The 126,924-nt window shown below is 37.5% G+C and overlaps 1 protein-coding gene, 1 long non-coding RNA gene and 1 other non-coding gene across 11 annotated transcripts; all 3 read right to left on the bottom strand.

Moving 5' to 3' along the window:
• Positions 1 to 52,900: 52,900 nt before the first annotated feature.
• On the bottom strand, positions 52,901 to 54,734 carry LOC18428501 (transcription factor ABORTED MICROSPORES; the record flags this gene model as incomplete). Its single annotated transcript, XR_016041384.1, has 6 exons — positions 52,901 to 53,208; positions 53,296 to 53,466; positions 53,596 to 53,728; positions 53,792 to 53,901; positions 54,069 to 54,473; positions 54,699 to 54,734. It is a non-coding gene; the product is annotated as a transcription factor ABORTED MICROSPORES (transcript).
• A 154-nt stretch (positions 54,735 to 54,888) lies between these two features.
• LOC18428503 (Peptidase S41 family protein) lies at positions 54,889 to 118,416 on the bottom strand. 9 transcript variants are annotated; one of them, XR_016041360.1, is made up of 13 exons: positions 117,990 to 118,416; positions 116,416 to 116,535; positions 110,048 to 110,185; positions 85,335 to 85,439; positions 85,067 to 85,235; positions 79,262 to 79,338; positions 63,627 to 63,671; positions 61,472 to 61,555; positions 60,348 to 60,386; positions 60,200 to 60,262; positions 59,960 to 60,089; positions 57,684 to 57,764; positions 54,889 to 55,063 (listed from the first exon to the last, which is right to left on the bottom strand). XR_016041360.1 is itself a non-coding variant. In XM_088847738.1 (12 exons), exons 1-12 carry the CDS (start codon positions 117,994 to 117,996, stop codon positions 57,736 to 57,738), a joined length of 1,020 nt encoding a protein of 339 aa, XP_088703864.1. In that variant the 5' UTR covers positions 117,997 to 118,416; the 3' UTR covers positions 57,486 to 57,735. The 9 variants fall into 9 exon arrangements, 7 of the variants coding, with proteins under 7 accessions (XP_088703864.1, XP_020519450.2, XP_020519451.2 ...); XR_016041361.1 differs by lacking the exon at positions 54,889 to 55,063 and having other exon boundaries at positions 57,486 to 57,764; positions 85,364 to 85,439; XM_088847738.1 differs by lacking the exon at positions 54,889 to 55,063 and having other exon boundaries at positions 57,486 to 57,764; positions 116,416 to 116,549.
• Positions 116,941 to 117,417, bottom strand: LOC148780481 (uncharacterized). The gene is made up of 2 exons (XR_016041362.1): positions 117,184 to 117,417; positions 116,941 to 117,087 (listed from the first exon to the last, which is right to left on the bottom strand). It is a non-coding gene; the product is annotated as an uncharacterized LOC148780481 (long non-coding RNA).
• Positions 118,417 to 126,924: the final 8,508 nt, after the last annotated feature.

Here is a 126,924-nt window from a genome sequence, read left to right as displayed (position 1 = left end):
CTCTTCCCCCTCTGGTCTATCATGTCTCTCTTTTTCTGCTATTCTTTCTTTCTCCATTCACACATGGAGGACCTATCATCTAGTGTGATGCTTCCTGCTCTTGAGAACTAAACAGTGAGTCGGGCTTTAACCAGGAGTGGCAGGCTGGGCCTTTGTAAAAATTCTCTCCCTTTTCTCTTTTGTCACAAATGGCAAGTCTAGCGCCACTTGTGCTTTCTATCACTTTCTTCTCTTTTGTCATAGCCGGTGCAAGCCTATTGATGCCCATATTTTGTCTCTCTTCCTTCTCTTCTTTCATAGTCGGCTTAAGCTTAGCATCGCCTGTGTTTTCCATCCTTGTTCTTCTATCATAGACGGTAAAAGCCTATCGTTGCATGTGTTCTTTATCTCTCCTCTTTCTTATATCACAGCCAACAGAACCCTATTACTGCCTATGTTCCTTCTCTCTCTCTTCTGTCAAAGACAATAGAAGCACATCGTTGCCTGAGTCCTTTCTCTCTTCTCTCTCCTATCACAGACATCGGAAGCACATCGCTGCCTATGTTCTTTCTCTTTCTTCTCTCTTTATCACAGTCGGCAGAGGACCATCACCGCTCGTGTCTTCTCCACTTCTTTCTCATGTCACAGTCGGTAAAAGCCAGTTTCTGCCTGTGTTTCCTCCTCACATCACAATCGGCGGAAGCCATCGCTGTCTGAAACTTCTCTCTCCTTTTGTCATTGTCATCTGTGTCTGTCTTTACCCTTTCTTTTCCCTCTATCTTCTCTCATGCTCTTCTTCTCCTTTCCTTCTCTTTCTCCCCTTCTTTCTATTCTCTTCTTCTTCTCTTATCCTTCTTCTTTTCTCTCTCTTTCTGATCTCTATTCTTTCTTTTATTCTTTCGTTTGATTAAGAGGGGTTGAGACTAGCTTTTCATGGTAGTCCCATCATTTAGTTGTAATGTCATTGTGCTAGTCAGAGTTACTGGGCCCGCTCTATTGCTATGAAAGACTAGCCATAGTGTATAGCTATTCGGTATTGGTACTGTCATCTAGTAGTAATTATGTTGAGCTGGTCTGAGTTATCAAGCCCGTTTTACTGCCACGTCGGGTCAATTACTTACTAGCTTAGTCACTGTGTCGGCCTCACCGTTTGGTCAAATTCTTCTAACCCCAATCTTTCTTCACTCATTCTTGTCTTCCTCTTTTTGAATGTGCACGCCCGTGTACATTCACCCAAAGGCAAGGTGGGGTCCCTTGACCCACTTGTCTTGTAACATTTGCGAAATGTGTGTGATTGGACAAACAAGAGAATACATGCCAAGAGAGGTAATTCCAAACCAGTTTTACGACTGGGGGGCTTTCTTCATGATATAAGAGGGCACCCATGTTAGCCCGCCCGAGTAAGTCCCGAATCCACCTTAAATTCCTCTCTCATCGGTTGGTCTACCTGCCCTTATTTTTTATCAAGGTTCTCGAGAGAGCTATCTCAAGTCCATGGTTCCCTTAAAACTCGAGACGCATGTCGCTAGATCATGTAAATCCGGAGGGCAAGATCGAGGCACCTAACCAAGCCGGTCTTAGTTACTGTGCCACCTTACTGTCATGATAGGCTTAGCATTGTGCCAGGCTGATCGATGATCCTTCTAACGCCTAGTAGTATTTCTATTGTGCCGGTCTAGTTACCGCGCCCATCTTGCTACTACACCGGGGAAATCACTTGTTGATCTAGCTGTTGTGTTAGTCTTGTCACCTAGTCAAAATTCCTCTGATTTACCTTTTTCTTCTTCTTTCATCTACCATCTTACCCTTGCTTCTTTTGGATGTGCACACCCATGTACATTCTCTCAAAGACAAGGTGGGGTCTCTTTCGACCCACTTGTCTTGTAAAAATAACCATGTGTGTATGATTGTAGAAATAGGAAAATACAGGCCAAGGGAGACAATTCCAAATCAGTTCTACCACTGCGGGGCTTTCTACATAATCTAATGGGGCACCCACACGAGCTAGCCTGAGTAAGTCTCGAATCCACCTTAAATTCCTCTCTCATCGGTTGGTATACCTGCCCTCGCTTCTGAGCGAGGTTCTCGAGAGAGCAATCTAAAAGTCTCAGATTCCCCTGAAAACCCAAGACACGTGCCCCCCGATCATCTAGATCCGGAGGGTGAGATCGAGGCACCTAACCAGCTTGGCGACTCTATTGGGGACTTACTACCCCTTCATCAAGTCATTTTTGTTTGACTAGTTTTTCCTTTGTTTTTCTGTTTTCACACACCACATGGCTGTTTGGTTTCTTAACCCGTTTATTTGAATTGGGGATTTCTTGATCCCCGCATTCGCGAGCGTTCCCTGAGAACAAGTTCCTCGAACTTTGTTCCCAACCTTCCTTTTGAGCAAAGACCCAGTGTTTAGCTCTCAAGTCTTAACCTGGATAGGTGTGAGGAGAGACTTAAAGGTCCCTAACTTCCCATCTCTTAGCTCTTGTGGAACTTCAGCTAAGACACGTAGCATCGGTGGCACACATGCCACCACTCACAACATTCACCCTGTCACGGGAAAATCACTTGTCGGTCGCATTGCCGAGGTATGCCGGAAGGCTGCCCTGTCCCTTTTAGCAAAAGGCAAAGAAATTGCCATTGCTTCTGTGAGTCACCGCAAGGTTACCCCCCATATTACTGCATCACCACGAGTCTCTATGCTTAGATGCTCGACACATCGAGCCAGAGACCCTAGGGCCTTCACCTCTCGCACACACGTTAAGGCTTGTGGGTCATCCACTTGAGCCACACCTCGGAGCTTGTTGGATGATTGCAAATACTGTTCCCTTCATTTGAGGTCTGAGCTGCCTCACCATGCTTTGAATGTTGCTGCATCTACATGCTGGGACACTCTTTGATCTTGTGCCCCAATTTTCCACATTTAAAACAAGCTCCAGTCTCCCAATAACAGGGTGTTAACTCATGATTTTTCCCACATTTTTTACAAAGTTCCGGCATACTTTGAAATGACGCCGCCTTTTGTTTGTCATTTATGATTGTTGTCGATTATATGGTGTGGGTCTAACCTAACTTCTCTGGTTTTTCCCAAGCCTCAAAATCGATGATCTAAGGTACTCTTAATATCTTTCAAATTATAGCTCATGTTTTGATTGATCTTGGATCTACTCATTCATTTGTATCACCGCACTTTACATGCCACTTAAAAGTAAAACCAGAAGCATTGGAATACATTTTAGAGGTAGTCGCACCTATGGGGAATTTAGTTGTTACCAATCTAGAATACAAATCTTGTGTAAATTCAAGATTTTGATGTAATATTAGACATGGATTGTCTCTCTTCCTACCATGCAAGGGTTGATTGTTACAAGAAAATGGTTACCTTTTGCATTCTGAATCAACCAGTATTTTACCCAGATGGTGTCAAGGAGACCTCCCCACCATACTTAATCTCCTCCATTCAAGCTAATGGCCTCCTTCAAAAAGGGTGTTAAGGCTTTCATGCCTATGTTAAACAAGATAGAAAATAAAAGATAAACTTGGACGACATTCCAGTTGTTCGAGAATTTCTTGATGTGTTCTCTGAGGAATTGCCAAGATTACCACCTGACAGTGAAATTGAATTCTCCATTGAGTTGCTTCCCGGGACAGCCCTAATATCTAACGCCCCTTACCAAATGGCACCTGTGGAACTTAAGGAACTTAAACAGCGGCTGCAAGAATTATTCAATAAAGGTTTTATTAGACCCAGTGTGTCACCTTAAAGTATTATTTGTTAAAAAGAAAGATGGGTCCATGAGGTTATGTATTGCTTATAGACAACTAAACCAGGTGAATGTGAAAAACAAATATCCACTTCCTAGAATTGATGATTTATTTGATCAATTATAAGGAACAAAAATATTTTCAGAAATTGATCTCAGATCTGGGTATCATCAGCGTAAGATTAGAAATAATGATGTTTGCAAAACAACTTTCAGAACAAGATATGGACATTATGAATTCTTAGTCATGCATTTCGGATTAACCAATGCACCAGCTGTATTTATGGATTTGATGAATCGAATCTTCAAGCCCTTTTTGGATAAGTTTATTGTAGTATTCGTTGATGATATTCTAATTTATTCCAAGGATCGGGAGAAGCATGAGCAACATATAAGAATGGTATTGCAAATACTAAGAGAAAAGGAATTTATGCCAAATTGAGTAAATGTGATTTTTTATTAGAACAAGTGATATTTTTAGGACATGTGATATAAAAGGAAGGTTTATCTGTTGATCCTTCAAAAGTTGAAACTGTGATTAATTGGAAGCAACCAAGTAATGTGACTGAAGTACGAAGCTTTTGGGATTGACAGGATATCACAGAAGATTTGTAGAAGGATTCTCTCGAATTGCGACTCCATTAACCCGATTGACACAGAAAAATGTCAAATTTGAATGGATAAAGGAATGTGAGGAGAGTTTTCAAGAATTAAAAGCTCAATTGATTTCAGCACCTATTTTAACTATTCCTAAGGGAAGTGGGGAATTTGTGATCTATAGTGATGCTTCACATAAAGGCTTAGGCTGTATATTAATACAACATGGGAAGGTAGTGGTATATGCATCCAGACAGTTGAAAAAATATGAGAAGAAATACCCAATTCATGACTTGGAACTGGCTGCAATAGTATTTTCTTTAAAGATTTGAAGCCATTATTTGTATGGTAAACAATTTGAGATATATACAAATCATAAGAGCTTGAAATATCTCTTTTCCTAGAAAGATTTACATATGCAGTAGGTAAGATTGATGGATTTCCTACAAGACTATGATTGTACAATCCATTACCACATGGGTAAGGCTAATGTTATGGCAGATGCTCTAAGTAGGAAATCTGCAGGAGTTCTAGCCCATCTGATGATTAAAGAGTGGCAACTATTGAAAAAAATCAAAGATTGGAACTTAGCGTTTCATTTAAAGGATTCTGGCACTATTGTTGCTAGTTTAAGTGTAAAACCAACTCATATTTAGAGAATTAAAAAGGCACAATTAAATGACACTCAGATGGTACTAATTATTGGAATAAGTAACCAAGAGATCAAGCCCATATTTTGGAATCCAGCAAGATTGTATATTAAGATTCTGAGGGAGACTTTGTGTTCCAAATGATGAAGATTTAAAAAGGGAGATCTTGAATGAAGCTCAACGATCTCGATAAATTGTGCATCCTAGTAGTAATAAAATGTATCATAACCTATGAAGCCATTACTGGTGTAACAATATGAAAAAATAGATTGATGAATTTGTGTCTAGGTGCTTGGCGTACCAACAAATTAAAGCGGAACACCAAAAACCCACAGGTATGTCACAGCCCTTACCCATTCTTGAATGGAAATGGGAACACATAATTATGGATTTTGTTACAAGCTTACCCAAAACAAAGAACAATCACAATGCAATTTGGGTCGTTGTGGATAGACTACCATATCTGCTCATTTTATGGCCATCAAAGTAACATATTCATTAGATAAGCTGGCAAGAATATATGTTTGAGAAATTGTAATATTGCACGGGACCCAGTGACGATTGTGTCTGATAGAGATCCCCAATTTACCTCTCAGTTTTGGAAGAGTTTACAGGAAGCCATGGGTACCAAGGTAAATTTTGGTACAACATTTCATCCTCAAACGGATGGACAATCAAAAAGAACAGTCCAGACTTTAGAAGATATGCTTAGAGCTTGTGTGATGGATTTTAAAGGAAATTGGGATGACCATTTGCCTCTAATCAAATTTGCCTACAATAATAGTTATCAATCCAATATCAAAATAACACCATATGAGGCATTGTATGGAAGGAAGAGTAGATCACATATCTGTTGGGATGATGTAAGGGAAAAAAAATTACTAGGACCAGAGTTAGTCCAAGAAACTACCAATAAGATTAAGCTCGTCCGGAACAGAATTCAAAGTGTTCAAAGTAGATAGAAACGTTACGCAGATAAGCACGGAAGGTACTTGGAATATCAGGTAGGAGACCATGTATTTTTTAAAGTATCTCTTCCAAAGGTATAATGAGATTTGGAAAAAAATGTAAAGATAAGCCTAAGGTTTATTGGACCTTTTGAAATCTTGGAAAGGATTGGAGAGATGGCATATAGAATTGCCTTGCCCCTAAAATTATCAGACATTCATAATATTTCATGTGTCAATGTTACGAAGATATGAGCCTGACCCGTCACACATGATTAACAACGAACCTCTTCAAATTAGAGATGACTTAGCGTACACTGAGCAGCCCATTCGAATTCTTGATCAGAAAGAGCAAGTGCTGAGATCTAAGGAGATACCATTGATAAAAATTTTGTGGCACCATCATTCCTTGGAAGAAGCCACTTGGGAGCGAGAAGATGAAATCAAGGAGAAATACCCTCATCTTTTTCAACAATTAGGTACGAAAAGTTACAGGACTAAATTTCCTTACGAGGAGAAGAATGTAATGATCCTAAATTTTTGAGACTGAACAACAACAACACCAACAACAATAACATCATCATCAACGACAACAATAATAATAACAATAAAACAATAAATAAAAATAATATAAAACACCTAAATAGTGATAGTTCATTTGTAATATGAATGCACTATGGGACCACCCTAAATTTTCCTTTTCACGTTTATTTTAATTAAATATGAAGTGATGTGTCATTATGAAGTGATAATGTGTCATTATAAAGTGATGATGTGTTATTATAAAGTGGTGATGTGTAATGAGGTGGCATATATATAGATGAGGAAAAAAGACACGTGTTTGATATGTATCAAATGAGGATTGACCCTCTCACTTATAAATACCCCTTATTGACATCATAAAATGAGTCTTCTCTCTTCTCGCAAATGTAAGCTTCTCTTCTCGCTCTCTTAAATGATTTTCTTACAAATTATTTTTCTCTCTCTTCCATGATTATTCTCATAATAATTGGTCTTCTCTCTCATCTCAAACATAAGTTTTGCATTCTATCTCTCTTTCTCTCTCATGATATCTTCATAATGCCTCATTAGCTTTTCATTCTCTCTTCCTGTCTCTCATAATATTAGTCAAATAATATCTTCATAATGATAGCTTCATTTTTTCTTCTCCTAAGAATAATACACTTACAAAATTTAATATTTTCTCTCTCTCTCTCTTCAATGAATTTCATTATCTCTCTCTTCCCCTCTCATAATACTAGTATTATAATAGTATCTTTATTTTTTTAATTATAATAATTTCTTAAAAAAAAGTATATAAAATTCATGGTGATGTGATAAACAAACTATATGGTATCCATATAATATAATTTGTTATATATATACTTGAGTGATGTATATTAATGTCACACCATATTCATATAAATTTAGATACCATATTCATATAATTAATGGCATATGGACATTATATCACTTATATAATGAGGACTGGTTACTATAACAGTCCCCATCAATCCATATTATAGTCTTCACATATCTCACTGTTACACATTAATAATCCAAATTTGGACTATACCATACAATTTTAATTTGTCTTTTATATTACCATACTATATTTTTTTAATATGATTATTATATTCATAACTATAATATTCCCATAAAAAATATTATTCCATAAAAACATTATTATTCTCTTAATAATATTCTTATAAAAATAATTATATCTTCCTCCCCTCATAACAGTTCCTCTCTCTCTCATAGGCAAATAATATTTCTCTCTCTTATGTGAACATATTTTTATGCTCATTCTCTCCATATAAACTCATTTGGTCTCTTTTTCCCATACATTTAGCTAAACGCCATTAATCCCAATATTGCTCTGGTGACAGTAGCAACATACCCATCTCGTGACATATAAACGTAAGTGATCTCATTTTCTTGTAAAATAGTTATATAAATTGGTGGCTTTTGCATGTAATTGTAATATTTCTACCTATCATAATGAATTTTAGATGCTGTAAATTTTATGTATAAGTGACCTTATTATCCTGTAAAACGGTTATTTAAAAATTTGTAATCCAGTTTATGAAATTTAGACGCTATGTGTCTGAACATGATTATTGTAACATGTGTTCTTGTAACATGATTATTTGCAAATTTGTATCTCCGCATTTAATAAATTTGTAATGTTTTTGTCTATCATTAATAATTATAGATAGTTGAAAATTTAATATTTGACACTAGATTTCCATGAAGAGGTCTTTTGTTGTTAATAGACTGTTGATCATGTTAAACTTCAAGAATGTCTCTGAGAACTACTACCTTTCTGAAATTATTGCCAAAAATGTTTGACTGGTTATTTATATAAATGTTGGAGAAAGAGATTGCTATAAAATGCTTCATGGGAATTTATGTTAATGATTTCATGGATATTTTGAATATACAATATTGTTGTTTCCTGATATTTAAAGAGTTTCAGAGATAGTGAACTCATTTGGTATGCCGGTGTGATATAATTGGACTTATCCGGTACGTCGATAGGGATTAAGTGGACTCATATGGTACATCGGTAAGATATAAGTGGATCGATCTGGTATGCCGGTAGGGATTAAGTGGATTCATCCAGTACGCCGATGAGGTTTGAGTGGACCTACAGGGATTAAGTGGAACTATCCAGGATGCTGGTGGGGTATATATGTAACCTACTTGGGACACCCTAGGGTACTTTGTGAAATATTTTGGAATTGGTAATTTTGTTAAAAGATTTAAATATGCATTTCCTCATATTATTTCAATATGCATGTGAAATCTTTTTTATTATATTAAAATGTGTATTTCTGAATTCGGAACAGTTCTCCATGTATACTCTTCCCCATATTGTTTTAATAATTCTTTTAGAAAATAATATATTTTCCAACTGTAATTTCAAGGATTATGATGATCACTTACTGAGTAGCAAAACTCATCAAACTATTATGAACTATTTTCAAAGAAATTGTAGCCTTACTTTTCAAATGTACAGCAGGAGTAGCCTTGAAGAAGTTTGAAGTCATGTTAAATTCGTCTTTGTAATTTTTATTCGAGCAAAATTGTATATATATATATAGACCTTCATGTTAATATAAGTTGTGAATAGACCTTATACAAATTTGAATATTTCTGAATGGAAAAATTAGTTTTGATACAATATATAGCAGAAATTCTGAATTTGTTCAATCTATAGTTTAAGAATAGACTATCACACCTCAAGAATATTAGCGTTATGAAACATTGGCCCCTGTCTCTGAAGGCCACCATCACACACAAGGGCCATACAGTCCCTCGGCTCACCCATCCGAGCATACTCTGACCTCATCGAGAGATGACCTGTTAAAAACCTTATTTGATAGTTTTTTTATGCCAATGTAATATTGGTTTTTCCCAACTGATTGGGCTAGTTAGTAAATCTTAGTTCGGTATCAGCAAATATTTTTTGCTTAGTATGGTGCACGAAAGACCACACTCCCACTGTGTTCATGTTCCATTACATCAAAATGTTTATTACAAGTACTCATAAGGCCTTTAATGGCCACACTTACCCAACAAAGAGGTCATACAAATACCACAAATATGGTTTTTTAGAAGTGTGCTTTCATTGTATTGTGGGTGTGGTTTCTATAAGGTCACAACCTTAAACAATCCAATTAAGGCGCTCCTCCAAATTTTATCATAACATGTATTTTTGGTGAAAAACATTCTTAGTATTACCTCAAAATCTATTTTCATATCTAATTATAAATTTTAAACTAAAAAATAGTTAAAATCAAATAGATTTATGAACGTTTGAAAATCTTGAAACTGGATGGTCTAGATAATGTATTGCAAGATGCACTATTTCTAGGACTTAATTTTTTTTTTTTTCTATATTTATACATCTTGATCTCAAGAAGATCAATTAGAGGGTTTCTCAACATTAAAACAACCTTTTCAGATGAATTTTTGAGGTCCATCTGTAATTCTACATTTTATGGTTGCAACCTTATGTAAACTTCTTCATTGTATTATAATGGCATCTTGACACGATATCATTTCCCATATATAAATATGGGTGGTACCTTAAAATGTACAATTAAGGTGCACCTCAAAAGTCCTTCTGGAAAATATTGCCTTGAAGTTGGAAAACCATCTAATTAATCATCTCGACATCGAGATGTATTAAAATGAAGCCTTCTCCATTCCCTTGGGCATGGCTTCTAATAATTGGGCAGAATTATGTGGTTAAGAAGCAAGTGTCGATTTAGCTATTCACTTGAATTGCTTCCCTCTCCAAATTGAAACTGATTCCTCCTTGATGGTTCAAGTTATATAAAGTAGCTGTAAATCTGCATTGGTACTTCACACCAAATCTGCTATTTGCAAGTCTAGACTTAAGAATTATCCATCCCACATTTTTTTGTGAGGCCAATATGGTGACCGATGCGCTGGCTAAACAGGCTACAATCTTCGCAGAGGCCACTATTTGGCGTTCGAGGCCTCCAGGCTTTGTGCACCTACCTTTCATGATGTGACGTAATTACCCTATCATAGGGTTGTAATATAGTTTGATGTATTTTTTCCGATCTTATTAATGAAAAATGGGGAAGGGTTTTCTTCCCCACTGACTTATATGAAGCATATCATATAAGCCAAAATCTAGAAAATATCATCGTTGAAATGTTCAATGGAAATATCCTGTTGAAAATCTCGAGCATTAGTGGGCAATAAACAAAAAAAAAAAAAAAAGTTGGTAAGGTCAAGGACCTGAGACAACAACTTTTATCTTTGGTTGTGAGGAAGCCCCAAGGTACGTTATGGTCACCCAAAGCAAAACCGACCTACCCAATTACCCCACAAAGTGATTTGGAGATATGAAGAAGGTACGCAGGATTCCGAAGTCATCATCCTCATCCTCGTCCTCGTTGTCGTTGCTCCTATGGTTGTCTCTTTTCCTGCTGCTAGAGCGTGCAGTCGAATTGGATGCGGCTGTTTACACAGTGGGCGATGAAGATGGTTGGACCACAGGTCACAACTATTTGTTATGGTCCAAGAAGCACAATTTCAGTGTTGGTGATACTCTTGGTACCCTCCCCCAATCCCTTCTTTATGATTCAATTCAATTCAATTTAGACAGCGTAGGGCGCCACTCATTTATCTCTTTTCTTTCTTTCTTTTTCTTTGTGTCATTCAAGTTTTCAGTTATGTCAAGGGGCAGCACAACACATGGGAAGTGACCCAAGACACCTACAGGTCATGCAATATGAGCATGGGTGTTTCAAAGAAGCATGACTCCGGCGCTGATCGGATTGTTTTATCAAAAGAAAAGAGCTATTGGTTTGTATCCAGCCTCGAAGGGCACTGCACTAGGGGAATAAATTAGGAGTTCAAGTGACAGCCAACAGAGCTGACCCATCCCCAAAGACTCCCCCTTCTGATGTTGGTGGTGAATAGGTACCACCCTCAGATGCTGGCGCTGTCACTCGCGCCATATCTATTGTGCTGGCTGCCAATTTTGTAGCTTGGTTCTTGTCGTTTGCGTCTGGCTAAACAAAACGGTCACCAAACTTGAATGTAGGTATTGCAAGTTTCAGCATTTACAAATTTAGTATCTAGAAGAAAAGAGGGTATTTTGCAAAGAAGGCCAACATGGTGATCGATATTCTTGCAAAGACATCTATTTTACAAGCCGTTGTTTAAAGTTCATGTCTGTCGGATTTTATTTCTGTTGTTTTACTTCATGATTTGTAACAGGTGCATGAGTTGTAATTGTCTTTATTTTAAAATATTAATAAAAAAACAGATAGGGGTCTTCTCGGACTGACTTACCCAAAAATAAATAAATAGAGGATATGCTATACTAGTATTTGGGGTTTCCATTAGTTTACTAACACCTCCCAAGTCCCAACTATGGATGAGGTTTCTATAAGGCCTAGGCTTTATGAAAACAAAATCAAGCTTCGCCTCAAAAACCTTATTTGGAAAGTGCTTTTGACGATGGATCTCTATGTAAAATTAATTTCCAACACCAACAATAAAATTTGAAACTTAAAAAGTTGTACAGATCTTGCGAATCTATGAAAACTTATTTTTCAGGCAAAATGGACCATCTAGATAATTTGTTCCAATATAAATTATTTTTAGAGTTTGAAATCCTAATTTACTTTCACAACAGTAACATAATGTTCACGTAAAGGTTTTCTAATTTTTTATGAGATATTGCTGACATTGCTTCATTGCTGAGAGCCGATGGAAGCGCAACAAGAAATCCGAATGTTTTATGAGATATTGGATATAATACATTGTCATGAAAATGTACTGTAATTATTTGTTATCTGCATCACTCCAGCTGTTTTTATGTTTAGAAAGGATGATCTTGGTGTTTAGTTGCTAAGTTCAAAGTGGGACAAAGGGCTGCTGTGAACCATTTTACATTTCACCTAATTTTAATTTAATTTCAAAAAAAATCTATCCAGATACCCATGACCATGAGTTGGAATATTTGAAAATAGGTAAAATGTTAAGCAGTTGATAAATTAGTCAGTTGTATTTTGATTAATTTCCCTTTGTAGCTTATGTTCTTTTGTAGCTTATGTTCTGTTTACACGCCAGTTTTCCCCTTGTTGATAAAAACATAGCTTTGGGATTGGATACGAGCCCCCTATTATTTGTCCCGTTTGGGTACTTACGAAATGCATCCACTAGAGAGATGTATCTCATGTCAGATAAGTTTCTTAGAATGTCGGCAATCCTATTTAGATAAGTATTTAGATGTAAAAAAAGATGCATTTTTACTGTTTTTCTCACCTTTAAGATATGGGAAATGACCTTGTGAGACTCTTCCATATCCATGTATGTAGGACCTCAAAGGATCACCAATAAATTTGGCACAGATCTCTAAAAAAGTTAAGTCTCGCACCCATGTGATAACTTTTCTAGAGATCTGTGCCAAATTTAATGGTGATCATTTGTTGTTCTACACACATGGGTGTGAGAGGGTCTCATAGGATTATTACTCATAAGATATACATATCAGAGTTTAATTATATTTATAAGTTATATTATATCAGGTCTATTAAGGCTCCTTAGGGTAATTTTTCTTGCTTTTTAAATTAATCAAGGTAGGATTGTTTTTTTTTATATAGTTACTTAAATATATATTTTTTGATTACCACAATTATTTTATTTCATAAATAAATTATTCGGCAATCTGTGATTGAGGGGAGGTTTTCCCTACTTGTTGATTAAATCATTACAGAGTAATTTGTTTCAAGGTTCTATGAGTTTATCTTATGAATATTACTTTTATTATATATTTTTAAAATCAAATGGCACATGAAAGTTACTCGTGTGGACTCTCTATTTCTCTCTCTCTCTCTCTGGATTTTTCATTTTCTTAATTTCAAGGATATCAAGCTAGACATAACATAATTACTCGACTACGGGATGGCTATTACTCTTACTTAAAGTCTAATATGCAAGATATCCATCAAGATAACATCAATCCCAATGTCACACTTAAATGCCTGAACAAAAATCACATAAAAAACTCATCAGCGACACAATAAGAGCCTTGATACCATACACAACTAGAATACAACAACATGAAAACAAAGACATAGAAAGAGTCAACAAATCCCACCAATCCACAATCTCAGAATTTAACTGAGACATACAAAGACATACAATGCCAACAATAAAGGAGCTCACTACCCATTTGTTATAATGGATGGTGATGAAAATACAACAACATATGTCACCTTAACAGCATTTATGCATCCAAAATTACATAAACCAACAATGAAAACAGTATCGAATGAAAGCAACAACATGAAATGAAAATATGGTACTAACCACATCATACAACACAAGGATCTAATGTGTTTCAGCCACAAATCATGGCCTACATCCACGTGACAACTATACTTATTGATTTTCGTAAGATTATAATGTGAATACAAGGCCCAAAACTTCAAATTACTACAGCTTTTTTTCACTCTAAACTGAGCCTAAAATAGGGCACCAAGAATACCCAAAAATGGGTTCTCCTTAACACTTTTTCTCATTACGACAGACTTAGAACAAGTATCCCAGAAGACCGAACAAGGACCTCTCTTCTCTCATTTTTTCTCATTAGAAAGTAGGGCAAAAACAGTTGCCTGCAAAATCCCCAAACTTGAGCCTTTGTCTTCGTTTTCTCTCCCCCTCTAAAATAATGAAACGAGTAGCTTTTAAAGAGCAAAGTTCCTACAACAACATAACCCTTGGATTAGTTTCAATATAAGGGCTTAAAATAAGAGAGGAAAAGTCAATAAATAATAGAAACATCTGCCAACGTGGCACACATGTGATTTGGCTTCAACACGTACAACAATCTTCCACTTGAAGACAAATATCAAGCCTCTAAAATAACTAGAAATGCACAATTGTCCAACCCCTTGAGGTTATGTCCCCTCCAATGCCGAAAGGCTTCTACACATCTAATTCTTCTTAGCAAGGTTCTTCTCAATGTGGATCTTGTCTACCTATAGATCTCTGTGCTCCAGGACCAACTGAATGAAATGGTATCTGACCTTTATATGTGTTTGTCTTGGAGTGATAAACTGCTTTTTTAGCTCGATGAATTGTATTTTGGTTATCATAATGCACAATATACTTATCTTGTTTCACCCCAATTTGGTCATGTAACCTCCCCAACCAAATTATTACCTTTGTTGCATCTGTCAATGGCACATACTCAGCTTCAGTTGATGACAAGGCAACAATATCCTACAACCATAACATCCAGCTGATTACACCACCACCCACTTCAAAAATATACCTAGTGGTAGATCTTTTAGTGTCACGGCATCCTGCATAATCTGTATCTACATAACCAACAACTTCCAATGATGAGTTTTCAAATCACAAACATATGTTTCATGTTCCCTTCAAACAACGAAGGATCTAGTATACAACTTGCCAATATTCCCAATTAGATTAGATATAAATTTGGAAACAACTCCCATGGCATGGGCAATATCATCTCTAATACAAACCATTGCATACATCAAACTACCCACTGTAGAAGTATAAACATTATTCATCTTAATTTTATCTACTTCATTCATTGGAGAGTCATTTTTTGGACAATTTAAAATATGCAACTAATGGTGTAGAAACATGCTGACTGTCAATCATAATGAAACGCTTAAGAACATAATAAATATATATTCAAATTGACTTAATTAATGCTTACCTTGTTTTCTATCTCTTTGGATGTGCATGTCGAAAATCTTCTTGGCTGGTCCAAGAATTTTGATGGAAAAATGCTTGGAACAATATAAAGCATTGAAAACAATAAAAGAATCATCTGTTGAACCTTTAGAATATACGTAATGATCAAATTCACATCTAGAAGTCTTCACGCAGTATAAAACTATCAACTTTCTTATATCATTGCCTATGCTTTCTTTAAAAGATATAACCACATTTTCAAATTGCAAATCAAGATAGGATTGGTTTTGTCCACAAAACCTTTAGGTTGACACAGAAATTTTTTCTCCAAGATCACCGTGCAAGAAGGCATTTTTTATATCAAGTTGTTATAGCTCTAAATTCAAATTAGCAACCAAAGATAAAACAACTCTAAAGAAGCTATGCTTGACATTAAGAGCAAAAATTTCATTAAAATCAACACATAATTTTGTCACAAAGCCTTCATCACAAGTCTGGCCTTGTATCGCATAAAATCATTTTCGTCCCATTTAACTGCATATATCCACCTATTATTAAATGATTTCTTCCTATGTGGAAGTACCACCAACTCCACTGTATTATTTCTATGCAAAGCATCGATCTCCTCCTCCAAAGCCTTTTGCCACTTTTCAATATTAGGATAATATTGGGTGTGTTTTTTGTCACATACGAGGCTAAATGTATTCTAAATGACGCTTGACAAAGATATCGACATGGAAAGTGTTGAAACGACACTTGATGGAGTTATAAATAAAAGCATGAGTTTTATAACGAACGTTGGATAAGTCATCTTAGCGGACACTGGATGGAAAGGATATATAAGCTCAGTGAACTTGGCCTTTGAACATATATCTTGGATGATAAACATGTATCTTAGTCCTCATATAAGACTAAGTGTGTTCTAACAAATGCTTGACAGATTGGATATGTCAAATAGACAACGAAGTTGGTAAAGCACACTGAATAAGTGTCTTAATAGATACTCGATAAGATACGAGCACAGTTCTTGATAACACCCACTCAGAAATGCCCCATGATATGCAGATATGATATGATAAGGATTTGTGATATGAAGGTCCCAATATACCTTCAGATCCCTGACTTGTCAGTCAGCTGCTATATGTTCTTACTCACGACCGATAACATATATTATAGCTCGTCAATTAAGCCTGTAGTCGCTCCGAAATGTGGATGCATTAAAGAAATATGAAATGTTTAGACAAACATTAGACTCCAGATGGCAATCTAGATGACATCACATTCGGGGCCAAATTCACCCATGCACTTCGTATTAGAAACCCACGCTTTATTATTTGTATTGGGTACTAAGCAATTCTAGAGGTTTAATCCTCTGTTACATTTACATCAACTTCAAGAATTAAAATAATCCGAACACCTTTGATTCTGACTTTGAACCTATACATTCGTTTCTAAAGAAGAAAATACCGACATGTTAAAGGGAAAAGATAACGTTGAGGGCATATCGATCCATATAACTATAAAAATAAGCATGGACTTGTTATCCTTAAAGTCTAGTTTTTGTAAGAGAATGGGTCTCAATGGTTGGGGCCTGGTTTTCTTAGTGAGAGAAAACCTTCTCTCAAACAACCGCGAGGGATGTACACGTAGAACGTGTTTTAGACGTGCACGTGTACTCTTCTTTATGTGGATAGGAACCAACAATAAGATAGAATTTTTTACGAAGACGTGGTTTAGGCATTTACCTCGTCGTTTGTGGATTTGTGGATACACCCGGGCCTGCGGCCTCTTAGAACAATCACGAAGCCCTCCATCCGTCTGTCAGCGCGGTTTGGACATGAACTCTCCTCAAACTTTAATGCATTGTTTCATCTCTTTGTTTTACTTTGGGATTTGCAATGGACAGTCAAAAATACCCCTTTATATTAGTTCACTCAAACAAGGATTGGCTGGCAAAGAAAGGATAAAGGGGGAAAGATGACTGAGGGCCCCCTATTTTTGTGAACACTATGGAAGTTGACAATCAGAGTGGCTTAGAGAGTCCGTCTCAACTACTTATTCAAGATGACTCCACCAGAGTGAGTGAGGGTGAGAGCGTGTGTGTGTCTTGCGACTCAACTCCATTTTACAGAGCGGAAGTTAGAGTGGTGATCCGAGCATTAAGACTCTCGAGACTTCTTTGTGAGATGTCAAATTGAGCGTATGATAAATATTGGGATGTAAGAAGCAAGGAGCTGCGAGAGAGACGGCGTTAGAGGTGTTGTAGCTTTGAAGGTTATCATGCGAAGAGAGAGAGAGAGAGGCATAAAGAGAAATACGAGACTGCAGGGCTGTTGTGGCTCCGAGTTACTGCGCAAGGCAAGGGAGAGAGAGATGCAAGCAGAGAGATGTGGTCGTAGGGGCTATAGCTCCGAAACTTATCACGTGGAGAGAGAGACAGAGAGACAGAGAGAGAAAGACGAGACCGCAAGGCTCCTACGGTTTCGAGTTACTGTGCAAGGCAAGAGAGAGAAAGAGACGAGCAGAGAGACGGGGTCACAGGGGCTACAGCTCTGAAACTTGTAATACGAAGAAGAAGGGAGGCGTAAAGAGAAAGATGGAACCGCAACTCTACTGCAGTTCCGAGTTACTACGTGAAGCGATAGAGAAAGAGGCGTGGATAGAGAGATGGGGTCGCAAGTACTGCGGCTCCGAAACTTATCACGCGAAGAGAGAGAGAAAGGGTGCAAAGAGAAAGACAAGACCGCAGATCAACTGTGGGTCACAGGGGATGACCACGGGGTAGGCTAGGGTGCCTAAGCTAAGGGTAGCTTCTCTCTCTCTAGAATTTTTCTCTCTCCTCTCCACTAGATTCAAGAATCAAAAGCAAAGTCAAGCTAATGCCTCAATTTCATTACCGAACAATCTAGCCTGTTTACAAATGACCTAGGCTTGGTTATATAAGGTTCCACCAAACAGGGGTAGATGCTCAAAACTAAGCCTGATTATAATTAAAAGAAATTACAATAAAATCCCAAATTTAGTAATAAAGACCAAAATGCTCCTCAACGCTTTGTGTTAATGACGAAACCATCTCTATCCGTGGGGCCACTCGCCATTGCCAGATTTTGGCAGTTTTTCGAGTACTTGTGGTAGTGATACAGATGATTCATCGTCGTAGACTTGATGTTTGCTTGATTCTCAACATTTTGATGTCTTTTGATCGTCTGGAGACAATCTTTTCCTAAAGGGTATGCTCCATTGAGATAATGGCACGTACCAAATTTCATTTTTATTAGAAATTTTTAATATTTGTTCTAGGTACGCTCCATTGAGAAGATGGCACATACCAAATTTTATATTCATGTAATTAATATTAAAATTAAAATACTCTGAGACATGGGATCCAGTTCAAATGCTCAATGACTCACTTGATCTAAATTCGACAGCTAGGTGAGGGGGGAAGTATATAATAGAGAAAGTATCGAAAGCCTTCCTATTTGAAAATGTATTCAATATGAGCACTTAAATTTCCCTCCACTACTTTAACGTCATTGCATTCTTCAGTTGGCAACAAGGGATATCTGTGTAATTCTCTCGGTCAATCTCCCATCACTAAAAATTGACAATAGGAAGATCGACGGACTATATGTGTATGTGAAGAGAGGAGCAATGCAACCCAACAGTCAAATTGAGTCTAGTATGCGCATTTTAATTTACCGACCAACTTTAACTATCAAACTTTGATACTTGAAATTGATTTTTCCATTTCTCGTCGGACCCACCTATGGACTTGCCAGGTCGACCTGACTTTGGTCGGGGTTCAGGTCTAGTTTTGGACCCCATCTATGGGGTCTAGGTTGAGAAGTATTGTAACAAACCTAAAAAAAAAAAAAAAAAAAAAAAAAAAAAGAAAAAGAAAAGGAGAAAATATGCTTTTAAATAGGTGATGTTATGTTTGAATATGATGGTCCTTGAGGACCATCACTATTTTCAAAAGATTTGCCTTTGCCTTTACTTTTTTTTCTTTTGCCTGCTTTTGCCTCCTGCTGCTTGCAGCTGGCAACGTCCTTTAGCGGACGTGGTTTTCGTACGATAAAAGTCTGCTTTTAACTCGACACCTCAGGTATGAGGTAGAGCGTAATAAAACAATATAATAATACGTTATAAGAATTTAAATAGGGGAAGTGAGCACTCCCACCCTAAAACAAAACTTTGAGATCTCTCTCTGGTCGAAACATAGTGAACTTCTCTCTCGAACCGAATTCTTTTATCGGAAGCTCCCTCTCAAATAATTGTGGGTAAGTGACATCGTCTTCCTGAAAAATAATATGTTTTTAATAAATAGTGATATTTCCGTCCAGGATCTTTATTTTATAAGTTTTGTGTGTAAGTGACATCGTCTTCCTGAAAAATAGTATGTTTTTAATAAATAGTGATATTTCCGTTCAGGATCTTTATTTTATAAGTTTTGTGTGTAAGTGACATCGTCTTTTTGAAAAATAATCTATTTGTAATAAATAGTGATATTTCTGTCTAGGATCTTTATTTTATCAGTTTTGTGTGTAAGTGACCTCATTGTCTCGAAAAATAATCCATTCTTTTTAAAAATAAAAAGAAATAATTATTTCTGCTTATTATCATGAATTTTAGACGCGATAAATTTTATGCGCACGTGACCTCATTATCTTGAAAAATAATCTTTTTAATAAAAATTGTGATATTTTATCTATGTTAGAAATTTTGAATGCTGTAAATTAGAAAAATAAATTTATTTATTTTTCTTGTTTATTGTTAGAAATAAATGTGATATTTCTGCTTTTAGTAAAATTGTGATATTTCTTTCTACTGTTTTGAATATTTAGACATTGTAAAAATTCATGTGCAAATGACTGCCTTATTATTTAAAAATTGACATTTTTGCAATTGATTATAGTATTGTTGTGAAATGTTTATTTGTGAATTGATATTCCATAAATTGTGATAATTCCGTATTCTTGAATTTTTATAAGAGTTTTTCTATACATATTAAATTGGCAATTATGCTAGAATGCCTTTACAAACTGCTACCTTTCTAAATTTGAGCCCAAAATATTTGATTGGTTATTTTTGAAATATTATGGAGAGTGACTGTTATTAATGGTTTAAGTGAAATTCATATTAATGGTTTCAGTGATATGTTGAGTACATGATATTGCTGCTTTCGAATGTTTAAAGAGATTTAGAAATAATTTAAGTATGCAAGTGGACTCATCCGGTTCGCCGGTGAGGTACAAGTGGACCTATTTGGGACGCCGGTAGGGATTAAGTGGACTCATCCGGTACGCCGGTGAGGTATAAGTGGACCTGCAGGGATTAAGTGGACCTATTTGGGACGCCGATAGGGATTAAGTGGACCCATCAGGACGCTGATGGGGTATATAGGTGACCTATTTGGGACGCCAGTAGGGTATTTTGTGAAATCCTTTGATATATGTACTGCCGTTAAAAGTGTTATAAGCATTTCAATTACTCGGATTATACTTAATTATGCATTTATTGAAAGTGAAACTGTTGATGCATTTCTGTTAATAGATCTCATTTTGGAAAATCTTAATATCTTTCAATCATGATTATTTTTAGGATTATGATGATCACTTACTGAGTAGCCAAACTCATCAAACTATGGTAAACATTTTTTCAGGATAACTGCGGATTCATTTTGAGTGATAGTCAAGATCAACCTTGGAAGATACTGTTGTTGTACTAGCTTTGTTTATTTACTTTGTAAGACCTCGCCACTGTAAATTTGTCCTATCAATAGATGTATATATGTTTTGTCCGTCACATCTCAGGAATAATAGTATTGTAAATTCTTGGGATGTGACAATTATGGTATCAGAGCAATAGGTTTAAGATCCTTAAGAAATTTAAAAAGAATGTACTTAAAATCACATTTATTGTGTGTACAGACCGGGATAAAGTCAAGATCCAGAATGGCTGAAGCCAATATGGAAGGAATTCACAAAGCCTTGGAAAATATTGTTGCTCTAATGCAACATCAGATGGAAAATAACAATCCACCCAGGCAGTCAGTTACAGGAAATGGTGGGAGTAATATCGAACAATTTAAGAAATTAAACCCACCTTCTTTTAAGGGTGCTGTAAACCCACTAGAAGCCGAGGGATGGATTATGCAATTGGAAAAAATATTCGAGGTTATGGAATGTCCTAATGATAGGAAGGTGGCCTTGGCAGTTTTTATGTTAGAAGGTGAGGCACAACACTGGTGGCGAATGGCAAAAAGAGTATTGGTCAAAGAAAATAAAACCTTGACTTGGGAAGTATTTCTAGAGGCATTTAATGAAAAGTATTTCCCAGATTTTATTCGTGACCAAAAAGAAATGGAATTTCTAGAATTAATCCAAGGAAATAGGACAGTAGCACAGTACGAGGCCAAGTTTACTGAATTGGCCAGGTTTGCAGCACATATGATTAACAATGAGGCAAGAAAGGTGAAGAAATTTGAAAGGGGTCTCAGGCCAGCTATTAGAAGCAGAATATCAGTCTTGAAATTAAGAACTTATGCTGAAATAGTGGATCGTGCCCAAATTGTCGAAAAAGATTTTGAAGATTACCAAAAGACAAAAAATCAGAACAGTCATGTTAGACCTACATCATCTAATCGACAACAGTTTGAAAGGCCAAACAAGAAGCCAAGGCCCTCGCCATTTCAAAGCCCAATAGAAACATGTAAAAAATGTGGGAAAAATCATGGATCAAGCCCTTGTTATTGGAATACCGGAGCCTGTTTTAAATGTGAAAAATTGGGACACCAGATTAAACAATGTTCTAGCTTACAGACGCAACAGCTTCCAAAGCAGGGAGAGATAACTCCAAAGCCTCAGATGAAGGGAAGAGTATTTGCGATTACCGAGTAAGACGCTGTACTCTTACTATCTTCCAAAAAGTAGCTCATATTTTGATTGATCCTGGATCTACTCATTCATTTGTGTCACAACACTTTGCATGCCACTTAAAGGTAGAACCAGAACAATTAGAATACATTCTAGAGGTAGCCACACCGATGGGAGATTCAATTAACACCAATATAGTGTACAAATCATGTGTAATAAAGATAAAAGAAAAGGAACTGTTGGTTGATTTAATACTCTTGGAAATTCAAGATTTTGATGTAATCTTAGGCATGGATTGGCTTTCTGCATACCATGCAAGTATTGATTGTTATAAGAAACTTGTTACCTTTAGTATTCCGAATCAACCAGTATTTTACTTGAATGGTGTCAAAGAAGACTCCCCATCATATTTAATCTCTTGTATTCGAGCTAATCGCCTCCTTCGAAAAGGGTGTCAAGGCTTTCTTGCCTATATCAAAGAAGATAGGAAGGAAGAAATAAATTTGGATACCACTCCGGTTATCCGAGAATTTCCCGACGTTTTTCCTGAAGAATTGCCAGGATTACCGCCTGACAGGGAAATTGAATTCTCCATTGAATTATTGCCAGGGGTAGCACCAATTTCTAAGGCACCTTACAGAATGGCTCCTGCAGAACTTAAAGAACTGAAACAACAATTGGAAGAACTATTGGATAAAGGTTTTATCAGGCCCAGTGTGTCACCTTGGGGTGCTCCAGTACTGTTTGTCAAAAAGAGAGATGGGACTATGAGATTGTGTATTGATTATAGACAGTTGAACCAAGTGACAGTGAAAAATAAGTATCCATTACCTAGAATTGATGATTTATTTGATCAATTACAAGGATCACAAGTGTTTTCAAAAATTGATCTTAGATCTGGATACCATCAGCTTAAGATTAAAGGTGAAGATATACTCAAGACAGCTTTCAGAACAAGGTATGGCCATTATGAATTTTTAGTTATGCCTTTTGGATTAACTAATGCACCGGCTGCATTTATGGATTTGATGAATCGAATCTTTAGGCCCTTTTTGGATAAATTTATTGTGGTATTCATCGATGATATTTTAATTTATTCCAAGAATCAGAAGGAACATGAGCAGCATGTAAGAATGGTATTGCAAATATTAAGAGAAAATAAATTGTATGCCAAACTTAGAAAATGTGAATTTTGGCTTGAACAAGTGACATTTTTAGGACATGTCATGTCAAAAGAAGGTCTATCAGTTGATCCTTCAAAGGTTGAAGCCGTTGTTAATTGGAAACAACCAAGTAATGTGACTGAAGTTCGAAGCTTTTTGAGATTGGCAGGATATTACAGAAAATTTGTAGAAGGATTTTCTCGAATCGCAATCACATTGACTCGATTGACACAGAAAAATGTCAAATTTGAGTGGACAAGTGAATGTGAGGAGAGTTTTCAAGAACTAAAAGTTCGATTGACTTCAGTACCTATTTTAACTATTCCTGAGGGGAGTGAGGGATTTGTGATTTATAGTGATGCTTCACATAATGGTTTGGGCTGTGTATTAATGCAATATGGGAAAGTAGTGGCATATGCATCCAGACAGTTGAAAGAATATGAGAAAAAATATCCAATTCATGATTTGGAGCTAGCTGCAATAGTATTCGCTTTGAAAATATGGAGGCATTATCTATATGGTGAGCAATTCGAAATATACACGGATCATAAGAGTTTGAAATACCTTTTCTCTCAGAAGGATTTAAATATGCGGCAGATAAGATGGATGGATTTCTTAAAAGATTATGATTGTACAATCCATTATCATTCAGGAAAAGCTAACGTTGTGGCCGACGCTCTAAGTAGAAAATCTACGGGAGTCTTAGCTCATCTAATGATCCAAGAAATGCGATTGTTAGAGGAAATAGTGGATTGGCATCCAACTCCGTCCATAATGGTGTGGTAAGTATGATTGCCAATATTAAGGCGGAACCCCAATTAATCCAACAGATTCGATTGGCACAAAAGAAAGACCATCAGCTTATAACAATTATAGAAGAGGTGAAGCAAGGAAAGAGAGATGAATTCTTTATATGTAGTGAGGATTTGCTAAGATTCAAAGGTCGGATTTGTGTCCCGAATGATGAGAGTGTAAAGAAAGCTATCTTAGAAGAAGCACATCATTCTCGTTATACGATACATCCCGGAAGTATTAAAATGTATCAGGACCTGAAGAAAACCTTTTGGTGGAATAATATGAAAAAAGAGGTAGCACTATTTGTGTCTAAATGCTTAACATGCCAGCAAGTAAAAGCTGAACATCAAAGGCCCGTTGGGTTGTTGCAGCCTTTACCCGTGCCAGAATGGAAGTGGGAGCACATCTCTATGGATTTTGTCTCTGGCTTACCTAGAACAAATTCAGGACACGATAGCATTTGGGTCATTGTGGACCGGTTGACCAAAGCTGCCTACTTTCTACCGATTCGCACGACGTACACTTTGGATCGACTGGCTCAGTTGTACATTAAGGAAATAGTGCGGTTGCATGGAGTTCCTGTCAGTATTGTATCGGACAGGAATACTCGGTTTACTTCTAAATTTTGGGCTAGACTACAGTCAGCCATGGGGACGAGACTCACCTTTAATACTGCCTTTCACCCCCAAACTGATGGACAATCGGAGAGGACCATCCAAATCTTGGAAGATATGCTGAGGGCCTGTGTTATTGACCTTACAGGAAGCTGGGATGACCATTTACCCCTGATTGAGTTTGCTTATAATAATAGCTTCTAAGCCAGTATTCAGATGGCACCATATGAAGCCCTGTATGGAAGGAAATGCAGGTCACCCATATGTTGGGACGAGGTTGGTGAAAGAAAGCTTTTGGGGCCCGAAATTGTCCAGGTAACCACAGATAAAATAACATTAATTCGTGAAAGGCTCAAGACAGCTCAGTGTCGGCAAAAGAGTTATGCCGATAACCGAAGGAGAGATCTTGAATTTGAAGAAGGTGATCGAGTTTTCCTAAAAATCTCACCAATAAAGGGTATTATGAGATTCGGTAAGAAAGGAAAGTTGAGCCCACGTTACATCGGACCATTTGAAATCCTGGAAAGAATTGGAGGTGTCGCTTATAGACTTGCCTTACCACCCGAATTGGCAAATGTCCATAATGTCTTTCATGTATCTTCACTACGAAAATATCAGCCCGACCCATCCCATATCTTAAAATATGAACCTTTACCAATCAGGAAGGACCTATCCTTCATTGAGCAGCCAATTTTGATACTGGATAGAAGGGAGCAAGTATTGCGTAACAAGGAGATTCCTTTAGTCCGTGTATTATGGCAGTACCATTCAAGAGAAGAGTCGACTTGGGAACGAGAAGACGAAATCAGAGAAAAATACCCCTATCTTTTTCAGTAATCAAGTACACAAATTTAGAGGACTAAATTTCTTTAAGGGGGGAAGAATGTAACAATCCTTAAAAAAAAAAAAAAAAAAAAAAAAAAAAAAAGGAGAAAATATGCTTTTAAATAGGTGATGTTCTGTTTGAGTATGATGGTCCTTGAGGACCATCACTATTTTCAAAAGATTTGCCTTTGCCTTTACTTTTTTTTCTTTTGCCTGCTTTTGCCTCTTGCTGCTTGCAGCTGGCAACGTCCTTTAGCGGACGTGGTTTTCGTACGATAAAAGTTTGCTTTTAACGCGACACCTCAGGTATGAGGTAGAGCGAAATAAAACAATATAATAATACGTTATAAGAATTTAAATAGGGGATGTGAGCACTCCCACCCTAAAACAAAACTTTGCGATCTCTCTCTGGTCGAAACACAGTGAACTTCTCTCTCGAACCGAATTCTTTTATCAGAAGCTCCCTCTCAAATAATTGTGGGTAAGTGACATCGTCTTCCTGAAAAATAGTATGTTTTTAATAAATAGTGATATTTTCGTCCAGGATCTTTATTTTATAAGTTTTGTGTGTAAGTGACATCGTCTTCCTGAAAAATAGTATGTTTTTAATAAATAGTGATATTTCCGTCCAGGATCTTTATTTTATAAGATTTGTGTGTAAGTGACATCGTCTTTCTGAAAAATAGTCTATTTTTAATAAATAGTGATATTTCCGTCTAGGATCTTTCTTTTATCAGTTTTGTGTGTAAGTGACCTCATTGTCTCGAAAAATAATCCATTCTTTTTAAAAATAAAATGAAATAATTATTTCTGCTTATTATCATGAATTTTAGGCGCGATAAATTTTATGCGCACGTGACCTCATTATCTTGAGAAATAATCTTTTTAATAAAAATTGTGATATTTTATCTATGTTAGAAATTTTGAATGCTGTAAATTAGAAAAATAAATTTATTTATTTTTCTTGTCTATTGTTAGAAATAAATGTGATATTTCTGCTTTTAGTAACATTGTGATATTTCTTTCTACTGTTTTGAATATTTAGACATTGTAAAAATTCATGTGCAAATGACTGCCTTATTATTTAGAAATTGACATTTTTGCAATTGATTATAGTATTGTTGTGAAATGTTTATTTGTGAATTGATATTCCATAAATTGTGATAATTCCGTATTCTTGAATTTTTATAAGAGTTTTTCTATACATATTAAATTGGCAATTATGCTAGAATGCCTTTACAAACTGCTACCTTTCTAAATTTGAGCCCAAAATATTTGATTGGTTATTTTTGAAATATTATAGAGAGTGACTGTTATTAATGGTTTAAGTGAAATTCATATTAATGGTTTCAGTGATATGTTGAGTACATGATATTGCTGCTTTCGAATGTTTAAAGAGATTTAGAAATAATTTAAGTATGCAAGTGGACTCATCCGGTTCATCGGTGAGGTATAAGTGGACCTATCTGGGACGCCGGTAGGGATTAAGTGGATTCATCCGGTACGCCGGTGAGGTATAAGTGGACCTGCAGGGATTAAGTGGACCTATCTGGGACGCCGATAGGGATTAAGTGGACCCATCAGGACGCTGATGGGGTATATAGGTGACCTATTTGGGACGCCAGTAGGGTATTTTGTGAAATCTTTTGAATTATGTACTGCCGTTAAAAGTGTTATAAGCATTTCAATTACTCAGATTATACTTAATTATGCATTTATTGAAAGTGAAACTGTTGATGCATTTCTGTTAATAGATCTCATTTTGGAAAATATTGATATCTTTCAATCATGATTATTTTTAGGATTATGATGATCACTTACTGAGTAGCCAAACTCATCAAACTATGGTAAACATTTTTTCAGGATAACTGCGGATTCATTTTGAGTGATAGTCAAGATCAACCTTGGAAGATACTGTTGTTGTACTATCTTTCTTTATTTACTTTGTAAGACCTCGCCATTGTAAATTTGTTCTATCAATAGATGTATATATGTTTTGTCCGTCACATCTCAAGAATAATAGTATTGTAAGTTCTTGGGGTGTGACAAGTATGTACCCAATAGTCGGCTAGGGTTGGGTCTGCGTGCAGCCAGGACCTAATTGATTTGGGTAAAGTCATGTCAAGTTATGTCAAGGTTGGGTTATTTTCTATATATCGTGAAATATGTAAAAAATATTTGTTTAAAAAAATATGTTTGATACATATCCGACCGTACCTGGGTCTAAATTTGATTGGACCTAGACCCGACAAGATCGACATAGACCCAACCAGGTGTAGGTCTGAGTCCAACTTTGGATTTGTTAGGTTGGGTCTAAGTCAAGGCACACCTTGACCCTAACTAACATTGAGTCTTGTTAAAGTTTAGAAAAGAAACAAAAATAAAAAATATGTGAAACAATCTTAAAGACAAAAAAAAAGAAAACAAACAAAAAATACTAAATTTAAAATATGTATATAAACACTTGAAATAAGAAAATTCTTGACATTATAGGCTTGCAAAAAAAAGAAATTTGAAAATAAAAAAGAAAATTAGAATAAATATTTATTTATAAAACACATAAATTTATATAAAAGATATTTTCTTTGGGTTCCCACCCGTAGTAAGAATAAAACTCAAGACATCATGTTGTAGTGTTGATAGAGAGAAAGTTTATACTTATTTTTAATTTCTATTTAATTTTAAAGGATGTACCCTTTGATTTTAGTTTTAGGGTTTTCAGTTTTTAGGAATTAGATGGTTTTTATAATTTTTTTTTTATTTTATGAGTACTATTCATAAGTACTATTCTTGAATATTGTTCAAGGATGCTCTCCATATGGGCAAAACTATCATTATAAAATTTAAGTTTAAACTAGGATGTATAAGTCATTTTAATCATCGTATGGACATGTAATGTCTTTGAACATTGAATTAAAATTTATAAGGTATGTGGGGCCTTGAGATGGTTAATTCCATATGATTTCTAAAAATTGAAAACGAGAAAAGTTTAGGCTTTTGGAACCCTAGCTTGGGGTTTGGAGAAGAAACATGTGGTTTCTTCAACTTGCGCTTGTGTTTAGCTTGGTTTCTTGCCAGTTTTATTGGTCCCTCAATTTCCCTGTATCAAGTGGTATCAGAGCCCACGATCTACATGAAAATCACTGTAACAGTGTATGGAGTCACTGTAGCAAGGTAGGAAGTTATTGTAGTAATGAATGAAGTTACTGTAGTATCACTTTTTAGTACCTTAGGTCAACAACAAAGAAGGGAAGTTACAATGGGGCCTAACGCTTGCTGATTTAGGCAAAAGATTTGCCAAAACAACGTAGATCTTACTGATTTTAGCAATTTTGTTGATTATTTGTCCAGAGTTTGTGGTTTCGGCGAACCCATGGCAAAGAAAAATGCCATAAAATGAGGGTTTTCATAGATCCACTTTGTTATCCTATAGGTGACAAATTAAGGAACTTGAAAGGCAAGTACAACAGCTGGCACAACAGTTTGCGAACCTCAATAATGGGCAAGACGGTGATCTTTCAGCCCAAGAAGATATCAAGTACAAGTTTTTTTTTTTTTCTCTCCTCATAGGGAGTAGAGTGATAAAGATGATGGCAAATGACCTAGATTTGGGGAACATCACTCTAGATTTTTTTATTTGAATGATGAGATTCTTGATTTTGATATAAATTGGATTGAAATTCAGCAAGTTGTAAATTGGGATTCACCATCAATCTTTAATATATATTCAGATGAACAATAAGATTTCTTAAGAGATCCAATCTATGATAAGGATCAAGATGATGACAAAGAGATTTAAGAAGAGGGTGAAAAATATGGAGGAAAGCAACAAGATGACTGATCCAAAGTAAAGATCTCATCAATATTGAAGATGTTGAGCATTGAAATCAGAATAATGCAGTGAAAACGTAGTCAATTCAGAATCTGAAAATTGTGGTCGTGATTCCTTAATATACACATTAGGATCAGTTTCTTAAGGAATTATTTTTACCACGAATAATCTTTGAGCTAACAAAGAGGAAGAAAATTGAAGAAGGTGGTTTTGACGCTGAATTCATCTTAGCACACTTCAAAAATCGAGGACGAATTTTCTCCAACCTGAGGAGAATGATAGAAGACAAAACTATATTTATTTTTAATTTCTATTCAATTTTAAAAGACATATACTTTGATTTTAGTTTTAGGGTTTATTTTTAAGGTTTTTTAATTTTTAGAAATTTTATTGTTTTTATAATTTTTTTATTTGCTTCATTAGTACTATTTCTTGGTATTGTTTAAGGGGTTCATGGAGACAAACCTGTCATTACAAAATTTAAGTTTAAGCTAGGATGTATAGGTCAGTTTTATCATTGTATAGACACGTAATGTACTTGAACATTGAATTATAATATATAAGGTGTTTGAGGCCTTGAGAGGGTCAATCAACATGATCTTTAAAAATTGAAAGAGAGAAAAAACTTAGGCTTTTGGAATCCTAGTTTGAGGTTTCGAGAAGAAACCGTAAGTTTCTTCAACTTGTGCTTATGTTTAGCTTTGTTTATTGCATATTTTATTGTTCCCTCAATTTTCTGTGTATTAGGTGCTCTGCCACCCAAACCACCAAGCCTTGAGCCTATTTATGTATGTGTGTGTGCCTACGTGCGTGCTTGAATTTCTTATTTATCAAGGGAAGTAACAACAAAAGGAAGATCTTAATTATAACTTTATATATAATAAGAGCATCGAACCCTATTCCGGGTTTGGATTTTTTGAGAAGAATAATATGAGTGAGGATAATATAACAATCAAAAGCATAAGTAGTTTTAGGGATATTCCCATTGGTTTATCAAGTTCTGAATCTTCCTTCGTCTCTCTCTCTCTCTCTCTCTCTCTCTCTCTCTCTCTCTCTATATCTATATATATATATATATATATATATAGTTAGTTAGTTAGATAGCTAGTTAGTTCGTTACTTGGTTAGTTAGTTTATATAAAGTGTCAACCTTATGCTGTAGAAGTAAGGTGCACATCAAAAAACCCATAAAAGAATCTTATTTTTCCACTAGAAAATTCTTCAATTGATCATCTTGACCTCAATATGTATGGATATGAAAGAAAAAACAAATTTTAAGTCTTAGAAAAAATACATCTTGTAACACATTACCTGGACAGTCCATTTTTAAGATTTTCAAGTGTTAATAGATATGCTAAATTAACGCTATTTTTTTATCTTTCAATTTCATAATAGAGGCGAAAAATAGACTCCTAGGTCATGATGAGAGTTTCAGCACTGAAAATGCATCTTTTTACTGAGATTTTGAGATATACCTTACTGTGATTGTTTAATGTTGACACCTTATACAAACCTCACACACACACACACACACACACACACAGATACACACACACACACACATATATATATATATATATATATATATATATATATATATATATATATATATATATATATATAGGAAAATTCTTCCCAATGCCTATATGCAAAAATGAACAGTGATTTCGCCTACCTTCATTACCATCCAAAGTTCATCGTACGGTCACGATTGTCTGATAGTGTTTTATTTTAAATTTGTCTTCTATAAATCGGAATGACTTGAAATTTGGAACGTATGTACATCTTAGTGAAGTTCACCTAATAAAAATATAGAACAATAATTCACAAAAACCAAATTGACCAAAATACTTATGAAATATTTTGAGGGCATTTTGGTCAATTATTTTCATCTAAAATATGTTTTTAATATTTTTCGTAGATTCACCTATTTTTTATGAACATATGCTCCAAATCTAAATCTATTTTTATCTGTAAAAAAAAAATGAAAAATAAAACACTATCGGACAATCGTGACCGTGCGATGAACTTTGGACAGTGATAATGGTAGACGAAATTATTGTTCATTTTCACCTATAGGCATTTTGTAGTATCTTCCATCTATATATATATATCTATATATATATATATATATATATATACATATGGATATTCTAAACTTCACAACCCTTCAAATTACAAAGGTTCAAAATAGAGAGAGTTGTGAAAGCTGGATTTATTAATTTTATAGTCTATTTTTTAAAAATAGTTACTTTTGTGGGGCCATTTTGTAACGATTACTACAAGACAAATAGTACTTTTGTCATATCAATAAGGGGTAAAATTGAAGTTTTAACTAAATAACAAGGGCACTATATAAATAAAGTTTCGGAACATTAACTTCCAAAATGTCATTGTACTTTTGTGAAAATTTCAAATTTTTTCTTACTTAATGGAAAAATTACATATTTAAATAATTTTTTATTAAACAAAGTAATGATTGTTTTGATAAATACACCCATCACAACCGCTTCTAACTTGAACCTTTGTATTTTGAGGGGTTGTTAACTCTAGACAAACCCATATATATATATATAAAAGTCAAGTCCCACACCCATGTACTAAGTTTTCTAGAGATCTATTCCAAATTTAATGGTGATCATTTGGGGTCCTATACACATGGGTGTGGGAGGGCCTCATAGGATCATTACTTATATATATATATATATATATATATATATATATATATATATATATATGTGGGAGGGCCTCATAGGATCATTACTATATATATATATATATATATATATATATATATATATATATATATATATATATATATATATATATATATATATATATATATATATATATATATATATATGTGGGAGGGCCTCATAGGATCATTACTTATATATATATATATATATATATATATATATATATATATTCTTGGGTGAGCCCACTAGCTCATGGAATATTATAAGTCCAACGGCTCAGATTGAATCTAGGTCGATCTGACGAACACGAATGTCTGGTAGTGTTTGAAATTTTTTTTTTTTTTACAAATCTAAATCGCTTGAAATTTTAGGCGTGTGTTCTTCTCATCAAGTTGCACTTAATAAAAATATAAAAAAAATAATTCGTGAAAAAAAATTGACCAAAATACCCTGAAACCTTTTGGGGATATTTTGGTCTTTCGAGGGTATTTTAGATAATTTATTTCATGTAAAATATTTTTTTGATACTTTTCAAAGATTCTCCTATTTTTTATGTATATGCGCTCCAAAATGCAAGTGATTTGGATTTGTAAAACAAAAATTAAAATTCAAATACTACTAGACATCTGTTAGATCAGCCTAGATTCAATCTAGGCCGTGGGACTCATGTTTTCTTGTGAGCTAGTGGCCTCACTCTACCATTTACATTTGGTACAAGGCTCGCATTAATCTTAAGCATTGGATGTGAAATTGGGTGGCTGCAATTATTTCATTGAACATACTCAAACTTCAAAAGAAATTTTCTTAAACTTTGTGACACATCCAAGCTATCGAAAACATCATATTAGATGGTTGTAGGTAATTGTTACCACCTTATGTAAAAGATAAAAGGTCTTATTTATATGTAATCACTATATATATATATATATATATATATATATATATATATATATAGGAAAAAGATCTTGTGCGTCAGCTCGCGTACCCTTCTTGAGTGCGTCAAACAGTCCTGATTTATTTAGGTAAAATTGATGGTTACGATGTTGTTCCCCTCAATTTCCATTTGAAAAGCCTTCCATTTAATGCCTACCCCCTGATAACCGTGTACCACTGTATGCTCTCCCTCTCTCTCTCTCTCTTCCCTTCCTTCCATTTAATGCTTGCATGTTGACACCCTGTACCACCGTACACTCTCATCTCTCTCTCTTCCCTTTCCTCCTCTCTCTCATACCCCCTCATACCCACCGAAAAAACCCATAAAATAGAGCCTCCTCTCTCTGAGACAAGCTCTTCTGATAATTCTAGTAATAATTCATTAATAGGAAATATAGAAGATGAAAATCTTATATGGAACAGTACAGAAGAATCAGACCAAGAAATGCAAGATTGCTCTTGCAATATGTTATCCAAAGAAGATACTCTCATATTAGATTTAATAGAGAAAATAATATATCCCGATGAAAAAAGAGAAACTATAACTCAATTCATCAATCTTACTAAAGCGAAGAATAAACCTCCTCCTTTACTAAAGGATATAAACCAAAAAGGAACAAAAAGGATATAAACCAAAAGGAACGTACAATACGAGAATTACAGAAAGAAATTCAGGAAGTCAAAACAGAAATTCATCAACTAAAAGATAGAATTAAAATACTAGAATTACAAAGTGAAATTTCAGGAAATATAATTGATACAGATGAAATAGAATTTGAACAGCTAATTAATCAACCTGAAAAACATGAATCATCAGGAATTAAAAAAATAAATGATAATACATCAGTAAATCTCATTAATAAAGTTATTACTAAAAAATGGTTCATCTTAGTTAAAATTATAATCAATCATGATTATACTTTTCAAACCTTAGCATTAGTAGACTCTGGAGCTGATTTAAATTGTATTAATGAAGGACTGGTACCCACAAAATATTTTGATAAAACCAAACAAATATTGAATACTGCTGATGGTAGTAGATTATTAATTAAATATAAATTAAATGCTATTGTATGCAATAATGAGCAATGTTTCCCTATTCCATGTATAATGGTGAAAGGACTAAGCCAAGCTGTCATACTTGGAGTCCCCTTTCTTATTTTGCTATATCCCATTACAGTTACTCAAAGAGGATTAGAAACTACTATATCTAGAGAAACAATAATCTTTGAATTTGTAGATAAACCAAAATTGAAAGAAATAAATAAGAGTCAAAGATAATATAAAACAAAAGGAAAAATTTATTTGTTCTCTTAAGGAAGAAATTAAATACAAAACAATAAAAGAAAAATTACAAACTACTGAAATAAAAGAACAAATAAAAAATCTTACTCACCAAATAGAAACAAATATATGTAGTGAAATACCTAATGCTTTCTAGGAAAGAAAGAAACATATAGTAAATTTACCATATGAATCTAGCTTTCATGAATCTCAAATACCTCAACATATAAAACACATTCATGCTTTTATTAATGCAGTCAAACATGCAGGACTAGCAATATCTGCAAAAAAGATGAGTTTATTCCAAACAAAAATCAGATTTTTAGGACATAATATTACATATATATATATATATATATATATATATATATATATATATATATATATATATATATGAAAATGATCATGTGAGCCAATGGCCTCGCTAGAAAAAATGAGCCCAACGGGCCAATCAAACGATCACAGATATCTGGTAGTGTTTGAATTTTAATTTCTTTTTTAAAAATTCAAATAACTTGAAATTTTAGGCATACGTTCTTCTCATTAAGCCGCACCTAATAAAAATATAAAAATAATAATCCGTAAAATAAAATTGACCAAAATACCCCCAAAACTTTACTGGGGTATTTTTGTTAATTTTTTTCAGGTAAAATATTATTTTGATATTTCAGAAGATTCATCTATTTTTGATGAACATACGCCTAAAATTTCAAGTGATTTGGATTTAAAGTAAAAAATAAAATAAAATTCAAATACTATCGGGCATCTGTGATAGTCAGATCGGCCCTGATTGAATCTGGGCCATTGCGCTTATGTTTTATTGTGAGCCTACAGCCCATGGACTGATCAGCCAATGGCCGAGATTAAATCTAGGCTGATCTGATGGTCACGACCCCATTTCGTGTTTGAATTTTCATTTTTTTTATACAACTCCAAATCACTTAAAATTTTGAGCGTCTATTCTTCTAAATTACAAGAATCTAATAAAAATATAAAAACAATAATTCACAAAATATAAATTGATCAAAATACCCTCGAAACATTTCGGTGACATTTTGGTCAATTTATTTTTGTGAATTATTTGTTTTATATTTTTATTAGGTGCGCCATGATGAGAAGAATGAACACCTAAAAAAAACGCTATTTCGATTTATAAAAAAAAATAAAAATTCAAATACGAAATAAGATTATAACCGTCAGATCAGCCCTGATTGAATCTGGGCCATTGAATGACATTGTAGCAGTCAGCCCCTGGGCAGGCAGAATCCTCTCTCTCTCTCTCTCTCTCTCTCTCTCTTTATATATATATATATATATATATATATATATATATATATATATATATATATATATATATATATATATATATATATATATATATAACGATACTACAAAACACCTATATGCGAAAATGAACAGTGATTTCACCCAACCTCATCACCATCCAAACATTATTGCACTGTCACAGTTGTTCAGCAGTGTTTCAATTTTTATTTTAATTTTTACAAATTTGAAAGATCGGAAATTTAGAGCATGTGTACATCTTAGGGAGACACACCTAATAAAAATATGAAAAAATAATTTGCAAAATATAAATTGATCAAAATACCCCCATAAATTTTTGGGGGTATTTTGATCAAATTATATTTTACGAATTATTTTTTTCATATTTTTATTAGGTGCGCCATACTAATATGTACACACGCTCCAAATTTCAGATTATTTCGATTAGTAAACAACTCTTGCCAACACCTAAAATGTACAATGATTTCGCCTATCTTCATCACCATCTAAACTTCATCGCATGATCACAGTTGTCAGGTAGTATTTTAATTTTCGTTGTTTTTCTACAAATCGAAATTATTTGAAATTTGGAGTGTGTGTACATATTAGTGAGACACACTTGACAAAATATGAAAAAAAAATAATTCATAAAATATAAATTGACCAAAATACCCCCGAACATTTACTGGGGTATTTTGATCAATTTATATTGTACGTATTATTTTTTAATAATTTTATTAGGTATACCTCACTAAGATGTACACACACTCAAAATTTTAGATTATTTCGATTAGTAAAAAAACTGAAAATTGAAATACTACCAGACAACTGTGACTGTGCGATGAAGTTTGGAAAGTGATGAGGGCAGGCGCAATCACTGTTTATTTTCGCCTATAGGTGGTTTTTAGTATCTTCCATTACAAAACATTCCAGATATATATATATATATCAAGTTTATGAATTTACATTTACAAAAATAAAATGTCCAAATTTTTTAGGACAGTACCTCAATTTTCGTGCTTTATGCATTCGATGAATCAAATCCTCATTAAAGTTTCCTCACACTACCCAATCAAAATCACCTAACAAAGTTTGGACTTAAATCTCAAATGTAGGAGACCCAAAATTTAGAAAATTTAAGATGAATTTTAAATCCAAATTTGAAATATCTTAAATTCTCCCTCTCCCTGTATGAGTGAAAATCAAGCTCATTGCTTGGATTAAGAACACAAAAAAAGCTTAGGGGCTGAATGTCATCGAATATTGACCATCAATTATGAAGAAATTACAGTTTTCAAAATCTAAAACTCTCTCGAAGCATGCTTTTTCTCTTTCTTTTGTCAGTATTATTTCTAACAACTAAATCAGGCTAAAATCTACCTCATCATGATTTTTTTTGTTAAAAGGGACAACCACAGGGCTCTAAATTGAAGAAATAACAATAAAAATTTGGTTTGGGGCCACTCATTTGAGAACTCTGGTGAGTGTGTACAGGACTCCCCAAGTACTGTGGATGTACGCCACCCCCTAGTTTTGTGCATTGATACTCAACTCGGCTTAACTTAACTGAGTCCGAGTCTGAGTCTGAGTCGACTTGATTGAGTGCTAAGTTCTCAAACACTGCTTGAACAATTTATTTTAAGAAATGTTATTGGAAACTTTAAGGGCGTCATTGTGATCATCTGAGCCTTGTTCGAACTATTCGGGATCGAATAAACAAATTTTGTTCTTCCAATCCACTTTATCAATGGCTATATCCTCAGTTAGATCATAAATCGTCATATGCTTTTTGCTACTTCCATTTATATCTTATTAGGCATTTCCAATGTCCTGTTAGAGCCTTCTACTTGAACCAAATCACCCCTCCTAACCGATGGTTTTCTAAGGCGACAATGCATGTGGCCAGACCACCCAAGTCTATTTTTCCTCATCTTATCACCTATTGAAGCAATCTCTAAGTTCCCTCAAGCATATTCTTCATTAATTATATCATTTCTTTTCTTGCAAGTCATCTATCTCAGCTATACGTATTCTATATGTTGTCATCATCATCATCTAAGCCTTATCCCTGCTATTTGAAGTCAGCTAAACAATTATTTCATAAATAAATAAATAGATGAAAGAAACAATAATACATGAACACTGTTGTTTTGGTTTGACCCTCCCCATTCTAAGCCTTAATGCGTTGAGCATGATGTATTGTAAAAACAATCCACAATAGTTTTGTTGGGACAAATAAATATATTACATCAACCATGACTCAATAAGCCTAATATGTATAGGGAAAGTATATAATAAAACCATTAATCTTCGGTTCAAGGTGGTCACAATGAATCTTGATCATTGGATGTGAAATTGGGTAGCTACATTTATTTCATTGACCATGCAAAAACTTCAAAAGATATTTTCTCGAACTTTGTAATACACCAAAACTATCAGATTCCACATCAAATAGTGGTAAATAATTGTGATCTCCCTATACCAAAGGTAAATGACCTCATTGTATACATTCTAATATGTTTATGGTTCTCCAAGAACCCATCCTTATCAAATTTTTGCTTTGAAAGGACGGCTTGGTCCCAAAATATGTAGAAATTACACAAAGGTATTTTGAACTACTTTATATATATATATATATATATATATATATATATATATATATATATATATATATATATATATATATATATATGAAAAACAAGATACAAGGCCGATAGGTGAAAATGAACAGTGATTTCGCCTATCCTCATCACCGTCTAAAGTTCATCGCGTGGTCACGATTGTTCGATAGTGTTTCATTTTTCATTTTTTTTTTACAAATTGGAATGACTTGAAATTTGGAGTGTGTATTCATCAAAAATAGGGGAATCTTTGAAAATTATAAAAAACATATTTTACATGAAAATAATTGACCAAAATGCCCCCAAAACGTTTTGGGGTATTTTGGTCAACTTATTTACAAATAATTTTTTTTATATTTTTATTAGATGCAGCTCAGTAAGATGTACATACTCTCTAAATTTCAGGTTATTTAGATTCGTAGAAAAAAAAATGAAAAATAAAATACTACTGAACAATCGTGACCACTCGATGAAATTTGAAGGTGATGAGGGTGGGCAAAATCACTATTTATTTTCGCCTATAGGCGTCGGAAAGACATATATATATATATATATATATATATATATATATATATATATATATATATATATATAGAAAAACTCTTCCCAACGCCTATAGGCGAAAATGAACAGTAATTTCGCCTATCCTTATCATCATCCAAACTTCACCGCATAGTCACAGTTGTCGCCTATAGGAGAAAATGAACAGTAATTTTGCCTACCCTCATCACCATCCAAACTTTATCACATAGTCACACTTGTCCAATAGCATTTTTATTTTTATTTATTTTTCTACAAATCCAAATTACTTGAAATTTAAAGCATGTGTACATCTTAGTGAGGCATACCTAATAAAAATATGTAAAAAATAATTCATAAAGTATAAGTTGTTCAAAATACCCTAAAACTTTACAGGAATATTTTGATCAATTTATATTTTGCGAATTATTTTTTTCATATTTTTATTAAGTGCGCCTCACTAAAATGTACACATGCTCCAATTTGTAAATCATTCTAATTTGTAAAAAGAAAGGAAATTTGAAACACTACCATACAACTGTGACCGTGCGATGAAGTTTGGATGGTGATGAGGATAGGCAAAATCACTGTTCATTTTCGTCTATAGGTGTTTTGTAGTATCTTTCATATATATATATATATATATATATAGTAAACCTTACAATAGCTTTCCTATAATGAATAGTAATATAGGTAGAATCACAGCCATCAGATCTTCATCGAGTGGTTCAAAATGAATATTACTATTTTAATTTTAATTTTTTATTAATTTGATTAAGATGAAATTTTGGGTGTATATACTTAACACTATTGAGCACAATATAAAAATATTAAAAAAATATTTTCAATTAATTTAAAATGGCCAAATTACCCCCATCATTTTTTGGGGTATTTCCATCATTTTGTATTTTGAGAAATATTTTTTAATTATGCACCCTATTTTTTAGTACACACGTAAAAAATTTCATGATCCAATTTCTGAAAAAAAATATTAAAATTCATATACTGATATGCATTCTTAACTACATGATGAAAATCTAACAGTTGGGATTCCACCTTTATTAGTATTCATTATAGCTACTATTAGCATTATATATATATATATATATATATATATATATATATATATATATATGGGTGCAATTTGCATACAGATGCATCCGTAGGTGTAGAGGTAAGGTGCACCTTCAATTGTTATCATGGTATATAATCATTAATTCATTCTACAGAGTTGGGCATTTAAGTATTTTTTTAACTTTACAGCCTAATGATAAGGAGAAAAAGGTTAGTGTGGGTGAGCCACTAGCAAAGCGATAGAAACATCCCCTTAAAAATATAAGCCCTTCACACAATCTTGCCTACTACTGTCAAGAGATCGACCTCATTGATCCCAAATGGGTTAGTACAACCACACCTATTTATCAAAATTATCAATTTATTTGTAAAAATGTGCTCTAGCCATTGAGTAAATTGAAATTTAATTAGTGATGAGGTCTAAATCTAATTACCAATTTTTTTGTTAGAATAGTGAGTGTTGAATTTTTTTAATTATTTGTGGGTTTCATATTGTACTTGTAAAATAAAGCTATTGTTTTCAAATTAGAATATCTCCTTGTACGAAATTTGTAAGAATAGTGCGAGCCATATGTCAGAGAGTTAAATAGGGGCCAAATGAATCAGGATGAGTGGGAAGCATTTAGTGATGCCTTAAGCTCTCCAATGTGCAATTCCTTTCTTATTTTTTATAATATAGTGGAGTACTATATGCTAGAGCGAGTGTTTTGACAATTTGAACGCACGCAAGGACTTCCTCAGAATTCACAGAGATGGGAACGAGGAGAGGGGTGCGATAAGTATGTGGCTTTTTGGGAGCATGAGCTAGCCCCCAGATCCAAAGATCGAAGAATCGATACCATCACTAGGTTAGGGGTGAGGATGACACTGAGGGTGGGGTGCCCTCAATACGGTATATGCAATGGCACTCAAAGGTGTCAAGACCGATGATTTGGGACCCTACACGTCCAAGGGATGTAACATTCACCCTGAGAGGATATGCCGATAGGTTAAGAGTGGTAAGGAAATGTTACTTATTTATTTATTATTTATTTCACAATTATATCTTTATGGCATGTGACATACACCTTTTATGATACTTGCGTCTTTTGCAGATTAAAAGGGTATAGTGCACACTGAAACACCTCACTTCTGCACTGGCATCAAGTAATATGGTACCCATCACTCCAAAGAACGTAATGGCTGCATGTCGAGAGTTGACCATGCAGGAGGTGCACGAAATAGATGAGGAAGATGAGGAGGTGCATGTAGCTGAGGAGATAGATGAGGAAGCGGAGGAGGAGGTCCCCTTCCCCAAGAAGCAAAAGCGATGGTCCCCTTGGCCAAGCCTGTGGAGGCAGCTGAGGAGGTCCCCTTGCCCGAGCATGTGGAGGTAGACAAGGAGGCACCCATGTTTAAAGACATTTTTCAGCACCATGGGTTCCCGATGCGAAATAAAAGAGAGAAGCTGGTCAACAAAGCCTGACAAACTCTGGAAATTTTGACAGTCTCATAATGGCCCGAGAATTGGTCATGTTCTTCATAAGAACTCCTGAAAGTCTCATGCTATGTTTCGTTGCATTCTAACATGTCTAGGGTAGTGCAGACTGATAAACAGTTTGGTAGAATCAACCTCAAGCACCCTGAAATGGACCCTTGTAACTGGAACCATACTTTCAGAGCATCAAAAGGCCATGGGATCACCGTCATTGGATCCAGCGTAGTTGAAAACCCCTAGGGGTCAAATTTCAACTTAAACAAACCCTCCAGGAAGTAGTTATGGGCAAAATATTAAAACACGAGGAGCCGCACACTATTCCTGTGTGGCCACTCTGCAACTAAACTCCATTAAAGACCAGTTACGAACAGTGAACTTTTGACATCCATAACTCCCTCTTTTGAGATCGGATCGCGCTCAAGCTTGTTAGAGCGCGTTCATCTCGCCGAAACGAGCTTTGATATGTGGCACGTCCCGTGATGATATTGAAGCAGGGAGAAAAGCTAGAGAGAAGTTCGTGATTCAAAGCCGCACGTTGCAGAAAATCAGCGTGACCTCCACTCACTCGAGCAGCCATATCACAGTGCCCGTGAGCCTGATCGATGGGAGATCAGTTACATCACATGCATAAGGTCCGTCGTGTGCATAAGGTCTGTGGCTATAGATGGTTCGAACCCCCCGCGTGATGAATGGTCGGATTTCGCAAAAGATTTAGTTGAAGTCACTGCAAATTTCGACAGCAAGAATTCTAAATTCCAATCAAAATTTCAAGGTTCTCAAATCTTCGTTCGGGCACCAAATTGTGTTGCGTTTATTGCAACGCGATCGTGGTGACATGCACAGTGCAATTCAGTAAAGAAATCGAAGAAAAACATCAAGATGAAGACGCACTATCAATCAAAAGTTTTAATATCTATTCAAATTTCAAGCTATGTGATCATGCCTTTATAATATGATTCATGGCTTAAATTTATTATCAAAATGATCGTAGCATCGAGCTCTACGCGATGGCAATCATCTTTTGTTCATTCGGATGTCGGATCGTCAATGGATCGTTCGAGAAGAATCAAGAACGTCCTTAGTTCTGAGCAGGGACTATTTTGAAATTTTCCTAATTAGTAGGTAGGGGCAAAGTCATTTTGCACCCTATTTTTTTTCTTTTTAAATTCAAATAAACCTTAATTATCATCAATTAGGGTTAGTTTTGGGTAATCCACCCATGTTTTAGCCCTAGTCTATAAATAGACGCTACTTCTCATTGAGAGGGAGGTATAAGGATTCAACTTCTGATCAATAAAAATTAAGGTTTTCTTCTTGAGTTCTCTTGAACACATCTTAGAGAGAGAAAGTTTAGAGCCGTATCCCTCCTATCTTCAAGGTATGTTCTCTCTCTTCCTTTCTTCTCTCTCTTTGGTTTTCTTTTTCTCTTTTCTTCTCTTTCTTCTTCTTCGTCTGTATTCCTCTTCTCTACTAAGTTTTTCTCAAAGGCCATGCATGGCAGTGGCAGTGCTGTGCATGCCTCTTTCTTCTTTCTCTCTTCGTTCTTCTCTTTCCCTCAACATAGTTCACACATGGTGTTAGTCGTTGCTACGCGTGATGCCGTCTAAAGGAGCACACAGTGAGTCAGATTGTACTCAAGCAGCGGGTCGGGCTCTTGTTTCATTTGCATGATTGGTGCCACGTGCAGCGATATATTGCAGACCGTGAACTATTTTTCTTTTATCTCATGGGTCACAGACGGCGTTGCTCACTGTCATCTGCAGGCGTGTCTTTGGCGTCCTGCGCAAGCGTAGACGGTGATGGTTATTGTCGTCCGTGGACATGTCTTCGGTGCGCTGTGCCTATCATAGACGGTGATGCTTATCTCAGACGGCGATACTTATCGCCGCCCGTAGGGATCTCAATCGTGCTTCGCATCTATCGCAGACGATGATGCATACCGCCGCCCGAAGGCCTCTCTTTCGTGCTCTGTGCCTATCGCAGACGGCGATACCTATCGTCGCCCACGAATTGTCATTGCTGCCTTCTCGTGTCACCGACGGCGATGGCCAACGCCATCTGTAGTTCACTGCTCCCCCCCTTCCGTCATGAACAGCAGTGCCTAGTGCCGTCTAGGGGCCACGACACTGTTACTCCCTTCGCATTGGTAGCACAACACGCACCCTGCTACTAGCAAGTCCCTTGCCAGTCACATTGCTAAGGTACGACGAAAGGCTGCCCTGTCCGCTTTCGCGAAGGCAAGCAAGTTGTCATCGCTCTTGAGGGTCGCCGCAAGGCCACCCCTATACTCCTTCACCACCCCGAACCTCTATGCCTAGAGGCTCGACACACCGAGGAGGATATCCTACAGCCTCCAACTCTTGCACACACCTAAAGGCTCGTGGTTCGTCCACTCGAGCCACACCTTGGGGCAACTTTCATGCTTTCTTGAGCTCGCGTCCAAGGCTACACCTTCTCGGGACGAACCCTACAAGCACCATGCATCTGCATCCAATAGCTCGGGGCAATGCTAGTTCTGCACCAACTCCAGCACATGAGGGTCGACCACTTAGTCCCCCTTCTCAGAACACATGGCTTCACCCTGTGAGAGATAAGCTCCTACCCATTCCCTCACAAACACGAGCTCGTAGAGCTCGGCCTCCTAAGGTTGAACCAGCAGACCGAGCTCGGGCTGACCCCTAAGTTACTAGGAGGGTTGCCTCCAAAGGTGCATGCCCACCATCTTCACAGGTTCCTCCCCAATCTTGACTCAGGTAGAGTCGCGATATAGTTCCTTCTTCGATCACCCTTCCTTTGCTAGGAAAACACCTTGAGACCTGATACTCAAAGGTTTTCCTTAAGAGTACCATATTGAGTCAGCCACCTCAGGTCAGCCATGCACCCGGACCTTACAAGGGAACTTGGGACAAAGGCCTGATGGTAGATGGAAGCCTACAGCCTCCAAGGCAGCCTGGATTGCCCTCCATCCTTGGACCTCACTCTCTGCTCCAGCTGATGGACACAGCCCTCGCATGCTCAAGAAAGATGGGGCAGTCCAGATCCCAAGCTCAATTCTAGAGTGAAGTCTATTGCAGCCTCAAGATCAAGCAGAAGAGAGGTCTGCAGCTCTTGACTAGAGAGGCCCTAAGGTAGTTGAAGTTACCACTCTTGTTGACCTCCTGCCCCATAATCCCTTCTTCCCTCTTTGGATTCTAGAACCTGAGCAAAAAGTCAAAGAATATTGCTCGGTGGTTACCATAACAAGAAAAGACCGAGCTGCCAAGAAATCACAGTCTCAAGACCGTCAAGAATCGGTCCTTACACGGTCAGCATACAAGACTCGAGTCCAATAAGGGCATGCTGAGCCCCTACAGACCGACTTACCGAGTACGACTCGCCAACCCCGACAGTCCACTACTCCACATAGCTCTAACCCTCTAGAAGAAACGGTCAGCCATGGTGATCAACAAGCCTAATGATGCCCAAGAAGAGCGAACGAACATGTTCGAGGTGATGATGCAGTCCATTCTTGAAATGATGGATTACCTGAAGGCCTCCAAGCCCTTCTTCTCACCATGAGGCCAACTCCTCGCCTGGAGAGGACACAACTCTCAGGCAAACTTCCCCACCGGCCTCCCAAGACAGTTCTGCTCCCCGCATGGTTTCGCAAGCCGATATAGATGTCATGGTGAGCCACAGTCTCAAGAGTAAGATCCCAAGCATGCAAGGGGTGCCGATTTACAAAAAGCCATACCCCTCGTATATCGACCAGGTTTCATTTCCCCAGACTATCAAAAAGGGAAGCTCCCCTTGTTCAATGGTACTACATCCCCGCACCAACATATCGCTCACTTCCAAGCGGCTTGTCAAGAGACGACAGTTGATGGGCGACTCCTCCTACATCATTTCGTCGAGACTCTCGAAGAGCCATGCGTCCAATGGTATGCTAGGCGACGTCTAAGCTCGGCACACACATGGCAAGAAATAGAGCAATTATTTTACCAGCGTTTCTATGAAATCCAGAGAAATGTGGAAACCATCGAGCTTCTCACTCTAAATCAGGAGCCTGGTGAGCTAGTCGATAAGTTCATCACCCGATGGATATAGTTGATAACCTATCATGCCACTCCCATGACTGAAAGAGAAATAGTTCAGACCCGTATACAAAATATGCTGCCCGAGATCGCCCTGCATGTTGAGGCTTCCAATCCAACCTCCTTGTTAGAGCTCATCTCTAAAGCGGTTCATATAGAAGGTATGTTCAAGTACCATGAAGGATCTCGTCAGCAGCCGTCTAGCTCGGGAAATGGTTGAAGAAATGGCAATTCTCGCTTCTATAATTGGGGCAACCAGCAAAAAGGGGTGATTAGTGCGGCTGTCATCGTGACTGACACTAAGAAAGGCGCCCCTGAAACCTTGGATCTCTCCAAAGGGGTAGTCACAACCAAGGCACAGCTCAGGCTGGAGGCAAGCAACAACAGTTCTATAACAACGTCCCGTCCCCTAAAAATATAAATCAAAGTGACTACTAGATCCAACACTAGAACAAGGTGTACCCCTTCGAGAAGGAATGGGTTCCTGCGCTGCTTCGGTTACTACTAGAGCAAAACATGATCCAGCTGTCGGAGGTCAAATCCTCAGAGCAGAGGGGACAGGAGACACACGAGAGATACTGTGCCTATCATAGGAGAGTAGGCCACCCCACTCAAGAGTGTTATACGCTCAAAGACATTATCAAAGCCCTTATTAACAAGGGTCAGATAAAGCTTGAAGAGCTAAAGAAAGCATTCGAGGCAATTGCGGCTTCCCACGTAGCGACAATCCAAGAGGAAGACGAGGCACCTACCGTCCTTCGTGCAATATTCTCCATAATGCTCGAAGAAGGTCTCAACATACTAAAGCCTACAAGGCAGCCCAAGTTCCTGCCTCCAGGAATTGAGAACCTCTAATGTCTGTATCATCTGATATGAGGCCATGACCTGAGCGAATGTACTGGCTTCCACAAGCTCTTGGCAAAGAAGATGTAGCACCACTAAGAAGTTCATGGTAAACTAGAAGGACACCCTCAAGTCCCTACTCTACCAGTGCAAGAATACCTCTCGACACAAGCCCAGGGAAGTGCATTAGACCCTCAGCAGACCCTCTTCGAGGCGATGCTCCAACAGGGTCTTGTCACTCCCAAGCCAGCCTGGCAACCTAGGCGTCTTGCCTAGGGTACAGAAAATCTCTGGTGCCCATATCACCAGGTATGGGGCCATGAGCTAAGGGAATCTCTGGGTTCGAAGCTGTAGTCGCGGAGAAGGTACAAAAAGGATACATTGTTTGTGCCGTTCTCCCAGAACGCTTCCAAGCCACCACTCCCGTCCAAGAGGAAATCTCATTACAGGTCCCCTATGAGCATACACTAGACCCTTCAGAGCCCTTGACTTCTCAGCATTAGGAAGTCTACCGTGGACGTAGTAGGCTCAAGTCCCAGAAGCATGAGGCAGTCCGCGAAGTTAGGGCTACTCATCAACCCGATAAGACAAACCAACCACCTCCCAAGGGATCCAGAAGGAGACAAGTGCCTAAGTCAACTCGTTGAAGGAACTATATCCCTCAGCCACAAGTTGAGAAGCAATTCTTAGAGCCGTTTCCTCCATTGCCGACCTCACAAGACTTCATCCCAGGCGCAACTCGCCATATCCCTTTGTCCAATCAGGTGGACGTTCCTGAGTCATCAATTTCTCGGGACTCATCAAATGCGGGTGACGACGTTAAAAGCATCCCCAACGGTCAGAGCTAGGGCAAGACCTAAAATACCCCCTGCATACGTCCAATTCTGGTGACGATGTAAAAAGCTGCCCTGAACACTCTAACTCCGTCTCTTCTTCTTCTCCTCCCTTTTCTTCTATCTCTTTCACAGGTACAGCTCAGCAATGTCCAAACGTCGAAGCTCTAAATAAAAAGCTCGAAGGCACCAACATCAGCAAGTCGCACAGGAAGCGCCTAAAAACGATGCTGGCCCAGGCAGTTGGATTCTTAACAGTCGCTGATGCCCTGGCAGCCCAAGCCAACACCGAGCCATCTTCAAGCTCATGTTCCAATGATGCCTCCCACATGGTTCAGATCTCGGAAGTATCATCCAGCACGGGGCAAATGAGCCTAAGATCAGCGAAGAAGCTACAGCCCACACCTCAGAAGCTCAAGGTCCTCGAGTTTCATGATCCGTCACTTTTCCCTAAGCCTCAACCTCAAGCCTCCACATCCCTAATACAAATCTCTATTACTTCCCCATCAACCCAGATTGCACAGGCCGAACAACAAAGTCAGCTTGTATCACAAACCAAAACCTACTTCTAAACCTACCCTACCACCTAAACCAGTGACATGAACAACATCGTAGAAGGATGATGATGATAAGGTGAAATATGACGTAGTTGGGCATTTGAAAAATCTTCCAGCCCTTCTAAGTATCTATGACGCCCTTATATTGTCCAGGGACTACCGTATGGCCCTGGTTCAAGCCCTTTCTAACCCGGAGGTGTACGAGACTGAAGTGGAGCCTATTGAGGTGGAGCCAGCCATCCTGAGTGGGTGCTTAATGATCACCTTTTTCGAATATGACCTTTAGTTGGGAGGAAAATTTCACAATCGCCCCCTCTTCGTGACTAGTGAATTACTTGCCTGCCCTATCGACCGAATTATGCTGGATGGAGGGTCAGCAGTCAACCTGATCCCAAGAAGGATCTTCACCTGATTGGGATTAGGATCTGGGGACCTCACTCCTACCCACATCACTGTGCAAGGGTTCAACCAATCAGGAGAAAGCCAGCTGGGACAATTCGTCTTCGCCTAAAGATCGGTGACCTGAATGATTACGCTCAGTTTCACGTAATCGACACTGATACATCTTACAATGTCTTGCTCGGCCGCCCTTAGCTTCATAAGCAGGGGGTGGTTCTATCCACACTCCACCAATGCTTCAAATACAGTCAAGATGGGAGACAACACACGGTCTATGCTGATAAGAGGCCGTTCCCAGTAGCAAGACTCACTATACTAACATTAAGTACTATTTCACGGATCTTCCAGCAACAGAAAGGTCAAAGGATTATGATTTGAAGCCTGTGAGAGAGATAGGACCCTTGTCTCATGATGATGTCGAGGACCTTGGGCGAATGATTACGGACATGTTCAAAGAGGAGGAAAGACAAGGCAAGATCCTCCCCTTAACTCCTATTTACTCAAGTATACCTTGCCACATCTCTGAGGTCATGGTGTCATCCCCCCAAGATGAAGCTTCCCCCTCTAACTCCACTTCTAATTCATCAGAACAAAATAATGAGCTAGAAGCAACTCTTGAGGCTGACAAAGCCCTACAGTTAGACCTTCCAGCACCGAGGGTCACCTACACACCGGACCAGTAAAAAGTCCTGCATGTGCCCATTACTCTCCTAGAAGCAGAACTGTCATACCAACCACCAAGGAAGATACTCTAAATCCCATCCTCCTTGAACAAGGAGATCATCAGTAGCCAAAAGAAGGCCTTACACTTCTCAGATGCTCTCGGAGAAGGGCAGGCAAGCACAGGTCAGCCTCAGGCTCTCAAGAACGAGACCCCATGGAAGAGCTGAGAAGTGAGGTTCACAGTCTCCAGAATCAGTTGGAGGTTATGCGCGTCGCTTCAAAGCACTTAAAGGAGTTTGTCCCTAAGACTAAGATCTATAATCAACTCAAGAGCAATGCACTCCGAATCGAAGCCAAGAATCCCCTAGATTGGAGTATTTACAACGAATAGGCTCACCAAATCATGAGAACCATGAATTATGAGCCCCTGTCTAATCAAACACTAACGGGTGAGGAAGCAGCTGCTCCCCCATTCGAGGTCATTGAAGCCACAGCAAGCTGTCATAAGACAAAGCAAGGAGTGGGCTATTCTTTTTTGTCTCACATTGTGAAAGGGTGGAAACAATGAAGCAGAAAGAGAAGGAAGAGTAAAAGACGTGCATCACACATAAAGAGGAAATAGCTATTTCATTCATAAATCAAGGGGGCATTACAATCATCCTTTCCTTTACAATAGAAGAAATGCGAAGAAGAAGAAGAGAAAGAAGGCCCTATAAAAAATGGTTAATGATCTCATAGACCTTTCCCTTGCACACTTCTGCCAATGCCTTCGCCTGCTGGATATCTCCTCTCAGTTCGGTCACTAGCCCGACCTCATGCTCCACCAAGCCCAATGTTTTGCCTAAAGAGTATGAGAGGTCAAGCAGCTTCTGACCTAGCTTCTTATCCTCAGCCCCCCAAGCTGCCATCTTCTTCTCCAGTTTTTCAAGTTCTCGCTCCCACTTCGCTATTTTTGCCTTCAGGGCCTTTACCCTGTAGTGGTGTGTTATAGCCTTCTTAGCAAGGGCGGACCTATGAGAGACAATAGCCTCCCACTCTTGTAGCTGGGCCTCCACCAGTTCGCGGCTGTGTGCTAGTGAGGCTTCCAAGGACTCTAACTGTGAGTCCCCCTAGTCGCGCTACAATCTCTTTCTCTTGCAAAGCCTTCACCCTCCATCCCTCATGCTCATTCACGATGTTGTCAAAATACGGGATGGCCTCTGGTGTGGCCCCTAGGGCAAGCTGCCTCAGTTGCGTGAACGCGTCACCAAGCTTGGCCAGGGTTAGCTCCTTCAGCATTTGAATGCCTGCCCGAAGCATCTCCATGATAATTCCAGGCATTCCACTGAGGATGGGCCTAGGCAGCGCAACAGGCATGACTACAGCAGGAGAATCCCCAGCTGCAGCCACAGAACTCACAGGAACAGTGGCCAGATGGGTCACTGGCGTATCGGGAGAGACCACGAAACCCAAGGCCTCAAGCTCCTCAGATTCAGGGGCAACCTCAAGCTGCCCTGGTATCTCAACAACAGCCCTCTCGCTCAAATCCCCTCCCATGACCTCTTCGGGCTCGACCCTCACATGTTCAGGTCTGCAGCATTGCCCTCTGTAGGCTCCATAGCCTCAACCCGGGCAAGGGCGACCTCCCCTTCTGGAGCTACCGCCTCAGTATCATGGTGCACCACGGTAGCCTCCTTCCCGGGGTGGTGTCTTTTTCTTGCTTCCTCTCTTCTTGAACCCCCACCTCTGCCTCAGTAGGTGCGACGCCTCTCCCCTCTCCTTCTTCGCCCTTATCCCCCAGGACAGTCATTTCAACTACTGGCTCTTCCACAAGGCCCGCCTCTTCTGCAACCAGGGGTACCGCCTCTAAGCCCTCGAGGTCAACCCCTTGAAGATGTCCTGGCTCTTCGACCTCTTCTACAGCTACTTTGCTCAAAGCAGCAACTTCCTGCTGCTCAGGTAGCCCTTCTTCAGTCACCGGAGCCCCAGCCTCCTCTATCACCACAGGCCCCCCTGTTTTGAGCAGAGCATGGGTTGCCCCTTCCATGACTGCATCCTCTGCTTCAGTAAGTGTAGCAGCTTCCTGGACTACAACAATTTCCTCACCTTGAGCAGCACCCTCAAGGCTTGCATTGTCAGCCCCATTGATCTCCATTGGGACTGGACCCTCTCCCTCAGCCGCAGGCCTCATTTCCTGGCACCTGCTGGAACCTCTGAGGAGCCAAAAGAAGGCTCAGGTGAAAGAGAAGATGAATCCTCTAAAGCGGAAGGTGAATTTGAGACCACCGGAGACACATAGAACTCTAAGGAAGCAGGTGGTGAAGAGCCATCGACCGACTCCCGAACCAATGGGAGTTTATGCCCCTTGCGCTTCGAATCCCGTGCTGCAAGACGAGTTGGTGCACGAGGAATAGCCGTGGCAGCCCGCTTCCCCTTCGCTTGAGATGGTGCAACAGTCTCAGAAACACCCCCTCGAGAAGAGCCGGCAGCAAGTTTGTCTTTAGATGCTTCTATCCACGTCCCCACCCAAATGATAAAACCTCATATAAGTAGAAACCTTCCTCAAAGAAAGCTCACACATGCGGATATAAAAAAGGACTTATCTTTCCTGAAAAAATGATCTCTTATTCTATTAGAAAAAGCTTGCTAGAAATTGATTTTATCAAACTAACCAAAAAACAAAAAACATTGTAATCCTATTTCTAATATTTATCCCTAACAAGATAAAAACAAAAATATATTCATAAAGAAAATAACGAAGTAATAAAGGTCCCTTAAAATTAATATTGAATCCATCAATCTCTTGATATGTATCATTTTCCCCTATTTGGAGAAAGCTCATTCTCGAGTTTTGAAATAAGTTAAGATGAAGTCTATGTCAGTTAACTCAAATATTATAAACACTATCTTAGGGTTTGCGGGTTACTACACTAATCAAAACATAGTGATCGTGCATTGAAACTAAGAAACCCTCGAGGAAAGGATCATTGTATGTCAATAAAATATGTTCCGCCACATATACTTATTGAAATTGAATCAGTTCATCCATTTAGCCCTGCTGAATTTGTCAAGATTGGAACACATCACGAGTGTATCTTTAATATTAGTGTTAGATTCTAAGACTGAACCGATAACTTCACATATCTATTCTCCTTTGAGTGCTTCATCTTTTTCCTCATCAAATATCAATTCAACCATGAAATCTTGATTATCATCGTAGATCTTATTTCATACGAAATGTTATTCTTCACTTAAATATGTAACAAAAACTGGTGGCACATCTACAACTTGCTGATTTTCGATACGAACTAGGCCAAAATCAACCTCGTTCTCTTTCAAATCATGTAGATCAACTAAATCCCATGATCTATTTTCCCGAACATGAGGCTTCAGACGTGGAGCAAATGCATAGATCGGGTTCTTGAATGCAGCTTTCGACTTACCACCATTAATCATAGTGTGATGGGACTGGTTTTGCGCTAAACGCTGGGTCAGCTCTGCTACTTGCCTTCTCAAATTTTCTAACTAAATATCTTGAATGTCTCGTTCTTGCTGGATGGGCTTATTCCCGGTACCCGGTTGTTAACCATGTTCATCAACCATGATGCCTTAGTGATGAACACCACGATCCACAAGAACCGATGATCAGATACTACCTCACGTATATGAAAAATCACCGACATCCAATAACCAGCGAGATAGTTATGTTTTAGAGAGAAATAAAACAATATAGAAGTTATCGCAAGAAGACACGATAACGGACAGTTGAGACCTAAAATGTAAAGCTTTAAAAATAGTATAGATAAAGCAGATCTATGAAAACTTGAAAATCTTGAAAATTGATGGTCCAAAATTATGTTATCACAATATGTTAGATTCAATCTGCACCGTGCTTGATGCGAAAAAATAAGAAATCGCCATGAAGAGAAAAAATAAGAACCGTATTGAAAGAATAGAGAAAGAAAGAAGTAAGAAACATGAATGTTTATGTTAAGACAAGAACGACTTAGATGTTGTTCGACGGATAAATTTGTTATCTATATGCCACTCTAGTTATGACAAAGCACCATGAATTTTGCTAATAACACCTTTGTCTCAACTCTGTGGCAATTTGTGTGAGAGGATTGTGTCCTATATATTTATGTTTTTAATGTATAAATACTCACACGAGGGAAGAGGTTCTCTGCTCATGCCCACACTAGGAATAGAACTCAATGCATCACATCCTCACCACAATGCCTTTTAAGTATCATAAAGGGCAAAAGCATGGGCGAGAATTTAATCCAATAAGATGTCCTTATAAAAATGATAAAAATCTGCATGAAATGAAATGGTTTCAAGGTTTGCATATCGAATACCATTTGCAATAAGCTATCATTAAACAATTCAAACCCCACAATAGCATGATGCAGTTTAAACAAATTAAGTTCATAATTCAGACAAAAGGGAGTGATTTAAAACTGCTTAATATGGTTAATTTCAAGAAAGAAGAAAAATCTTAGACTAAAAATATTCAAAACATTGTATATTAAACAACCGTATCAAATATGGGTGCTGGAGAAGTTGGCGGCGCCGATTGGTGGCGAGCTCCCGCAAGTGGACATGCTGCAATTTAGGTACAGGGGAAGGCCAACCATTGGGATTGCGGGTGAGCTCTAGAAGTGAATCCCTCACATGCTCTGCCTGTATAGCTTCGTTATCCCTCATCTGGCAACAACACAAGCACACCAATTTGCATTCTCAGAACCGAGAGTGAGGCGGCTCTATCCCAGAGAAAGGATTGCAGAGACATACCTCGACTTTGAAGACATTAAGAACGAGGCTCATGTAAGTAGTGATATTAACATGGATTACTTCGAGGCCCAAGGCATCCATGGCCTACATTAGGCTCGCAAAACCACCACTACTTTTCTCTCAAAATATCTTCAGGTTGAACTCATGGGCGCCTACTTGGTTCACCCCAACCTGAACTTGAAAACAACCAGAAAACAAATCACCATTCCTTATTTCACTATTAGGTGGTTTTTGGAGATTAAGTAATGTAGAGAGAAGAGAACGAGCGGGCCGTGATATCTGCTTTGAGATGGGACATACCTCCATTTGCTGCTGCTGAGCCTTGTCATCGGAAGAGTCATTGTTGATGTTGGGGATATGCAGCAGGTGATGAGTAGTGGATGAGAATTCCTCAACCCGCTCCTCCATGACGCTAAAGCCGCCATGGTTGTTGCTATCAGAGGAAGGGGTCGTAGCAGGAGGAGCACCACCATCGCCTCCGTTCCCTTGCTGTTGCTACTGCTCTTCCTCAGTTGTCTCATCCAGCTCCTCCTGTAGTGCCTTCACTAGCATCTGCAGCTCCTTTACATACTCTATGGCATCACCCAAGATGGATGCCCTATCCATCTACAAACAATCTCATACCTACGAAATTACATATGTTTACTTCGAAAAAGAATGAGAGCATAATTGAAAGATGAATAAAGAAAGATGGAAAAAAGACTGAAAAAAATTTACAGTTTGAAAAAAAAAAAAAAAAAGAGAGAAGGGGGTGGGTTGTGATGTTGGCCTGCCTTGGTGATCTTGGGCACGAGGGAGCGGAGGGCATAGAGCCTTTCACTGAGCATCTTCCTTCTCTTCCTCTCAGCCACCAGGTTCTTAGACTGATGTTTCCTTCCAGTCCTTCCCTTTTGTTCGTCGTCATCCTCGCTGCAGTCAGAGATGGAGTCACCCCTCCTCTCACCCTCCTGCTTCACCTGTGATGAGGATGATGTCGATTTAAGATTGGGGAAGGAGATTGGAGGTTTCATCATGTCATCTGAGAGCATGGAGTTGGCAGAGCCATCAAAGAGAACGTTGATGTTCCTCAGCAGCTGTTGGCCATATGACCCCCAATCCGAAGGAGAAGGGACACTAGTCCATTGGGGGTGGTGATGGAAGTCCTTTTGCCTGCTGCCTAGCATTTGGTGGTGGTGGTACTAGTATCTTCTTTCGTAATCTTCTTGTAGGTCTGTGGGGTATTGGGGCTCGAAACTTTGGTGGTTTCCGGCTAAGTTTTCCAATGAGAAATGGAAAGGTATTTCCTTTATGGCAGAAGATGAAGAAGAAGATATCATCATCGCTTCTTGCCTCTGCTGCTGCCAAGACACCTAATGGAGAGGGTGTTTAGGGGGCCAATTTGTCGGCCACTGCTCCTCTATAACAAACTCAATCACCTCGCGATCCTCTAATATTTGTTGTTATCATATTATCAAATCAAACACTTTTGAGAACCCCTTTTTTGATGTCTTTTTCTTTTCCCTAATTGCTTAAACTTGTCAGAATATCTGTTTTATATAATATAATATAATTATTTCGTGCATTTTCAAAAAACTAATAAAATAAACAAGGATGAAATGGAAAGGGCGTCGCCTTCAGAATTCCATTGCAGATGGACTACAAAACAAAGAGTAAGACAGAGAAAGAGCAGGTGCTTCGCAATATCAAAAGCAAACAGCTCCACAAGGCGTCCTCCAGGAACCGGAATGAATGCCCTTGTATTATTATTATTTGTATTAGCCCCCACTTTCTGCACGATTAAACAAACAAAGAAACTGAATGCCATCTCTTCCAAAAACTAAGAAAGAATGAATAAGAGTATTATTAGTACACTGCGATCCTAAACAAACAAAGAAACTGAATGCCATCTCTTCCAAAAATTAAGAAAGAATGAAGAAGAGTTTATCAGTACACGGGAATCCGTTAGGTGGGTGGGTTGAGTATTAGTATTAATCCATCTGGCCTGCCCAGACAAAAGCACCTGTGCATAAACCCTGATTTTTTTTGACAGAATAAGAATTAAGGTGGCCGGAACTTAAAACACCCCAATCAATCGATCAATGAAATTGGTTGGTTAGGTTACCCAGCAGTAGCAGAGTCCAAAGGAATGGCGGTAGGTGACGCCAAGAGAAGGTGGCAAGACTGGGTGGGTGGGTGGGTGGGGTACAACTGTATCCCTATAATAAAATTTAGATGCAAAAGACTGGGTGGGTGGGTTTCAGAGTGCAGTTTCTCTCTTTAGAATCTGGGTTGTCAGAGGCGGGGCAGAGAAAAAGATGTTCATACCTGCCACTTGAGCCTGTACAAACTAACCTTTCTTCTCTCTTTCCTTTTCCTTTCTATAGTATTTGTAGGGGAAATAGATATATCATAGTTTCAAAGATCAAAACTCTCTTGGCGTTTCACAACAAGAGTGGGTTCTTGTGAATTGAAGAAACTCGAGGTGGGCAGTTAGTTAGTTTTAAGGGTGAGGAAAATAACAAATAAATAAATAGCCATGAGAGAGTAGGTGAAGAGTGGTGAAAGCGTGATCAAGAGGGAATTGAGGGGATTCCCTTCTTTTGACCTCACCCAATACCTGAGGGGTAGATTCGATCTGGGTCTCAGTATGGGCCTTTTAAACCCGGTGGGTTGGATCACGGTCCAAATCTTGGACATGAAGACTATTGAGGTATGTGTCTAGGTCTAGTAATATTTTTTGGGTCATAATATATGAAATATATTTAAATAATACACAGATATTTTAATTTTAGATGCAGTTTGCATACGAATGCATTTGTAGGTGTAGAGGTAAGGTGCACCTTCAAATTTTATCATGGTATATAATTGTGATGCAAAATGTTCTTAGGATTATCTCAAAACCTATTTTTATATCGAATTATAAAATTTTAAATTTAAAAAATGGTTAAAATCAAGTAGATCTATAAACATATGAAAATCTTGAAAATGGATGGTGTAGATAATATGTTGTAAAATACATTATCTCCGAGACTTAAAATCTTTTTATTTTTCATAGTCATACATCTCGATGTCGAGGTGATTAATCAAAGGGTTTTTCAACAGTAAAACTACCTTTTCCGATGGATTTTGAGGGGCATCCGTAGTTCTACATTATAAGGTAGCATCCTTATATAAACTTTTTCCTTTAATTTTTGGGTCGCATCTCCATGTTCGAGTCTAGGTCCAGGTCCGACCAGACCGGACCTGACCCGATGCCACCCATATTCTCCCGCTCCACGAGATAGAGAAATAATATTCTGAATTGGCAAAAGATTTCCAACTTTTTTGGGAGTATAATGCCTATTTACTCCAAGTAAAATCCTCACAGGCATCCCTCCGTTGCTGAATAGATCTTCGATGAGAATTCTGTTGTTGACTAGCAGTAGATTGCAGGCAAGTGGCCATGTAACTCTTAGTCGAACATGCAATATTGATTGGTATAGGAACACGAATTGTTCCCACCATAAAGGAAGTGGACAAATTAATTTACCCCCACCTCTTTCGAGAGGTGATTGAAGAGTAGAAATGTGAACTGCTCCCCAGTGGAGTCACCAAAGTTTTGGGGTGATTTTAAGTGTGCGAAGAATACATAACAAAATTAAAAGAACTTCAACAATCAGTCTACTAAGATATACCCATGAGTAAAGCTTTATTTTAATTGAAAGGGTTCTATACCTCTCCTACTGCATAGAAGATATGTACTTTCCCCCATCCAGTTTTTCAGTTTTAGATCAAATGAGCTACTGTAGCATTTGATCTAGATTCGACACCTCATAGTATTTTACAAATTATATGACTATGAAATTGGTACATTCCATCACCTCAATGGGACACCTAAAACAGATAATAAAAATAATTTTTGATAAAATGTAATGACCAAACTACTTCTTAAAACTTTTAGGGATATTTTGTCATTTGATTTTACTGAGAATATTTTTCAAAGGTGTGAGTTTAATAGAAGAGTGGATGGCCAAAATTTGGTGTAAAAATGTTTTGTAAAAAAAAGAATTAAAAATAAATTTGTGTAGATACACGACATTGTGATTGGCATCATCTCAACCGTCCATTCAAAATGGACAGTTGCATAAGGGAAATTATATAAGTTTCATGTTGTAGGGGAAGCAGAAAGCTTTCCCTTATTCTATTTCTGGGAATCAAACAATTTCAAGTTATATGTAAACGCCTTGTTGATTACATTCATTGTCTCATGCAACAGAGATGTAAAACACCACACTTCAATGAATCACATATGAATTCGTTAGAAAGACAAATATATAAGGATAAACTGGCAACTCTTACTGCCATGGCTACTTGTATGAATTTAGTTCAAACATATATAATGGCAAACACACGTAAATATCTTGGTGTACCTGATCTCTCTCAGGAACTGTATTTCTCAATCTATCTCACTTCCTTTCTCCTTCATTCTCCTCTTGATGTCTTTGATAAAGCTATTTATAGTCATCAAACACTTCAATTAGTGACTCTCAATCGAGTTTAGTTGATGTTTTTGATAAAGCTATTCATAGTCAGCAAACACTTCAATTAGTGACTCTCAATCGGATCCAGTAGTTACAATGAGTGCATATAGTGGTCCCGTGTCTTGTTTTGATGATGACATGTGGTCGTGCATGATTGCTTGTGGATCCTAGGGTATTCATCTCGAATGTATGTTTGCACCATCTTTATGACGCATATCATTGTATCCTTTCAACAAGTTTAGTGTAAGTAACATAATAGGTTCAAATTCACCGAAAATTCAACGAAGAGATTCAAATAGGCAAATCAAGTTTGATACAAAAGTTAGAATTATACTCTGACTATAGGTCATATATTTGATGCTATTCTCGATACTTTATGAATGTACCAAAGCATCAACTCAAATTTATGTGAGTCCAACACTCTAGTCCCAATGTAATATGTCATGTGTAACCTAAATAAAAAAAATTAAAAAAACTTGCATAGTAAGATTTTCTCAAAGATGCATCAAGAAAAAGTTGTAATAGGTAAAAATTATACCCAAACAAGGCAGTAAAATAAATTGCGATATAATTGTCTCAAATTTGCCTAGACAGATTTAGTTTTGAAAAAAGGTTTGGCTTAGGGTAAATTTTAATAAGCTAAGGAAAGAAAACCGGATATGAGCATATTGCAAGACCTTATTCTAATCCATCACTAAGTATTCATTTTAAAAAAAAAACCATTTGTTTTGGCAAATCAATGGGGAATAATTAGTGGTTTTCGAATGCATCACTGGAACTGAAAACCTAGACTGATAGTGGAGTCTCAAGTGGGGCTACCATCACGACCTCAACCCCATTCCCACCATCATTGCCAAGAAGATAACAAATATAAGATGCCAAATGAAGTTTAATATCCACACACGCGCACGTGCAGAGAGAGAGATAAGGTATAACGAGGTGATCCTGGAGAGATCGATTTATCATAGAATTGGGCACTGATGATGGGAAGTTGGAATCACGAGCTCAATCATATGATGATCAGCACCACGCGTGCGTTTCTGAGAATTTTAGTATGCCTGGAAATGTTTACAATCTTGGGTTTTAGATCAGGTTTCCTTCATTTATTTTTTTGTTTTCTCGTTATTCCAAATATCTATTTCTTGTCTGTACATGCTACCTCTTTTGGATTAGAAACAGACGCACATAGAAACATATTCATGGCTATGAAATTTCCATGCCAGTATATCAATTCCTATTGTGCATAAAATAGTTTTAAATAAACATATTTGGGATGTGACGTTCTCTCGATTTACATACATAAGTAACAGCAAGATACACTTTAATGTCATGCCCAAAATCATCAACTGCTGATGGGAAGATAATTCAAGGGCAAACACAAAAAAGAACCACATTAGAGATGCCCAGCCACCAAAAACAGATTAAGAAATGCCTAGCTGAACATACCTCAATGGCACTAGGTTCCAGCTGTATTGTCATGTTTTTTGCAACACAAATCAAGCTGTTGACAACTAGGGCTACAATAGATAAGCGTTTTCTGCTAATCATCAACTCTAGAAGATTTTTGTAAAACCCCTGATGTAGAATGCAGTTTAATATACAAAGATTGAAGAAGGAAGATGATGTAACTAGTAACTAATGCTGTGTTTTACAAGAAGACAGACGTTCTAGAGCTTCGTTCCAACCTGAAATCACCATGTAAACTAAAGGTTAACACTCGAGAAGTGCATTAAGTAAAGGGTGTGGTTTCCACAAGTTTCTAACCTTAAACAATCAGAATAAGGTGCACCTCCAAACTTTGCTATAAGGTGTAATTTTCGTGTCGAAAATTCTTAGGATGGCCCGAGAATCTATTTTCACTCCAAATATAAAACTTTAAATTCTACAAATTGTTCAAATCAAGCAGATCTATAAACGAATAAAAATCTTAAATATAGACAGTCTGGATAAGGTATTGCAAGAAGAACTATTTTTGGGACTTCAAATCTTCTTTTTTTTCCATATGCATGCATCTCTATTTTGAGAAGATCAATTAGATGGTTTTCCAATATCAAAAGAGCCTTTCTCAATAGATTTTTGAGGTGAAACTTAACTCTACAATTTAAGGCATCAACCTTATATAAACTTTTTCCTCAAGTTAATACATATAATTATGAGAATGTCACCTGGTCTACGTGTGAAATCAGGCTCTATGCCATTCCCATTGATATCCATGTGACTTGGTGTGACATACTTCCCAATTGTCACAACCACACCAGATCCATCATTGAGTTCAAATACCGATTGGATCAGTCCCTGTACACAAGTATCCAAACTGGAACCATGATCAAAGATTACAAAGAAAGCAAGAATTGATAAAATAATGATATTGAGAAAACAGAATTACAAATGACTCTAATAATGACCTTGCCAAAAGTTTTCTCCCCTACAAGCACTGCTCTGCAATTATCATGGAGTGCCGTTGCCACCTGAAAAACATTTCTGGTTATAAAATAAAAAGTTTTGTATAACGTTTGAATCAAAACTAGCTTTATAAGGAGGTCGGTTGCTCACTATTTCACTTGCACTTGCAGTTCGGTTGTTAACAAGGACCTGTATTAGAAGTAACAGGAGGTTTAGCCCTTCACATGCAACAAAAGCAAGGCAAAGTAATAATTACTCACAGCAGAAGACCTGAAACTGGGCTCGGTACCATCAAAAAATAGCAACTCAACGAGTAATAGCCCAGTAGCTGGCTCATGCTCAATAAGGAGCTTTGAAATTGGCAGGTTAAACTGAATTTTAGTACACTGCTGATTGGCATTGGGTCGGTCTTCGGGGCATACAGATTTTCCTATATTTCAGCAAACTATTCTAAAAAACCAACAATTCAGGAGATGTCTAATCAATTTGATTTGGTCATGAGGGTTTCTTAAAAGTAGATTACAGGAATCAATACTCCTATCAATTTTCTTGATCCCCATCTCCTGCCATGAGATGCTATCATGCGAATAGTATGGCAAAACTTGCAGCTTGATGGGGTTGCACATTGCTAGGCTAGTAGTCACATAAATCACTCCAAATTAAGGTGAGGAGATAAGGCACGATATGGAATTGGGAAATGAAAGTAATTCTTAGTGTACATTGGAGCAACATGATGCTCCCAATGCAGCTTTGAGAAGAATCATATTGCCCTTCACTTCTATTGCTAGTGAAGGCACTATGTGCACAGCTTATGTATCCATGTGTCTGTTCATGTGCGTATCGTGTACTTATCTTTTGATAGTACGCGACATTATCCAGGAAGTCAAGTGACTCATACTTTTTTATTTTATGCATAAATAATACAAAAATATTTTCCCCACCAAATTCACCTATAATTACAATTACATTATGCAACTCTCCGATGTCAACAAGAGTCGGTATCTACTAGAAGAATCAAGCATAGTTAATCCATGCACTTGCAGCAAACTGGACTGATTTTAAATGACCCTTTATATTACTGAATCACAAATACTGTGAGAATCATTATGCAATTCATTCATTCTTGCAGAGTCAAATTTAGGGCGGTGCAAAGAGGGACATCCAAAATAAACAGGCAGGCAGGATATGGAAACTCAGTTAATTCTGATTTTCGTGAATATAAAATAGATGTTTAAACATTAGAATGCATGCTCCAAGTAAACGAAAAACAATACCATTACAGGAGCAGATATTAGAGGTGCAGTTTCAGCCGTGATACTTCTTTGCAACTGTGGATCCCTCCCAAATGTATATATCACCTGGATTTCATGGGAAAAAAGATCCTTCAAATCTGAAACAGAGCTCTATTAACAATTACAGATAAATTATATTTCAAGTAGGACTGGGGAAGGCATAACTAAAAATTAACATAATGAAAAGGAAAGAAAAATAAGTGAGTGAAACTTCTAGGTGATCAGTTCAGCAAACAGATGATATCAATTGGTTCCATCTTTTCCAACTCGATTTGTATGCTGCTATATTGGGGTGCTGAAACATCTACCTTTACCTTATTAATGGGGATTGGTATGACACGTAGTATACATTTCTACACTTCATGCAGTATCAAATGTCCTTTCTCAATGACGCAAAGTAGAGATAAACCATTCCTCATTGACCATACAACTGGAGAGGAAGGGCTCATCTCCATCACCAGTCAATGGGAATGGACAGCAAAGACCGAATAATAGACTTACCCTGTTCCCTTATTTACAATTCCTAGTCGTTCTGTCTTTAACAAAAAAATGAAAGGAAGTTACAGTCCCAAGTTCACGATGCTAAGCTTTCTATATAGAACAGGAATTTAACAATATCAATAAAGGGAAAACTTTGGTAGCTGCATTGCAGTTAAAAATAAAAAATAAAAAATAAAAAAAGGGAAAAAAGACCCATATGGGAGGAAAGTTGAATACATGAGATTGTTCCAAATGCCCGAAAAACTGCTGACATGGCTTCTTTATAAACATAAAGAAAGGTAATGTGTCATGCGAAAACTTATCATGTTCAATGGTTTAAGCGTAGTTGTACTTGATGTGAAATCAAGAGAGCTTCATGATCCTAGATTTCTCTAATATTGTGGTAATGAGTAAACAATATAAAAGAAAACACAGATGGAAAAAGTGGATCATACACACGTGTGCCCACGAGTGCAAGCATGCACACGCACTCACACACATCCATACATGCACACACACACTGCAGTCTGTATAAGGTGTCAAGCTCCAATAACCAAGGGTGCACCTCCAAACGGTGCCGGAAGTTGCAGGTCGAATACCTAAAACCCCTACATGACCTAAAAATTCATCTCTAATTATGAAATTCAAATCTCCAAAAGTTGTGCAGATCGAGCAAATTTATAAAGACTAGAAAATTTTGAAAATAGGCAGTTCAGATAATGCATTACAAGATGCACTATTTTAAGGACTAGAAATCATTATGTCTCCATATTTGTACATCTTGTGATCAAGATGATAAATTTGAGAGTTTTCCAGGGTCAAAATAACCTTTTTTGGTAGCTGAAATCCTGATTGTTGTATGATCCTAAATTTCTCCAATATTCTAAAATGTCATGCATGGTGATGAATAAACCATAGAATAGAAAAACGAGATGGGAAAATGGATGTTACACACGCCCACAAACACTGCAGTTTATATAAGGTGTGAACCTCAACCTTAAATAATCAAAGGAGCGCCTCCAAACCATGTCAGAAGATGCAGTTCCAATGATGAAAACCCCTACGAAGACTTGAAATCTATTTTTACCCCTAATTACGAAATTCAAAGCTCCAGAAATCGTGAAAATCAAGCGGATCTATAAAAAACTAGACATTTTTGAAAATGGACGGTCTAGATAATGCACTACAAGATGTACTATTTTAAGGACACCAAATCATTTTTTCCTCTCCATACCATACATCTCAAGGTCGAGATGATCAATTGGAGAGTTTTCCATGATTGGAACAACCTTATTGGTAGGTTTTTGAGGTGCGCCTTATTTGTATAGTGTATAAGCTTCGCGCGCTTACATAAATTTTCTCCATACATATAGGCAAAGTGGCAAAGCTATCTAAAGTTGAAAGCGAAAGCAAAGAGAATGAATTTGACATTCTTTATGACTGTCAATAGGGAAACAATGATTTTAGCATTTTTCAATGATTTCAAATAATGAAAATAATGACAAAAACCAGATTGGATCTAAGCAATAACTCACAAGTGACACATGTTTCTTCTACCCTCTCACTATTTAATGACCAATTACCAATTCTCAACTACCAATTACCTGTAAAAGAAGAAAATAAATGCATTAAAACTATATTCCAAGAAATTACATACCGTCTCTCCTTGATTTAAAAAGAGTTTAGCAACTTCAATGCCAGCCTGGAAATTTTGTAAACAACTAAGGTCAGAGCTCAAAAGAAGAAATGCAATTATTAAATAAAATACACGATGATCAAACAGGCACTTAAATCTCGCTGCATGTTGAAGTATGATGGAGGTTAAGTATATAGATATTAGGGATATAGAAGCAGAAAATAGAAACAAAGTTTTCATTCCAGCACTTGTATGCCACATACGCACTTTAGATTGGTCCTTTTATACCACAATCTAATAAATACATAGGGAATATTAGCACATCTCAAAGAATAAAGCTAGGGACTGCAAATGGCTGCATTACAAAATGGATGTGATTTCTATGCGGCCAAGCCCATATATGTAGAAATGTGGGCCTCTTAATAAATCTATTTTCGAGATGGATTTAAAACTTAATTTTTAAGGACATGTAATCCCTAACATGGGGATCATGAACATGAATAAATAAATAAATTTTAAAACTAAAAATAATAATTCTAGTAAGAAAACATTTGGACCGTTAGTTTCTATTTTTTTTAGATGGAACACCTACGTGCATCCATCTTTAAGATGGATGCTTTACACTTTCTGGACCGCATATGTAGAAATGCCGCCCAGCCCGCATGAAACAATTTTCCTTACAAAATTGATACTCCTAGGATGTAAGTGATGAAAAAATGACATCAAAGTTGTAACAGTAAAATATCGAAATGAATTCGACTTCCATTTTGTAAAACAGTAGAGTATTAGTAAATATGAAGTAAAACAAAGCAAATTTTGAAGAGAAATGGAAATTATTTCTCAGTCAAGTAAAACAAACCAATTTTGGAAGAGAAATGGAAATTATTCTTCAATAAAAGCCACAAACCATATAAAAGAAGCACGCACATGTAGGTCACCAATCAAGGCCAAAAAAAGAATAAAACATCACAATTATTACCATGATCATAGAAATTATTCTACACTTGAAGAGCCCTCTATATGAAACTACAGAGGGATCAATTGAATCCACTCTACCCCAATCTGTTTGTGTGGGGCTTTTTGCCTATGAAATCAGACTATATTATACTTTGTCTAACAAAGTATTTTAGGATTTTAGGATGAGGAGATTTATCCCCTCCCTCCAACAAGGATCTATCCCCACCCTCTCCCTCTCAGTCTCCCCCCTCCCTCCAACCCCTACACCCTCCCCCCCCAACACACACACAAACAAAAAAAGGTTACAATATCACCTCGAATGCTTGAGAGGGAAGAACAAGTTGTGGCTCAAGTAGAGATAAATAGAGAGGAAGCCAAAGTAGAGATAATTCACACTTGAGTGAGGAGCTCAAAGATATATATTTATAATGTTTCTAACCCCAATTAATTTGAGGGTCAGATAGGGTACGAATAAATCCAGAAATTATAAAAATGTCTTTTACAATGAACACAAACTACAGATACAAGAATAATGTACAGAAGTATACAATTTACGAATACACCCCTGACCAATTATGACTAACACTCCCGCTCAAGTTTTATATCATGTTTTAACATGTACAACTTGTCCTTCAAAAACTGATGTTGTTCCTTGGATAATATGTCTACTATTTGATCTTTTGTGCCCACAAACCTTGCTTCAATTTCTTTGGCTTTAATCCATTCCCGCACAAAATTATAATCAATCTAAATACATTTAGATCTATCATGAAATAGTGGATATGCTGCCAAGGCTACGGTATTCTTGTTATCACAAAAACTGTGGATCTTAAAATTTTCATGCCCAATGTGGCCATCAAAATGTGAATCCGTAACATCTCCGATATAGTAATTCCTAACACCCGACATTCAACTTCAGTACTTGACCTGGCAACTATTTTTTGTTTCTTACCTTTCCGTGATAGCATGTTTTTCCCAAGATAAACATAAAATCCAGAGACAGACCTTCTTGAATTTGGGTCACTCGCCCAATCAGCATTGGAATATCCCATTACCGATTCAATTTGAAAATTCTTCATATCATTTTTATAATAGACTATGTCATCGCTCACTGTTCCTTTAATGCATTTGATTATTCTCCTTGAGGCTACCATATGAGATGAAGTGGGCATATGCATAAATTGACATACCTAATCATTGCAGATTATACATTCGGTCATGTTAATATGATATACTGTAAAGCCCTTACAATACTCCTGTATTTCTCTAGTTCTCTTAACAATTCCACTTCATCTCTGCTCAATCATTTATTCACAGCAACAGCTTTTCAGAAGGCTTATAATTCACATATTAATTTAGCGTAACAAATCTTAGGCATATGTTTTTGAGATAGCTTAATTTCATTGGCATCTCGATCCCTCTATCCCAAGAAAATACCTTACTTCTCAAGTCTTTCATTTGAAATTTATCCTTAAGAAATCTCTTCACATCAGCAATCAACACATACGAACTACTCGTAATTATAATATCATCACCGTATAGAAGCACTTACCTGCATCTTCTTTGGATGAATAGGGAGTGAACTACTGCAACCCTCTTCAAGCCTTGCTCCTTTAATGTATTATGGAAACTTTGAAACTAGGTTCTTAATGCGTGCTTCAGTCCATAAATTGAGTAATTCAATTTGCATAGATACTCTCTTACTAAATCGTGGTGGCTGCTCCATGTAAACCTCCTCTCCCACCATGAAGAAATGTATTCTTTACATCCAGCTGGTAGAGTAGCCAATTATAGGCCAAGGCTAATGATATACTAATGTGTACTGTCACAATCTTAAGAACTGGACTTGAGGTTTCTTGATAATGGAGTCTGTATTGCTGATTAAATCCTTCAGCTAACAATGCTGCCTTGGATCTCTCTATACTCCATCTGATTAATATTTCACCTTATATACCCATTTGCAACCTACCAGATTTTTATTTTCTGGTCTTCTAACAATCTCCCACGTATTATTGATATGCATGACCTTTATTTCTTCTTGCATAGCTTCAATCCACCTCTTATCATTTGTGGCCTCTAAGTATGTTAGTGACTCTTTAATCTTAAGATCTCACTCAAGAATGCGTGATATTCATTAGTGAAACTTCCAAATAGATGGTGAACGGAACCAAGAATAAGGCACAAGACTTAAAACCTTCTTAGACAATAAACTACACAACTTTAATGTACACTACCATTACATGACACAAGGCACTTTTTGTCCTCAATTACAACCACTTAAACTGGAATTACAGCAACGTTAATTACATCCATATACTCTTAAAACCAAGGATTACAACATAATTAGGATTCCTTAACAAAAGTCCGACCAAATTATGCATGGAGAATGAGAAAACACCCCATAAAATCAAGTGCTTAAAAAATTCAGCACTATTCAAATTTACAATGCCAATTAATAAATGAATTTCAAATACAAACACCACAAAACTCAATATCCTAATTACAAAGTCCAATATGCTCAAGTTCTCAATGGATCATGATCATGGGAAGCCAATGAGAGATCAGGTATGCCTGGTTTATGGCCAACGTCTTAAAAACATACCATACAATGACTATCTTGATGCCAATTCACAATTAGGCCAATTTCACAACATTATCATAATGGGAAGTAATAAGCATCTCATGATCTACATTTTGCAGGGACTTTTAACGAGGAGAGGCTCGATAAAACTTGGATCCAAGAGTGAGAAAATTGTGGGAGAGAATCAGGCATAAATATCACTTCAGTTTGGTGAGAAATCAAGTGGCATTGAATGGAAAATTTTTTTGTATAGTTTCCCCTTATAACTTCACCAAACCACCAAGGGGATGATTTCACTGACCATTTTGGATAAAAAAATCTCGAAAAAAATCAGTTAATTAAAAATAAAAAATCTCAATCAAAATGCCTCAAAAATTGAACTCAATCAACTAAATGTCATTTTTTTTAGGGTTTGTTAAATAGCAAACCCTCATCGATATGAGTTAAAATCATCATCATCAGAGCTTGTTCCCAACTATTTAGGGTCGAATACTCGAATCCTGGTATGTTGTTCTACTCTATCAAGGGCCTTATTCTCAGTGAGGCAATGAGTCCCCATATTTTTACACTACATCCAACCATATCTTTTGGGCCCACCCCTTACCTTTTTTATGCCTTCCACTTGAACCAACTCGCATCTCCTAACAAGTGTTGTACTGAGTTTGCGTTGCACATGGTTAGCCCACTTAAGTTTACTTTCTCTCATCTTATCGATGTTGGAGCCACACCTAAGTTATCCCGAATGTATTCAGTTTGAATTCTATACCTTCTTGTCTTGCCACTCATCTATCTCAACATCCTCATCTCAGCTACACGAACCTATGGGTATGTTGTTTCTTGACCATGCAATTTTCTGTCCCATAAAGCAAAGTTGGACTCATAGTTGTCCTACAGAACTTCCCGTTCAACTCCATTGGTATATGACGATTACATAAAAACTCCACTTGCACATCTCCACTTCGCCCAGGGAGCTCTAATTCTATGTGAGACATCTTTCTCAATCTCTCTCTTCCTAAATCTCTTTAAATTTCCTGGATTATCAATTCAAGATATCAAAAGTACATTCTTTTTGGTATTTCTCGGCAGTTGATCTTAACTACTTCCTGATTTCTACTCCTATTATTACTAAACTTGCATTTGATATGCTTTGTCTTAGTACGGCTAATTTTAAAACTTTTATATTCTAGAGCATCCCTCCAAAGTTCAAACTTGGTGTTAACATCGTTTTAGGTCTCATCGATCAAAACTATGTTGTCGGCAAACAATATACACTCCAGTACCTCATCTTGTAGGTGCCCAGTTAAGTCATCCATAACTATAACAAAGAGATATGGGCTCATTACTGAGCCCTGATGTAAATCTATTGTCACCAAAACTCACTCGCCTCTACACTAGTTGTGCACACAATAATGAGCACTCACTAGGGCATATCTCTCGCCAAGTCGATGTCGTATCTGGAGACTCTTTCTTTTCCAATACCTACCAAATTAAATCTCGAAGTACTTTATTATAAGCTTTCTCTAGATCAATAAAGACCATGTGGATATCTTTTCCCTTCATCCTAAACCTCTCAATCAGTTGACTAAGTAGAAAAATAGCCTAAATTGTTGACCTCCCTAGCATAAAACTGAATTGATTTTCTGATACACTTGTTTCATGCCTCAGTCATTGCTCAATCACTCTCTTCCAATGTAGCTTATAAGCTTTATCCCTCGATAGCTCCCTTGATATGAGTTACAATACCTAATTAAAAGAAAAATAAACCAAACGATAAACGCATACATTCGAAAATCATATGATGTCACAAATAGTCAAACACTCAAGAAAATCATGTATATATATCACAAGTCATAAAATAATAAAATATTAAAGTTTCAACTCTTGTACAAAAAGCATCGAATGTTTCAAACAAGCATGATGAACTAATAAAGGAAACTGAGATTCACCAATCATAAACACTAGCTATATCAACGCCCCTTCCACTACCAGATGCATTTTAAGCTGACGACAGTGCAAGGCCATTATCATCAGAGTCATCCCCTTCCTCCAAATACTGCTCATCTACCCTGATCTCCTCTAAATCCACCCTTGTCTACTCAATGGCTCTCTTCCCTTTTGTTTGTAATCTAGTGACTCGTGAAGGGATTTGCAGTGAACCTACAACCCTTTAACTTGGCTCCATGTTAATCCCTCTCCATGGAAGACTTCTTCATCATCATCATTATCTACCACCCACTCATTGGGATCATCCATGTTCTTCAGAACAATGGGGTTCAATGTCGTGTCTCTCTATTTAACACTCCTTCAGCTTTAGGTTGAATTCCACATACACAAGGTTATTCATCTTTTTATGCTCAAGATTATTCCGCTTCTTTGTATGCACCTATGAAATATTTATTAATTTGGAATATGTCCATAGGTTCAACACATTATGTCAAAAATTGCAAAGTTCATGTCAAAACTCAAAAGTCTATCAAGCATGTAGTATCTACCATCCAGAATGTGATGAAGTTGCACTCGCAACAAGATGAGCAACAAGTCAATTTAAGAATGCAAGTAGCCATCTGCCCGGGCGCCTAGGAGCCCATATTGATACAAGCCCCCCCATCTCGTTTGACTAGGCCTGGGCGATGCGCCAAACGCCTCCACCCACCTAAGTGATCCTCCTAGGTGCTCAGGCAGGCGAATTTTCCAACACTGATTCCAACCTTCCCTCCACTAATCTCAAATTCAAATTAACATTGAATTTGACTTGCTCCCACAAATGCACATACTTAATCACTTTAATTAGATGAAGAAACATAGGTAGGGGCTTGCCCCTAAGGTAATTATTCATACATTCTAGAATCTACTTGAATTTAATAATTCCATCCAATTCCAAGTCGCATGGGTGTACATGTGCACCCAATCACATGATGCCACATAGGAACCCAATCACATGTTCAAGACAAATCTATAAATCCATACTTTTAGCCTAGAAATATTCAAAAACATTAATCAAAAATTCCCAAAAATTCTCTAAACCATCCTCCATAAAAATAACACAATTTGGTATTATATAAAAAATATTAATGAGGGGAACTAGAATCCTATGGAAATGAATTGCGCATCGAATACTCCACTTGGCTAGACCTCGAATCCAAAATCACCTCAGAAAGACCTAGCAAACCCATGACCCAAAGTGTCAGACAAGGGCTCATACTAGGTTTATCAAAGTCAATTCAATATGTGGCTTGGGACTCTCAGCTTGTAGTGGATTACAAGTGCACCTCTGAAGACATGCACTCTAGTGGATGCGGGGTCCTCTCTCGGCACGTGCATATCTCTTCCTAGTGAATAAACTATGGAAAAGAGGTTTTCCATTTGCAACTATTTATGCACATGCTATGAGGAGGTTCAAGGTTAGGGTTTAGACAATGTCCTCTGAGCCAAACCTTCTCATACACACAAAATACTTGAACTCATATCGTACTCCATAATCAATCTCACATATTGCCCTAGCCAACACTCATAGTCATGAGGCATATAATAAACTAACCTTGACTAGAGGTAACCCTCAAGCCTCTTGGTGCCTCTCACACATACTGCCCTCATGACACTTGAGGTTTGTGACTTTTTATCCCAATGCGCCAAGATCCTAGAGTCACATAACTCTGGGTCACTCCCACTATGCTCAAGAGCTATAATATGTCGGGTTCAAGGCCTTGAAAGGCCTGAAATGCAATCAAACCTCTTAAATGAAGTGACCTCTGCATCAACTAGAGTGCTTATGATGGTTTGATTCAAATGCTCTACGGGTGGTTTGTGTGTTTGTTTGCTGGTCCTTCTGAAGTGCTCAGTTGTTGCCCATCTTAGCTCTTCAGTCTTCTTTCATACATGATGATTTCATGTGTCCCATTTTGTGTTGAGCCCCTACTTTGGCTAGTATGCTAGTCACCCTCGAAGAATGGCACAAAGTCTTCGCCTGGATTACAAGGAACAATGCCTTTAACAAATTTCTCCATCTGATGCCGGCTTATGAAGAATTGTTCACTTTCATTCTTGTGTTCATCTCTTTCCTTTGGACATGGACTTTCATGGAGTAGAAAACATTTAAATTTTCACCTCATTAAATGTTACATGTCTAGAAACAAAAAAAAAATATTTGTTCATGGATAAACATTTATAGCCATTATGATCATCTGGGTATCCCACAAAAACATATGTTTCTGCCTTAGGAATAAGTTCATCTCTTTCCTTTGGACATGGACTTTCATGGAGTAGAAAACATTTTCACCTCATTAAATGTTACATGTCTAGAAACAAAAAATATATATTTGTTCATGGATAGTCACATTTATAGCCATTATGATCATCTGGGTATCCCACAAAAATATATGTTTCTTCCTTAGGATCAAGTTTATTCCTAAGGCTACTATCAATATGGATATTACATAGAAACAAACAAAAAAAAAAAATTTGTTCGTGGATAGTAACATCTATAGCCATTATGATCATATGAGTATCCCACAAAAATATATGTTTCTACCTTATGATCAGTTTATTCCTAAGGCTACTATCAATATGGATTTTACGCCAACTTCTAAAACTCCTCAAGACAAAGTAATCAGAAGTCCTTCAAAGAAGTGTAAGATATGGAGACTTTCCATCCAATACAACAGGTTGAAGTCCATTTAGTCCATAAAAACTTTGGAACTCCACTACAAAACATAAGAGATAATCAAATTTCATTTATATATCTATGTTTCCTTTCTGCAACTCCATTTTGTTGTGGAGTATAAGGACAAGCCACTATCCCTTAGGAAACATTTAAAAATTTAACATGATTACTCTCCCCCTTCATCACTGTGAAAGTACAAACTTTGCTTAAGGAAATGCTTTTCAACAAATATCACTTTGAAACTTCTAAACGCCTCAATCACATGAGATTTTTATTAAGAAAGAAAATCCATGTAAATCTAGAGAAGTCATCAACATATATCACATAAAAAAGGGAACTAGAAGGAGATGCAGTTGGTGTCGGACCCTACACAACAGAATGCACTACCTCAAACGAAGAAGAAGCTCTTTTATTATTAGAAACAAATGGCAACTTGACATGTTTTCCCAGTTGACAAACATGACAAATAAACTCACTAGGACGATCAATATTAGAGGAAATAAGTCCTTATTTACACAACTTTTTTAAAGACTCCATACTACAATGACCCATTTTATGATGCCGCACTCTAGAATCCTTAACATAGTTACCGAAAGCAACTCGTAAACCGAATCGATTTAGAAATCGAAAGCGCAGAATCACCACCGGCTGGAAGATTTCTATTTCTAGGAATCGAGATTCGACCAAAATATGATTGAGATCCCTGCAAAAATGGAAGAGAGATTCCTAGCTTTTATAATCGAGTTACCGACCTAGTTGGAATCAACCAATATGGAATCGAGATTACGACATCATTGGAATCACGAGGAAACAAGGAGGAAAACAATACATGTCTCAATGCCATTCATTAACAGACATACCATACATGCGTGTTTACATTATTTTTATTCCATTATATATAATATCTTGGAGGTGCAATCTCTCCATTGGATCAATATAATGCCTACTAAAATAATTAAGTAGAGAACATGGACGACCTTCGGTTTCTATTGGTCACTTCACGCTTAAAAAATCCAGATGACTACACCTTGTAGCTTGAGAACAATGAAAGAAAAAATAGCCAATTCTAAACGAAACCGGCCGTAAGAAAGGAACCGGGACCCTCCCGGTTCCAGTTAACCCCGATTTTGAGGTGCTAGTTGTACGTTTTACCTGCCCCTAAAATGTCTGAACCAAAACCAGTCGATTAGTACACTAGTCGACCAGATTTCCAACTAACCGGCCAGTTTTCTACTAACCGAACCGGTTTGTGTAATTTCGGGCATTATCATGAAATACGGGTATTTTTACCCTGGTTGCCGTTATTTCCCATAGTAGCCAGTTATTTGATACAGAAAACCGTGACTTCGAATTTGATTCGTTTTTCCCACCTTTTTCAAGCTTATTAAGCCTTTTATAGTCAACTATTGGCTGAAATAATTAATCTAAGTGTATAAATTGATGGATTTGCAACCGGAAATACACCCGAAATCAAATTTTTGATGTTTTTTTTTGGTGTTCTTCACTATTTTGAAAAACTTCAGCCCATCTTGAGATTTTGGGCTCGTTCTTTTGTTGTTTCCGAATAAAAATCTAGACATTATGTAGATCATAGAGTTACTTAGAAGACTGAAGTCCTAATTTCATTGAATTGCCAAAATTTGGTGCTCAATTTTACATATCAGGGCATCCACTCAGGTTTTCAATTCTGAGATGAAAAAATCTGCCAACCGATCAATTTTTTGGCCTGTTTTTTATCATTTCTCAATCAAATTTTGGTGATCTTGTAGATCACAAAGTTACTCAAAAGATTGCAGTCTTGATTTGGTCGGAATGCCGAAATTTGGTTCTTGATTTTTACAGTTTAGGGCTGCAACTCAGTTTTTCATTTCTGAGTTGAAAAAATTCTGCCAACCGATCAATTTTGGACCCTATTTGATACTTTCTCAGTCAAATTTTGGGGCTTTTGGAGATCACAGCGTTATTCAGAAGATTGCAATCCAAATTTGGTCGAAAAGCCAAAATTTGGTGCTCGTTTTTTATTTTTTAGGGCTGCAACTCAGGTTTTCATTTCTGAGTTGAAAACATTCCACCAACCGATCGATTTTGGGACCTTTTCTATCATTTATCTGTCAAATTTTAAGGCTTTTGGAGATCACAGAGTTATGCCGAAGATTGCAGTCCAAATTTGGTCGAAAAGTCGAAATTTAGTGCTCGATTTTTACAGTCGAATTTCATGTGACTTTTCATTTCATGTGACCTTTCATTTCGTTTTCTTTTTTTAATATTAACTTTTAGTTGCTTAAGTGATTTTTTTAAAATAATTTTGCTAAAAAATTTAATTATAAAAACAGTATTTTTTAAATTTGAAATAATTTTCTTCAATTTTATCTTATAAATTTGCAATTTTTATGAGAAGGAACTCAGATATTTAACTTTTTGTCCACTTTTGTTTTAATACTATAAAATCTAAACTTGCGACATATTTTTTTTGTCTTTAATGTCTTAATCTAATATTATGGTAGTATTTTTTATTTTCTTTTTTGTTAATTGGAATGTTTTTGTTAGAAAGTATATTTGTTCATTTACTTAGATGCATTAATGTGCAATCATGTATCGATATGTTCTTGTAGCCATTGTAAGAAAATTATGTTGTATGTATTGTTATTGACATAATCATAATGTTCTGAATCTGAATGAAGAGATTTTCATTAATTTTTATTTATTTATTTTAGCTCTCTCATGACCATGGCCTATTGACTATTCATCTCTAAGTGTCAGTTTCTTACATGCGGCTCATGATTATTATACATAGACTTTAGATGATATTTTGTGACTTAGAGCAAGTAATGCAATTCCACTGAATAACTACACTGACATGGGTACATTAGTTGATTCAAATTCAAAGAAAATTTAGTTTGCAAGTCCAATTTAGTTGCAAGAAAATTCAAATTTGATTGCAAATCCAATTTCGTTTGGTTGAGAAGTAAAGCCATTGGGTGCTTCAGTAGATCCGAGGGCAGTCTCTAGGCTTTAAAAGTAAAATTCTGACATTTAACACATATTTGCCAAAAAATTGATTAAAAAGTACTAAAAAAAATAGATTTTAAAAAATGTTAAACAAGTAGGATTTGCCATAAATGACAAAAAAGTTAATAAAGTAATAAAAAAATCTACTTTTTGAAAAAAGACTAGAAAATTGTGAGACCCAGTATTTATAGCCAAAACATTTCCTAAAAATTGCATATAAATCATAGATAAGTTTTTAAAAAAATATACCCCAAATTACAAAAGGTGCGGTTTGTATAGAGCCTAGGCTCCAAACAATCAAATTGGAGCCTGCCTTCAAATAGTATTAAGAAATGTGGTTTCAACACTGTAAATCTTTGTGATAGCCTTAAAATATATTTTCATCTTTATTTATAAAGTTTAAAGCGTCAAAGATACTGTAGATCGACAGATCTATGAAACTTGAACATCTTGAAAATTAACGGTCAAAAAAGGCGTTCCAAAATACACTATTTCCAAAACTTGAAATCCATTTTTGTTCTCATTTCCATGCATCTCGATGTCGAGATGATCAATTTGAGGATATTTGGGCATCAAAACAACCTCTTCTAGTGAAATTTTTGAGGAGGCTCTAATTTGATTGTTTAGAGCCTCGGCTCTATATAAACTTTTTCTAATTACAAAAATATCCCAAATAATTTTTTTTTTAAAAAAAAAAAAATTGAATTTTATTATTTCTTGAAACATTTAATGGGCTTCGAAATTTTTATAAAACACTTATCATGATTAAAATATTAATTAGTGAATTTTTATGTAATTGTAATAATTTTATCATGGTAAAAAAAACAAAAAAAATTCGTAACTGATAGCTAGACACCACAGTACCCTAACCCCCCTCACCACTCTTATGAGTACTAGCCATTATTAGTTGGACTTTGTAGCTCCTTCCATTGAATTAATCTCAAATTATAAATTGTCTTGCATATCTCCATAGTCCTCAAATATTAATTTACATAAAAAGTTGTTTTAATTGTTTTTAAAACAAATATAAGTAATAAGATAGTATACACTTAATCTACATTTTTCAATTTTTGTTTTTTGTTTTTTTGTGGTGGTGGGGGAGGGGGGGGATAGGAGGGTTTGACCCATTCTTACAAAAAAAATTCTACCAGACCAAACCAGCCTGGTTAGCCCAATTCTGATCCAAACGCTTCCGGCCCCATGTCTGGTTAACCGTTCCAGTTCGATTTTTTGAACGCTGCTTAAGATTGAGCGTCTAGCTTGAGTAGTTTGATGCCTTGAAAACTTTAAAACATCACTTCTCAAGAAAAAAAAAGCAAAAAGAAAAAAAAGAGGGGGAAGTAGTAGAATTCCTGTAAAAGTGGAAACCGGTTTCAACAAGTAATTGATAAATAATGGCCATGTGTTCTAAATGTGTTGGAATTGATATTCCTAAAATAAGGAATCAAGATTCTAGACTTCACAAAAAAGAGTTCTGTGAAGATTCCTAGTAAGAATCTCCAAATCGGAATCATCACCTCTAGCGAGAAATTTAGGTAAATATGATCCTTATTAACACGACAAGACACGACAAGATTTGGGAACGTCTTCAACTCATCATCAAGTTGACTAGAGAACATCATGTATTCTTTATATAATCCCGATTGTCTTTTATTTAAGGACCAACTATCAAGGGGCATCTTCACTCTCCATGTCGAGAACTGCACGTGAAGATGTCCCACGATAAAATGTATGAAAACCCCCCAAAGGTTATTTCTGACATTTTTTAATAAACGAGGTCTTTTCAAAATTTGATCAAATATTGTGGGAACAAGGTTTTTTTTTTTTTTTTTGGGTTTTTTTTGCGACCGCCCCTGGGGGGAGGCAGGTTGTGGTTGTTGCTAAGGGCCCATCCCTATGCGTGTGGGGCCCACATGGTGTGGGAGATGGAGGCCAAATGCCGCACCTAGTGGAATGCGGCATGTTTCCCAATTTTCTAGAAACTTTGAGGGGAATCAAATTGTTTTCAAAAACATTTTTTGTTAGTTAAAGTATCTTTGGGAAATATTTTGTGAGATATTTTGGGGACCTAGAGCTTTGTGTTTTTTTTTTTTTTTAACACGACTCTTTTTAATCTTGAGAAATTCCTACATATGCCTTTGTGATAAAAAAAGAAATCTAGATTATTTAGGATTGGTCACATCTAGATATATTAGAAGTGAATATAGGTCAAACATTCAGGGAATAAAGGCTCCTAGATTCCTCCCTAAATCATGATGGTCAATTTCAGGGATCACAAATTACTTGGATATCCTAAGTCATATTGAATTCTAATCTTATTGGAACGCCATAGGGCCGTTGCACCCTACATAAGGTGGGGATCCCCCCTCATTCTCTACACAGTTTTCAGGCCTCTCTATCTCCTCCATGCCAACCCCCTATATTCTCTCTAGCTCTCTCTCCTCTCTAGGTGGCACACTACCCCCCATAAGGATCAAGGGGGAAAACGCACCACCAAAAAAACAAAGAGAAAGGGAGCACGCCCAACGCTAGACTAGGCTAGGAGAGGTGCCACTTAGTAGCATTTCCCAAGGTTTGAGAACGGTTTTTAGGAACCCTAATTTGTAGCCCATGCTCTCAGCCCCATAATTTTCTGGACGGGTGTTGCAGAGGTGCTTCCTAGTTCAATGGATACAACAAGACCTAAGGATTTATTGCGCTATAGGTTTGGTGATAGGGTGTGGGGTATGCTAAGTTCGAAGGGGGTAACTAACCCTAGGCAAAAAGTTCAGTAAGTCTCATTGCTCTGGACTTATATTTATATCCTAAATTGTAAGTTCATGTTCAGTTTTAAATAAAGTTTTGTTTTGGCAGTACGATTCAAAGATCCTAGACTGTACTACGTTTGTGCATTGTATTGTGGCAATTGTGAGTACAATACCAATTTGGAATTCTACACAACCACACCTTTTAGTCATCAGGGAGCCCGGAATTGTGTGTGGAATTCCACAAGGTTGCCTCTCTTGTTTTATAGGCTGCCCAAGCTTCTTTTCTTCTCTTATTCCACTAATATGTTTATGAATGGTATGTTTTTATTTTGTTTATATCCTCCCTATAGTTTACTTATTCATCTGTACACACTAGCTACCTAGTATTTAATTCGTTTTCCACAAGTTAGTATGTGTACAAAAGATAAAAAATCTAAACAAATAGAAGTGATTCATATCGGGAATGTAGTAACTTTTCTACTTTTAATAGGACAAATTCGACTTTTGGTTTCTGAGAAAGAAAATTGTTCATTCCTATCATAATTGTTCTAATGATCGAGTGGCAGACTGGTTTACCAAGAAACTAGAATTTAATTACGAAGCACTCAAGTAGACAAGGTATGCATGATGGCAGCACATATCATATGTGATGTTCTAGAGGTCAATCACATAGAATGTACGTCTGGAGATGTATGAAACACTTTGCATACACAAGGACCCAACTGTCTTGACGAAGAATGTACTGGCCACTGCACATATTTCCTCATTTGGAAAAGAAGCATAATTAATGACAAAGACATGAGGCCAGCAATCCTTAAAATGTAATTTTGAAGCTCAAATTGATATCACCCAAGGAGTTTTATCGACCAAAACACATTTTCATATATACAACCTAGATAGCTTTTATTCCAAAATGGAATTGGATTTTCTAGTGTATCTCAAAGGAATCATACTTGGTCAGGGTAAATCAATCGAAGTACCCATTCTTTGATAGCTCTAGAGGTTTACGAGCAGAACATTGTTTTCATGCATCTCCAGGAGGCTCAGTCCAACTTAGTCCAGTTTGCTCAAGGATATCCTCTCATTGGTGGAAAAAAGTATCATCCTTCCAAAAGTCCTGACCATCCCTCTAGTTATAAGCATCTAGCTATTTATAAGCTGAAATTACTGTAAGATTCAAGTCAGAGACATGAATAATAGAGATAAACAGATTTGAAACATCAGTGTTCTTGATAGTCCACATCTACAATAAAGTGAGTCAGGATGCCGAATTAACTTTCAGACCCTGTGTATTCTCCTTTTATCATGCACCTCATGAATGGAGAGCACCCCTTGTCCCAAAAAGGAGAACCATTTATTTAAATTCTATATTGAGCAACCACTCTCCCCGATTTAGTCAGTGTCCTGAGTTCATTGTTGCAAAAAGATCCAGCTACTAAATTTGGTTCCTGTATGTAATTCACAGGCAATATCAGAGCTTTACAACTGATTTTGCAACTGAAGATAAAGATCGAATTGTGATTGCTGTTACATATTCAGCGTGAGAAGACTATTTGATAATGGAGTTATTCCACTCGATCCAAATTTGATAATGGGAACACAATATCATACATTTAGAAACATCTGAAACAGAATTTCCTATGGGAAGGCTATTTGTATACAGAGGGTATTTCTTTCTGCATATCAATTTCTTTCTGCATACCTGCACGAGTCCACCAAGATTATTTCTCAAATCCAGTACAAAATATGATGCACCGGAGTCTTGAAGATGTCTTAATGCTGCAAAGAATCAATAATTCAATTAGTAAAAGAGAAAAGCAACGAAAACGAATCATCCTTCCAACCGAACTGCAAAATACAATGAAAGAAAATAAATTTAGGAGTTAAAGAATTTAAGAGTATTGTAACTCTAATCATATGTGCATAATCTGTTTACGTATGTATGTTTTTGTATTTAATGGATCATGTTCATAGGTCTTCATAAATAAATGGGCATTCAATGAAGAAAGTGAAACAACAAAAACATAAATACGACGAAAATTTGAGAAAGACTTAAAACTCCAATTATATAATATACATAAGTAATAGAAAAATAGGACAAACAACTAAGTGAAACAGTTAAAGAGGAGAAAACTATCACAAGCTGTATTTTATAGATCTCAGTTACTAATTGAAATGCATCCTCTAAAATTCGAGAAAAACTTAAAACTCTAATCAATCAACTCTTTTTGTGGCATGGTGATGCCCTCTTTGGAATTGTATCTGTAGTATGTATTCATACTTATGGATTATAGTCAAAATAAATGTGAGGTTCACCTGAAAGTAGTAGACTCCAAGAAATGAGACATGCTGAGAAACACAATTTATCAGTTTTTAAATCAAAACAATTGTCACCCTTTGGTTGCTCTCCAAGACAATCACATTAGGTGGTTTGCCACATTATCATTAACACTTTATGCGGCAACTGAGGACCAAATGGCGAATTTTTTATTGGCAGATGGTTGGCTTCAAATCAATATTAGCAAGTTGGGCATGGGCATGTTAGATATCCATGCACCAACTATGGGTGAGTGCATCCATCAGTGTATGCATTTACATCTGTGGTGTACTGTATGCATGTCCTAATGTTACAGTAAGGGTCCACAAGTACTTCCACAGACAATTTTATATCGGTTGGATCCACATTCATAACCTGGGATTTTTCCCCTTACCGCTTTCTTCTATCACGCACAAAACGCTAAATCTCAATCTAGGGATTGATACAAGCATATTTAAGAAATAGGTGTTGCTCCTGCACATTAGTCTGGCCCATGCTCAATAATAAATAATACTTTCTTTGGTACTAAAAAATTGTTTTCTGCTGTGCCATTTTAGAATTGATTTTACGAAAAGCATGTTATTAACATTGACAAAATATAAAATATAACAAAAAATTGAACCAAGTTTCTCAGTGCTCAAATGACGAACATGTGATGCTAAAAATATATGGTGACTGGATATATAGATGCTTGGAGAGAGGTTTGGGAACATGGGCAGGATCAAGGTTCAAGAGCAAGAGCTCCACTCTAAGCAGTCAACATTTTTATTATCATAAAATTTGTAAACTTTCCTATTATCCTTGTTGTGTATGCATGCTTGCATTTCTGCATGTGGATTCCATATTTCCATGGTTATGAATAGTTGGTGCTGAATCGAATCATAGTTACCGGGATGGCGATCAAAACAAAGGAAGCATGATAAGCAGGAAGCTCCCTACGGTAGGGACCAGGATCCATACAACTTGAAATCTAGGGATCTCAACCCCAAAATGCGAGTGAGCACAACCCAAACCATAGTTACCCAAATCTCTCACCGAAGGTTGTGATTCCGATTTGGAATCTCGACTCGGTGATTATAACAAGGAATCTTCACGAAACCTGTCTCCCTGAAGTCTAGAATCTCGATTCTTTCTTTTAGGAATCACAATTCCAACACTTATAGAATCTCGTTTCCAATATTTACTGATTCTCGATTCCACAATTGGTGAATCTCGATTCTACACTTGTTGAAACTGGTTTCTACATATAATGATACTAGATTCGATTGTTCTTTAGTCCAGATTCTTGAACAAGTACGGTGTTTCATAGATTCAAGAGACAATGAACTAATCAATCATAAAATCTTGTTTCCCTCCTCATAGAACCTTAATATGTTTTCCTTTTTTTTTGGAACTGTAATACCACAAAATCAAATACTAATATTCTAAGTGCATAAATATGTGACATATAAATTGGCTGAAATAATTATGAATTTTGATTTGGAAATTGGAACTAAAGATAATTATCATCCATAGTTGATGTGTGGTATGAATAATAACCCGATGAACACATTATCAAAGTTATAGTTCTATAAATCAACATTCAAATGCAAAAATCTAGAGTTAAGTTCTTGACAAGTTTCATTCCAATATCTTTTACAGGTAATAATGGCAAGCATAACTTCATTAGCAGGGCCTTGGATGTTGGGTTTTGTGGCCTTTAAAGGCCTAGAGAGCTTGTAAAAATGATAATTTACAGTGGAATATGCACTTTAGGGGGAGTGTGTGTTGATTGACCATGGGTTGAGTGGTTTATGGCCCCAGTTATGTTAAAAACCCTTACCCTTGGGCATGTAGCCCTATCAAGAAGGGTTTATAGTGGGTTATCCCTTGTTGAGGTTGGAGAGATGCCCACGAATGACGTTTGTAGGCTAGGAGAACTCTATGGTCTCTTGTGTGCAGTTGTAGGCCTATAAGAGCAACGGCCAAAGCCTTAATAAACCTTAATAAACCTTACGCACGGCATGTATACATGACACCCACATTACTGGGAAGCAACCCCATAACGGGACAAGTGTACATGTACCTAAAGACAACCCCCTTTGTACTGCGGTGACAAATGTTGGACTTGCTCTTAAAGGAGGGTTGAAATCCACATTCCAAGATCATAGTCCCACTGTTTATTGTTTAACTTTAACAATCCAATCACGAGCCCCTGGATTGAGACTATGGGTCATGGGTTTTTATTGGATTAGATAAGAAAATAGTAGTGGATCATGGTTCTTGGGTCCAGTGGAGTACCCTTATTGTCGCTAATTTTGACCTATTGGTACCAGTCCACTTTTTTAATTTTATTTTGGTATTAAAAATATTTTTATGATTTTTTATGCAACTTTCAGAATTTTTAAAAAAAAAATTATGCTGTAAATCCTTTGAAAAGGAATTTTTGTAATTTCTGAAATTTGGAAGGGCACATGTGGGGTTCAAAATCCAGCCCCACATGTGTGCCACCCATGAGTAGGATGTCGGCCATTGTGGCGACCACTTAAGCTCTCTTGGGTGGCACACCCTCTTTCTTTTATTTATGTGACATTTCTTTTTTATAAAGGTCATTCTAAGGGAATCTTTTAAACATTAAAAGATTGTTTTAATTAGGAGCTTGGTTCGACCCAAACTCTAATTATTTTGACTTCCTACAGATTTTGGAAAGATATTAGGAAGTTTTGGATTGGTTATAATTCTAATTTAAATAGAAGTTGGACTTGGGTCAATTGTTGGGGCGACATGCACCCAAAGGAGAGTCAAGGAGGGGTGCACGTCCAGCGCTCTTGTTCTAGAAATTGGGGAGGTGCCACTTATGGCATGCCCCTAAGTTGAAAAGGTTTCTTAATGAAACCCTAATTGTTTCTTTTTTCTCTCTAGTCCCATAAGGTTGAAAACGGGAGTTCCAGAGGTATTTCCCAGTTCAGATTGGTGGATTCAATAGGTTCTCGGATGGAGTGCAATCAGGTGATCGGATATGGGGTATGCTAAGTCCTAAGAGGATAACCCTAAGCACAAATCAATAAGGCTTCTAGTTATTTAATTTTATTTACTGCTGTTCTTGCCTTATTTAATTTCTTAAAATAGTTAGATTTGTGTAATGTTTATCTTTGGCAGTGAGTTATTAAGATCCTAGATTGTAGTTGGCCTATTTTAATTGTACTTGCAGCACTTGTAAGTAGAATTTCCAGCAAAGAATAAAAGAAAAGAAAGAAATTTTTAAATTTACAGCCTGGATTACGACATTGCCACTTCTTGCATGCCCTAATGATTGGAAAGGGTCTATGAAACCCTAATCTTGACCCATGCTCTCAACACCATAGATTTCATATAAGGTGCTTCCCAGTTCAGATTTGTGGATTCAAAGGGATCTAAAGATCAAGTGGCACCATCAGTCAGGTGATCAGGTGGGGGGTGTGCCAAGTCCTAAAGGGGTAACCCGAGGCAATATTTCAGTACACCAGTTCTATTTATTTTATTGTTCAATATTAATATTTGTTTACTAAGTTGTAAGTTCGAGTTCATTTTTAAATGAAGTTTTTTTTTTTTTGGAAGTAAGATTTAAAGATCCTAGACTGAAGTAGGCATATTTTTGCATTGTATAATGGCAATTATAAGCAGAAATTCCAGCTATTAATACAGAAAACAATGAAAAATTCTTGAATTTATACACTAGAATTCTACAGAGCCACATCTTTCACTTAAATCCTAAGAGAATTAGTATAAGTAGAGGGTATAGACTCAATTAATTTCAAAAAGAAAATACCACGCATTTCTAAATCGTCTCATTCACAGACTAACAAGATCCATCAGCTAAGTGCATGTACAAAACTAATGGCAAAGAATTCAGAACCAAGAAAACTAATCAGTTTTGTCTGCTCTGGAAGAGTTTAAGGGAGTAGGAGGCTCAAAGGCTTCACAGTTACATCAACTGCAAACCTTCGGCTAAAGGGCAGCTAATAGGCAGTTCGACATGAGGACAATAGATAGAATCTCACAGCATACAGACTTCTCAATTAGAAGTCCTTCAAAAGTCCATAAATTTAAGAGGTTACTCCAAAATGGATTTGCAATCCTTCAAAACCTATAGATAAAAGAAAACCCACTATTAAGATTGACTAGAATGGTCTAATAGCGAGCATCAATGTTTTTCATTCCATCGTTACGAATGAGTCTTATTTTGTCACTAATCAAGGGAAAATGGTCCAGCTTGATTTCCATCTTCTGGAGATTCAAGTTAGCTACTCCCAAACTGATTTTCACCTGATCTGCAGTAATTTAAATTTGCCAGCCAAAACAAATCTTTAACCCCCTATATAAAACTGAAATTCTAAATCCTTAATTGATTTTTGCCCAAAAGAAACTCACTTTGCTCCACCACCAAGATCAAATCATCGATCACTGTGGCAAAGATTGAACTCAACTTTCTTTAGGTAAGGACAAATCACCACTGTGAGCCCACTAGTGCTTCTTGATAACCAAATCGTCAACAGCACCAGCTCAGAATCAACTTCTCCCGCTCTCCATGTAGTGTGAAACGCAGTACAGAATTTTATCCAATCTCAGCTTGCATTCAAGAGCCTAAATCAGCCAATCAATGAAAGCCATGAATGATCGAGAAGAATAGTAGTCAATTCATTATACTGATGCTCTAGCACAATTTCGCCTCCAATTGAATCAGCTCAAGCGCCACCTTTGCCACAATTCTATCCCATCACTGTTTTGAAGTTCTTGCCCAAATTGCACGCTTCGATTTTTCTTCCTGGGGGCTAGATAGACTTAAGCCTAAAGAAATCCAACCCACTTTTTTTGCTTATTTAATAATTGCAAGACAAAGCACTCATCGAGGATTGAATTTTCTAGCACACTGAGAACATTGTCATTGTGCTTCAGTTTCTCAACAGTACCACCAGATGATGCTGTTGTAACCCCTTCACATCATATGACAAAGCCATCAGAAAGTAGACTTCCCCGTGCAATTCTCGTCAAGAAGAGAACACATACCAAGAACAGAAAAAAAAAGTAAAAACAACGTAATAGATTTAACATGCTTCACAAAGTGCTTGTGGAGGAGCCATAAAAAAGTATGAAAAAAATTGACGAATAACCATATGGCAACGCACTGGACACCGAAATTACTAGCTTCATAACCAGCAGATCAACACATACCAATAATTAGATCCTTCCTTGCCAAAGCATTGAATTCTTTGATGCGTATGTATCCAACTGAATTATTTCCATCCTCTGTTTGATCCAAGCGGTAAAATACTGGGGTGCGAGCAATAAGCTGCCTTTGGATTTTGACAGATTGTATTGGTCCACAGTTTCCATGCCTGAACTGCAAGGGAGGATCAACACTATTATGATTTATGTTATAAAGATACAAAAGAAATATGCATAGGCAATGCATCACAAGATCTAAATAAATGGAAACAACCTCAATGGTAACAAATGTATCTTTAGGACCTTGCAAGAGCGAAGACACTTCAAATGCTGATCTCCCAGTGACTTCCTCTCCATTGACAGACAAGACCTCATCCCCCTTCAAGAGGAATTACAAAAAATCAACTAAAAATAAATGATCTTGCCTTATATCATTTGAATTGCAGTGATTCAAGAAAAACAATTGTAATTGGAGATTTATCATCATGATAAGTTAGGATAAACCCAAACTAAACTATAAAATTTTCTGTAGAAGTAAAATGAGAATAACAGGGATGTTTTAATTATCCAAGCTTGACTAAGCAAATTTTAATATTAACTTCAAAAAGTTAACTGTCCAACAAGCAGGTAAATGGTTAAAAACAAAAGCACATTTAAACAGTAATAACCACTCTTTGACATTACATAACACCGTATCTGCTTCAAGTTCCCTACCTAAGAAGTGTATGAGATCACTTGCGCCCCAAGAATATATAGGGGAAATGCATGTCAAAGAGCATCCAGCAATGTGTGTATGTATGAATATTAAACAGGGTAGAAACGTAAAAAATTTAAAAAACAAATGAGTAATTTTGCAATATTATATGCACATGCACCACAGAAATTTCATATCAAGAGAGGTCCCACAAAAAATAATTGAGAATATAGGGCCATGACAAGAAAGGAAAACTAAAATATATCCATTAACCAGAGTCTTTTGATGGTGTTTATAGAACCCTGAGATCAATCTGTGATTTCCTATATTCAAAATAGAGATGCACATGTCAAATCAGCACACACACACACTCTACTAGTACTGCAAGTTAACGACTAGAATCATCTTTATAAATGGAAACTCCTTTTAATTTGAAATTCATCTGATCATATATCAATTATCCAAAAACAATATAACTTGATCATATATTTAATTATTGTGAATCATGATCCCCATGTTAAATAGGATTCAGATCCCATGCTAAATGGGATCAAGATCTCAAACAATCAAGAGAGAACTCCCAAGAAGGATCAGCTCTAGGAGAGAAGAACCGTGTCCACACAGTAGGACCTAATATCACGGAGAGAGAGAGAGAGAACAAGAGAGAGGAGTGCGTGAAATCCCCTCTTAGATTTTACTTGAGGATTTGTGCCTCTTATTAAAAATATATATATTTGCATCATATGATTATGCCCGTCACTACGATTACTTTAACATCATCGTACAAAACTAAATAAGATGAATACAACATACACTATAAATTAAGAACATATTATTAACTCCCCCCTCAAATTGCACATGGTGATTGAACATGTACAACTGGTCCTTTAGGAAATGATGTTTTCACTTGTGAGTCCTTTGGTGAAGATATCAGCAATTTGGTTCCAGTGTTTTAAAAAACACTAGGTGGCACCTAGGCGGCCGTGGGGGTCTAGGCCGCCCAGCGCCTAGCAGGCGCCAAGAACTTGAGCGGCCCAGTTAAAAAGAAAAAGAAAAAGATAGAAGTCGAGAAGAGAATTTTGATAATCCATAAGACCATAATCCATATTTTCATACAATGCCAAAATAGTAAAACCATACAGCATACGCTGATAGTTTGATACACTGTAGACTGTACACACAAAAGTTAGATAGTAGAAACTAGAAAGTAGAACTAAAAATAAGAAAACGAAAATATACAGAAATTCAGAAAATATACAGTCTAGGACACAATAGTCAACACTCGACAGTCAACACTCAACACCAAGAGTCAAGCACTCAAGAATCTTCAACTCTTTTACACTGGACAACATCCCCCTTAATACCGACAAGGTGTTTTTTAAACCGGTAAATGTTCCCATTAGTATCCTTTCCACAATAATTACATTTAATACAATTTTTGTCATTTAGATTCGGGTTATAACCATACTTCCAACTCGGATCACCACTTCCAAAAGAACCTGGAAAAAATATTTCCGTAGAACAAGGCTCATTTTCATCCTTTTCTGGTTCTTTTAAATTAAAATATTGTCTAATCTCATCCCGAATAGCTTCAAGAACTTTTTTACAAGAAGCAACATTCCCTTTAATACCGGCAAGGTGTTTCTTGAATCGGTTAATACCCCCATTGGTATCTTTTTCACAAAAATTACACCTTAAACAATTTTTATCGTTTGGTTTTGGGTTATAACCATACTTCCCACCCGGATCACTTTCTTTAGAAGAACCAAAAATAGAACTATTCAAATGACAAGGATTTTGTTCATGTTTTTGTTTTACAAAACTCATAGTTTGCTTAATCTCCTCTCCGATAGCTTCATGAACATCTTTACAAAGAGCAGCATCCCCCTTAATACCGGCAAGATGTTTCTTAAACCGGTTTACGCCCCCTTTTGTATATTTTCACAATAATTGCATCTAATGCAATTTTTGTCATTTGGATTCGCGTTATATCCATATTTCCAACCCGATCTCCACTTCGACTAGATCCTAAGGAAGACATCTCAAAATAAAACAAGCAATCTAAAAAATAAAGTTTTGCACTTACTTTGATTGCTTGAACACCAAGCTCCCACCTCTGAGATGTTTTCTGATGCTAAAACAATAAAAAACACCCTCTAATAGGATTAAAAAACTCTAAAACTAAGTCTAATCTACCTAGATAATGCTTGGATCCTTTTCCGTAACTTTGAGAAACACTTCGATCCAATGGAAATCACAAAATTTAGTTTTTTTGAGGTTTCTTTCTCTCTAAAATGAGTTCTTGTGGGTTTAGGTTTCAAATGAAACTAAAACCCATCCTTAAAAGCCTTTATGTTTCAAAAAAACTCAAAGAACAAAAAAAAACTCATTTCCACCCCTAAGCGGGGCGCAGGCCCAGGGCTGGGCACTCACCTAGGCGAGTTCCGTACCGCTTAGGCGGCCACCCAGGGATTATCGCCTAGGCATGGGCGATGCGCCTGGGCCTTTTGGACCACCTCAGCGCTGGGCGGTCCGCTTTTTTTAACAATGTTTGGTTCTACAAAATGATAATCAACGTCAATGTGTTTTGTGTGATCATGGAAAATAGGATTAGCTGTGATAGATGGTGCACTCCAATTATGACCAGAAGTTATTGAGTGCAGCACCTGATATCCAAGTGATATAATCAAGTGCTCAATCAAAGAAATCTTTGCTACAACACTAGCCAACACTCTATTCAGCTTTTGTGCAAAACTTGGCCATAGATTTTTGCTTCTTGCTCCTCCAGGATACCAAATTTCTACCTAAATGAACTCAATATCCTGAAACTAACCTACAAGAGTCAAGATCTCCTACCCAATCGGCATTCGAGCATACAACAATGGAACCAACACACACATCTTATATACGATTTCTGTGTATGTGAAGTGTAGATTAATAATATCTTTGATATATCGCACAATATGCTTCACAAGTGAACATCTGTAGGAGCATGTCTAAATTGGAATACCGAATTTATAGTAAATGCAATGTCCGGAAGAGGTAGGGTAAGATGCTAAGTGCACATGTCGTGCTGCGGTATTTTGCAGGATCATCAATTAATTTTCTCACCAGCTCTCAATCTTTTGTTAAATGTTGCAGGTGAGCTAATGGTTTGCAATTCATATTATCCCTCTAGTAAGTTCAGTGCATATTTATGCTAAGACAATTGAATTTTGTCATGGGTCCATTCCACTTCTATCCTCAAAAAATATCTCAGCTCTCCCAAACCTTTCATCCTAAACTTGTCATGGAGAAATCCCTTGATATTTGCAAAGGTCTGGAGAATTTCATGTGATTATAATATCATCTACATTTAACAGAATGATCACAATACTTTAGAGCTCTTGTGGATGAACATGAAATGACCCACAATTGTCCATGTAAAACCATATGTTTTATTGTATGATAAAGACTTTGAAACCAAGTATGAGAGCATGCTTTAGACCATAATAGATCTCTTCGGTTTGAAAATAGATTTTCATTGAAGGCAGGTGGTTGCTCCATGTACATTTCTCCCTTTAACTCTCCATGAAAAAATGGTTTTTTTTACATGAAGTTGGAGGAGAGGGCAACCATGTGTGAAGGCCAAGGATAAATACGTTAACAATTGGGCTAAAAGTTTCTTTATAGTCCAAACCATGCCGTTGATTGAATGTTTTTGCCACTAATGGAATTAGATCACTCAATACTTCCATCGGACTTGCATTTTATTTTGTACACCCATTTGCTGAAGACAACATTCTTCCAAACTGCAATCTTCACAATTTCCCACATGCTATTCAAAAACATTGCCTTCATTTCTGTGGCCACTTCGTCAACCCATTTGGGATCCTTAATCTCGATATAATACTTGGCACGTTCCTTTTGTTTAAGAGCATCATAGAGAAACAAATGATAGTCATTTGCAAAGCCTCCATTACTTATCCATTGGTCTATAAGGTGGCTAACATGAGCACACCTTCAGAAATTTTAACTTGCTGCAATTGGCCCGGTAATATCTCCTTGTCTTTCCAGTATGTCACCACCATTACAAGAATGTTGCCCTTCTGATATATGTGTGGAACAAGCCTGCTCCATTTTGTTTTGTCTACAATAAAAATCCACTCCTTGGGTACAAGATTAGGTTATTGCTCAGATGGAAGTTCCTCATCATAAAGATATTCAAAATCTTCGCCAAGGCAAAGAAGAACATCCTTGTCAACAATGCTCAGGTGACAAGTGTCCTAAGGAGGACATCCAGGTAGACCAACTACTTCATTTTGTATTATGGATTCCTGTTGATTATCGTCAAGTACACCCTCAAGGACCTCATTTTCATCTTGCTGTAAAATAGTAATAGGTGGATTGCACGTCATCATTTCATCAAAGGTAACACTTCTTGAGATAAGGACATGCTTTAAGTCTAGGGTTGTAAAAGCAATAACCTTTATAACCATCTTCATATCCGACAAAAGTGCATGCTTTTGCTTTAGGAGAAAGTTCCTTCCTTGATCTATATGAACATAAGCATGACCTCCAAAAGATCGAAGACTTGAATAATCTGCATGCTTACCATAAATATATCATAAGGAGTTCGCCATTCTAATTATGACATAAACAGCCTTGTGAAAAGCATCAATCCATAGGCATTTTGGTACCCCATTAGCAAAAATCAAGAAAGGGCAACCTAGCCAGTATGGCGGTGCTTTTGTTCCTATACCCTCTTTTGTAGAGGAATATGTGGCACAAAATTTGTTACTCTATACCAGTTTTCTTTAAGTAGTTCTTAAATGCATGAGATGACAACCAACCTCCTCCACCACTACAGAAGAACAAAATTGGTCAACAAAAAAGTTCTCAACAAAAATTTAAATTATCCAAACGTTTTGAATACTTATATATTTTGGACGAGGAAATAAATCCAAGTATGCCATGAAAAACATCGACAACGATCACAATATTCAGTATGAGAAGAAAAAGCAATAGGTACAGAACTACAGATCCCCACATATCAGAATGAATTAATTAAAAAGCCGAGGAAGCTTTTCTTTAGAATTCGAAGAGGAATTTGGGAATGTAAACCAAAATGACAAGAATGACATAAAAATAAATTCTGACTCCTAGACAATCATAGGATTGAAACCTTCTACATAACCTATTGACTGACTCATGACTACAATGACCTAGACAGTGATTCCAAATATTTATATCCTCACCTATTTCAAATGAAAAGACCAACTATGGGAGGTGTTCCTCGATTCATCATTCCAGACTTTATACAAGTTCTTGTCAAATCCCCTAAGCAAACATTGTCCTGGACAATGGATTCTTTAGAAAAACAGAGGAAGTTATAATAAGAAAGTTTTACTTAGTTTCTTGAGTGAATTTTAATAACAGAGATGAGGATACACTTGATTTTAGGGACTAAAACACATTGTTGAAAAGAACGCGACCTTTGGTATAGAATGCAGGAACATTTCAGCGCTGAGAGTCAGTATAATAACAGGATCACCTGTGACATGGTTAGCTGCCCCACTGTCAACAATCCATGCTTGCTCATTCGATGATGACAATGCCATGGCTTCTATAAAAACGCTTAGGGCAGCAAGCCAGCAACTTGTCTTCATTCTCATTTGAGTTGTCATTTCTGATTGTACTGATAGCAACAGCCTGCTACTACATGATTTCAACAACCACAAATTTTACATGCCACCCTATTATACCCTGGATATGGATGATGTGGAGGGGAATTGGGTGAAGCAAGAAGGCCACGCCCTTGATTAGGTGGAAATAGACGGAATCTGCTTACTCTTCTACAACCTCTAATGCCATGACCCCATTCACATCCACTATTAAATGTTGCAGGGTTGGTGGCTGTCACTAGCACGTCATGAGAATCTTGATTCTTTTTTCGGGTGGATAAAGAATCTTGATTCCAGGTGTGCTTTGGTGTAGGATGGCTATGTAAGAGGGACCCATGTTGTAATAACAATGGGCACAGCTCTAAAAATGAGGGAAATTGGGGCTTAACAGTGACTGAGGTGACAAGTTTTGTATTCATCACTCTGGCCAGCAAGGACATGGTATACTTTCGTTTTAGCACTGACAATTGTTGGATCGTGCCAAGCTAATTGCAAAATCCTTTAATCTTGTTATAATATTCCTTGATAATCATCTTTTCTTGGTGGTGTTGATGAAGTGCACCCTTCAAATGCATGATAACTTCCTCTTAACTTCTATGAAAAGGATTGATGTAGAGCCATCCATAGTTCTGCAGTTGTGGGCATTTCCAATAACTTCTACGAGGATTTCTTAAGAAAGAGCTGCACCAGTCCATCCAATGAGTTGTTGATCAGTAGTAACCCATTCTTCATATGGAGGGTTTGTGAATGAGACTACTTGTTTTTCTTGTCTCATCATTCTCATTTTTAAATGTCCCACAAGTTTTGACCATGAACAAATGGTTCGATGATGGCTTTTCCATGTTATGAAATTTGATGAAGTCAACTTTGTAGTTTCCACAGAAAATAGGTTTCAGGAAGACAATCTTAGCTTAGAAATTGAGAAGAAACGGGAGAAGGGCACTGGACTTGCAAGAAAGCTTGCTGGAATTTCAGATGCGTAATGACCTATAGGAAAAAAAAAGTGAGCATAGTGTGCGCTAGAGGAAGAAAATTGGACACATGACGTCCTAAGGAGAGGGTATAGAATTCAAGATCCAAAGAAAGAGATTCTAGGATTTACTCCAGAGGAAGAGGAAAGAGATCCTGGACACATAGGTGCGTGATGACCTAGAGAGAGGAGCTTGGCAAGTAGAGCCCAAAAGACAATTTGGCACGTGATGCCCTATAGGGATGATTTTATGGACAAAATTTTTATAGATCTTTTCTCCCTAAGAAAGGATGTATTCCTAAGGAAGAATTTGGGCACTAAACCTAGTAAATTTAGCCATTTGAGGGAGGATTTTGGGATTTGAGTAAGAATATGAACCCTAAAATAAAAGAGAAATAGGGCCTCGAAGATCCAGGGTTTTGAAGAAGAAAATAAGAGCGATGGAAGAGAAGGGCCACGTTAGAGAAAATTAGGGTTTAAGAGAGGAGGTGATAACAGAGCCTTGTGTTAGGGTGGAGAAGAATAGTTCTGTTTGTTGATAGAAGTTTGAAGAGAGTGGTTGCTGTTTTTCTGAGAGAAGATAGAGGAAAACATTGGCAAAAGATCCTTGAAGGATCTTGAAGATCTAGGGTTTCCCAACTTGCTCTAATACCATGATACAAAAGCTTCTCATGGAGAGTGAGTGAGAGAGAAAGAGAGGAGTGTTTGAAATCCCCCTTTGGATCTTACTTGGGGGTGCGTGCATCCTTATTAAGTACATATCTTTGCACAGTAGAATTTGACTATGATGATTATGACATCGTAGGACAAAACAAAATATAAAATGACTACAGTTTACATCATACATTAAGTTCTTAACAGGACCATCCCTTTGGAAGGTGCTCCCTGCAACCATGTATAAACCTTTCTTATTTGAATCTAAAAAATAAAAAGCGCGTCATTCACAGAATGTTGCCTATGAAGCATCTCAAAAAATTTCTACAAGACCTTTACATGAGGAAACAACAAACCACAAACAATCACCACTAACAAACTAAAAAGGCCAAAAGCAAACAGAGACACAAGTAGGAACAAGTACGAAACCAAAGTCCAATAGATCCTCAAGATATTGGATTGTAATGATGGACATGCCACTCACCTCAAGGGTGCAAAGCTTTACAACAGCTATGAGATTATTATAAGACCTAGTGGACCATATGCCACTTTCATCTAACTGGTCAAAACAACTCTATTTCACAAGCGAGATGGCCAACACCCACCTTCCTAACCACCTCAAAAAATAACCCCAAGGGAAATTCCCCATGCTTATGCCATTACAACCATGTCCTTTCACTATGAAAAATTTTAAACATTATTCTCATTGATTCCATGCTAGTAATATTTTGTCCATATTTCTCGATCACCCAAGGCTCTACAGAGACCAACATCCGCGAAAGAACCAATTTAATATCCAAAAACGAGTGCTACATTCTATATACATAGGTTAACCACATTCTTGTTGAGGCAACCGAGTATCCAACAGTGTTTTATAGACACTTCAACCATCCTTTGGTCACGCTACAGACAATCTACCCGTACATCTACACATTTATTGAGCTAACACTTTGTATCGACTTTTCAAATGTGTCGTATCCCTTTTATGTATTTAAATAAATGGGTTTGCATGTGTGGGTTTCCAACTCACCACATGTTGCTCGCACATTAAAAAGCTTAACAACCGCACTATCGGCTTCAATTATGAAAAGGGAGGAAGTACATCATACTTATTAGGAAGAAACGTGAAAAGTTAACTGTGTACTATACTACACGTAATTTAAGAAAGGAACTCTTCCATATTTAAATGATGCACAATGTAATAATAAAAAGCGTTGGGATTGTGGCCTTTCAAGACCTCGACACCAAGATTTTCCTTGGTTATTGGTCACAGTGGGAGTGACTGAGAACTTGTGACTCGTCAGATCTGTGCTTATTGGGATCCAAAGTTGGCATCCATAGAGTCACTAAACCCCGTATCATGAGGCTCTATTTAAGAGGTGTATTGGTTAGGATTGATGAGATCGCCTCATGATCGGTTTGAGCCAGGGCATGATATTAATGTTTCCGTGTATGATTAGACATGGATAGAGACATGTGTATGTAAGGTTTTATGAGTTGAGCCCTGTATGAGAAGGATCGGCTCTGAGAGGACATGAGCTAAATCCCTGACGATGATCGTACTCACAACATGTGCATATGATAATCGTAGAACGAGAAGTTACTCTGTCACTCAGAAAGATCCACCGAAGAGAGAGATGAACATGCACTAGAGAGAGTACTCCCAAATCCTGAGAGTGTATGTCCTTAGGGGTCCACCTGCAATCCACTATAAATCTAGGATCCAATCATCTATTGGTTAGTTATGATGAGCCAAACATGAGTGCCTACCAGAGACTGTGAGTCATGGGCCTCATTAAGCCAATTTCAAGAAAGTGACCGGGGGTTCTAAACGAGCCAAGTGGAGTGCCCAAACAGTTGAGAATAACTCCTTAGGAATCCTAATTTCCCAAAAGATATTTTTTGTATGCCCTAATTTCACTGAGAAATATCAAGAAATCCTGCAAATGATTTTTAGGATTTTTATTTTTGTTTTGGAACTTTTCAAAGGGCAAACTTCACTCTTAAAGCAAACGTTTTTGGAATTCTACTTGACGATGCTTCCCATGGGGCCCAAAAGTGGTCAATCGGCGCCACGTGGAGGTTCACGTGACAATGACATCAACCACACATCAGCATGGTGGCTGACATGTGGGTTATGTCAGCGACAAGGTGGGACCCCCCCCTCCTCTTTTCTCCTCTCTTGAGGATGTATTTGATATGTTTGTAATTGTGGCACATGTGTAGGGTGTTGACATGCTGTAGGGGCTTGATATTTTAAGAAGATATTTTCCTCAAATCATGGTCTTTTAACCAATTAAAGCCTAGATCTAAAAGGGTTTTATTTGGTGTTAATCTCTCATTGCTCACATATGTGAAAATATGACAAAGTATGTCATTTGACACCTAGTGTGTCTTTATGATATATCACGTGTGAAAGGCATGAAGTGTTGAGAGAGAAAACACATTTGCTTCAAATTCAAATTTAGCGTTAAAGAGAGAAGAATTTTGTAGAGAATTGAGGGGTATTTCCCTCCATATTGTCTTCTTTTTAAAAAAAAAAGTGTTAGCATTTATATGTATAAGAGAAAATCTATGAGAAGGCATCCCACAAGCTAGGTTCTAGAAGGCATCCCACAAGTAGGGTGCTCAGAGTATACATGTGGGGGTTGAGCTTATAGACGGATAGAGAAAACAGAGGTGAGGGGGAGAGAAGCACAGAAAACCCATAGCCATAAGGCTGGGGGAATAAAAGCTAAAAAGATGAATGTCTACGACGTTGGGCCTCCACAGAAGGAGAAAACTTGAGTCAATAGGCCTCCTAAGCGGGAGAGAATCTTTAAAGAAAGTAATCCTCCAAAGAAGGAAGAAGCTTGGAGCGAAGGGCCTCCTAAGAGTGCTTGAAAGACCTTCCTGGAGGTTGGTGGAGCCTGACCGAGCGCATCAATAAATCCTAAGCGAGGGTAGTGAATAGGGGCATTCCGTCTAGACATTTCCTGCAAAAACATTTCAACAGCTACTTAGGGGAAGAGAGTTGCAGACGAAGGGGGAAGGGGAGAGAAGGGGCGGATGGAGGAAAGTCAAATGAGAAAAAGGAAAGATAGGGAAAGGGAAGGTTAGGGGGAAAGAGAGGCATACTGAAAAGGGCGACAGAGAGAAGGGGTTGAGAAAAGGAGGGAGAGAGAGGCATACTGGAGGGAAGAAGAGAGAGGTAGGGGGGGGTTTGGTTTAAGGGAAGCCTTAGAGATGGGGAATATGGGGGAGGAGAGGGAGCTATAGAAGAGAGGTGGAAGAGTGAGATAGGGAGGGAGAATAAAAATAGAGGTAAAGTGTGAGTGATAGCTGAGGAGGCAGAGAAAGCTCTTCCCACCCTAAAAGAAGAGCAAAATCTAGAGAACTAATTTTTTTTTTGTTTTTTCTCTTTTTTTTTTGTCTAGGAAGAGGAGAGGCAATGGCAAGGCAAAGCAGAGGGGTGAAGGAAGGGGGGGGGGGGGGGGGGGGAGCCAGAGGTTACGAAGTTAAGGGTTGTACCTGAGCCAAAAATGTTGCAGCCTTAACCACCCTGTTTGCTTCAACATTGGTTGTTCGAGGGATGTGCTTGAACGATACTTGCTAGATGATGCTGCAAAGGAAATCCATATGCGAAAAAATGGAATGTATTGGACAGTTATTGGAGTCAGATTCGATGGTAAGACTTTAGTAATTCAGGCCTTCAATGGAGACTCTCTTGAGGCCTTCAAGGATAAGCAAAGCTTCCGCTATGGTGGAGTCTGCCACACCTATGAGCTCAGAGAAGGAATAGAAAATCCCATTCGAACTTGTCAAGGTCCCCAATGCCTGCAGGACCAGGGTCACCGAGGAAGGACCCATCTGTATTAAGTTTAAGGAACCCCAACTGGGGGGGTGGATCCAAAGCGCAGGGGTTCTGATGGGAGAGGGTGATAGGTTCAAGAGGACATTCCAATTGGTTAAATGGTGGGAAATGGCTACAGAGGAATAAATGGGAATGGTCTTAGACCAAAAGGAGATAAGAGTTGCAAGAGAGTCAAAAATGGAACCCCGACTTTTAGAGGTGCCTCTGAAAATCTAAGAGTTCCTCTCGAGCCACACACTCCGGAGGAGGCTAGCCAAAGCTGCATGCCTTGTTTAGAAATAGGAGGGGAGAGAATCGAACAGAATTTGAAGAGAAGGGGGAGGAACCCGCTACAATCCAAAATGCTTGAGGAGAGAAGACCAAACGCAGTGGGCTACCTTAGTGTGAATAAAGAGGTGGGAGCTAGATTCCTCATCTTGAAGACACATAATGCAACGGTTTGCGATTGAGGTAACTACATTGTAAATGGTCAAGAGTAAGCGTTCGATTTTGCAAGGACCCAGGCAAGAGCATGAATTTTATAGGGCACTGACCGGGACAACGATTTGTTGAGAAGGGGAGTATGAGAGAACCAAAGAGGAATAGAAGGACACCGAAAAGGTACCAGAGGAGTTGGGGCTCCATACGATAGAATCTGAGCACAAGAGGGAACTGAAAATGAAGGCAAGGGACGAGCAAAAGGAATCAATAGAGAGGGCTTCCTAATCAATGGGGTTTCTACAGAAAATAGGGGTTCAGACCAATTGGGACCCACTGAAGTCCACATAGTTGGCAGTGACAACGAGTTGGTTCGAGGCCAGAACAAATAAAGAGGGGAAGACCTATCTAAGAAATTGATTTCCAAGCCAAGTGTCTAGCCAAAACTTGATTTTCTGGCCGTTACAAATCCTGAACCTACTATTGGAAAGAAAGGCTCTTTTGCATGTGGTGATACTTTTTCAGGCTTCCGAGGATCTGTGAAGAGAGGTTTTCAGGAGCCAACCATCCCTTAAGCCATACATGGCCAGGACCACCTGTTTCTAGAGGAGGGTGGAGGGAAGTGATGTTCCACCACCATTTACCTCGCGAGGCTAGGTTCATAAGGTGGAGCTTCTTAAAACCGAGACCACCAAAAGTTTTTTAGGTACAGACCTTGTCCCAAGCGACAAGATGGAACTTATCGCTATCCAAAGAGCTGGACCACAGAAAATCACGCATCATCTTTTCCAAATGGTGGAGAACTGAAGCAGGGATGTGAAAAAGGGACATGTGGTAAATGGGGGTGCTGGCTAGAGTTAATTTGATTAAGGTGATTCTACCTCCAAACGAGAGGTATCTACCCTTCCATCCCGTGAACGTTCAGTTGAACTTCTCAATTAAACCATCCCAAAGACGTTTTTTGGGATTTCCTATAAGGAAGGTCGAGGTAGAACGAGGGGAGGGTTTATGTGGAACACCCTAGACGGTGGGCCAGAGATTCTAATTCTAGATTATCAACATGAACACCCAGCATTTTAGTTTTGGATAAATTAACTTTCATCCCTATAAGCAGCTCGAAGCTTCTCAGGAAAAGCAAGAGGTTATCGACTTGTTGAGGTTGGGAGAATATGAGGGTGTCGTCAACGTAGAGCGAATGGGATAGAGAGGGACCTTCTGAGGCGATCTGAAAACCTGAGAGTAATCCATTGTCATAAAGCCTCGAGATTGACCTCGAGAAGAGCTCACCAATTAGGGTGAAAAGGAATGGGAAAGGGGTCTCCTTGCCTTAAGCCTCTGGCAGAGAGAAGTAGCCTGTCAGGCTACCATTGACAAGGATAGAAAAGGATGGATTGGAAACACAAGATCTGATCCACCTCCTCCATCTAGGGTTGAAACCCATGCGAGATTGAATTTGGTCTAGGCTATCCCAATGCACTTGTTAATTGGCTTTTTCCCAGTCCAACTTGATAACAAGACCTTTCTGGCCTGAAAGGGACCTATAATGGATAGCTTCATGAGCGGTGAGGGCTCCATCCAGGATTTGTTTGTTTGCCACAAAGGCAGATTGGGTGGGAGAGACTACTGAACCTAGCACTCCTGAAGACAGGAGGCTAAGGCATTAGCCAGGATTTTGTAAGAGGAGTTCAAGAGACCAATCGGTTTGAAGTCCCTCATTTTGAGGGCTCCTTTTATTTTAGGGATGAAGGTAAGGAAGGTACAATTTAAGGCGGAATTAAGGCGACCCTTTGATAGAATTCATCAAAGAAGGCTAAGAGGTATGGTTCAAGAGTATCCCAAAATTGTTGGAAAATAACTACTATGAAGCCTTCGGGCCCAGGGGCCTTATATTTCGGAAGGTTCAATGCAGCTCTTTAAATTTCTTCCAAAGAGGAGGGTCTCTCAAGCCTCGAGGATTCAAGAGGAAAGAGCAACTGGAAAGTGATGTTGCCTAGAGAGGTGAAGGGGCTTCGAAAAGAGATTCTTGAAGTATCTCATGAAAATACGGATGATATAATCAAGCTGGGTATAAAGCTATGGTTGTCATTGGAGACTTGGGGAATGGCATTCGCCCTTCTCCTAGCACAGCAGTTTTGTGAAAGAAAGCAGTATTTATATCCCCCACTTTGAGCCATTTAAGCCTAGACCTTTGATACCAAAAGATTTCTTCTTTCTTCAAAGTGAGCTGGAGGTTGATTTTAGCAAAGGCTCTATCGAAGATTCCTGGGGCAAAAGAAGCCAGGTTACTTCTAAGGCATCCAAGGACTGGATGGTAGCCGAGAAGGCCTCAACTTGAACCCTAAATTGGAAGGGAGAGAACCACTCCATTGCTTGATGGAAGCCTTGACAAGTTGAAGTTTCCTGGAAAGTCTAAATCCTACCAAACCAAACACTGGCAGGGAGGATCATGTGGATCTGAATAGATGGGTAAAAGCTGGTTCTTTCAACCAGTGAAGCTCGAATCTAAAAGGTTTAGCCCTGCGAGGAACTGGATTCGAGTCTAGCAGGATAGGCTTATGGTCAGAGGTTGCTTTAAGAAGGACACAGGAACAAGTACCCGAAAAGGTAGACTCTCAAGAGTGGGAGACGAGGAACCTATCGATCTTGGTTAAAATAGGGTTGGTGGAGTGGTTGGACCAAGTAAAGGAGGCCCCAAAAAGGGGTATATCAATAAGTGGAATATTATTAATGAAATCCGAAAAGGCACTCATAGTGGCCATTTGTCGACCACCATTAGACTTCTCGTGGGAACATCTAACAGCGTTGAAGTCCCCTCCAATCAGCCAAGGGAAGTCAGAGGGGGCGGCCACCAATCTGATTTCGGGCCAAAAGCCCTCACGCCTATAGGGACACTTAGGACGGTTGTCAAGGGTTGGCCAAAAGTGGAGGTCAACTGAGGGGCGACAAAAATGGATGGTGATAGAAAAATCCAAGCAGAGGGTTTGGAGGGCAAGGAGGATTGATGGGTTCCAGATAACCCAAATGCCTCCAAGGGCACCAAGGGAATCCTTAGCGACCCAGGCATAGGGGGAACAAACCCATGTGTCCTAGACCAAAGAAAGGTCAAGGAGGGGAGGACAACTTAGTCTCAATAGAGTTAAGAACTCAAGAGAATGGAAAGAGATAAGAGAACAGACAGCACTGCGCTTGGAGTGGCCACCAAGACCCCGAATATTCTAGCAGAGGATCTTCAACGAGGGGAATTGGGGTGGCCAGAGGATTTCATGGATCTCCTCTTGTGGGGACTGTTTATTAAAGAAACAGAGATAGGAAAGGTCAACATTGCCAATCCCTAAGGGGTGTCATAGTTCACCCCAAACTGGAGATTGACTAATTCTCTTAATCCTTTAGAGGTTTGAGGCTTAGAATATACCTGATGGGCGCCTGCGGCCTCACTCAGATGATCCGTGAGGTCAGATAAATTTCCTTCGAAAGCCAATCCTGAGGTTTTGATCATATCCAACAGGTGGCGAGGCTCCTCTATCGATCCTAACCAGCTCCAAAGAATCATCCAAAAGCGAAGATTGAATGTCACAGTAGAAGTCCACAGATTCAAGGGGGGGAGTCCTGGGTTAAGCTTTAGAGGGAGAAGGGGAAAAGGGTGCCTGCGGCCTCACTCAGATGGGCGCCTTAATCCTTTAGAGGTTTGAGGCTTAGAATATACCTAATGGGCGCTTGCAGCCTCACTGATAAATTTCCTTTGAAAGCCATTCCCGAGGTTTTGATCATATCCAATAGGTGCAAGGCTCTTCTATCGATCCTAACCAGCTCCAAAGAATCATAGGACAACGAGGATTGAATGCCTGAGTAGAAGTCCACAGATTCAAGGGGGAAGCACTGGGTTAAGCTTCAGAGGGAGAAGGGGAAAATGGGGGGGGAATAACCTGGGGGGGATCATTTGGAGGGCTGTCGGAGAGGCAAGGGGGGAAAGAGGGGGAGGATGAGGATACTCAAGGGAGGGGGGGAAGACGGAAGGGTGAGAAGACTCAGGGCGAGGGATGAAGAAGTAGTTGAGAGGGGGAATACATGGGGAAGGCGTCCTCCCGATATCTCAGCTGCATTTAGAGCAAGACACATTTCAAGGGAGAGGGGAGGGGAACAAAACGGTCTAAACGGACTCAGGGAGGCCTGTATCAGGGGGATTTGGGAGTGGAGTGGAGAAAGTATTAGAATGTATGGTGGATTGAGGTGAGGGTCCTTCCTCAGAATAAGAACAAGGAGGGGAGGGAGAATGGATGGTGGGGCCGGGTGTTGGGAACGAGCAAGGATGGGCTTGCTGGGATGACAGCAACAGTGAATGCCTCTATGAGAAATGGGACGGGGGATCTGAGGTGGAGCCAAATGATTGACAGGATAGGGAGCGACATGGGGGAGTCCCTAAGAGGATCGCACTGGTGAGAGGCAGAGTATGGTTGGGTGTGACTGTGGTCATGGGTGCTGGTCCACCCTTCGTGGTCTGGCCTAGGTCGGTCATGGCGGATGGGAACCTGAGGGAAATGTGAATGTTGGACGTGAAACCGTTGCAGTGAAGGTGGAGGAGATTGGGGATGAGATCTAAAGATTCATAAGTGATGAGCAAAATGACTTTACCTAGAGGGAGGGATCCGAAAGATTTCTAGTGAACTAAGAGGAATACAACACATTTATCGCCAATAATTTTGAAAACATGGACAGAGAGGAATTCCCTCAATGGAAACCCAAAAATTTTCTTTATTAAGAGCATAAAGATGTTCATTCGAGCGCTTCAGAGTGAGTATAGCCCCACGGAAAGAAAGGTTGTTAAACAGGAAAATTACATTAATTGAGGGAATGACTAGAAGGGAAATGAGATAGTTACCATTATGCGTAGGTCTACACAAGAGATGGGGAGTCTTGAAAAACTTGCTGAAACCAGTTACCATTATGCATAGGTCTACACCAGGTCTACACAATTTTGAAGAAATTAATCACATTTGCAGGGATATGGATGTCTCCTTAAAGCATATATGGAGGACGTCCAACAAACTCGCAGATCTCATGGCGACGGAGGGAGCTAGATTCCAAATGGAAGAGCAGGCCAGGTCCCACTCCTTTTTTGTTCAGTACCACAGCTTTACTATGTAGCCTCCCTCGACGCGAGCACGCCACGGCCTAAATAGTATTTGTTTTGTAAAACCATTGTATATCTTTGTATATGGGCGGGTCTTGAAAGTTTATTTGTACATCACCGACTAATGTATTTTTTACCGAAAGACAACCTGAGGTGGTGCCTTCGGTTCCTTACAATTCTGTAACTATTACTATCTTAGTAATACAATGTTAACAGTTCTCAAAAAAAAAAACTTGCTGAAACCAGGAAGTTATTCCTTTAACATTATTACACTGGGGTGAAAAGAAGCAATGAAGGAGTTTTTCAAGGATGCAAGGCGTTCTTTTATCCCTAGAGAAGCATTCAACCAAACCTCAAGGGTGGAGATAGCATGAGGTACAGGGGAGTTTGGTATCTGGCTACAAGGAGGTAAAGGAATGGTCTGAGATTAAGGTTGCTTGGGGGATGGTAAAGGGGGGGGTGGGTGGTTGAAGTTGTTATTTAAGCATAGGATTTCTAGGGACCCTCAGGAGGAGGATGAGCTTATGGGTATGGGGGAGAAGGTTGCGAGATGATAGAAGGGAATTGAGCCTAGGGACGAATGAAGTGTTTGTAATGGTTGTAAAGAGGAGGGATTGAACAAAGGTTTTCTTAAAATTGAAAGTCCACCCATTGGAAACCCACCTTTCTACTAAATTGCTAGAATCCACTGGATGCTCACCAGAAGAAGCCGGAATCTCGCCGGAACAGTCACACATTATTTAAAAAGCAAGAGATATTGTGAGATTGATTTTTGTTGAATTTATGAAATTAATTAGTTTGGGAAATTTGGAGTTGTTCTCACACATGTGGGGACAAGGGTGGATAATCACAACTACACATCAATGATAGCTAGATATAAAGTTGGATGGCTAGGATCTTGCTTCTCTCTAAACCTTTAATGCTCAAGATTGGTGATCCCGAGTCAATCTATCAAAAAGGCAAACTCAAAACCTAGCTCACCCTCTATAAATCACTCATGCTTGGCTCATCAAAGCTAACCTAATAGATGATAAAGTCTTGGACTTATAATAGATTGCAAGCAGTCCCTAAGGGACAAACACTCTCGAGATGTGGGGGAACTCTCTCCAGAGCATGTGTATTTTTCCCATCAGTGGATCTTCCTGAATAAGAGTGGTTTCCCATTATGCGACTGTCATATGCACGTATTGTGAGTATGATCATCGTCAAGAATTTAGCTCATGTGAATTTAGCTTGTGTCCTCTCAGATCAACGTTTCACACAAACAAAATCGCATTGTTGTGTAGCTAAGAATCCCAAAGACTGGGATATGGAATCTTGATACCAAAGTGTCCAGGAACCGAGATTCATAAACTAAAGTGAATCACGTTTCTACAAAATTGGAAATGTGATTCCTTTCTTTCCTAATCAAGTTTTGTCCAAGGAAACGCAGAAACGAGATTCTGAAACGGAATCACTACCCCAGTGGGTGATTTGAATAACTGTAATAAAATTAAAAGGAAAGAGAAAGTCTCTTACACACATATCTTTGATATATTCATTATTATCATATTAATAGAATTTAAATGTAATTTGTTTCAAAATCCAAATAAAACTTTATTAGATTAAAACGTGCACTTAGATAGGACATGTTAAATAATCAATGGTTCTAACAATTGCGTCTGCATAACATAATGCAATATAATTTTACTTTTCTTGCAAATAATAAATGAATATTTTTAGGGTTTATATTTTATTCTTCTAATTTCAATTACTATATTTGAAAATTTGCATATGATTTATGTGTGTCATCATCAATTTAGCCTTTTCTCAATTAATTGAAGTTGGCTACATGAATCATGGCTCTCTATTCTGCTCTATTCATGGCCATATCCTCAGTAAGGCCATAAGTCCAGTAATATATTTTTGGACTACTTCCAACCATGTCCTTTTGGGCTTACCCCTTGACCTTTTCAGTCCTTCCACTTGAACTAACTCGCACCTCTTTTACAGGTATCGTATTTGGTCAGCATCACACATGGCCAATCCATCTAAGTCTACTCTCTCTCCTTTTATCGTCTATTGGTGCCATGCCTAAATTTCATCGAATTGATTCATTTTGAATTCTATCCCTTCTTGTCTTGCCACTCATCCATCTCAACATCCTCATCTCCGCTACATTCTATAGGTATATTATTTTTTGCCCTCCCAACATTCCGCCCCATAAAGCAAAGCTGGTCTCACCGTTGTCCTATAGAACTTGCCCTTCAGCCTCATTGGTATGCGGCAATCACATAAAATTTCAGTCGCACATCTCCACTTTGTCCACCCAACACTAATTTTGTGTGCGATATCTTACTCGATCTTCCCATTTTCTTGGATAATCGACCCAAGATATCAAAAATGCGATCTTTTTGTACTTCCTGGCCGTCAATCGTAACTACTTCCTCGTCTCTACTCATACTCTGTCTTAGTCGGACTGATTTCAAAACCTTTCCATTCTAGAGCATCCCTTCAAAGTTCTAACTTTGTGTTGACACTGTTTCGGGTTTCATCAATCAAAACTATTTCATCTGTGAACAACATGCACTACGGTACCTCATCCTGTAGGTGTCTAGTTAAATCGTCCATAACTAAGACAAAGAGGTACGGGCTCAATGCTGCCCCTTAATGTAGATGTATTGTCACCGAAAGCTCACTCGTCTCTCTACTAGTTGTTCGTACACTAATTAGTGCTCCATCATACATATCTCTCACCAAATCGATGTAGTGTTTAGATACATATTTCTTTTCCAACACCCACCAAATCAAATCTCGAGGTACTCTACCATAAGTTTTCTCTAGATCAATAAAGGCCAATTGGAGATCTTTTCCCTTCACCCTAAAGATCTCAATCAGTTGCCTAAGTAGGAAAATAACCTCAGCTGTTGACCTTCCTGACATAAAACCAAATTGGTTTTCAGATACAAACCTTAGTCATTGCTTAATGACTCTCACCCAGAGCTTCATAGTATTCATAAGCTTGATCCCTCGATAGTTTGCACAATTCTGTATGTCTCTTTTGTTCTTGTAAATAGGTACCACAATACATTTTCTCCATTTATCTGGCATTTTCTTTGTTCTCAAAACCTTGTTGGACAGCTTCGTCAGCCAGTAGAAGCCAATTTCCCCCATGCACTTCCAAACCTCTATCGGGGATACCACCGGGTCCCAAAGCCTTACCTATCTTCATCCTTTTCAAAGATTCTTTCACTTCCGACATCTTAATCCTACGAATGTATTTATGACCTCCATTGTCACTTGTACCAACAGTCCCTTCCACCACTATGTTCCTACTGTGCTCGTCATTTAATAATTTTTAAAAATAGAGTCTCCACCTTTCTTTGACCTCGTCATCCTTCACCAAGACGCTTTGATCCTCACTCTTGATGCATTTAACATGGTTTACATCCATACACTTTTTCTCCCTTATTTTTGCTAATTTGAAGATATCTTTTTCACCTTCTCTTATTGCTTGGTTAATGTATAGATTATCATATGCCTTGAGTTTAACTTTACTTACTATTTGTTTAACATTTTTCTTAGGATTTTTATATTATTCTCAATGTTCAATAAGTCAGAGGAGGCCGCCTAGATGGTGGGAAGCCTGGGCAGCCTAGGCGCAGTTTTGTCGCTTCTAAGTTTTGGCCATTTCTATTACACTGCCAAGTTTTATGACATGGTTGTTTTTCGCTAATGGCCTTCTGAACCTCATCATTCCACCACCAAGTTTCCCTATCGAAGTTTCTTTTATCTCTAGATTCTCCTAAAACTTCTTTTGCTACTTTCTTGATATATTCAGTCATCTCAATCCATATTATATTGACATCATGTTCAGAGTTCCATTTTCCTTCTTCAAGTAATTTATATCTAAATAAGTCTATTTCTCATTTTTTAAATTCCACCACCTAGTTCTTGGACACCCATTACTTTCACCCCTTCTCCTCCATGTCTTTATGCAGACGTCCACAACCACGAGTCTACGTTGGGTAGTCAAACTCTATCCTGAGATAACCTTGCAGTCTTTACATGATGGTTGATCTACCTTCTTAACTAGGAAGAGGTCTATCAGGCTTTTATGTCTTCTACTTTTATAGGTTATTAAATGTTCACCTGGCTTTTTAAAGTAAATCTTTCTATTGCTAGGTCGTAGGCCATAGCAAAGTCTAGAATAGTCTCATTCATCTCAATTATTTCCCCAAACCCATATCCGTCATGTACCCCTTTATATCCTCTACTATCCTTCCCTACATGATCATTTAGGTTCCCTCCTAAAAAGGTCGTTCTCTCTCCATTTGGTATGTCTTGGACTATTCCATCCCAAAATTTTCTCTTAATTCTATTCCCGAGCCTCGAGCCGGGCTGGCCCGGGCCCAATTCGTTGGCAGCCCTACTTATTTGTGCAACACCTTTGTGCATCTAAGCAATGCCTAATGGCTTTCCTTTCAGTTAAGCAACATTTTTAAGGATAACAAATCTAGGAAGAGACAAAGATCCCAGAATGCCAAGCATGGTTGAGTGCACCCTAAGGAACGTAGCAACTCTTTAACTTGATCACAGTGCTGGTATAAAAATCATTACTGTAATCAATACCTACATTGTTTACATGGAGAAAAATCACAAATTGTAGCATTAATTAGAACTGTCATCGCACATAAGCCTTTGTGAATGCATTAAAACCTAGGAGGTCCCCTATCCCTCTTTTTAACCTATAAGCCATGTGAAAGCCAGCGACTAGTCCCTCATGTAATGTCCTAGAGAGAAGCTACTAGAAAGCACCTACTATAGATAAGGGGTCCCCTATTCATAGAGCTCAAGAGAGGTAGAGAGGAAAATATGTGAACCAGCTTCTCTAGTTAGATTGGAAGATTTATGGAGTGAGAAGGCTGGTCCCAACCATCCATCCCTTGCTTAGCCAACATGAATCAAGGCGGATAGTGCTCTAGCAGGATTTCTGATTTCAATACTATTCCAATTATATATGGAGACCAATAGATCCTTACAACGAAACTTCCGGTTCCATTTGGATTCCTTAGCAAATTCCAATTAGATTTGGGATTCCCTCTAAGATTCTATTCATAAACACTTATAGATTCTCCAACCACTTTAGATTGCCAAAATTTTTCCTATTAACCACCTAGATCTTCCTGAATTTTATTTGCATTAAGAACCCTCCATGATGTTCATGCACCACCTAGGAGTCTTAGTGGACTCCATGTCGTTTGATTCTTTGACCAGCCACGTGGTCCCTATGACCAGTGGTCAAAGTGTGTAGCCTCACTTAAACAAAATCGTGTCCAAGTTTGGCCCCATGTGATCCACATAGCTCCTCCATTGTTATCTTGTAAACAATTTTGATAATTTTTAAACACAAAATTCATAATGCGATATTTTGGTGGTTAAATAAAGAAAATAAAAAAAATCCTCAAAGAACCTTTGGAAAACCTCTTAAAAGCAACTAGAAGAGTAGCCATTGAAACGGGATCTTTCTACAAGGCATTCCATGACCACCTTATATCCACATGTAGACCCCAAACCAACCCAACAGACTAATGACCAACATGTCTCCCGCGCAAGGTGCTCATGATTGACCTATCAAAGTCACCAAGGCATAGAAGTGATGCAGTCCACAAGCCATAGATTCCACTCTCCACAAACACAAGTTAGGGTCTAATGCACAGAGCACAAATACTTATTTAAGAGTTCAAAGGTTTCCTCCTCATAGGGGAGTCTCTCTCATGCACATGCATGACAATCGTCACAGAGAACTCCAACAAAACTCCGGGATTACGAAGATCTGAGGAAACTACAAGCATGTAGATATGTAGGGTTCCATTGCCAAGGTTTTCAAGCACTTGTCCTCAAAAGCCCTCAAACATCCTACATCACATGAGCCTCTTTCTTCCCCTGGCCAACCAAACATAATCAACCCTGGCTGCAGCCGACCTCAACAGGTCATGCATGGACCCTCTCTGGCAATGCACATTAAGAAACCAACACAACCAGCTTAGGTTGCAAGCACACTCATTTAGCCAAGGCCTAATCGCACGCCAAAGTGAGAATGAAGGAGCTCACTACACCCCATATAGAGTCTAGCTCCCTACTCATTCTACACTCTAGGTACCGCAGTTAAGCACAGTCTTTCAAACTAAGGGCAATCCATAAACATAAAGCATGAGGACACATACATGGTGGAAACACAACAGAGCTTTAATCAAAGATCAAGTGTATAGGTATTTCATCATCATTGTCAGAGTCTTTTCCAAACTAATTAGGGTCGGACAAGCTTTTCATTATCATCCTCAGAACCCAATATTAGGATGTTAAAATTGTTCAATTGCCCTGCAGCACATGACACTTGAAGGTGATCAATATTGGGTTTTTGTAATCTTTACATGCCCAAGTGTATAGGCATTTAAATGTTACAAACACCCAATATTGATCACCTTCAAGTGTCAAGTGCTGCTGAGCAATTGAATAATTTTAACAGCCTAATCACTATGAAAATTTTGCTTCACCTCCAATCTAATAAGGATTCCACTTCAACTATTCAGCTTTATGGATTCACAGAAAGACAGAGGGGAAGGACACGTCATCCAACAAGGCATCATAAATATGAACTCTCCACCAACCACCACAAACCTACAACACTCTCGCCCCGGCAGAGAGGGGAAGGACACATCATCCAACAATGCATCATAAATATGAACTACTCTCATCCGCAACCACAAACCTACAACACTCTCCCCCCGGCCCATCACTTTCAAACCTGCCTCCATAAGTCCTCTCAAGTTCCATCTCAAATATCCAATAAACCCATAGAACCCCAAAAGTATGAATACAACACAATACCAAACACTCGAACTACATGAGAGCACCATTAACCTTGTACAACTCATCCTTCAACACCCTTTACAAAACTTCCTAGCTTTTTGTTTTTCACTTTTACTTTTGTATTCTTTGATGGATCAGGAAACTTTGTGGGGTTGTGCGTGCATTTACACATTCCCAACTTGTTTCTATTTAAATTAAGGAGATTTAGACTTAGTTGGCACAAAGCTTCTGAGTTACAATCTAGAAGCAATAAAGGACATTGTTTCAATTTTAAAACTTAAATTTCACATTCAAATAAGCTGCAACAAATGATGCCTGCACATCAAAAACCAAGGAAGAAACCAATTGCTAATACTTTCAATTACGTTAAGGAAATTCAGATTAATAAAATTTGGATCTGTTAAGTAACACACTAACAATAATTATGGTAAGTAACACACTAATAATAATAGACAAGTCTTATCATACTTACCCAAAAAAACAACAAGGCTTACCATGTCTAACTTCATTCATCAAAAAACAAAGACCATCAATAGAGGAGTTCAACCATATCATAAGACACGGTCATAAAATGGGGAGTCAAAAGGTGTACATAACAAAAATTAAATGAAAGGGAGATCTATGGAGAGAATCAATTTTGGTTATCATTAACCAAGTTACTCCATGTCACTACCAACTTAATCCATGTCATTACCAAGTTACTCCATGTCAAATGTAAGCCTAAGCATAAAATAAAGCAAACAAGATTTTCATTACCTGTCTCACACCAGCAGAATGAGCAGGCCCACCAAGAACAATGCCTAAGACCTTTAATTTGGCGGAACCATCGTCATTAGGAACTTCTCTAAGATTCATTCCAACCCCAGTAATATCATACCTAGCCATCTTTGAGAACTGTAATAAAGAAAAATTTAGAAACAACTGGACTATAGGATAGATAATGAAAGAAACATTCAAAACTACTCATTAGTACCAATATTTGGTCATAGAAATAACTATTTAGATGTCAGTGGAGTAGAGTCAGTAAACACATTGGAATTAGCATTGACTATATCATATGGGCACTAGAAGATCTAAAAATAACAATGGAAACTCTCATCAAATAGTAAAAGACACATGAGCACACAACAGGGCACATGCAAGCAAAGCATCATGATTCAAGCTCAGGATGTAACATGAAGAAAGGCCCAGCTACTCAGAATGAAATTTCCCCAGGGAAGATCAGACCCAATGGGAAACTAATGTACATAGAAGGGTAGTTTGGTAATGGTGCACAGTGCAGTAAGTAGTGGAAATCTTGGACTTAAGAAACCCCTTAAAACCAGTTTTGAAAGCATATTGTCAGACCCCCATCCTGTAGCATACCAAATCCATTTTACCAAAAGGAAACCATGATACAGTGGGATTTGTTTGAATAACATCGAAACTTGCTTAAGATATTTCTTTCACTTTCTTCATCATTTGTGATTTTCTTAAAGGGTGCGGTTTCTACAAGGTTGCAACCTTAAACAATCCAATTAAGGTGCACCTCCAAAATTTATCACAACGTGTAATTTTGTTGTAAAAAATTCTTAGGATTATCTTAAAATCTATTTTCATATCTAATTAGAAAATTTTAAACTCCAAAAATAGTTAAAATCAAGGAGATCCATAAACATATGAAAATCTTGAAAATGGACGGCCTAGATAATGTGGTGCAAGATGCACTATTTCTGAGACTCAAAAACTTTTTTTTTATATTCATACTTCGCGATGTCGAAATGATCAAATACAGGGTTTTTCAACATTAAAACAATCTTTCCGATAGATTTTGGAGGTGCATCTGTAATTCTACATTTTAAGGTTGCAACCTTATATAAACTTTTCCCTTTCTTAAATTCTTAATGTGCTCTCAAAAATCAATGAGAGTGGCTACTAAATGAATGAGCGTACCTTACTGACATTCATCAATGTCACCAATCTCCATGCAAGGCTTCCTAGGCCATGCAAGACCCTATATGAGCTATATCCAATGGAATGGTGTATACAGATGGTTGGGACCCTCCTAGATGTTCACACTTTGTTAGGCCTGATATCAGACCATCCTTTCACGCAACTAGCTTAATTCACTTAAAGGTGTGCGTAAACCTATAGCTATCAATGAGTGTGTATATATAGAAGTGTTTCTGGGATATGGTGCTGCTCAAAAAGGTTATCACTACAATGATCCAAATTTGATATATTATACATTTTAAGGCATGTTTCTTTGAAGAGTTCTTTACTTTAAGATTTCAAAAGGTCTCTAAACCTCAACCATTCACTTATTTACCTTAGTTTCTTGAGCCTCCAAAACCTTTCTGGTTCTTCTCCCAAACCTCCTCACAATCTATACTGGATATAACAGCCCTCTAGTTTGAAAAGTGTGGCTATGTGAAATTCAAGGTACTAAATTCAAAAACTTTCTTTTTTTTTTAATTCAATATACTTAAATTCCACTTACATAGGCTACTATATACTGCTGTAAATCAAAATTAATAGCTTAGTTACAACCTAGGATCTTTACTTTCACTGTCAAAGCAAATAAAAACCATCCTGAAGCAATAAACAATCTTCCACTATTGTTTTGAGTATAATATATGTTACTGGAAATTTACAGAAAACTACCAAATATTACTGAAAAATAATTAAATCTACTGGGAAGACTTACTAGAAGGTGACTAGAGTTACCCTCACAGGTCTTGATCCACCCCACACTCAATTCTCTGATCGATGGCACACTTTTACTCATTTGGGTGTTGCTGGAAATTCTGAGATGGGAAGCTTTTCAGGTTATACCTGTCAATCTAGGGTTTGAGAGAGCTCAAAAACTTAACTAGGATTTCCACAAATCCTATAAGACTCTATGATTTCTACAAACTTAATTAGGATTTCTTCCTTCTTTCTTCAAATACTGCAAACCTAATTCGCATTTGAAAGTGCCACCTCCTTTTTTCTTTTTATGGGTGGCGTGACTCTCTATGAGACAAAGGGGAGAGAGAGACATGATTAAAATTGAAAGAGAGAGATTGAGAAATATGGGGTGTGTAGGAAAGGGAGAGAAATTTTTTGCACGAGAGGGAGAGAAGTATGGCATTAGAGAGAGAGAGAGATCTTAGGGCATGAGAGAGAGATCTTAGGGCTTGAGAGAGAAATCTTATCATTTTTTTTGAGATATGGTTCTAATAGATTTAAATAGAATAAAATCTATTTCCCATTTTGAATAAGATTCTAATCTAGGTATCCATTATCTAAATTTCCAGCTTGACCATTAGGATATTTAGGAAGTCTGTGGGGTGAGAGAGATCAAATCTAAGTCAGATCCCACCAATCAACCATCATAATTTTCGATGAAAATAGAAACTTTATCCCCATATAATTTGACCCAAATCCAACGTCTATATAAATTTGAATTATAACCACTTTTGTCATTATCTAGATCTTCCAAAATCTATAGGAAGTTAAAGATCATCTTTTTTAAAAAAAAAACACAAAACTCTCTTTTGAATAGGAATTAAATCTAGTTTAAAAATAGAAGATTCCCTATCTAACTAACTTCAACTAAAAGTGGCACATTTAAAATAAAAAATAGGGGCGCACCACCTAGGGGATCATGTGGGCCCCACATATTGGTGGTACACACATGTGGTGGATGGATCCTTGGTCCTCACATGTACCTTCTCAAGTTCTGAAAATTTCGAACAAGCCCTTTTAATGAATTTGACTGTAGAAAAAAAATTTAAATTTCTAAAAAAAATTGTAGAAATCATAAAAACATTTCTAAAACCGAAATAAAATAGTTTAGAAGTGGATTAATACCAATGAGTCAAAATTAGCGACGATAAGGGCACTCCATTTGACCCAAGAAGTAAGAACTATGATCCACTACTATTTTCTTATCCAACCCAACAAAAACCCATGACCCACAATCTCAATCTTGGGGCTCATGATTGGTTTGTTAAAGTTGGACAATAAACAGTGGGACTATGATCCTGGATTGTGGATTCCCTTTAAGAGCAAGTCTAACACTTATCACCACAATGCAAAGAGCGCTCTCTCTATGCACATATACACATGTCCTTCTATAGGGCTGCTTCCCAGTAATACGGTTGTCATATGTACATGTCTAGCGGAAGGTTGTTGAGGCTTTGGCCCTTGCTCTCATAGGCTTACAACCGCACACAAGTGACGACACAGTTCTCCTGAACTACAAATATCATCCATGGGCATCTCTTCGATCTCCACAAAGGATGACCCACCCTTCTCGATAGTGCCACATGCCCAAGGATAAGGGTTTTGGACATAACTACCCAACCCTTGGTCAGTCAACACACACAATCCTATTGAAGTCCATATTCCACTATAAATTATCATCTTTACAAGCTCTCTAGGCCTTTGAAGGCCAAAACCCGACACAGTTGTCCACCTTAATGTTACATGTGATGTAGTGTCCACTGACACCTTCCTAAGAGTTAACCATTAAGGCTACTATGCAATACAATCATAAAGCCATTTCTACTCCACCTGAGTTTCTTCTCAAGTCTGATAATATTTACGCTCCTCTCATTTGTTATGATTTTCAGTTTATAGTGCTCTGTCATTTTGCTCTTGTTACTTCATTTACTTCATCATATTCTATTCTTGCACAACTAGTAACCACAAAGAGGCCTGGAAGCAAGGTTGTTGGAAGCATGTCATGGCTGAGGAACTTTAGGCTTTAGAACAAAATGATACTCATGACAGAATCCCTCTTTCTCCCAGAAATAATCTTACTGGGTGTAAATGGATCTTTGTTCTTTAAGATTGACCTTACTAGCTGGTAGCATGTAGAAAGCTCAGCTTGCAGCTAAAGCATACACAGAGGAGTATACTTCGGATTATGATGAAATATTTACTCTGATCACCAAACTACAGTGCGAGTTGTTTTATCAGTTGTAGCTACAAGACATTGAGATTTGCATAAAATGGACATAAATAACGCTTTTCAATTCAAACTAATGGTGCAAAATGAAATTTTTCTGGAAACCCTCTCTCAATTGCTCTCTCGTCAGTAATGGGGACCTCGCCGCTGGAAGCTTCTTCTCCCTTTAATAACAGATCCTTCCAAACTTAGGTTCGACTAGTAGAACCTTCTCCCCCCTTAGGGGAGATAGAGCCCAACAGCCTGCCCTAATGTTATACCAACATTTAACTCCAGTCTTGTGCCAACAATGCTGGCCTTCAGAACCCACTCGCAGAGTCCTTCATAGATATTCCCTCACCTACCACCCCTCTAACTACAATTACTTAATTTTCCTACATAAACCTAAAGATCCTGCTGGTCCATCTTCCTTTGCTTTTTATCATAGCCAAATCCGCCATCCACCCTACCTCAAAAAACCTTAATCTAAAACCCTCCAAATAAACTCAACTCCAGGTTCTAATCATGCCAAACAGACAGCAACTCACCCAGGGTCTCTGTTGGATGTATATGGCGGTTCAAGCCCTCAACACTGTTGGACTCGTACTCATTCTATGGCTCCAGTGGGAGCATGGGACCCAAAAAGGGCCCCGTGTTTGAGGCGACTCAGTGGGCCTAGACCGTCTGGGGCCCCGAGAATAAAATACTCAAAGTCACGAAACTATGTTCACGAGGATGGGCATGTCACCCATCGGCGAATCAAATAGGGTTTGGGATCATCACTTAGTCGACATTAGAGATATCCCTGTGGTTTTGGCTGGAAGGTAGAGTAGAACTTCTGCATGGGAAGGTAAGTCTATGAGGACAATGGATAGAGCCTCGACAACCACCTTCTGCATCGAATAGGGCAGTTCTCTAATTTGTGTGTATGTTAAATCGTTTAATATTGTAAAGTCATTGGCTGTAATATACAAGGGAAAACCTGTCTTTACTCAAGATGTAACATATGTTATAATACAAGAATTAGGGTTCTGCCATGGTGTGTGTTTTCATGGTAGAATGGTGTGCACCCCTTTTGTCTCCTCTTCTCTACGTTTTTCATTTTAATAGAACAAGGTTTGAATATGCTCTCAATGTGATCAACTATAATCAAGGGAACCCATATTTTCTTTTTCTTAAAGATTCATCATCTCTTTCTATTCTAAACCCTAATATTTCTTTCTTCATCTTCACCCTCTTTCATCATACTCATCCTTCTTTCCTAAATCCTAACTTTTCTCTCTCATATTTCCTCCCATATTGGGGGTACCAACTGTTCAAGCTACTATTCATTCTATTGTTCACGCTATCTTTGATGTTACTATCCTTTCGAGCCCATGTTTCAGCCACAAAATTCATGATTCTCCCTTAATCCAATATAAACCTAGATCTTGTTTAAAATCTATAACACTAGTATTCACAACCTATTTGTTGCTCTTCAAAAAAAAAACAAAAATTCCTAATTGTTGTTCTCCTTCTAGTCCAAAACACTAATTGCCCTTCTCTCTCGTGCTCTTCAAAACATAATTACTGTTCCTTGCCCTTCTTTCTTCTTCCTTGAAATCTCTTACTCTCTTGCTCTTCCTTATTCTATTAACAATGGCCTTAGCATCCGTTTCTTCAGCTTCTTCTACTTCTATTGGCAAAGGCCTATTGCCATGCAAACATAATCATCAAGTCTTACAGTTCAAGTTCTATGCCACCACTTTAGAAAGACTGTACATTTCAACTTGTTGTTACTCATTTGAGAGATAGAAATAGCATCTATTAGTGGATAAATTCAGTGTTTTTGTTTAAGAGTTTCATTCAAATTTTTTACGTCTCAGGCATGAACTACGTAAGCAAGAAGGAAGAAGTATTGACTGATTAAAGAAGACAAGATAAGCTAGCTAGAGTTTTACGCTTTTAGCTAGAGTTGGAATTTCTCATGTGTTAGAAGAAACAATCTTGTACGCAAAGTTCATGACAGATTCATTAAAATTTCGCACCGAGATTTTAGTAGACAATATAAGAGCGCCATTGAAGACATTTTTAATTAGAAATGCTTTCAAGAGAAGTTATTCGACAGATAATAATGAGATTGCAGTAGCAAAAAGCTCTAAAAACCATATAATTTCACAAAGTAAAGCAGAAAAGCCAAGAGCATAAAAGATCCATTAAGGGATAATACCTCCGATGGCGTTAGAAACCGAGTATATGGGTCAGCCAAGCTAGCTAACATACTTCTAATAATATCATGAGCTTGAGATCTTGTGTCAATGGAGCCAGAAAGAATCTCTTCTTGATTTTTCTGAAATAAAGCAACTATAAGGAAAAGTAAAGTAGTTTGAGAATCGGATCTCTGTTCAGCATGCTCAATTATCCACTTCCACAAGGAAACTTTAAACTTAATGGGGCTCGAAAGCAAGAAAAAGAACAAGAATTTCAGAAGTTACAAGAATGCATTGCTATATACCATGTCAACTAAAAGGAGGTACAGCAGACCTTGGTTAGATAGGAATCTTCAAACACAAAACGACATTTGAAAGAGAACAAAAAAGTATTAGCAATGGAGGACGGCAAACCAAACGAAGATAGATGTAAATGTTATATGTCACATGTAGAGTGACTAAACATGACAAAATAGGACTCAAAAACCAATAACCTGGAACTCTCCCAAGTACAGTTATCATTATTCGCATTCCAAAGAGCCAACCTATCAAATATCTGTTCGTCGGTAGTGTAGAGGTCTCTGTGGACTCCCCCTCCAAGAGAGTTTATAAACGCATAGATAACAAGGTGAACATGGCATGGTAGCAGGAGCAGTTTGCTTTTTAAGTGTTCGCCAAAACATTTCATCATCCTGAAAATTGTCGCATTGCAGTAAATTATCAGTAAATGTATGTTCTTTAGTGTCCAAGATAGATTTTGAAGAGGTGATACCCCATGAAGATCAAACCTCCATCGCTAAAGAAGTCCCCCCACCGACCGAAAAACAGGATTATGCATTTCAATCAACAACCTTGTATGTATGTCGTACATCTGGTGATGGTGAAAAATGATGAGATATAATTCCCTTACACGTTGTCTAATGCACCACCAATGGATTTATGAGACTTCATGAACCAAACATTATTTGGTGCCCATGATGGATGAGTTCGGACGTCAAAAGTATGTTGCCTTGTGTATGGACTATGGAACAAAAGAAGCATGCTGTTAATTGTTGCCCTAAATTTATTGATTTCACGTGTGTATGAGCTACTGCAAGCATGACTTGTACTCCTCATTCATATAATCATTTCCATAAACAGTAGTAATGTATGACACATTCTCTTTAAAACTCATATCTTTAAATTTAAAAACTTTTCTTTTGTTCAACAAACCAAAACCTTACTGACAATCACCGCCAATATATGGGTCACCGAAATACAATTGGAAGCTTATGAGTAACTTTCAAGTAACTTTTCTAGCCATTACTCCTATTCATCCCAAACTAACAAAACCATTTCTCCAAGAGAGAAAATGAAATTACAGACCATGTTGATGTGTCACACTAATCATAAAATTAACGCCCATGGGGAACAGAAAACGGGAAACAAGGAAAACCCACTTCGCACATAATTCTCTAGCACATAACAACCTAAAGCGAGGGAGAGAGGAATAAACAAAACTCATTTTCCTCAAAATTTTCAAGAAAATAACAGCCAAAATCAACTCACATATAAAGAGAGAGGGGGCATGTTTAAGAAGGAAGCGAAATATTACCAGCCATTTTTCGGTAGACCAGCTGTGGAGATGAGCATCAAAGAAGCTATCATTTACGATTTGCCAAGCTTCCTCCACAATCCTTCGGTTCGGAACAAGCTCCAGGGAAAATTCTCTCACTTCATCTCCACCTTCTTCTGATTTACGGCAATCCGGAGCAGTGGCAGAGTGAGAAGGTAATCCTGCTGCTGCTTCCACTGCAACTGCCACTGAATTGGAGGAGAAGCTAAAGGATAGAACGCCTGCAACAGCGTGCAAAAGGATTTTCTCAGTCCAATTCAGAAGACGTTGTTCGGCTTGCATGAGCGGTGGCCATGAAAGATTAGTGAGATGAGGCTTAGAGTGAGGAGAGGATGGAGGGCACATGCAGTAGCTCAAAGACCCCATCACCCCCTGCGGTCCCTTGGCTCTCTACCCCCACCTTGCATATGGGATCGATTTATTCATGAATCATTGTACAGAGGACAAGGTTTGTATGAGTCCCCCGCCTCACCTTTCTAAAATGGAAATACGAAATTTCTGAAGGATATATAAGGGGACAATTGTCTGCATGTTTATCCTTTTTGTTACCGCTGCGTATTATGTCTTCCATTACTTACCATAGATTTTTGACAAGTGCAGGTTTAGCGTATTATATCTTCTATTACTTAAGAAAACCTTGATATTACTATCCAGCTCTTGATCATAATCACGATGTAAATATATCATGCATTGTCATATATGATTGTTTTCTTTCATTCACTGGGTATTTGTAGGCCTCCTCTTCTCCTCTCTTTCCCTCTGTCTTTCTAACCAGAAAGAGTGAAGTCTGGTTCCCTAAAGTAAAGGTTGGATTAGGACACAAAGCTTTATTCTCAAGAGAACATGTAACTATAAATATTTCTCTAGACATTCTCTAAATAAGCTTTATTCTCAAGAGAACATGTAACTACAAATACTTCTCTAGACATTCTCAATTTAGAGAATGTGGAGCTTCTCAACCTATAAATACTTTTCTGAACCTTTTCAAAATCTTTAACCATGGATCTTCTCAAAATCTTTAACATGGATCATTTCCTTTTGGCCCCTTTCATGTTCTCTCGGTCTTCATCATTCTATATCTCTCTCCTCCCCTTCTTCACTTCTACCTCTCTCTTAACGTCCATCATTGGATTTCTCCTTCTTCTCGTCTTCTCCACAATCTATGCTCCTCTACTGTTTTTCTACGTCGACGCTCTCGGGAGTATTGTTCTCCTTCTCTATCTGGCATGAAACCATGTGAGAGAAACCTATCCCAAGTAATTGAAGGAGCCAAGCACTCGCAAACTCTCCTCAACTAAGACACAAGGTACTTCAGGCTTTCTCTTTCTTCAAGTCGTGCTTGCTCTCTCTTCCGATTGACTGAGCAACAAAATCAAGCTCTGTCCTCCTTCTTCTCTCTTTTTTTGCCTGTTTCTCCTTCCCTTTAATTTTCCATCTCATTTTTACCTCCCCTTTTATTCCCCTCTTCTTTTCCCACGATTCTACCCCATTGTTCTCCATGTCGTTCTTTCCCTCTTGAAGTTTTATCTGCTTCTTGTCATATTCAGCTCGAGTTTAGCTATCAATTGTATTATCCTAAAATTTTCCCTCCTATTGATGAAGCATTCGAGCTTTTACTCGAAGTAGTCGAACTCTTATTCAAAAATGCGGTAGATATCTCTCTCTTTGTCAAAGCCTACTTTGCAAAACAAATTCAAGAGCATTTTTTTTTTTTTTTTTTTAGTAATGTACGACTTATCAATAATTCAAATGTAAAATACAACATATACAAGCAAAGGCACAAGATTACATAAATGAAGTAACCAACATATAGGGAGTATGGACTCCTCCTTTGGTGAGAACATGGACATCTTCATTCGACTCTCTATAACAATTTTGGCCCGTTGTCATATAGGTTGACAAAATATCTCAAATTTGATGAAAAATAGTCCTTAATCTTTAAGGAATATGGGCATTTCTCTTATTCCAGGCAATGATATTTACCGAGTCCCCTTCAATAATCTTGCCCCCCTCCAAAGTGCATAGCAATTTCAAACCTTCTAATAAACCTCGTGCTTCCACCTCATTTGTCCTTGTGAGACCACAAAGACTCGAGTAAGAAAATATAATGTGACCCACATTATTTCTAATGAGACCACCATAGCCAGCTGGCCCTGGATTGCCAAGTGAACTTCCATCAAAATTAAATTTGAAGGAATTCACTGGTAGTGGTATCCAAACAACATCACTACGAGTTTTGGTGGTAACGCCAAGAGTTGTCACTACCAAGATATTGCTAATGATAAGACTTAAATTTGAAAGAATTTGTTGGAGGTGGTATCCAAATAATATCACTACGAGTGTTGGTGGTAACGCTCAGAGTTGTCACTGTCAAGGGATTGCTAATGATAAGACTTGTAGGAGTAAAGTCTATATCCTTATGAGCAAGGAACCAATCAGCTGCAACTGCCAAAATATTCGATTTTAATATAGATAGATTTGTATTTATACTATCAAAGACTCTTCTATTTCATTTTTTCCACACACTCCAAATTAGGCTAACCCAAATAGATCTCTAAAGAATAGTTTCCGTCTTTGAAATATTGGGTGTGATCCATTGGTCAAGAAGAGCTTTGACATTATGGGGCAAAGGTAATGACACGTTGAGGCACTGTCGAGCCCAATCCCAAAGATATATAACAAAAGGGCATGAGAGGAAAAGATGTGAAGTTTCATCACTGTTTTTGCATAATATACATGCATTGGTGATAATAAACCCCATCTTTCTCAAGTTGTCAATAGTTGCTAATTTATCTTGGCATAAGATCCATAAGAATAGCTGCACTTTAAGAGGCACATGCAATTTCTTAATCTTGAATAAACCAGCATCCAACTCTCTCAACGATCAGAAAATAATAAATTGTAGGTTGACTTTACCAAAAGATTTCCCGAATGGGTACGATCCCAAATAAAGCTATCATCCATATTTGGAATCAAATATGTGTCATTCAATAATTCCAACAATGTGTGATACTCCTCAATGAATCTGTCTGTACCTCTCCTGTACCTAGAAGGAATTGACTAAACAATATTAATATGAGCACCCCCATCATCCTCCTTGACAGATGCTAGTGGGTTTAATGCTTTTAAGAAAACCTCAAGGAAAAGGTGTCTCAACAGGTCATCTCTAATCCATTTATCAAACCAGAAGAGAGTGGATTCTCCATTCCCCACTAGTTTTTGAAATTGCCGTAGATACACAGATATCTTATAGTCAATACCTCTCCGAACATGTGGCAGACTTGGACTTTTAATAAGGCCAAAGTTTAAATCCATTTTATATTTAGCTCTCAAAACAAGAACCTAGAAAGACTCAGGTTGTGTATGGACCCTCCACCATCATTTTATTAAAAGTGTCGAGTTTATATGTTTCAGTCTCCTAACACCCAATCCTCCCCTTTTTTTTGGTCTATAAACTTTTTTTCAACTCACCAGATGAAATCTTTTTCTTCTTATATTATCTCCCCATAAGAAATTTCTCATAATTCTCTCTAGTTGTTTTCAATTTCTTTTGACATCTTAAATAAGGGCATAAAATATACTGGGATATTGGACAAAGTGGATTAAATCAACGTATCTCCCCCCATAGAAAGAGTTTTAGGTTTCCAAGTGTCCGGTTTCTTGTCAAATTTCTCCACCACCGGATCCCAAAATTGATTTTGAAGGCCTCAAATCCATTAAGGGAATTCCCAAATAACTACAAGGTTATGACTCAACCCCACAACCTAATAAATGTGTCATTCTTGATACTAACATTTGCGGACAACCAATACCAATGAGTTTGGTTTTACTCAAATTAATTTTAAGTCCAATTGAAAGTTCCACACTTTTCAAGAAAATCCATAGGCAAGTGATTTCCTTAACTATGGGATCACAGAATATAATGGTATTATCAACATACTATAAATGTGATACTATAAGACCATTATTACCAAATGGGTAGAAAATAGGCAACCATCAATTCACAATCTCTATCTTGAACAAAAACTCATTTTAGCCATGATACTTTGTAGTACCCCCAATCAACCTTATCATAGGCCTTCTCAAAATTTAGCTAACAAATAAGGCCCGGTTTGTCATCCGTGATTCTTGAGTGGATACATTCTTGTGTAACCAAAATATTATCCATAATTTGTCTATCATTCAAGAATGCTGATTGTGGTCATTTAATAATCATGTAAATCACCTGGCACAGTTTATTGGCTAAAATCTTTGCTTTGATTTTATATAGAGTACCAATAAGGCTAATAGACCGAATATCCTTAATCTCTGCAATGACATTTTTCTTTGGAACTAAAGCAATAAAAGCGGAATTCATGGCAACATTAATTTTACATCTCCAATAAAATTCTTCCAATAGTTGAACAATATCATCTTTCAAAATATCTCAAAAAAATTGAAAAAAAGCTATTGGGTATTCATCTAGGCTAGGAGCCTTATCTCTACCTAGGCCAAAGACTGCATCTCTGATTTCTTGCTCTTCAATTTTTCTCTCCAACCACTGAGCTTGTTCTAATGGCAACCTAATAAAAGGTAGATTTTGAATGGATAGTTGAATCCCACTATCGACCTCATAAGAATTCTTTAAATGATTACCTAGAGCGCTTTCAACCTTTGACATGTTGTCACAGTCTATTCCTTTAATATGGAGGCTTTGAATTGAGGTATCAATTTTCCTTACATTAGCAATAGCATTGAATGATCTCATGTTTTTATCTCTCTCCTTAAACTATTTTACACGAGATATTTGTCTCTAATGAATTTCCTCCAAATTAAGCAACTATTTATATGTACCCGTAAGCTTATGTCTCTGAATTGATCATGTGTTAGAGTCCCTCCCATAAACTAAATATTTTCTAACTCATTTATATGAGACTTTGATGCCCCAATTTTAGATTGTAAATCTCCCCAATTTCTCTTCCATATAATAATCATTTGTTTCAATAGTTAGAGCTTCTTTGAAATTTGGAAACCTTTCCAATCATCAATGGTAATATTTTTCCAGAAATCTTCAATCAAGCTGAGTAAATATCTCTTTGATAGCCACGTCAATTCAAATCTAAACGGGGATGGTCTAGACAAGAAACCGTCAGAGTTAAGGAGAAGATGGACATGATTAGAAGAAATTTTTGGTAGAGCTTTCACACTTATTTTTGGGAAACGAGTAACAAACTCAGAAGAGATAATAAACTTGTCTAACCTTGTCAAAATAGGATCGTGTAAATTATGATTGGACAAGGTATAGTTAGCCCCACTAGAAGGAAGATCAAACAATTCATGGTATTGTATAAAGCTTTCAAATAATCTCATACAAGAAGACATAGAAGGACAAGATGTAGATTAACTTGGTCATCTAATAATATTACAGTCACCACATACCAACCAAGGCACATTCAAATTTAACTGAATATTTTCTAGTTCCTCAAAAAAAGCAAATCTGTTAGCAGCTCTATTAGGTCTATATACCACAGATAAATACCAAGAAAAATTATCTAAAGGCCCTTGAAAAACAATGGAACTGTATCTACTTGAAAGAAAGTTTTATGAAACATTCAAAACCAAAGGGTCCCAAAGGACCCAAATACCACCAGAAGAACCAAAAGCTGTACTCCCAAAAAATCCAGGGAACTACTTCCCCAAACCAGTTTGGTAGTACGAAGAGTCGGGGCCTCCAATTTAGTTTCCTAAAGAAGTAATAGATCAGGCATTTCCTTTCTGCAAAAATAAGGAATATATCTCTTGCGTTGAACACTATTGAGGCCCTTGGCATTCCGACATAACACTTTCATACATACTGGTATATAAGTGAGTCCCCTCGAACAATAAACTAGATCATCCATTTGGTGAATTTCAAGATCTAAGCATTTAAGAATTTAAAATCAATTTTTTTTTTAACGTTCTCTATGTGTTTGTGTGTGTGTGTACGTCATCTTTCATTCTCTAAAACAATTCAGTAACTCAATAATCTAGTAACCAAGTCTTAGTCTCTCTCTTTGTACACAGCACATCAAAGTCTAAAAGGACTTAATAACTCTCTCTCTACATACTATGCTAGCATGCTTATCTCTCTCTATCTTGAAAACCAGTCTCCATAATCATGCCCATCTCTCTCTCCAAAACCGGGGTCGCCTTCCCTCCCTACCCTATCTCTCTCTAAAAATATGTCTCACTCACTTTCACATACACATCTTTCTCTCATATTAATAAGTGTATCGTTCTAAAACCTCACTCGATTTTTCATCTCTATCTCTATTCTCCACATAAGATTCTCTCTTTAGAAAGAGTTGCCAATCATGAAAAGAGATAAATAAGCAAATTCCAATTAAGAGTTTTTAAAAATTAGAGAATTATAAATAAATTTATATATTCAACTATGATTTATTCATATTCAACATTTGTTTACATTTATTGCACATTTCTTTATCTAATCATCTCTCTATTGTAAAAGAAAATTATCTCCCACGATCTATCTTCTCTCTACATCTATCTAAAATACAATATTTATCAGAGTATTTATCATTATAATATATAAGCTTACACATGAGTGAATTAGTAAAAAAATAGCATTAGTTTATTTGATGCTATTATTTTGTGTCATATTACTTGGTACTTCTTTTTTTTATGCATACATTTTTCCTTTTGTTGATGACTCTTTATCTTAATCTCCCACACATATTTTAGGGATCTTTTCTTTATTGAATCATCTCTCTATTCTCAAGGAGAATTATCTCGTACGATCTATTTTATCTCTCTATCTATCTTCAATATAGTAAGAGAGTACATATCTCTCACAGTTTTTATTTAAATAATTCTCTTACGATCTATCTTCTCTATGTATCTTTCTTTAATATAGCAAGAGACTATATATCTCATAGTTTTTATTTAAATAATAATAAAAATATGTTGTACTTTAAAGTTCCTCTATTCTGCCTTACACTCTGTCTAGTTAAAAGGTCCCTTCTTATTCTTAATCGTGACTTAATAATGTATAACTGTGACTTAACTATGACTTAATAATGTGGTATAAACATAGATATTTCTTTTGTAAAATCTCTTAAAGTACATAGATTTTCTCTCCCGTATCATAAAATATCTCTAAAAAACATAAGATTTTCTCTTTTGAATAATAGAAAGATACTCAACATCATATGTTCTAAACTTCTCTACTTGAGAGTCGCATGGCCTACATCCTCTCTATAGATAGGGCCCGCCTTTATTTCTTACGACATGTATCCACCCTTTAACTTGATAATATAATATATATAAAAATAACTCGACATTAATTTGACGGCCACAATATTGGCAAAGTCATTCATATTTTAAAAGGAATCAAATATTTGAAAGCCAAAAATAAAAGACTTTTAATTCCATGTTCCCCCATAAAAGTTTGTTCTGGCACAAGAGTGATTTTGCATCATACTTATGATCAAAAGTTTGTACTTGCACAAGAATCATTTTGCATCATATTTATGGTCATGAAAGTATTCATGGTACAACATATACATGCAAAACGTGGCTCTAGAACTTCATAAAGTATGTGATTGTTTTCAAGAGGCTTTATTTCTTCTTTATACATATCGAAGAAGAAAAACCTTAGCTACCTGAAACGAAGAAACTCTTTGATAATTGAGAACGAAATATTCACATCTTCAACAAGGGAAGGATGGGCCATTAAGACAACATGAAAGTGAAGTATGAAGATGAAATAGAGGGAGTAGCACAAGGTTGGGAAAGGAGATAATGTAGACAAGAGAAAGCCGAAAGAAAATAGAGGACAAAGGCAAAAGGGTTATAGAGATAGAAATTTATTACTGTCTTGAATCTCTAACAAGTTTTTAAGGATGAGCAAAAACAATCTTATATCTGATTTATGGAAACTAGGGTTTTGCTCTATCAACTAAACAGATAAAGAGATCTTTATTTCGCTTGAGATTCAAGCTATGGCCCCTTTAATCATCACTATAGTAAAAAAATGATTAAAGCTTTGACTCCCCTTGAATTATACGTGTATAATTATATTATAAAAGTTCATAGTGATATGCTAAAATCACAAGCAAATAAAAGGGAAGAATGCCACCGAAGAGATAAACATGAGAGAGAAAAAATATCTATACCAAGGAAGAGAGAAACAAACATGATTGAGAAACACGCTAGAAACACACGTGTTGTGCAGGCTAGAATGATAATGCGTGCTATATCTACCTCATGATCATGTTCAAGCACTAAAATAATAATATCAAGATTTTCTATGTTAGACAAGGAAAGATATAGACGATAAATAAAATAGTAATATCAATATTTTCTATGTTAAGTAAAGAGAGATAGGAAAAGAGCCTGGGCTTTATTGGTTAGCACTTGACTATTTGCAATTGCATGAGAGAACATTTTCACGTGAACAAAACATGTCAACAAGTGTCTCCTTAGATCCTTATCAAATTCAAACGTCCTTATGAAAGTGCCCTTATCTTTTAAGATATTGTTGTCCTTTTGAAATTCGTGTCCCCAAAAACCAATCTTAATTATATACTTTCCCCTTTTATCCTAAACCCTCCCTTTGCATCCATATAAAATTCATTTTTCCTAAACTCTACCCAAATAGAGGTCCTAATCTTTTTAGAAGTCTTAATCTTTTTAAAGTCCTAATCCTATTAGGTTTCCCATCCCCAAACTGTTAAAATTATCTTTCTCACATCCTTTTTCCTAAACTCTACCCAAATAGAGGTCCTAATATTTTTAGAAGTCCTAATCTTTTTAAAGTTTAATCTTTTTAGGATTCCCATCCCCAACTAGTTAAAATTATCTTTCTCTCATCCTTGTTTAAGCTCTTCTACTTATGCTTCTACTTATTTCTTTTCCTCTATTTATAGAGTTGAAT

This window comes from Amborella trichopoda, chromosome 9, assembly GCF_054954075.1.
Source record: "Amborella trichopoda isolate Santa Cruz 75 chromosome 9, AtrichopodaSantaCruz75HAP2 v2.0, whole genome shotgun sequence".
Lineage (NCBI taxonomy): Eukaryota > Viridiplantae > Streptophyta > Magnoliopsida > Amborellales > Amborellaceae > Amborella > Amborella trichopoda.
This window is presented reverse-complemented; position numbering and strand designations above follow the sequence as displayed.

Excerpts from the sequence above, each read along its gene's own strand:
- LOC18428503 (XM_011622973.3), bottom strand. The coding sequence starts at position 118,376 with ATGGGGTCTTTGAGCTACTGCATGTGCCCTCCATCCTCTCCTCACTCT. Across the intron at positions 110,186-116,415 it reads GGTTTCTAACGCCATCGGAG|TTCTCAAAGATGGCTAGGTA; the intron begins GTATTATCCCTT and ends TCTTTATTACAG. Across the intron at positions 61,556-63,626 it reads TTTTAAATCAAGGAGAGACG|GTGATATATACATTTGGGAG; the intron begins GTATGTAATTTC and ends CATGAAATCCAG.